Here is a 122800-nt window from a genome sequence, read left to right as displayed (position 1 = left end):
CTGACATAGAGCCTCTTATGGAAGTGGGGGGAGAATGGAATCCCTAGTCCCAGGGGTCCCGGTCCCCCAACACCCAGGCTCCCTCACTTCCCTCCAACTCCCACCCTACTTCGTTCTGCTCTTGCCACTGTCCTTTAAATCTCTGCATATCTCTCCTTCCAGTGTCAAAGGGGAGGAGAACCCCTCTGACCAAAATGACCATTTCCCCGGCTGCTCCAGGGCTGATGCTCAGCACCCCCTCCCTGGTTTTTAGGGGAGAGAACAAAGCCCACATCATTCTCCATACAATCCCTCTTCTAAATTATTCCCTCCTTCCAGTACCCCCAATGGGAAAGGGGGGAAGATCAAAATCTGCCCCAAGCTGTTCAGCTCACCCCTTCCACTCCAAGCACTGGGAAAGGATAAGATAAAACTTCCCCACCAAGAAGATTCCCCAACCCCACTGATTCTCCTTCCATCCCAGAGTTCACCCTCTCAGAGCACCGATACACCCTCCTTGTGTCGACTTGAGCCCCCAAAAGGCAGGGAGGATTTTCACCCTCAAGCACCCAAGAGTTAGCCTTCCCAGATCACTGCTCCCCCGGGTGCCCCCCTCTCCCCACTGTAGGACCCAGGCATCCCAGCCCCCTTTTCCTTCTGACTCACCTGGAGGGGGAGGGGGAAGGGGAATCCTCGAAGCCCGGAGGTCCCAGAATTGGACAGTCTTGGTGATGGGCAGGCGCTAGAATAGGGGTTCGCGGTCACGGGGGGGATACTGGGGGGGCCCACGGGCTCTAGGCTAGGACTGTCCTGGGGCCTCTTGGAGCCTGCCCGCCCACGTGACCGCCCCAAAATATCCGACACATTTTCTCCCAAACCGCACACTGACTCCGCAGGCGGGGACACGGAAAATATTTTCTTTCTTTTTCTCCCTCCCTCCTTCCCCCCTCCCCTCCCTCCCTTCCTTGCCCTGCCCCCCTCTCCCCCTCCTGCTCTTGCTCCTCCCTCCGCGGACTGCTGCCCGGGCCCGACTCCCTCCCTGGTGCCCTGGGGCTGGGGAGAAGGGGGGGGCTGGGGAGAAGGGGGGCGGGGCAGCCGGGGACGCCTGTGTCTCTGCCCCTCCCTTTCTCTTGGCCTTTGTTGCTCGGTCCCAGGGGAGAATAGGCATGGCTTAGGGGCAGAGAAGGTCAGTGTCTGGGGTGCCAGGATGCCAGCCCCCTTTCCGAGTTTTGCTTTATCCTACTTCTCTGTTGTTGGGGAGGGGGGAGGGGAGGGCGAGGATAGTTTAGCTTGGCTAGGTACTGTCCGGTTATCCATCATACCAACCTCTTTTGCTCACTGTGTATCACTAGTGTGTGTCTGGGTGGTGGCTACTACTCACCCCCAAACATTGGGGGAGTGGCAATGACAGGGTCATACCAGCGTCTTCAACTACATATGTACACGCACACATTTCTACCTTTCCTTTCCCCATTAGATCAGAGATTCCTTCCCCACCCTTCCCTTCTTCAATTCGATTCAATTCAACAAACATTCCCAAGCACCTATGTGCCAGGCTGTGTGCTAAGAGCTGGGGATACAAAAAGAGACAAAAGACAGTATCTGCCCTCAAGGAGCTTATAATCTAACAGGGGGAGACAACATGCAAACAAATATCCCAGTCAGACCTTTCTTGACCTAAAGGGCAAACTGGTTTGACTGGTGGGGATGGGTAGGGGAATGTTGGAGCCTTGGCATGAAGACCCCTTTCCCCTTCCCCTCGTAAGAATGACATCTGGGAGGCCGGGCTGCTGGGTCCCTTGTTTGCTTGTGAATTTGCCTCCTCCTCCAGTGTTGGATCTGAAAAGAAAGAAAGAAAGGGGGCGGGGGGCGGAGGGCGAAGGAGGCACCAGGGCACTGGGCTAGTGGGTGGGATGTGGGAGGAGTGTTGGGTGTGAGAAAGACTGGCCAGAGCTTGAGTATTAAGTGTGTCTCTATGTGTATGTGCTCAGCGCACAATGTGTGTTCCATAAATGTTATTGACTGTGAGTGGGTGTGTCTTGTCACTGTCTGATGGCATTTGTGAGTGTGTCTGTGTGTCTAAGTCCATCGCAACCACATACTAAATTTCCAGAATGTGACAAAGGAGGTTTGCCCCATTTCAGACCCAGTTGTTGGATTTGGGGGAAGGGGAAGGTAAGGGGAAAACATTGGGGGAGGAGCCTAAAGAAGGGGTGGGATTCTGGGAGTTTAGGCCCCGCCTTGAGTCCCCTCTCTCCAATCATCTACCTCTTGCAGGAGGGAGAAGAGGCGGGATGGAAAAGGGGAGGCTTCACTGGAGGCTGTGGAAACTGGTCTGGGGGACGCTGCCCGAAGGAATTTGTTCCCTCTTTCACTAATTATTCTCTAGGGTCCTATATGTACTCGGTTAGGAGACTTTGGAGAGCCGGCGACTAGGACTCCTGGGTACCATCGCATTTTCCATTTCGGATTCACTGCTTGGTTCTTGGGTCCTTGGGCTGCTAGTGATTGTTGAAGTAATGTGAAGGAAAGGGGCTCTTTCTCCGTCCCGGGAGAACGAGACGCTGGAGGCTAGGATAACTAGGTCTTCTCTCGGTCCATGGGGCGGGGAGGAGCTACGAATCAGTACTCCTGGGGCCCAGTCCCCGGAGCGGCCACGGCTGCTGTTGACATTACTGGGTTACCCTGGGAGCCACGCTGGAGCGGGGAGGGGCTGTCAGAAAAGTTGGACCTAGGCATCCTGGCTAGGAGCTGGACCCAGGCGTCCTGGCTAAGGAGATGGTGGAGCCCCTGTGTATGACCTAGGGGGAGGGGGCTTCTCCACACAATTAACTCTTTCTGCCCAGTACAGTTTGGGGAGGGGGGAGGAGAACAGAAGGGCGGGACCCAGTTGCGGTTTGGAAAAGCGGTCTAGATCCGCTTCCCTGGCACATCTGTGCTTGGTTTACAGTGAATGAGTCTCCTGTTCTGAGCCGGGCGGGGACACCGTTACCTCTCCCCTCCTTTTCCCGGGCATCCCCACAGAAACCCAGGCACCACATCCCAGGATCCCCTCCCTAGGCATCACCTTCAGGCCAGCTCACCACCGGAGAGCCACAAGCCCTCCCTTCTCTTTACTAGGAGGAGACTTAGGGCAGAACAAGCCTTGTTCCAAGACGAGGGGAGCAGGAATGGGAAGACCACAACGGGAGAGAAAGGGACAGGGACAAACGACCGAGGTGGGGGCGGGGAGGGGAGGAAGCTAAAAGTGAGGGGGAAGCAGCTACAGAGTCTGCGTGTCACTGTTCGGACTCTCTAGATTTAATTACTTCCTAAGGGTCCCCTCCATCCCTAGTCAGTCTTAGCGGCCCGTGCCTTTGACAACCCTGCTCTATCTAGGCTCCTTCTCTAGGGATACATACACACCCACTACTCCCACCCTCCTTGGGAATGCCCAACAACGGGGATCTGTGTAGCGCTGGCCTGAAGTCAAAGCAAATAGAGAGTCTGTTGGGGGCTGGAAGAGAAGGGGTGGGGAAAGAGGGAATGAAGCACAAAACTTAGAGCTGCCTTTCACCCTTTCCCGGGAGACTGGAAGCCAGAATTCCTGGTTCACCGGCTCGGTTATTCACCACTGAGAGTTAATGAGAGACCCTGAATGACACAATTCTCTACCTCCCCTTCCCCTTTCTCTCCCTCCAACACTCCTTTCAGGCTGGCCCCTCTACTTGAGGTCATGGTAAACTCATTGGCCAATAATGCAATCTGATATAAAATGACGTCATGGAGGACCCCTCTGGCTGCCTCAGTGTAGTCCTGTTCCTGCTCCCCAGAATTAACCTACTCCCATTCTGAGATGCAGAGAAAAGGGCAAAGTCTAGGTGTTCAACTCACCTAGTCTTTCTTTACCATATAAGCAAAAATTTGCCTTCTATCTCAAGGGCAAAGAAGGGAACCCCAGACCTTGGACAGTGAGTAGAAGGAAGAAGGGGTAGGGCTAGCAAGCTTAGGCTAGAAGAGAAAGGTGGAAAAAATAAATGACCACCAGGGAAGCAATATGTTTGAGATACAAAGCCCCTTAGAACAGAACCCCCACTCCACCAAGAACACCTTAGCGCCTCAGCCTGTGCCTTTTGACTGGCATTACCGAAGCACCCTCCATTAAGGACCTTCTCAGTGTTTCCTTGGTAGAGGTGAAGGCAGTTGACAGTTTGGGGGATTGGGGAGATGCACATAAGGCTGGAACTGTGCCAGGGCCTCTGAGGGAATCATTAGGACACAGAAGTGCCCATAGGGGAAAGAACACCAGGGAAGCGTTAGAGGAAAACATGTTTTGTACAACATAGCCCTGACTCCCTGGTCTGCTCTCAGAACCAAGGCTTGTGCCAGACTTACCCCCCTCCTCATTCACTCTTTGCCAACTTGTTGATCTTCCTCCTGCCAGCTCCCCCCACAACCAGGAGGTACATCTATGTGTGTGATAGGGGAAAAGTCACAAACCCTTGGGGATGTCTTGTGATAGCATCACTTACTCACCCTTCCTCCTTTCACAGTTCACTAGACTATGAGCTCCCTGAAAGCAAGGAGCTGTCCCATGGCTTTCTTTGTATCCTTAGCACTTAGTCTGGTGGTGCCTAGCACATAGTAGGTGCTTAATAAATGTTTATTTGTTGGCCTAGTTCTATCCTATACTACCCTTAGAGCATATTTCTCCATCGGGTAACTATAGAGACAGCTGGCTTTGAGCTCAGGAGGGATCCTTCATATCTGGTGGAGAGAGGTGTCTATCTCCCTGCTCCCTGTGTCAGAGTTCAGTTTTCAGCTCCAAAGGGGGTAGTGAGCACCCTCTGGTGGCCAGAGCAAGAGGTTAGGAGACTCGGATGCCTGGGTCCTGTCCTTGACCCTGTCCTGATATGAATCTTCTCTTCCTCATACTCCTTCCCAAGACACTTCCCAAGAGACAGGAAAGGAAAACAGGGATCCAGAGGGAAGAATAGTGGAGTCTCCTGGGATGGAACTAAACAACAGGATTACTAACTCCCAGCCTGTAAGTCCCCTCTGGGTCAGATCATCTCCCTCTGTCCAGCTGGAGCCCCTACCAAGCAGAAAAGTCTTTTCTTCTCTCATAGCCTGCCTCACCCAAAGTTAGACGAGTCCCAGCCTGTCTTTTACTCGCTGCACCTTCAGTGAGAGTGTACAGCCATGCCTTTAACTGTTTGTGGCTCTTTGTCTGACAGTTTGTGTTCTAGGTATGCTCCTGTGAGTGTGTGTGTGTGTGTGTGTTCTTTTTATCACATTTAGGCCCCTTTCAGCAGGGGAAAGGGTTTAAGTCCCCCATAGCCTGCTCAAACACCTCAGTCCTTACCATGGATTACAGAGATATCTATTACTCCACCCTAGCACCTACCTGGAAGGGTTGTCGTGAGATCAAATGAAATAATACTTGTAAAAAGCACTCAGCAAAGTGTGTGGCACATAGTAGGCACTAAATGAACGCTTATTCCCTTCCCTTCCCTCCACAACTAAGGAGGGTAGGAAGCTTGGAAGTCAGGGAAGCAGAGTCTTCCGGTCCGCTGCCCCACTCCCACCCCCCAGGGAGGGGTGGATGTCAAGCTATCCTTCCTCTGTCCACCAAGGAGCAGTCACTTCAGTCTCAAGACACTACTCTCTGGAGAGAGTAGAGGGGGCTTAGTTGAAGGGTTTTTCGGGGGGAAGCACTAAATATTCCAAAATGTTAGAACTGAAAGAGACCCTAGAGATTATCTAGGCCACATTTTGTTCGTGGGCCAAAGCAATAGCTTACCCAAGGTCAGACAACAAAGCATTGTCCAAGGTGACAACATTTAACTGGCAAGACTTGAACCCACTTCTTCTAATTCCTGACCCAGTGATTTTCCCATTATAACATGCTTCCTCCTAAGGTAGGCTTTCTGCTGCCTCCATGGCTGTAGAACTTGAGAAAGCCATGGGAAGAAGAGGGTTAACTCCTAACGTTGCTTTGACCCATTTTCTTCCCTATACTCTACATCCCCCAAGGCCAGAGTGCTGGGTGAGGCTATTATAGCACCTTCATTCCCACACCCTGGGACTTCCCCACTCTGGAAACTCCCAGAACTTGGGCATCTTGCTCCCCTTTCCCCTTCCCCCCACTCCCTGAACTTTTTTTTTTTTTTTTTTTTTTTGCTTCAGTGAGGTCTTCCTCAGTCTCCAACAGGGACGAGATCTACCAGTATCCACTTTCTTATTGTTGGTTTTCTCCTTCACACTTAGCTCCTTCTCATAGCCACCGAGGAGGGTACCATGTCCGTAACCTTTCCTGTCCCAGTCTTTGTAGTAGGGAGGGAGGGAACCTAGATGGGGTGTTCTTCCAAGACCCCCAGGTATCTGAGGGTTTTGGGAGAAGCAGCTGCTTAGTTTCCCTCTGTCCGAGTCCCTTTCATCTGTCTAGAATCAGGGATGAAATGGAAGAGAGAGGCAAGATTAACCCAGAGACAGGTTAGGGGTCAGGGGGAAGGACTTCGTGGGGGTGAAGAGATGGGCGGAGCTGTTCCACTCAGGATCAGCTCAGATCATCGTGGCTCAGGACTAATCCTGTCCCACCCTCCTCTCTAGCTCTATCATTCCCCTCCCCCCATGCAGCACCCCCATTCTGCTGCTTCTGCTGCTGAATGGACTTCTCTCTGGGTCTGCGCTTGGGGCCTCAGGGCAAGAAGGCTCTCCCAAGACAGTCCCCCACTTCTGCTCACTGTCTCCCTTCTTCCGGTCCCTGTCCCTTCTGTCCACCTCCTGCCTGCCCTTGTTCTCCTTACCCTCTCTTTGTCTGTCCCTGCCCTTCTTGCCCTCCTGCCTGTCTCTGTTCTGCCTGCCCACATCTTCCTTGCCCATCCTGTGCCTACCCGCCCTTAGCCTGCTCTCATACCCCCTGCCCTGCTTGCTCACCCTCCACTTGCCCGGACTTCTGCAGTCTTTGCCCTGCCTGTCTGCATCCTCCCTGCCCCAGCCACCCCTCTACCTGTTCCCATCCCACCTCTGGCCCCACCTGTCCCTCCTCCAGGGGCCAGGGAACCCGTCCTTGTTCCCGTTGTTGCTATGGCAACAACTGCAGCTGTTATGCTCAGGGTCCCAGCCCCCCTGCCAGCTGCTGCAGCTGTTGTTGCAAGGGTCTCCAGCCCTCTGGGGGTCGTTGTTCAATGGCCTAGCTTGGCTTTTGTTCCCTTGTGGAGTTTGGCATCCTCTCAAAATTCTACCCACTGCTACTGCTGCTGCTCCCTCTCCAAGGCTCCCTTCCTGGAATCCCCTCAACTTGGGGTGGTCTAGGCAGCAGCTCCCACCTGGAGGAACAGAGCAAGAGAGGCTTGGCTCCTCCATTGGGCCAACTGGGAACTACCTGGTAGCCCAAGGACTACGGTTTCCCGGGAATGAGATTTATCCCTTCTGAAGTTAGTCCCAGTGGAAGAGTGGTCTCCATTCCTGTTCTCATCAGCAAGAGAACTTCATCATCTGCAACTTCTAGGGGCCAAAAATATTATTTCCCCTAGGTTAATGAGCTTTCTCAACTGTACTAGTCTCTGGGTGAGAATCTTCTCTGTATCTCTCATTGGAACAAGAGCCTTCTCTTCAGTTAATACAGGTAAGAGAAACTCATTTTAGAGAGTTGGGGGATGCTTTGTTTATACTTTACCCTACTCACTCCCACCCAGATCCCTAAGAGTCTTCGAGAAGAGACTAGAACTCTGATCCTCTGATATCCAGACTAGTCCATCTTCTAAGACTGGAAAAAGAGGCTTAAAAAGATCCCTTAGATCTCTCTTCCTTCCTAAAGTTCACTTGTGTGTGATGTTCTATCTCCGTCTAACACTATCTTTCTGTCTTTCTGACTGTCTCTCTGTCTAGATATTTCTGTATTTAGGTATCTCTGGGGATCTCCAAGTCCCATGACCTCAATCCCTTTCTCCCCTCCCTCCCACTCGGGGTAATCTCATAACTGATGTTCTTGCCCAGCCGGCCTAAGTAGGGAATGGAAATCCAGGAGAGGGGCATACCACATGGCTCCTTTCCACCTATTTTTCCCCAGTCCACTTGCTTCCAGTCACCCTTTCTCTAGCCCTACCCTTGGCCCTAGGGGAAGGCAAACACCATCCCATAAAGAAGTTAGAGCTCAGATCTAACGGTCCAATACTTCTGGAGGGGCATGTTTCTTTCCCAAACTGTCTCTGAGCCACTGTGTATTTGTCTCTCCATCTCTCCCTGACACTGTGACTCTTCATCTCAATCTCATAATCTTTCCCTCGGTATATTTTCCCTCTGTCTTTCTGCCTCTCACTCTATCTACATGACATTCTATCCTTTTCCATCTCTCTGTCTCTCTCCCTCTGCTAGGCTAACTCTATTCTGCTTCTGTCTCGATTTCCTCTCCTTTTGGTTTTCTTCCTTTCACTATCTCAAACACCCCTCTCCCCTATCTTTCCCCTCCTTATCTCACTGTCCCTATCTTCAGTATCATTTTTGCTTTCTTCCGGATCTTACCTTTGTACTGTGCATTATTTTCTGTATTTCTTCTTCCCCCTCCCACCCATCCACCCATTTTTTGGGTCAGTTTTGGTTTATTTCCATTACTCTTTTTCTTTTCCCCTCCGCCTCTGGTTTTTTTTTTCTGTCATCCCCTCCATCTTTTTCTCCCTTATCTCTGTCTTCTGCCTGTTTTTATCCTTTTTTCTTTCTCCTTGGGTCCTGCATCTCACTTGGATATCAAAAGCATCTCCTGTTCTTCCAGGACCCTAAGGTCTCATCTATCTGTGCCATGCTTATTCCTGAAATCTTCCATTGAAGGGAGGGAAGAGGAATGGTCAAAACAGTTCCCAGAATTCCTCCCTAAGCTGAGGAGCCAGGACACCCTACCTCAGATACATAACAAAGAGATGAATTGGTGGTCGTGGTGAGGGGAATTTGGAGGTATGGGGCTCTTAGCCTTTATCCCCTCCAAATCCTTTTGGTTAGACTAGTTAATTTGTAAAACCCTGGGGTTTCTTTCTAAGTGTGGTTCAGCCATAGCTCTTAGGAGCCAGAAAAATATCAAGGAATGGTTTTGTTCTGAATGGGCCAATAATAAACACAAATAATACGGATAATAATTTGTTGTTATGTTGTTAAGTCATGTCCGACTCTTTGTGACCCCATTTAGGGTTTTCTTGGCAAAGATACTGGAGTGGTCTGCTATTTCCTTCTCCAGTGCATTTTACAGATGAGGAAACTGAGGCAAATAGGGTTAAATGACTTGCCTAGGGTCACACAGCTAGTAAATGTCTGAGGTTATATTTGAATTCAGGTCTTCCTGACTCCAGGCCCAGTGCTCTACCCATTGCACCACCTAGAGGTCTAGATAATTATTACAGAGGTAATTTTGCTTTCTTATTTTTCCCCCATATAACAGGTGGTTTGAATATTACACGATCCAAAATAAAGAACAAAACCCTCTCCTTCTTTGGGGGAAGGAAGAGTCATAGATCATGTTGTACCTCCCCTTCTATTTCTATGCAGTACAATCCTATGATGTAGAAGAAAAAAGCTCAAAAGAAAGAAAAATCTCATTGAGCCAAGTCATACAAAGCTAGGACGCAGAACATCCAGATGGGGTGACCTTGGGGACATCGCTGCATTCCTCTGGCCTCATCTTTCCGGCTGAAAAATGAAGAGAATTATCATTGCCTCTTTTCCGGATGATGAAAGGACCAGCAAGATGCTAGAGGTGAAGAAGCTTGGGCAGAAATCCTAGTTTTGACTGCTGTAGTAGGGATATCCCATAACAGACATTTAAGATAACATGTTAAGGTTTGCAAAGTTTTAAGGTACTATTTCAGTTGGTATACAACGTACGTTATTCTTATGTTACAGATGAAAAAACCAAGGCTCAAATGGATTATGTGACTTACCCATGGTCATGCCAAGTGAGGAAATGTCTTGAACCAACTTCTCTCCTGACTCCAGATCTAGGGTTCTTTCCACACTTGCCTTCTACCCGCCCCCCCCCCAAGCTTCTCTACCTGCAGCCTCAGCCCTAAATGAAGGTCTGTTCAAAAGGAATCATGGTGCACATGACTATATGATGGTGGGATGTTAGATGAGTCCCCTTTGACAAACATCTCAACTCCTGCATTCTCCAGCTGTGGTAGAATGTTGTAATACATGTGTGAGGGGTAGGGGGTCAAGCACTGTAAATTTAGGCTTCCCTCAATTCAAATTCCAAGGTAATCTTGGGTAACTCACTTAGAATCAGAAGGTTATAGCCTTAGAGACAATCCAGTCCAATTCCTTCCTTGTAGAGAGGAAGAATCTGAAGCCTAGGGAATTTAAGTGACTTGCCTAAGGTCATACAGATAGGGTGAAATGAGATTTGAACCCAAGCCCTCAGACTCCAGAGTCAATGTTCTTTCAACTGAACTTGAATTTCTTCATGTGCAAAATTAGGGAAAGGTTGCATTAGTTGATCTCCAATGTCCCTTCCAACTGCATGAAGGACCAAGACTTATACAAACCTGACTCCTGAAACTCATAGAACTGAAGGCAGGCCCAGCCTGGTCTTCTTACTGTTCAGCATCACGATTTCAGAGCTCTAAGCCAAAGCCCTCATTTTAGGCACTAGGAAACCAAGGCCCAGAAGGCCATGCTGGGAAAAGCAAGTTGTTGGAGTGGATGGATAATGGCTGGACTAAGGAAGACCCCTGTTCAAATCCAGCTTCAGACAGTAATGACCCCCCCAGCCTTGTGGTAAAGATGAAATTTGCAAAATGTTTTGCAAACCTTAAGGCACAATATAAACGCTAGCTATTATTATTATGTGGACCTGAGGAGAAGTCAGGGCAGGATACTGTTGCTTGGGTGTCAGCTGAATCTACCCCCTCCCCCCAAGAATTGTGGTAAGGATGACCTGACATAAGTTTGTGAAGTGCCTTTGCAAGCCAGCCATATACAAGAGACAGCAACTGTTACTAGTGCACCTGATCCTCAAAACTGTCCTACGAGGCAGTTTGCTATTATGTCCATTTTACAGAGGCTGAGAGCAGTTAGGACTTGCTCAGGATCACAGGGGTAAATTTCTGCCTTCAAGCCCAGCACCAGCACCATCTCCTGGAGCAGAGGTAATGGAGCAGAGGTAAAGCACTTTGTGAACTTTAAACGGTTATCAGCATGTTGTTTACTGGGAAGATGAGGAGGAGGGAGAGAGAGTAGGGGAAAGAGAAGAGGAAGGAGGGGCAAGTGTAAGGAGGAGGAGGAAGAGAAGGAGGAGGAGGAAAAGGAGGAGGAAGGAGAGAGGGAAGGTGAGGGGGAAGGAGAAAGGGAAAGGGAGGAAGAGAGGGAGGGGAAGGAACAAGAGGAAGAGGGAAGGGAAGGAAGAGGAAGTAGAAGAAGGGGAAGGAGGAGAAAGAAGGGGGAAAGGGAGGGGGAGGAGTGAGGGGGAAAGGGGAGAAAGAGGAGGGTGGAAAGAAGGGGAGGAGAGGAAAGGGGAGGGAGGAGGAGGAGGAAGGGGAGGAAGGCGGGAGAGGGGAAGAAGGAAGAAGACGAGGGGGGAGAAGAGGCAAAGCCCGGGCTTTCTCCGACCCAGGTCTCCGGACTCGAGGATGCAGCGTCCGGGCCAGCCCACCTCGGGGCCCGCAGGGAGCAGAGGCAGCTGCCCGGCCCGGCGGAGGTGAGCCTGGGCCACTCCTCGCCTTCTCAGTCCAGGCGCCCGGGTGAGTGCCAGGGGTGGGGACCAGAAACGCAGAAGGCAGGAAGGAAGGAGGAGGGAGGAGGGAGGAAGGAGGAAGGAGGAGGGAGGAAGGAAGAAGAAGGGGGGCGGGGAAGGGAGGGGAGGAGAGGAGAAGAGGCCCCGCCCCTCTCTCCTCCCTCGTTTCTCCGCCCCGCCCCCGCCAGGGTGCTTGGGGCCTCGTCACGTGACAGGGCTGTCATGGCGGGGCCCACGGCGGCCTCAGGCCAGCCGGGCTCCCGGAAGCGGAGCGAGGGGCGGGGGCTTCAGCTGGAGCAGGAGTGGGGCGGGCGGGAGCCGGACGCGACCGGAGCGTCCCCGCAGACCGGGGCCTCCCCGCAGACCGGGGCAGCAGGTGAGAGCGGGGGAGGGAGCAGGAGAGGGCCGGGGGAGCGCCGGGAAGAGCGAGCCCAGCCTGGGGAGCCCCGCGCGCGTCGGGGGGCTCGTGGGGGAAGGGCGGGGGTGGGTGCAGATGGGGATCCCGGGAGGAGAGCGTGGGGAACGATGGAGACCGGGCGGCTTCTGGAGAGGGGCCGCAGCCGGGGCGCCCCAGAGGAGGGATCCCTCGGGTCTCCAAAGCCTTGGGGGAGGGGGCTGGAGATGCTCAGCCCCCTCCCCAGCCTCCAAGTGTCCCCAGCCACAAGACACCGACCTGACTGGTCCCTCCGGTCCGGGCTCTGGGGGACCACGGGGAGCATTGTCGGGCGAGGGCGTGGAGCTGCCTACTGCCTACCCACTCAGGCCCTGGGCAGTGCCACCCGGGCAGTGGGTGTGACCCTGGCCCTCTCCCCCTTACCTCTCTCCTTCCTCCCCAGGTCATCCCGGGCCCCGCCATGCTGGTGACGGCCTACCTCGCCTTAGCCCTTCTGCTGGCTGCCTGCCTGGGGCTGGAGCTGTCAGGATGCAGGGCCAGACCTCTGAGCAGGGCCTGCTGCAACCCCTCCTTCCTTCGATTCCAGCTAGACTTCTACCAGGTCTATTTCCTGGCCCTGGCAGCAGACTGGCTCCAGGCTCCTTACCTCTATAAGCTCTACCAACATTACCACTTCTTGGAGGGCCAGATCGCCATCCTTTATGTCTGTGGCTTGGCCTCCACCGTCCTCTTTGGCCTGGTGGCCTCCTCCCTTGTGGACTGGCTGGGCAGAAAGAAGTCTTGCGTCCTCTTCTCCCTCACCTATTCCCTTTGCTGCATGACCAAGCTCTCCCAGGACTACTTCATACTGCTTGTGGGCCGGGCTTTAGGTGGGCTGTCCACAGCCCTGCTCTTTTCAGCTTTTGAGTCATGGTACATCCATGAACATGTGGCACGTCACGATTTCCCACCTGAGTGGATCCCTGCCACCTTTGCCCGGGCTGCTTTTTGGAACCACGCGCTGGCTGTGGCCGCCGGTGTGGCAGCTGAGGTTGTGGCCAGCTGGCTAGGGCTTGGACCTGTGGCTCCTTTTGTGGCTGCCATCCCCCTCCTAGCTCTGGCTGGCACCTTGGCCCTATGTAACTGGGGCGAGAACTATGACCGGCAGCGAGCATTCTTGAGGACCTGTGGTGGGGGCCTTCGCTGCCTCCTATCAGACCGACGGGTGCTGCTGCTAGGTACCATTCAAGCCCTGTTTGAAAGTGTCGTGTTCATCTTTATCTTCCTCTGGACACCTGTCCTAGATCCCCATGGAGCACCACTAGGAATCGTCTTCTCCAGTTTTATGTCAGCCAGCTTGCTAGGCTCTTCCTTATATCGAATAGCGACCTCCAAGAGGTACCACCTCCAGCCCATGCACCTGCTATCCCTTGCTGTCCTCATCGTCGTCTTCTCCCTCTTCATGTTGACTTTCTCCACTAGTCCAGGCCAGGAGAGCCCAGTGGAGTCATTTGTTGCCTTCCTGCTCATAGAGCTGGCCTGTGGTTTGTACTTTCCCAGTATGAGCTTCCTACGAAGAAAAGTAATCCCTGAGATGGAACAGGCCGGAGTGCTTAACTGGTTCCGGGTCCCCTTGCACCTGCTGGCATGCTTAGGGCTCCTTGTCCTCCATGATAGTGATCGGAAAACAGGTACTCGGAACATGTTTAGCATCTGCTCAGCTGTCATGGTCATGGCCCTACTTGCTGTGGTGGGACTCTTCACTGTTGTGAGGCATGATGCTGAGTTGAGAGTACCACCACCTGCTGGGGAGCCCTGTGCCCCTGAGCTCTGACCCAGACCTGGGGACAGCCTGAACTCTTGAATCCCACCCCCAGGGGGTGTACATATCTCCCTTTTGCCCCTAAATTGTCATCTCTTTGGCCACATGGGTTGTATTGGGACTACCTCCCCTGCCAAATGTTCTGGGCAGGGAGGAGTAGAGGGGGTGAAATGGACTTGAAAATCAAGGCGCTGAAAAGGGCCCCTGTGTTCTCATCAAGACAAAAGAACCAGTTTTAAAATAAATTCTTTGAGATGAATGTTGATTTGACTTTTCTTCCCCTCCCCTCTAGTTGATCCAACCTTAATAGTGTTTGGTAAGTACAGATTTTCTTGTAGGAGGCATGACTATAACACATAATCCAGAGATGGGGAAGGTAGGATCTTCTGAGGTCCTGAAGGGGAGAAACATTGCTTAATGATCTGAAAGTTAGGTCAAGAATCCCCTTGGGTCCTTCAGCTCTCCATCTGCTTGAAGTTAATCTCCTCCCTAGATGTCAAGTCAAGCCCATGCCCTGTTGCTCAGGTTAGAAGATCAAGGCAGACTAGATACATTTCCAGGATGCCAGGCCACTAGCTAGGCAATGTTTCTCAGAGACTAACTGAGACCTGTATTGTGTTATCAACAGTCTGGCAATTCAATCAGTAAGCATTGGTTAAACATCTACTATGTGCTAGGGCCTAGCAGCTTGGCCTTGTGTCATGTATGAGAGATGCAAAGACAAAAGTGAAACAAAGGCCCTAGGTTCTTATGTATGTTTATAAAGCCCATCCAGAATGAAAATAAAGGGTTTTGGAAGAGAGGGTACTAGTGACTGGGGGGATCAGAAAAGTCTGCCTGTAGAATTCACTGACTTGAAGGAAATGAGGGATTTCAAGAGACAGGAGGAGGGGGAACTTTCCAGGGTGGGCACAGAGATGAGAGGGAGTGTCTTGTGTGAAGAGTCCCAAGTAGGCAAATATGGCAGACATTGTGGAGGGGAACAATCGTGTAGGGAGGGGGGAAGTGCTTTCCATGTCAGAGCATTTTCTATTTTATCCATTGCAGTTTTTTGGGTAGGGGAATGACACGGTCAGATGTTCAATTTAGGAAAATCACTTTTGCAATTGTTTGGAGAATGGATTGGAGTGGGGAGACTTGAGGTAGGCAGACTAATACAATAGTCCAGGTAAAAAGTGATAAAATAAATGCTAATTAAGATAACTGAAATTTGATCTTACTGAATAAATTGGCAAAAGTGATCAAAATGGACAGTGAATGTTATGGGAGCTATCAATTTGTCCGACCTTTCTAGAGCACAGGGAGTGGACAGGAGAAGAGGGCAGTCACCGGTGTCAAAGGCTGTACAGAAGTCAAGAAGGTTAAGATTTAAGAAGCCATTAGATCTGGCAATTAAGAGAGCTTTGGTAACTTTGAAGGGAGGACTTTCAGGTGAATGAAGCCAGATTGCAAAGAATTTAGAAGAGATAGAATGGAAGTAGGGGAAACAATTTTACCAATAGGCCACTGTGGCTAACTGTCCTCTGAGTCACTTTCTCCTCCCACATCTAGGAGGCCACCCCTCTTACACTCTGACCTCTGACCTCTAAGTCCCCCCTTCTATAGGAAGCCTTTCCTGACTCCTCTTAATTCCTTCATTCTTAATCCTTGATTCCTTAATTCTTAAGGCTTCTTTTCTATTTATCCTGTATATAGCTTGCTTTGTTTATATTTGTTTATATGTCTCCCTTCTTAGATTGTAAGCTCCTTGTGGCTAGGGACTGTCTTTTGCCTTTTTCAGTATTCACAGTGCCTGGCACACCTGTAGGGGCTTAATAAATGTTGACTGGTTGCCCCATTTAAGGAGTTGCTCCATTTATCTAGTTCATCCCAGGACTTGAGATTAGAATGATAGGACACTGAATGGAGGCTTGGAGGCTGAGGATTCTGGTGTCCTCTTGTCTGTACCTGACTCTTCCCCACCCATGCTGAGTGAGCCACCAGGAAGGCTGAGGTGGGAATGCCAGCTCTTCGAGTCCCGGTAGAGCCACTCCCTGCCCCACCTGCGATCTTATCTGCTCACAGCCACTCTCCCACCAAAGCCTGGGGTGGGGCTTAGCACCAGCCTGCTGTCGGGGTGGGGGAGATGGGAAGGAAGCTGGAGAGTCTCCTGGCCTTGTGCTTTGGGGGATTGTAAAGGGTGGAGATGAGAGCTAGATAGTCTTCAAAAAGGGAGGCTAGGCCTTCCCTAGGTACCAGGCTACTGCCTAGACAGGAAGATCCAAGGCATTCCAGGCTTCCAGTCCTGCAAGTCTTGGCTTGTGAGTAGAGATAGCATCATCTGGTGCCAAAGGAATGTAGAACTTCCAGAGGGTGGGGCTGGGGGGTAATGGTCCCCTCCCCTTAGAGCAGAAGGGAACACTTGCCCCCCCAACCCCACTAGCTCAGGAGAGAGCAAGTCATATGATTCTCTCTGAGGCTAAGTCAGAGTGTACCATGACAGATTGGGTACCTTTTCCTTGTTCTTTCCTATGAGGCAGGCCTGGGTTAAGAGATGGGCTAGAAGGCACCTGACTTCTTCAAATCCAGTTTAATGATTTAAGAGGATTGTCCTAATCGAATTGAGACTGGGCCCTACATTCAATTTAATTAATGACATCACTGGAGTTGATATTCTAATTCATTTCTCAGTACATGAAAGGCCCCCAAATTACCAGGTCCTTCATGGGTTCTGAGCTCCCCAAAGTCCTAGAAATAGAATTGCCCGACAGACCCCTAGGGTGGAGAAGGGGCCCTGATATCTCCATCAATACCACTGATAAGCATCTATAACTACCGAAGAATCAGAAAAAAGAAAATTTTCCATGTCCGAAGTCCTTGGTATCATCAAATGCTTCAGCATCAGAAACTGACGTTTTATTTATGAAAATGACAGCAAAAAAGATGCATTGCCACCTGCTTCCCTGCTTTACCCTAATGACTCTTGGACCTTTCCCTCTGACTTGCAGCCAAATCTGTAAAGTGGACCGGATGGCCCCTCCACTTCCTTCCAGGACCAGATCTACAATTCTCTCATCCTGCTCCGTGTAAGTCACTGTGCTAGGTGATAATGGCACAAAGACGGAGGTGAAAAAATTCCTGCCCTTAATGAATTTATATTCTAAGGGGGGCAGGACACACAATATATACATATGTAGACATAGACAAAATACATCTGGAATATACTCCTTCCCTAGTCTTCTTTCCCCAAGGTTCTTGATCTTTCTTGTATGTGCAGAGAGACCATTTAGGGATGTACTTCAATGAAGACCCAGACCAGGGCTGTGGCCACATGAGTGGAAAGGAGACAGGTACACAATGGATGTAAAGATAGAAATGACAAGATCTGGCAACTAGTCATATATGTAGATTGAGGGAAAGTGAAGAGTTGATGAATGACTACAAGATAGTGGTGCCCTCAACGGTAATGGAGATGTTCAGAACATAGGGAGTTGGTGCATTGAGTTTGAGATGCCATCAGGACATCTAGTTGAAAACATTCAATAGGCATTTGGTGATTAAAAAACAAAACAAAAACAAAACAGTTCATGCCTTTAAGGAAATCATATTCTACTGGAATGTTTACATTCCTCTATCTTCTTTTATTCGTGTTCTCATCTTTCACTTGGTTTTATTGGTGCTCTTTTCTTTTTCTTCCTTCCTTCCTTTCTTCCTGCCTTCTTTCTCTCTCTCTCTCTTTCTCTTTCTTTCTTTCTTTCTTTCTTTCTCTCTCTCTCTTTCGCTCTTTCTCTCTCATTCTTCCTTTCTTTTTTCATTTCTGTCACTTCCCAAAGACTATCTCCTTCTACCCAATAAAATCCTCCCTTATAATAAGTATGATCAAACAAAACAAATCAACATATTGGCTGGAATTGCTTACATCCCTCTAGAGAATACAGCTTGGAGACAAACCAATATGCCCATATATTAATATGCCCAATTTTGAGTCTCTTGGTTTTTAGGCTTTCCAGATGGACAGAAAACCATCCGACTTGGAACTTCCAGCCATCTTGGTAGAAAATCTGTCCCAGAAAGATGACCGTAAGAGAAGATGGACTGAGACCTCAGGGAACCTGGGCTTCCTATTCATTCTCCAGTCTATATGATTTAACCAGTTTTCAAGTTTTTTCCCCCACTTCCTTCTCTCCAGTTTTAAAGTGGATGTTTCTTTACAAAATTTGTCATTTCATAATCTCACTCATTTTGGTAATTTGGGGGCCCTTCATTTCCTCCTCCCTCACATTGAACTTACTATTATGAGTAAATTAAAACAGTCAAATGAAGTCAAGCAACAATTTCAGCTGACAGTATGGGTAACTCTGCACCTGTAGCCCTCCACCTCTCTACCAGGAGGAAGTGTTCCCCCTACTCTATCCTTTCTTCCCTAAAACCAAATTCTTTATTGCAGTTAATCAATTAATTTGCCTTCTAGTGTTGTTTGCATTATATTATTTTTCACCACGTGTATTATTCTCTTTGTTTTAATTTCTTTACTCTGCATCATTTCACAGAAGTCTGTTACCCACCAATCTTAATGGAGCCTTGTTTAATCTCCAGTCCACATCCTGCACCTGGTACTCTGGGCTTCTGACCTGATTGGTGATCATTCAACACATCTTGTCCCAACCCGGGAAAATCTTCCTTCTCCTAAGACATCTTTCTGCCATATGCTTCTGCCACCTCCAACTCTATACCTTTGTCTCTAAGAACAGTAGTCAAATCAACAATTTTATTCAGTTGTTTCAGACTCTTGGTGACTCTGTTTGGGATTTTCTTGGCAAAGATACTGAAGTGGCTTGCCATGTCCTTCTCCAGATCATTTTTCAAATGAGGAACTGAAGCAAACTGGGTTAAGTGACTTGCCCAGGGTCACAATGCTAGTAAATGTCTGAGACCAGATTTGAACTCAGTGAGAGTGGCACTGTGCTACCTAGCTGCCCCTAAATTAACAATACAATTCTTAGAAAGGATCTGTCAGTCAATTGCCCTATGATTCTAATCTCTATCCTTGTGGTTTTCCTCACCAAAGCACCCATTCTTGACCAATACTCCCTTATATGTGTTGTCTTCCCCTTTTAGAATGTAGATTCTTTGAAGGCAAGGATTGTATTGATTTTTTTATTTGTATCCCTAGCACAGGGGTAGGTAACCCATCAGCCTCAAGGCCACATGCGGTCCTCTAGGTCCTCAAGTGGGGCCCTTTGACTGAATACAAACTTTACAGGACAATCCCCTTCTTAATAAAAGGATTTGTTCTGTAAAACTTGGATTCAGTAAAAAGACCACACCCAAGGACCTAGAAAGCCATATGTGGCCTCCAGGTTGTCGAAGGTTCCCCCACACCTGCCCTAGCATTTAGTACAATACATGGCATATAGTAAATGCTTACTAAGTGCTTTTTCATTCATTCATTCTCTAAATTTTTCATGTTCCTCATTCCTTATATGATATAATAATATTCCATTCAATTCATATACCACAGTTTGATCATCTATGACCCAATTGATGGATTCCCATTTTATTTCCAGTTTTTGCTACCTCAAAGAAAAATTAATATTATATTACATATTTTCTTGGTTGGTGTAATTAGATCTCCTTGGGGTATATGCCCAGTAGATGGATTTCTGTGTTGTTGAGTATGAACAGTTTGGTAAATTTTCTCAAAAATTGTTTTCTAGAAAAACTGAACCACTTCACAGCTCTGCCAGTAGTATATGGATAGTTATCTTACCCTTTAAATCGACTCAATTTTTAAGAATCATGTTTGCCAATTTGCTTGGTGCAAGATGGAACGTCAGAGTTATTTTAATTTGCGTTTATTTTATTATTAATGATTTAGAGTATTTTTCCATTCCAATGTTGATTATTTGGACCTCCTCTTCAAAAAAAAAAGTTCATACTCTTTACTACTTATCTATAAGGACATTTTCAAGCCCTTTTCAGGTTTTCTTACTTCCAACTCAGCTCAGGGAGGTTAGAGGATTGATCATAGGCCAATGGACCCATCTCTCTTGCTGAGTCTTTTCAGCTCCTGGTCCTTTTTCCTTACTACCTGATTTTTCTCTTCACCTGTTAGTCTTTCCTCACATGCATGCTAATATTGGCATAAGAGATCCAGAGAACTGTAAGTGTATCCAGATTTGTTACACTTGAGATTAGACCTGTGTCATTTTTATGTTACAAGTACTTCAAATAATTATGAACTTTTCAGTACTTCCAAAACATCGGATTTTAAGGCAGAAGACTTGCTATCAAATTCTATTTTTTTTTATCTTTGCAACTCTCAGGGAAATCACCTAACCTTTCTGGACCTCATTTTACCTTACCTGTCAAATGATGGGGATTGGGAAATGATATAATAAGCCCCCTTCCAGCACTAAATCTTATGATTTCACTTGGTCCTCATAGACACCATGGAAGATTAAAAGACCTGAGGTTATTTTTCTCATTTGAAAGCTTGGGAAACAGACACGGAGTCTAAGGTCAAGTACGGTACAGGTAGGCTCTTTCTAAGACACTATGTTGCTTCCTTGTAAATTTCTATGATGATCATGATAATTGCATACTTTGTGCACTTCAAGTCGGAATTACATACTTTCATAATCGGAATGAATCTTAGAGGCCATTTAACCTAGATCTGTACCTGAATCAGAATCTGTATCTCCAACAAATGGTTATCCAGCTTCTGTTTGAAAATTTCAGTGAAGATAGAAAAAAACTCTAGAGAAAGTTCATTCCACTTTTCGACAGTTTTTATTATTGTTGTTTTTAGATCAAAGAATATGAACATTTTAGGAGGATTTTTTTTATCATGATTTTAAATTGCTCTCCAGAATGGTTGGACCAATTCATAGCTTCACAAGACTGTACTGTATTATGTACCCATCTTTCCACTGAGCCTCCAATGTTTACTATTTCCAACTTTCATTGTCTTTGCCAAATAGCTGAAGTGAAACCTCAGAATAGTTTCCATTTGTACTTCTCTTATCATTAGTGATTTAGAACAGACTTCCATGTGGTTGTTAACACTTTGCAATGCTCCTGGTTCAGTAGGATGGATATGTTGGATCTGAAGGTAGGAAGACAGGGGCTCAAATCTTGCCTCACACACCGACTACTTGTGTGACCCTGGACAGGTCACTTAAGCTCTAAGTGGTTTCTTCAGCGGTAAAATGAGGGGGTTGAACTTGCTGGCCTCTATGGTCTCTTCCAGTTCTAAATCAATGATCCTATGAGACCTGTTTGTTCCTGTCTTTTACATTCCACTTATACATTGAAGGATGACTCTTAATCTTACATATTTGAGTTATTTCTCTATAGATCTTAGATATTAGACTTTTCCCCAAGATATCTGGTGCAAAGATTCCCCCCTGCCCCCTAATCCACAGCTTCCTTTCTCTTCCTATTTGCATTGATTTGTTTCTTCACCAGCTTTAAAATCTTAGATATTGAAAATTTATCTGTTTTATCTTTTATGATCATCTCTATCTTTTGTTTTGTTATTCTCCCACTACCCCTAGCAGATAGCTTTAATTGTTAGAAAGTTTTTCTTTAAATTAAGCCTAAATATGCCCCTCTGTAACTTCCACCTTATTATGTCTTGTTAGATCTTTTGTGAGACTAAGCAGAATGAGTCTAATTGAATCCTGCCTTAGATACTTAGTAATAGTGTGACATGAGGCAAAGTTACTTAACCTCTCAAGGCCTGATCTGTAAAATGAGGAGGTTAGATTTGACTTCCTCTAACATCCTTTCCAGATGTAAATCTATGGTCCTAATTCCTCTTCCACATACCAGCCTGAACCACTTTACCTACCTCATGTACACACACACACACGATATTTGATTCATGAGTTTTTCACTTGCTTCCCTTCTTATTCCACTTATATTGATAAAAAGTTTTCAATTTCATGTAATCATTTTTATTTTTTGTAATTGCCTCTAATTCTTTTTCAGAAAGATTTTATTTTTAAAATTTATTTATGTTTTCAACATTCACTATAAGATTTTGAGTTCTAAATTTTCTTCCCCCTCCCTACCCCTTCCCAAGATGGCCACATGCAGTCTGATATAGGCTCTACATACACATTCATATTATACATATTTTCACATTGGTCATGTTGTAAAGAAGAATTAGAACCAATGGGAGGAACCACAAGAAAGAAGAAGCAAAACAAAAAGAGAGAGCAAATAGTATGCTTTGACCCGCATTCAGACTTCATAGTTCTTTTTCTGGATGTGGATAGCATTTTCCATCATGAGTCTTTTGGAGTTGTCTTAGATCCTTGCATAGCTGAGAAGAGCTAAGTCTATCAAAGTCAGTCATCGCACAGTGTTGGTGTTACCATGTACAGTGTTCTTCTGGTTCTGCTCATTTCACTCAGCATCAGAGTCTTTCCAGGTTTTTCTGAAGTCCACCTGCTCACCATTTCTGATAGCACAATAGTATTCCATAATTGCCTAATTCTCGTTTGTCCTTTTCTGTGAAAAATAACTGGTTCTCTTGTAATTTTGTTATATGATATTCATGTTAAGTAGAATTTATTATGAGATACAGTGTACGATATTGTTCTAACCTTAATTTCCTATAGAATGCTTTCTATTAATTTTTTGTGAAATAGGGAGTTATATATGAGAGTAATTTTGGGGAGGTTTATCAAACATTGAGTTATTTAGTTAAAATATTTCTGATTTTTCCTTTTATAATTTGCTCCATTGATCTACTTTCCTATTTTATAACCAGTACCAAATAATTTTGATGATAGCTACTTTATAATATATCTTGAGATCTGGAAGTACTTTATCTCTTTCATTCTTAATCTATTTTCATCATTATCCTTGATATTCTAGATCTCTTATTCCTAAAAATGAGTTTTGTTATTATTTGGTCTAGCCCAGAAAGTATCCCTTTGGTAGTCTGAGTTATATAACACTAAATCTATAAGTTTGGTAGTATTGTCATTTTTCTTATATTAGCATGGTCTATGCATGAGCACTGAATATTCCTCCAATTATTTGAGTTATGCTCTATTTCTTTAAGAAATCTTTTGTAAATTTATCTATATAGGTATTCAGTGTGCTTAGGTATTTTACATAAATATTTTACACATCTAGTAGTTATTTTGAATGGGACTTCCACTTATCTTATTGCTTCTTGGATTTTGTTAGTATTATTTAAAAATACAATTGAATTTTATGGATTTCTTTTTTAGGCTACAACTTTACTGAAGCTATTAATCATCTCAGTTAGTTTTCTTGCTGATTCCTTAGGAAGGAGGGGAAAGGGAATAAGCTCTTATCTCATTTGAGCCTCACAACAACTCTCTGAGGCAGGTTCTAGGATCCCCATTTTACAGTTGAGGAAACTGAGGCAGTTAGAGTTTTCCCAGGGTCACACAGCTAGTAAGTATCTGAAGCAGGATTTGAATACAAATCTTCCTGACTCTAGCTGCCTTTAAGATTTTCTAAGAAAATCAAAATGTCACCAGCAAATAAGAATAGGTTTGTTTCCTTTTTGCTTCATGTCTAAATTTCTTTCTCATCTTATTGCAATTGCTAGCATTTCTAGAATTGGGTCTAATAATAGTGGAGAAAGGAGGCATCCTTGCTTTACTCCTGTATTTACTAGGAAAGCTTCTAGTCTTCCCTCTTACATATAATTTTAACTTTTGGGTTTAGATAAATACTTCTTATATTTTTAAAAGATCCTTCTATGAGATGACGAATGTTAGAGGGGATGTGGGAAAAAAAGAGACATTGGTGCATTGTTAGTAGAGTTGTGAGCTGATTCAATCATTCTGTAGAGCAATTTGGAACTATGCCCAAAGGGCTATAGAACCATACATTCTCTTTGACCTAGCAATACCACTACTAGGTCTGTATCCCCAAAGAGATAAAAACCAAAAAGGAAAAGGACCTACATGTACAAAAATATTTATAGCAGCTCTTTTCTGGTGGCAAAGAATTGGAAATTAAGGGGATGTCCATCAGTTGGGAAATGGCTAAACTAATTGTGGTATGTGATTGTAATGGAATACTGTTGTGCTATAAGAAATGATCAGCAGGATGCTCTCAGAAAAACCTAGAAATATTTATGTGGGCTGATGCAAAGTGAAATGTACTGTGTACAAAGTAACAGCAATATTATGCAGTGATCTGCTGTGAATGACTTAGCTATTCTCAGTAATACAATGATCCAAGACAACTCTGAAGGATTTATGATGAAGAATGCTATCCATTCCCAGAGAAAGAACTGATGGTGCCTGAACATAGATTGAAACATATTTTTTTACTTTATTTTTCTTGACTTTTTTTTGTCTGTGTTTTGTTTCACAACATGACTATTATGGAAATGTTTTGCATGACTACACACATATAACTATATCAAATTGTTTGCCTTCTCCAATGACAGAGGGTAGGGAGGGAAGAAGAGAGGGAATTTGGAACTCAAAGTTTTAAAAGTGAATATTAAAAATCATTTTTACATGTAACTAGGGAAAATAAAATACTAAATAAAAAATTTTTTTTAAAGATCCTTCTATGAAAAGGGGTTCTTAACCTGGGGTCTATGAAATTAAAAAAAATGTCTTGGTAACTATTTCAGTAAAATTGGTTTCCTTTGTAATCCTATGTACTTTATGCATTTAAGAACATTATTCTGAAGAGTTCATAAGTGTTACCATACTGTTAAAAGAAGTTCATGACACAAAAAAGGTTAATAACTCCTGCTCTGTGTTTGTATTTTTTGAATTTGTGGGAGCATAAATTGATAATGTATTTTGTCAAAGGCTTTTTTCCACATCTATTGATATATTCATGTGGTATTCAACATTTTTGTTTTATTATGATTAATTGTGTTGTTTTAATAATGTTGAACTATCCCTGAATCCCTAGTATAAATCCAACTTACTCATAGTGAGTGATGCTTTTTGAAAAGTCTTCTTGTTAGGATTTTATTTAAATTTTTTGAGTTGATATTAATCGTATTCTTCTAGAGTTCTCTTTATTTCCTTTATCTTTCCCTGGTTTAGGTGTTCCAGCTATATTTCTTTTTGTTTGTTTGTTTTTTGTTGCTTTTCTTTTTGGCAGGGAAATTAGGGTTAAGTGACTTGCCCAAGGTCACACAGCTAGTACATGTGTCAAGTGTCTGAGGTCAAATTTGAACTCAGGTCCTCCTGACTCCAGGGCTGGTGCTGTACTCACTGCACCACCTAGCTGCCCCCCTCACCCCCGGCTATACTTCCTAAAAAGTTTGGTACTTGTATAAGACTTTAAAGCTAAATAGAGGTTTTTGTATTTTAACCTAGAAGCAACAGAAAGTCGTTAGAGTTGATTGAGCAGAGGAGTGATATGGTCAGATCTGCACTTAAAGAAAATTACTTTGGCAGCATTGTGTTACAGAGTCTCTATAGCCTCTGGAATCCCTAACCTAGTTACTACCAGAGGCATAAGGCAACATACTTCCCTCTTCTCTATGTGGGTGGACAGATGGTATATCTGTCGCTTGTGGTGGAGGGGAAAGGAAGACAGGTAAAGTGTGCCAGAAAAATCTTTGCAGTAGGAATAGATACCAGTGTGAATCCAGGATTAAGCCTAGGGGGTCAAGGGTTGGCTTGTGTTGGATTATGCTTCTCTGTAGTGAGTATGGAGGCTGGTAAGAGGAGGAGTATGTAAGGAACTAAAGCAGGGGTGGGGAACCTGAGGCCTCAGGGTCACATGTGGCCTTCTAGGTCCTCGAGTTCAGCCTTTTGACTGAGTCCAAGTTTTACAGAACAAATCCTTTTATTAAGAGGATTTGTTCTATGAAGTTTGGATTCAGTCAAAGGGCCTCACTTGAGGACCTAGAGGGCCACATGTGGCCTCAAGGCCACAGGTTCCCCTCCCTTGGATTAATGTTTTCCAATGTAATTCATAGAGATGTTTGCTACCTTTTGGGGTTTTTTTGTTCTGTGAATTCAGCTGTAATTTCTCTACATGTGGCAAATAATTCTTCTGTTGGGGGGATTTTTGATGTTCAATTATATTCCTATACCATAATTTGTTTAGTCATCCCTCAATTTCTGGAAGACTTTGTTTCCAGTTTTTTGCTATGATAAAAAGTACTTCTTTAAGTATTTTTGTGCACATGTGTCCTTTCCTTCTTTCTTTTGATTGCCTAGTAGTGGTAACATTGGATCAAAGAGTATGCAGTTTAGTAACTTTTGGGGTATTATTCCAAATTGCTTTCCAGAATTTCAAAGATACACTGGAAGAGCATTAGTGTTCCTGTGCTCCCATAGGTTCCCTCTCTGCCCATTGTAATTTTCATTTTTTTCTTCCTTTCCTTCCCTTTTATCTTTGGTAATCTGATACGTATGAAGTAGAACCTCAGAGATGTTTCAGTTGGTAATTCTATTATTATTAATAATTTATGACATTTAAAGTACAATAGTTGTTCACTTATATTTCTTCTTTTAATAACTACCTATTCAATCATTAGAACACATATATATATAGTATGGAGGGAATAGCTCTTGTTTTATATATATTTGAATCAATTCCCTATAGCTTAGATAGCATATTTTTCATCAGAGAAATTTGTTGTAAAGATTTTTTCCAATTAACCGTATCCCTTCTAATACCAACTGCATTGATTTTGTTTGCACAAAACATTTTCAATCTTATATAATCAAACTATCCAATTCATCTCCTATAATCTTTTCTATACTGTTTTTGGTCAAGGCCTCTTCCTCCTCTTCATAACTGTAAATGGTATTTCCTTTTCTCCTTCTCTAATTTGTTTATGTTATGTTTTATACCTAGGCCATGTAATCCATTTGCAGCTTACTGTGGTATATGGTGTGAAATGTTGGGCTAAACCTAATTTATGCCAGATTGCTTTCTAGTTGTTCTACCAGTCGTCAAATAGTGAGTCCCTATTACATAAACTGAACTCTTTGAGGCAAACTCTATGCCGCAATGTTTGTTTGCTTCTGTATGTTGGGTAACTAATCTATTCAAATGATCAACTTTTCTATTTTTTAACTAGTAGCAGATCATTTTGATGATAACTACTTTGTAATATAATTTAAGATCTGATACTTGCTAGGTCTCTTTCATTCATACTTCCTCCCCCCCATTATATCCCATGAGATTCTTGACCTTTTGTTAATCCAGATAAATGATATTATAATTTTTCTACTTCATTAAAGTAACATTTTTCTAATTTGATTGACATCCCGTTGGATTCAGAAATTAATTTAGGTAACATTTTTTTCATCATATGGACAGTCTACTCACAAACAATAACTCTCCAATTATTTGTCCATCTTTATTTGTGTTGAGTATTTTGTAGTTTTATTTACATAATTCTTATGTGTGTCTTGGTAGGTAGTCTTCCAGGGGCAGCAGGGTGACACAGTGGATAAAGTACTGGTCCTGAAGTTAGGAGGACCTGAGTTTAAATTCAGCCTCAGATACTTACTAGCTGTGTGACTCTGGGTAAGTCACTTAACCCTGATTGTCCCCCACAAAAAGTAATCAGTTTTCCAGATTTTTATGTATTCTATGGTTATTTTTAAAATAATTGTTTTTTTCTTTCTCTTCTTGATAGTGAAAGAATTAAAATAGCAAGTGGTAATGGGAATTGAGTGAACCACACTGACTATATCTTGTGACTCAATTCTGGAACTAATTCAGTTCCCTTCCTATTCAGTTATGGGTCTAGTCCAATTTCTGTCTTGTGAGAAAACTATTCAATTGTGGGAATTGTGAGAAAACCTTATTGCATTGTTTGAACCTAGCCCTGAGTGACTGGGAAACTGGACTACCTCTACCTGCTGCTTTAAAGACCCTTAACTAAGGACCTAGGTTATGCTGACTAGAAATCCAGTCAAATCTGAAGACACATGCAAGGAGTTTTCTCATAATTAAGCATTTCAAGCAGTGCATATGTCTTATCTGAAAACTGGCCCCATGCTGGTCATTCAGTTATTGTTTCCATGTTCCTTTGATTGAATACAGACACTTGTGGGGAGTAAGACATCCCTTTTTCTGATTTCAGGGAATTGTGTCTGTTGACTCTTCCCCTCCCAACTTGGAAAGTCCCTAATCTTTCCTCCATTAGAAATCAGATTACCTAATTTTATATCCTGGTTAATTGTTTTCTTTTAATTAATTGATCTTATGTGTTTTTAATGCATAAAAATCTGAATTCAGAGTCCAGTGCCAAAGCTGAGGGCCTGGTCCTGATTTTTTAGGCAATTAGTATGCATTGCTTAATAAATTGACATGCTTAGAAGCTCAAACCCTTGATTCCTCAGTCATTTCAGTCAATCCTCCTTTCACAATGGGTTTTGCTGGTGATATACAGAGAAGCTGATACTTTATGTAGGTTTATTTTATAACTTGATGCTTTGCTGAAGTTGTTAATTGTTTTGATTAATTTTAGTTAAATATTTAGGGTACTCTAAACCATCACATTATTTGAAAAAGTGATTATTTGTTTCCTCTTTGTCTCTGCTTTTTTAATCAATTTTACTTGCTGTATAGTCCTGGCACTTCTACCATTCCTCAGTGTTTGAATGGCTTTCAACATTCAGAGACCTGCTGATCTGCAGTCCCAATCCTGAACTTGTATATGGTTCAGGCTGGTTTCAACAGTCTCCTATGGGTACCCTCTGTTCCTTAGGAGACGCTCTGATCTAGCCCTAATCATTGAATGGGCATTGCCTCAGTCAAACTGAGACCTGCTAAAGACCTTTGCTTTTTTTTTTAATTTATTTTTTATTTTTAGTTTACAACACTTAGTTCCACAAGTTTTTGAGTTCCAAATTTTTCTCCCTTCCTCTCCTCCCCCTGCACCCCGCCCCCAAGACAGCATGCAATCTGATATAGGTTCTACATATACCATCGCATTAAGCTTATTTACACAATGGTCGAGTTGTAAAGAAGAATTATAACCAATGGAATGAATCAGGAGAAAGAAGAAACAAAACCAAAAAAGAAGGTAAGAAAAAGAGAGAGCAAATAGTTTGCCTCAATCTGCATTCAGACTCCATATTTCTTTCTCTGGATGTGGAAAGCTTTTTCCATCTTGAGTCTTTTGGAGCTGTCTTTGAACCTTGTATTGCTGAGAAGAACCAAGTCTATCAAAGTTAGTCATCACAGACCTTAAGACTTTAGCTTTAAAAGGCCAGTCTTCTATTACATCTGGGGCCATCCCCAGTCCTCCTGATGCGTATGTGGCCACTGGACCCAGATGACTCCGGAGGAGAAATGAGACTGGTGACTTTGCACAGCCCTCCCTCATTGAAAGCCAATTCACTTGCATGACATGGCATCACCTCCATCATGTCATGGTCCTCTTCGACAATGCAGGACAAACAACAAGGAGCCTCTCCAACTGGAGGACAGACAGGAGCTGCCTCCCCCATCAGCCCTTCCCTATTGTCTGCACCGAGGTTCCCCAGTGTCTGGAGGCACTTTCTTGAATTCTGTAACTCTCTTGTAGTTACAAATAGCCAACAGAACCATCATATTCTGAATTTTTATCCAGCTCTCACAATGACTCTATAACAGAAAAGCAGGCTCTTCTTCTCAAGGTCTATTTAACTGAAGGTCTATCATTATATTCCACTGACTTTTTCAGAAATCTGACCCATTTCCCCAATGGTAGTCTGTGGTTTTGATGTATTGTGTTTGTAGTGCCTTGATCATTGCCCTGGCCTTTTTTTTAAATCAAATTTTATTTTTTTAAATGAACAAAAAGCCATATTTTTCTTTCCTACCTCCCCCTTCCCATTGAAAAAGCAAACAAAACCTCCTGTAACAATATACATAGTAAAGCAAAACAAATTCCCAGGTTGGCCATGGTCCCCATTCCCAAAATTTATATATGTGTATATATATATAGTTATATAGTTATAGATATAGACACACATACATACACATACATCACACATGTATACACACACCCCTACATATATTTACATATGTGTACGTATGTATGTATGTGTGTGTTTGTGTGTGTGTGTGTATGAATGGCTAAACCAGTTCACAGTTCACTACTACTGTATCTCTTTTTCCACAGTCCCTCCAACATTTGTCATTTTCCTTTTTTGTCAGCTTTCCAAACTGATGGGTATGAGGTGGAATCTCAGAATTATTTTAATCTTCATTTCTCTGATTATTTGTGCTTTGGAGCATTTTTTCATTTCGCGATTGATAGTTGATAACTAACTTGCTGTTCATATCCTTAAACCATTTTATCAATTGGGGAATGTCTCTGTTAGTCTTGCAAATTTGAATCAGTTCCCTATATATCTTAGAACCGAGATCATTATCAGAGAAACTTGCTGCAAAAATTTTCCCCCCATTTACTTGCTTTTCTTCTATTTTTAACTTCACTGGTTTTGTTTGTGCAAAAACCTTTTTAATTTTATGTAATCCAAATTGTCCATTTTAGTTTCTGTGACCTTCTCTATCCCTTATCTGGTCATGAACTCTTTCCCTTCTCCATAGATCTGATTATATGCTTTCCTCTGCTTCTAATTTGTTTACAATGTCATCCTTTATGTCTAAGTCATGTACCCATTTAAAACTTATCACACATCAGTGTGGGATGTTCCTTTATTCTTAGCCAATCTGCTTTCCAATTTTCCCAACAGTTTTTGGCAAATAGTGAATTCCTCTATATTAATTTTGTTATTTTTTTTCCAGCACAATAAAGTAATCTTTTGGTAGTTTCACTGGTATGGCACTTCTTTCCTATAGAGAGGCAAATTTGAGTGTGAAGGTTGGTCATGCCTGGTCACATTGTGGCTCCCTTGAGTTGTTCTGTGAATCTCCACTTCCTAGGGTATGGTCCCCCTGATTCTTTGAGATCTGCATCTTTAGGGCCCTTTCTGGCATCTCAGGATGGAGTATTAGAGACCTCGGATTTCCTAGACCTGGGATGTCCTAGTCTGAGCACTATAGCACCAGGATAATTGGCATCTCTATGGCCTGCCAGTTGCTACTCACTGGGGCTTCCAAATTCCCCTCATCGGGGCTTTCCAACTACTGGGGTAGGGGCTTTCTCAGGAGAACCCTCCCAGGATGCTGCCCCACCCCTTGCAGGCTATACATTTCCTTCTCAGATTTTCCTGGGCAGGGCTATTGTTGGCTTTGCCAGTATAGATGGGTGGGCAAGTCCTTTTCCTATTGTCTATAGGCTGCTGACTTACTTTTTGTGAAGTTTTGGTATGATAGATGATGTCGCTTATAGTTTCTCATTGGATTTCTCAATCATTATTCAGTCCGGTGTGAATTTCAGGGTTCTGCTGAAGTGAATATGTGGGACCTAGGCACTTTGCCTCCAGTTCAGGTGTCCATCTGGCCAGAAGTTCCAATAAACTGGATTAAATGAGGATTAAATGAGACAACATAAATCCTTTTGCAAATCCTAAAGCACTACATAAATGTAAGCTATTATTATTCAAGAAATAGACAACTCCCTGCTTCCTAAAGTGGCACTTTTACCTGACACTGAGCTCAGTTCTTTTTCCAACTCAGAAAGTAGGCTGAGACTCCAGCTCAGAAAGAGTCTGAGGCATATAAAGGCTCGGGGCAGACCCTTATGGCAGTAAGAAGCTGTTTGCTTCCAAAGTCCCTACTTTAGAGTAGATGCTAGCAGGTAAGCCATACCTTAAGAAATAGTTTTCTCATAACACTTCAGCAACTGTCGTAGCATTCTTACTCCCAGTTGGCTATGTCTATGTTAATGGTTTTGTTATCTTCTTCCAAAGACAGTGAAGCTCCAAAGATTTGTTGGTATTTATACTCTCTGGGGGTGGCTTGGTGGTAAAGTGGAGAGAGCACTAGGCCTGGAGTTGATAAGACTTATCTTCCTTAGTTCAAATCTGGCCTTAGACACTAGCTGTGTGACCCTGGGCAAGTTAATCCTGTTTGCCTCAGTTTCCCCATCTGTAAAATGAGCTGGAGAAGGAAATGGCAAACCACTCCAGTATCTCTGCCAAGAAAATCCCAAACAGGCCCAGGAAGAGTAAGATACAACTGAACAAATATTTGAAGAACTGAAGCAAGCATAGGTTAAGTGACATGCCCAGGGTCACACAGCTAGTTAAGTATTTGAGACCCTGAATTCAGGTTTTCCTGACTTCAGGCCAGTGCTCTATCCACTGAATCATCTAGAAGTCTATCCGCTCCTTATTACCTCCATGATAAAATCCTGTTTGATTTTTAATGCCTTCCATAACCTTGCCCCTTCCTGCCTTTGCAGGCTTCTTAATTATTAAAGCCCATCACATAATCTATGATCCACTAACAGATACTGTCTTCGTTGCTGTTCATTAGACTCTGCACTCCAGGCTTTTCCATTTGCTGTTCCCTTCCTCCACTCCCACTTCCACCCTGGACACTCTTTTCTCTTCTCTGCCTTCTAGCCTAGTCTCAGCTAAAATCCCAGCCTTCTGTAAGAATGCTAGTGCCTTCTGTCTATTAATTATCTCCTATTTATCCTGTCTCTATCTTGTTTGCATGTTTCCCCATCTGACTGAGAGCTCCTTGGAGCTCAAATTGTCTTTTAACTTTTCTCTGTATCCCCAGCATTTAGCACAGTGCTTGGCACATAGTAGGTATTTAATAAATGCTCATGCCTGACTGAATAAATAAAAAATTATAAGTCAGTACAATTATTGGATGATGCTACTACAAAGCAACATACTAGAATTACCTAACCACAGATAATCTGAACCAACAATTAGCATATGAATAGGTTGCCCACATTCAATAAGTCAGTACCACATGTAAATGAGAAGAAACAATTTTTTGTTTACTCCTTTAGACATCATCAACTGTCACAAGTACATTCATTGTATTTGTAATTCTATGAAATACAATGAATTCGTCCTGAGAGAATTCTCACCGGCAAAAATTTATTTTTGACTTTTATTGATGTCTTTTGTTTTTATATCACCTTTATTTCCAAATATATCCTTGCCCTTCCCCTACCTAAAGTAATCCCTAGTACCAAAGAATTTAAAAGAGGAAAAAAATCCAGTTCATCAAAACTAATCAATACATTACATGTAATATTCCACATCCATAATTTCCTCCTTCTTCCAAGGGAGAGTAGTGCATTTTCTCCTTTTTTATATTTTTAGGGTGAAACTTGATCACAAGGTCCAGTTTCATTCAGGCTTTTGTTTTTGCTGCTGTTATTCCATTTTCTATCGTTGCAATCTCTGTGTATACAGTTTACCTTATTCTGCTTGTTTTACTTTGCACGGATTTGCACGCCATTTGTCATATTCATCATTTATACTCCATTACATTCGTGTGTCACAGCTTGCTTAGCCATCTCCCAATTGAATGATGTCCTCTTTCTTTCCCGACCTTTGCTTCTACCAAAGGTGCAGCTATAAATATTTAAATATTCTGGGGCTTTTATTTGGATGTTTGGCCTCTTTGGGGCATATGTGTAGCAGCACAAAATAACAAAAAAGTTTTTAGAAAATGCTAAAAAGCTGGACTGGTTAGCAAGAATTTCTGTAAGAAAACAAAATATAAACATTGCAAAATGAGCATCGGAAAACGAAAGAAAAAGGAAAACCAGCCAAAAAAAAAAAACAAACAAACCCCAAACCACTCTGAAATAACATTCAGCCCCAAACTCAAAATCATTAAAAGAAAAAAAAAATCTGTTGTGACTCTTGGGTCACTGAGGCTCAAAAAGCAGAGAAAAATCGAGTGAAGAAAAAAGGAAACGATTGTACGAAGTCCAGGAAATAGCAGGCCCGGGACTCACAAGCAGCACTAACTCCAATGAAAAAGTTATTTTTAAAAAATCAAACTTTCCTCCCCTCTGTTGCCACTTTTCCTTCTCCGAGAAGGCACCGAATCTGCAGGAGGGGGAGGGGCAACCTTCCTCGAAGTGGAAAAGCAAAGAGAGAGATTGAATTCTGTTTTAGGGCTCTGCGCCCCAAACTGCCAAAAGTAAGCTCCACCCTGAAGCTCCCCACCCAACCTACAAGGGGCGAGGAGGGCAAGGATGGTGATCACGTGTTCCGGACAGGGCTAGGGATGATGAACTACGACTCCCGGCATCCCATGCGGGTCGCGCCTAAATGACTATGCGGCCGCTGATTGGCCGGACTCTGATATTTGAATGAGGGGCCGGCGCGCGAAGAGTGGTATGGTCTGGTAGTCTCTCTGAGCTCCAGTTTACTCGTGGCTCCCCGACCCCGACCCAAGGCAAGTGCGGGGCGCCTTTCCCCATCCCGGATCTTCGTCTTACCGTTGGGGAAGGTAGAGGGGGCAGCGGGAAGGGCGTGGTTCTCTGGAAGCGGCCTCGCTTGTTTTGCATGAGGCGGTGGAGTCGGGGTGAAGGGGGAGGCCGAAGTTTTGGTCTAAAGTGAAAAAGACCGAGACCGGAGTGACTATCGCTCCGCCTGGCCTACGGACCCCGGGCGTGGATGGAGTGTCTGCTGGGTGGGGGAGGGGCGGTCTTCGGAGCCGTGAGGCGCGGGGGAGGGGGACCTTGTGGGTGTCACCTACGCAAAGAAGGGATGAGCCAGAGTGGAATCCACTTTGTGGATAAGGTGGGTCCCCAAGAGTCATCTTCAATTCAACCAAGTTGTTAAGGGAAAGATCTCTCTGTAATGACATCTTGTTCTAATGAATAGTTAAGTCAATAAAACACCGATATTAAGCCCCTACTGTGTGCCAGGCCCTGATAGATGGAAGGAAGGTAAAATCTACAGGCCTTGGCAGCAGCAGATTGGATATGGAGAAGGAGGGGAGCAGTGAGGAGTCACGGATGACACCCCGGGTCTGAGCTGGGGTGATTGGGAGGATGGGGGTACCGACCCTCCCCATGAATAGGGAAATTAGGAAGAAGAAAGAGTTTTGAAGAAAAGACACTGAGTTCAGTTTGGACATGTTGAGTTTCAGCTATCCAGGAGACCTACATTTGGAAATGTCTACTAGGCAGTGGAGATGAGAGAGATTGGAACTGGATAAGTATAGATGAGAATTGAAACCATGGAAAGTGATGAGACCACCAAGGGAAATAGTAGGGAGCTAGGGAACAGGGAATACTTTTTTTGTAAAACGACTAGATGGTAAATATTTTAGGCTTTATGAGCCAAGAGGCAAAATTGAGGATATTTTGTAGGTGCTTATGTAACAAGAGAAAACAAACTTTTATGACTTTTTTATTGATGAGATTAAAAATATAATAATAGTTGGGTGCAGGTTTTTTTTTTAAATACAGGTCTATTAATAAGTAAAATAGAATTCTTTTTCTGGGGATAATATTTGGCTTAATTGGGGTCCAAAGTGTTCCCTCTCATTAAAATTGATTACAAACGGTCATCAGTTAATGCTGATCTGTAATGACAGTTTTATGTATTTCATCTTTGAAAATGTCTTTTCACATAGGTATGCCAAATACTGATATCAATCCGCAAGCATATGATTTTAATTGAGCCAAAAGGCTGAAAGTTTTTAAACTAGTTTGTTTTCTCTGGTTGCATTTCTTTGGCTGCTGTAAACACATTTAAAGTTTAATGAACTTGCTTGCCTAACAAATGAGCCACTTGAAAATTTTTCATTTTTAATTTTTGTCAAGAAATTCTGCTTTCAGTTAAAGTTTTCTCATTTTTCTGACCATTGCTTTTGTGTGAGTTGGGAATATTGTGTGACAAGTGCTTAGTCTGGTACTTGTTGATATATTCTTTTAGCACAGCTATAGTGTTATTAGCAGCTAGATGGCTCAGTGGATAGAATGCTGGACCTGGAGTCAGAAACATCTGATTTCTGATTCCAAATCCCACCTCACACATTTACTAGCTGTGTGACCCAGGCAAGTCACTTAATCTCAGTTTGCCTTAATCTACCAGAGAAGGAAATGAGAAACCACTCATCTTTGCCATGAAAACCTCATGGACAGTGTCCTCAGGGTCACAAAGAGTCATACATGACAGACCAACAACAATAGTGTTATTACATAATATAAATAATGCCTTGTCTTCAAACTCAATATCAGAATAAACCATTCTTCACAGATCCTTCAAAGAGCAACATTTGAAGCCTACTTTTTTGACAAACGCTGTTGAGTTTTAACTATTATTATGTCAGGAAATAGTATTCTTTTGATTTTTTTAAACCACTTTAAATGTTAAAAAAAACCCCAAAACTAAACATACTTAGCTCACAGACTTACAAAAGCAGGCTGCCAACCTCTGGTTGAAAAGAGAGAAGAGGACCCAGGACAGAGTCCTGTGGGACATCCATGGTTCCTGGGTATGACTTAGATGAAGATCCAGAAAATGAGATTGAGGAGTGATCAGTCACATAGGTTGGAGGAGAACCAAGAGAGAGTAATGTCATGAAAACCAAGGAAGAAGAGTATCAAAGATGGTGATTGACATGCCGAAGCTACAGAAAGGTCAAGAAGGATGAAGATTGAGAAGAGAATACCATTAAAATAGCAGAGAGCAGTTTTGGTTGAATGATGAAACTGGAAGCTGGATTGTAGAGATGTAGGGATGGTCATATTCTGGATCTTAACATCACCCACAAATGCTCCACTTCTCTGTCTATGAACTCTGAAATTCTCTTATCTGATTATGTAGTCATTCTACCTCTGTCCTTTGGCTTCATGACCCTAGAGCCTGTTCTTCCTCACCAGGATCTCCAATCCCTTGACGCTTTAGTTCTTTACCAGGCCATCATCCCTGTACTGGCTATACTCTTGCTTAGTGAACCACTTCAAGTCTACACTTTCCTCTTCTCCCCCTTGTCCAGTCACCAGTGTTGCCCTCCTAAGCCTCAGCCCTGGATTGCCCTCACTGTCCCCTGCCTCTGCCTTCATCCCTACTCATGTGCTCCCAAATAAAGCAGGATAAAATAAGTAAAACCGTGCTGACTGGATCGACTACAGATTTATGTTACACAAACTCAACTGGGCTCTCATTACAGCAAGTCAATCCTTTTAAATGTCCCTAATTGACTCATTATCCCGCTCTTCACATCAGTTCTTCCAAATCTTTTTATCTGTCCTTAGGTCTCCCATTCCTATTACCTTCTCAGCTGAGAACTGTGCCTATAAGTAAAGAATAAGTAAAACTGGAAGAAGGAGCTTTCTTCATGGGTGGCAGCGAGGTAGCACAGTAGATGGAGTACAGGACCTGGAGATAAAAATTCTGCCTCAGATACTTATTAGCTGTGTGATCTTGGCCGAGTCACTTGACCTCTACATTCCTCACCTGTAAAATGGGGACATTACCACCTGTCTCACCAAGTTGTGAGGATAGAATGAGGCAGCGTTTGTACTTGGTAAACTTTATCGCACTGTGTAAGTGCTAGCTGCCATTATCGTTGTCCTTATACCTCTGTAAGAAGCCCACGTGAGGAAACAGATTCTGAAGCGTTAAATGACTTGTCCAGGGTCACATGGCCCCCTCCCTCAGCTTCTAGTTTGGAAGAAGGATGCAGCACACGACACACAAATAAACATTGTATCGCTTCAAAGATGGGTCTGTGATCCCCACTAGGACTTCGTCTGTAGCCCTTGCCTAAATAAGTAACTGAATTCTTGTGTAGCTGAGTCCAAATGAATTTATCACCTAGTGGCCAACTATCTTGTGATTAACTTTTTTTGAATTTATTTAGGCTAGTCTCTGAAAGACTTGCCATCAGGGCAATGTCTGCTAGAGCCAGTGTCTCATTTGTATAACCTTCAAGGTGAATGAGGGTTGTACCTCATAGAAAGAGGAATCCTAGGTGGTGTAAGACAATCTGATGTGTAGTCTAAGTGGGGAAAGGTCATTCCTTATCAATGAGAGATTGATAAATGGGGTGACATGGGCTTTTGCACACTTACTTAATATTGAGTTTACCTTCCCATCTTGCTGGACCTAGCTAACTACCCCTCAATTCTTTTTCTGTTTTGGCAGCTCATATGGGTCATGAGGAACTTTAAAGGAGCAGACTTTGGAAAATGGACGAGCAGCCAAGAGGAGGCCAAGGCTTTGCTGGTTGAACTGAAGGTTAGGGTGGTTGGTGGGGCCTCTTAGAGATTGGAATGACTTGCTGAGTTTTTTACCAACCAACATTGAGTAGTGTTATCAGTCAGAGAGGACCTGAGTAGCAAATGAGATACCAAGCTGGGGTGCCTTGGAGGTAAAAACTTTCCCTTCCTTTGTGTTAAGATAATAAGATGAAAGAGAGACATTATTACTGAATGATCGTGATATCTAGCCACGTTTCTGTACCTCTTTCCTTCTCTTGGTAATCTGATTTACAAACTCCTTTCCTTTCAGGAGTTCTTGTCCAGACCTCTGGATAGCCCCACAGGCCGCTCACTTGCAACAGAACAACGACTGGCATGTGATGGCATTCTCAGGGCCTGTAACCAGCAAGTGGTGGCTGGGCTGGCTTGCCCTGAGCACCTGGGCAGCCTCTTAGAGCTGGCAGAGTTGGCCTGTGATGGCTACTTGACAGCAACCCCCCATCGCTCACCCCTCTACTTGGAACGGATCCTCTTTGTCCTCTTGCGGAATATTACTGCCCATGTGACCCCAAAAGCCGTTCGTCGCCTGACCCAATCATTGCACACCTGCCTAATGCAGCATGTGCCTGTGGGTACATCCCAGGACTATGAGGCTATTGCCCGAGGCGCCTTCTCTTTGCTTTGGAAGGGAGCAGAAGCAGTCGGGGAGCGGCAGTCAGCCTTCTCTGTTCGCCTGTGGGCCCTGAGCTTCCTGGTACTCCTGGAAGATGAAAGCACCCCTTGTAAATTCCCCCTTTTTGCTTCCCCAACGGCTTGTCAAGCTGAAGCTGCCTGCCGGCTCTTTGGAGCTAGTGGGCATCCTTTGAGTGAGGCAGATGCCTGCTTCCTCAGTGAACAGCTGTCTACCTGTGTGATCAAAGTGCTGGTTGGTGAGGAAGCCTGCCCCTCACATCCTCTCTCTCCCTGCAGGGCCCTCTGCCTCCTAGAGCTTACCTTAGAACGGTGCCAGCGGCTCTGCCTGAGTAGCTGCTATGATGAGGCCACCAGGGTTGTGCAGGAAGCCCAAGGTTACCTAGGAAACACAGACTTGGCCCCTAGCCTCCAGCTATGCCTGTTTGGGGTAGAACTGCAGAGGTTGCTGGCAGGAGCCCTTGGGGCAGTGGGTGAGCTATTCCACAAGGCTGCAGTTACCCTGGGCTTTGGTGTCAAGGGCCCATCATCCTCACTTAGAGCCCTTGTTGAGGCTTGCCAGTTCATCATCTCTGTCCTAGAGAGTGATACCCTGAAAAAATATGACACGGACACCATCCTGGGCTTTTCCACCTTCTTGGGCAGATACTGTCATCTTCTTCGCCAGCTTCGGGACAGTGTAAGTGATGTATGAAGGGGGAGTGGGTGGGGGAGGACCAATCTCAAACTCCCTTCCAGCTGAGGGTCCCTGGTCAAATCTGGGAACTCTTACTCTCATCTTGACAGGCTTGTCATTGGGCCACATGCAACCAGCTAACAGCGCGAGATATTCAGAGTTGGCAATAGAAATTCTTAACCACTTGCTGCCTCTCTCTTGGCCCTTTGCTCCCCCTCAGGTTCTCACATCATACTTGCTTCCCCATTAACTACTTTCCTGCTGCTTCTTACCCCTGTAGACTCCTGCGGATTGCCCCAAGCAACAGCAAGCCTTGGCTCAGACGCATTTTCACGGACTCCAACTCTACACCAGGATGGTTTATGATTTCTTCAATGGTTCTAAGGTACTCTTGGGTTGATGCAGCTGGGTGATAGATCTTTTCCTAAAAATATTGCTTTGGCCTTGCTTAAAGGACCCAAATGGACAGGCTGAGTATTGTTGCTGCTGCTGTCATTTCTTCCAAGTGATGGCCAGGGTTTCCTTGAGGTAATCCTGTATTCCCTAATCTCACACCTGTGTTTCTTCAGGTAACTGATTTGGCCGACATGACCCAGCTAGTAGAGAGTTGTCACTGTGCTGTTGTCTGGATGCTGGAAGCTTTAGAGGGCCTGAAGGACCAAGAGCAGGCAGAGTACCTTGGAATCGCTGGTCAGTGCCTAAGGGTTCCATGTTAGGGTACTCATGGAAGGTATCTTTCTGGGGATGTCCACATAGAACCTTTCCTAGAAGGCTGGCTGAGCAATTGCCACTTGCTGTGGGCTACTGTCTTTCTCACTGTGAAAGTTATAAAAGACTGTAGAAGTGACTGTTTTCATCCCTGAACCTTACAGGCTAAAGGAGTAGAGTGGAAATGGTCATGTATGGCCATCCTTTCAGTTATCCATGGTAATGGGAATAGAACAGTAGAGTGTTCAATGAAATATGTTACACATAATTGAGAGTTCACATGTTTGAAAATCCTACAGATGTAGGGAATAAAGAACAGGCTAAAATAGAGTTCTGATCTGGGAAAACTTTACGAAGGAAGCCAAATCCTTTTAAAGGGAGATGAAGGAAAGAGTTGTTGGCACATGAAAAGAAAATTGATGCTAACAAACTGCAGTGGCCTGGAAAGAAGTTGTTTGTTTGCTTTTTGATGAGACCTGTGATTTTACTGGGGCAGATATCTCCCTGGGAGGAGTACCCTTCATCAGTGCAGTTTAGGTACCTGCAATTTAGTCTTTTAGGGCTTCCGACATGTGGAGAGGTTGAGTCAATTGCACAGGGTCACAGCCAGCATATGTAGGGAGGACTTGACCCCAGAACTTGCTGGTCAGTTTTTCTCACCACGTGCCATACCACTTATTTTACTTAGGGAGAAGTAAATTAGCCTAATTGGAATGATCTGCCCAGGCCCAGATATTCCCTCCACCTCATTTAGCCATTGAGACAGGAGTGGGAAATAGGAATTGGACCTCTTCTGACATTCCTTTCTCTTTCCTGGCAGCCTGCTGCACCAGTCACTTGGCCTATAGATTCTACAGCCAGAAGCTCTATGCTGAGGCCAGCTCTGTCACTGAGCCTTTCTGTCAGAAGATAGGATTGGCAAAGCCTGGAACATACCCTGGATTGCCTCCAGAGAAGGTGAGGAGGCAGAGGGAGGGGAGGACTTAGTGAGTGGTTGGGATTTGCACAGCACATGAGCAGTCTGTTATGTAAGGCTGTATCATAGATATGCCTAGGCTGTGCCCACTGGCTTCAGAGCTTAGGAAAATGGAAGCTTTCTCTTCTTAGCTCAAGAACCTTACATGATTATGGACCTGGGCTCTTGAGTAAGTTAATCACACCAGCCTTAAGGTTTCTCTTTCCTTTTCTCAGTCTGTGTTTACCTAGTAATATTTTCTTGGTTAGATGTAAACTTCCATGAGAGTAGGAAGTACACTCTTTCCTTGCCCCTTTTTTAAATCCATGATTTTTCTTAACATGTCATTTCCTTACATATATCACCCCGAAGCCCTTTCCTATAAAGAGGAAGCTACACAAACTTGACCTATTAGCCATCAGTTCTGACAGAGCAAGCGATATTTTTGACCTATTCTTCCCCCCACTCTGAGAAAATGAATGCGATCAAAAAAAGGTTCTTTGCTGGTTAAATATACGCTATTGAAGTTGTATGTTTTATTTTCTTGACTCTAGGAGAGCGTCACTACATATTACTTCATTTGATCCTTCCCATATTTTGTTTTCTCCCTTCTTTTTTTAGTTTATTATTTCTATTTTTCAAGAAATAAGTTTTTTAAAAATTAATCTGGCCCTCCCACTATTCCTCTCTCCCATTGAACAAATTAAGAACAAAATGAAAAACAGATCCCTAAATGCATATCTGTGTGTTCCAGCAAAACGAATTCCCACATGAGCCATGTCCAGAGGTATGTGTCTCTTTCTGCATTTTAAGTTCATCTCCTCTTTCAGGAGGAAAATGGACTGTTGCACTTTCATTCTTCGGGACTCATGATTACCATTGCATTGATCAGAGTTCTAAAGTCTTTCAAAAATTTTTTTTGCCATAATGGTGTTAGTATATATTGTTCTTCTAGTTCTACTCACTTCACTTTGTATCAGTTCATAAAAATCTTCCCAGTTTTCTCTGAAATTGTCCCGTTTCATTATTTCTTGTGACATAATTATATTCTATTACATTAATGTACCACAATGTGGTTAGCCATTCCCAACTGGAGGAATAAATTCCAGTTTTTGGCTACCACAAAAGGAAATGTTATATAAATATTTTTGTACATATAGATCCTTTTCATCTTTCTTGGATTTCTTTAGGGTGCTGAGTCAAAGACTATGCACGATTGGGTAACTTTCTGATACAGTTACAAATTGTCTGATAGTTATGAGGTAGAACCTCAGAATTTCTATTATTAGTGATTTAGAGCGTTTTTCATATGATTGTTGATAGCTTGGATTTCTTCCTTTGAAAACTTAAGTGCTTCTATGCTTTGATCATTTGTTAAGGAGTGGCTCTTAGTCTTATAAATTTGAATCAGTTCTTTATATGCTTTGGGCTTTTCTTTTTGTTTTTGGAGGCAAATGGGGTTTAGCGACTTGCCCAGGTTCACACAGCTAGTAAGTGTCTGAGGCTGGATTTGAACTCAGGTCCTCCTGACTCTAGGGCCTGTAGTCTATCCATTGTGCCATGTAGCTGCCCCCCCTTACATGTCTTGGAACTAGCAGAGAAACTTTTTGTAAAGATTGTTTCCCAGTTACCCGTTTCCCTTCTAATTTTTGCTACATTAGATTTATTTTTACAAAATTTTTAAAATTTGATATAATCAAAATTGTCTTTTTTACCTTCTGTGATCCTCTCTATCCTTTGTTTGGTCATGAATTATTCCCTATACATAGATGGAAAAGGTAATTTCTTCTTTGCTCCTCTAGTTTGTTTATGATGGGGTCTTTTATATCCAGGTCTCATATCCATTTAAGGTTTATCTTGGCATATGGTATGAAGTGTTGGACTAAACCTAATTTCTTCCAGACTACTGTCCAGTTTTCCCAGAGGTTTTTGTTAAATAGTGAGTTCTCCCAATAACTAGAACTTTTGGGTTTATTAAGTAATATCCTATTGTGTTTGCTTCTGTATGTGCCTAATCTGTTCCACTGACTTAACTTTTTTTTTAAATTAATTTTTATGTAATTTTTTTAACTAAACTAAATTATTATTATTTAACTAAATTATTTTAATGGTTACTGCTTTGTAGTAGAGTTTGAGATCTGGTGCTGATAGTACCTTCCTTGCTTCCCAACTTTTTTTCATTATTATCCTTGAGATTCTTGACCTTTTGTTCCTCCCTATACATTTTATTTTTTTTTCTAGCTCTTTAAAATTCTTTTGGGTGTTTAATTGTTACAGCACTAAATAAGTAAATTAATTTAGTTAGTATTGTCATTTCATTATATTGGCTTCAACAATTAATGTTTCTCCAGTTATGTAGGTCTGTATTTTTATGAAGAATATTTTATACTTTTATTTATATAGTTCTTTGGTGAATCTTGGAAGATACACTCTTAAGTTATTTATAGCTTCTATAGTTATTTTGAATGGAATTTCTTTTTCTATCTTTTCTTGTTGGGTTTTGTTGGTTATGTAAAAGAACACTGATTATTTATGTGGACTTATCTCATATCCTGTAAGTTTGTTTGTTATTAATGATGTCAGTTAATTTTAGTTGACTCTAAGATTCTCTAAGTATACCATCATATTATTTACAAAAAACTATATTTTTGTTTTCTCTTTGTGCTTGTTCCTTCAATTTCTTTTTCTTGTCTTATTAATATAGCTAGCATTTTCTGCATTGTAAATAGTACTGCTGAGAATGGGCATCCTTGCTTTACTCCTGATCTTATTGAAAAAGCTTCTACTTTTCTCCATTACATATAATGTTTGTTATTGATGTTGTTATTACTGGTTACTCTGTTGAGGAAAGGGCCATTTATTCCTCTGCTTTGTAGAGTTTTTAATACAGTTGAAATCTTGTCAAAAGTCTTTTCAATATCTATTGATGTGATTTATAGTTTTCATTTATATTTTATTCTTTTTTAACATGGTCTATTCTATTTATATTCTTCCTTGTGTTGAAACAACCTTGCATTCTTGGTATAAATCAAACCTGGTCATACTGTATAATTTTTCTTTTTTCTCTATTGTTGTAACCTACTTACCAATATTTTATCTAAATTATTTGCATAAATGTTCTTTAGGGATATTGGTCTGTATAGTTTTCTTTTTTCTTTGCTATGTCTATCTGATTTAGGTATCAACACCATATTTGTATTATAGAAAGAGATTAGAAGAGTATATTCTTTTCTTACTGTTGAAACCATTTATATAGTATTGGAATTAATTTTTTTGAATATTTGATAGTATTAACTTGTTAAGCAATCCATCTAATCTTGCATTTTTTTCCCTTTGGGAATTAATTTATAATTTGTTTAATTTCTTTTTCTGATAATTGGCTATTTCTTTTATTAATTTGATTATTTTATACTTTAGGAAGTATTCATTTAATTCCTCTAAGTGAGTTTGGTTAGCATTTAATTGAGCAAAATACATTTTAATAATTTCCTCTATTTTCTCTTCACTCATTGTGAGTTCTCTTTTTTTTTATTTGCAGGGGGGAAGGCAGAGCAATTGGGGTTAAGTGACTTGCTCAAGGTCACACAGCTAGTAAGTGTGTCATGTGTCTGAGGATTTGAACTCAGGTCCTCCTGACTCCAGGCCCGGTGCTCTACTCACTGTGCCACCTAGCTGCCCCTGAGTTTTCTTTTTTAATTTGAACATTGATAATTGATATGAACAATTAGGTTTTCCTTTTGTTTATGAAGGCATTCAGAGATATGAATTTTCCCTTCAGAACTGCTTTAGTTGTGTATGATTATTGTCAGCAATTGTTTTTAGAATTTGTTTTTTGACCCACCAGTTCTTTAGAAAAATGTTAGTTTCTAATTACTTTTAAATACTTTCTTTAAGGGTCTTTTATTAAATATAATTTTATTGCATTATGATAAATAATGTACGTTTATTATTTCTGCTTTTCTGTATCATTTGGTGAGGTCTTTATGTCCTGTACATGACCAATTTTTGTAAAGGTGTCATTTACAGCTAAGAGTTAATGTAAATTCTCATTAAGTAAATGCCAGAGGTTTGTCATACCTAACTTTTCTAAAATTTTACTTAGGTCCTTCTTTCTTGTTTAGTTTTGGTTTATTAAAGGGGTATTTTAAAGTCCTTCACTATTACAGTTTTACTACATACTTTTCCCTTCAATTCAATTAACTTTCTCTTTAAACATTTATTTATTTATTTTTAATTTTTTTATTTTTTAAATTTATTTATTTATTTTTAGTTTACTGCACACGGTTCTACATAATTTTGAGTTCCAGATTTTCTCCACTCCCTCCCTCCTCCCTCCCCAAGACGGCCTGGAATCTCATATAACTACCATGTATAACTTTGCATTGAATTAATTTATACACTAGTCAAGTTGTGGAGAAGAATTATGACCAATGGAATGAATCATGAGAAAGAAGAGACATAACCAAAAAAAACAAACAAACAAACAAACAAACAAAAAAACCCAAAAACAAAAACAAAAGAGAAGCAAAAAAGGCGAGCATGTAGTGCGCCTCAATCTGTATTCAAACTTCACAGTTCTTTCTCTGGATGAAGATAGCATTCTCCATCATGAGTCCCCTGGAGTTGTCCTTGCACCTTACGTTGCTGAGAAGAGCGAAGTATGTCAGGGTTGGTTTTCACGGAGTCCATATATTTGTGGTTGTGTACAATGTTCTCCTGGCTCCGCTCCGCTCACCCAGCATTATGTCGTGTAGGTTTTTTCCAGGTTGTTACGAAGTCCGTATCATCCCCATTTCTTATGGCACAATAGTATTCCATTACCTTCATATACCACAGCTTGTTCAGCCATTCCCCAATTGATGGGCATCCCTTTGATTTCCAATTCTTGGCTACCACAAAAAGAGCTGCTATAAATATCCTTGTACATATGGGTCCTTTTCCCGCTTGTGTGATTTCTTTGGGATACAACCCTAGAAGTGGTAATGCTGGGTCAAAGGGTATGAACATTTTTATAGCCCTTTGGGCATAGTTCCAAATTGCTCTCCAAAATGGCTGGATCAGCTCACAACTCCACCAGCAATGTAACAATGTTCCAGTCTCCCCACATCCTTTCCAGCATTTATCATTTTCCTGTTTTGTTATTTTAGCCAATCTGACAGGAGAGATGTGGTATCTAAGAGTTGTTTTGATTTGCATTTCTCTAATCAGTAGTGATCCAGAGCATTTTTTCATATGCCTATAGATAGCTTTAATTTCTTCCTCTGAAAACTGCCTGTTCATATCCTTTGACCATTTCTCAATTGGGGAATGGCTTGTATTCCTATATATGTGGCTCAGTTCCCTGTATATTTTAGAAATGAGGCCTTTATCAGAGATACTAATTGCAAATATTTTCTCCCAATTTTCTGCTTCCCTCCTAATTTTTGTTGCATTGGCTTTTTTTGTACAAAAACATTTCAATTTGACATAATCAAAATTATCCATTTTGCATTTTGTAATGCTCTCTATCTCTTGTTGGGTCATGAATTCTTTTCTTTTCCATAAATCTGATAAATAGACTATTCCTTGCTCTCCCAAATTACTTATAGTATCGGCCTTTACTCCTAAATCATGAACTCATTTTGACTTTATTTTGGTATATGGTGTAAGATATTGGTCTATGCCCAGTTTCTGCCCTACCATTTTCCAATTTTCCCAACAGTTTTTGTGAAATAATGAATTATTAGCCCCTCTTTAAATATTTAGATGTTAGTAGGGACATCTGTATTAAGTACTGAGATCAATTCATTGTCTATGGTGCTTAATAATATAATTTCCCTTCTATGTATTTATTGTAGCCTTACCTGAAATCATGATTGCTATCCCTGTTTTTTTTTTAGTTCAGCTGAAACATAATAGATTTTGCTCTAGCCCCTCATTTTAACTCTGTGAATCTTTGCTTTTCAAGTGTGTATCTTATAAATAACATATTGTTGAATTCTGCTTTTTAATCCATTTCGTGTAATCTGTTTTATGAGTGAATTAATTCCATTTACATTCATATTTTGATTCTTAATTGTGAATTTCCCTTTGTCCTGTCCTCTTATACTTTTTCCCTCTCTTTACTTCTGCCGCCTTCTTTGTAAATGAGAAAATTTTCCTGACACTTGTAATCTCTAAGTGAGCAGCCTATTTCCCTCTTTTTATTCTTTCTTTTACTTTTAAATCCTCAATCTTCCTCCCTTCTCTATTCAAGATTGTTTGGCTTATGACTTAATCCCTTATCTATCCTTCTTTCCTAGAACCCTCTCTACTCTTCTTTTGTCTCTTTCCATCCAATTTCACTTTTAGGTTGAATATATTTCTATTCTGAGATCTCTGTGTGTGAAAGAGGATATGAATGTGTTCAATCCTTCTTTATCCCATTCATATGAGAGTAAGGATCATTGGATGCTCACTCCCTTAACCCTTTCCTCTATGACTCTATACTTTTAATCTTAAATACTTCTATTGTATAGTAATGATTTCCTTCCCCTACTTTCTCCTTTGCTTCCCAGCATATTCCCCTGGCCTCCCTGCCCCTCCCCAACCCCAGTCAGCAAACATTTATTAATTGATTATTATATGACAGGCACTGTATGGGAATAAAAACAAGTAGAAAGAAAGATAGTCACTCTCCTCAAGGAGCTTACATTCTAACAGGGGAGGATAACGCATAAGGGAATTGAAAAGTGGGGAGAGAAGGTAGTAGCTGATGACCTGGTAGAGAAAGTCTTGTTGAAATGAGTCAAGAATACAACCTGGAGAGTAATTAATTTTTATCTTCTATTTTTATTTTTCACCTAAGACCATTAAAATAGGACAAAACCACTGACAGACCGACAATTGTTTTAACTTTTATCTCTGACCCTTAAAGACATTAGGATTCTGAGAAGCCATTTGTTTCTTATCCCTCTATTAACACATAAACAGTTCATCCTCACACATTTCCTTTCACTTATATGAATATGTATGCCTTTTCATTATTTCCTCTGGCCTCTGCATTTCCATTTTCAAATGTCTGCTCAGCTCTGACCTTTTTTCATCAGGAATACTTGCAAGACTTCTAGTCTATTAAGGATCTTTTTCTCCCTGTATATTATACTTAGCTTTGCTGGGTAGATTATACTTGATTTTAAGCCTTTATCTCTTGCTTTTTCAAATATTCTGGTAGAAATCTCTTCTGGTCATAGAGTACGATCTTTGTGATATATTGCTGTAATCTTGCTAATATTTAAAATTTTTGCATCAATATTCATTAGGGAAATTGGTCTATAATTTTCTTTCTCTGTTTTGGCTCTTCCTGGTTTAGGTCTCAGTACTATATTTGTGTCATAAAGACAGGTTGGTAGGATTCCTTTGCCTTTTTCTCAAATAGTATTGAAATGGTATTGGAATTGGTTGTTCTTTAAATGTTTGGTAGAATATTGCTTGTGAATTCATCTGGCCCTGGGGATTTTTTTCTTAGGGAGTTCATTGACAGCTTCTTTAATTTCTCTTTCTAAGATAGGGTTATTTTTCTTCTGTTAATCTAGGCAATTTATATTTTTCTAAATATGCATCTATTTCATTTAGATTGGCAGATCTGTTGGCATACAATTGGGCAAAATAGCTCCTAATCATTGCTTTAATTTCTTCTTCATTAGTGGTAAATATACCCTTTTCATTTTTGATACTGGTAATTTGGTTTTCTTCTTTTTAAAAAAAATCAAATTAACCCATGGTTTATCTATATTATTGGGTTGTTTTTTTTTTTTTCATAAAACCAGTTCCTACTTTTATTGATTTAGTTAAATGGTTTTCTTACTCTCAGTTTTATTAATCTCTCCTTTGATTTTCAGTATTTCCAATTTGGTATTTAATTGGGGATTTTAAATTTGTTTTTTTTTCCTGGTTTTTATGCCTAATTCATCAATCTGCTATTTCTCTATTTTATTGGTGTAAGCATTTAGAGATATAAATTTTGCCTTAAGTACGGCTTTGGTTGCATTCCATAAATTTTGGTATGTTGTCTCAGTGTTGTCATTCTCTTTAATGGAATTATTGATTATTTCTATGATTTGTTCTTTGACACACTCATTCTTTAGGATTAGTTTAGCTTCCAAGTAATTTTTAATCTATCTTTCCATAAGCCTTAATTAAATGTAATTTTATTACATCATGATCTGAAAAGGATGCATTTAATATTTCTGCTTTTCTGCATTTCGTCATGAGGTTTTTATGCACTAATTTGTGGTCAGGTTTTGTGTGGGTCCCATGTACTGCTGAGAAAAAGGTACATTCCTTTCTTTCCCCATTCAGTTTTCTCCAGAGGTCTATCATATCTAACTTTTCTAAAATTCTTTTCACTTCCTTAATTTCTTGTTTATTTTGTGATTAGGTTTATCTGTTTCTGGAGGGGAAAGTTGAGGTCCCTCCTGTAACTTTTCTCCTGTAACTCATTTAACTTCTCCTTTAAAAATTGGAATGCTCTACCATTTGGGGCTTATATGTTTAATATTGATATTATTTCATTGTCTGTGGTACCTTTTAGCAAGATGTAGTTTCCTTCCTAATCTCTTTTAATTAGATCTATTTTTGCTTCTGCTTTGTCTGAGGTCATAATTGCTTCCTCTGTTTTTTTTTTACTTTAGCTGAAGCCTAATATATTCTGCCCCACCTTTTACTTTTTTCACTCTGTGTGTGTGAATTTCTGCTTCAAATGTGTTTCTTGTAAACAACATATTATAGGATTCTAGTTTTTGATCCACTGTGTTATCTGTTTCCATTTTATGAGTGAGTTCATATCATTTACATTCACATTTATGATTACTGTGTATTTCCTTCCATCCTATTTATCCATCCTGTTTATACTTCTCTCTCCTTTCACCTTGTCCCTCCTCACCAATGTTTTACTTCTGATCAGTTTCCTTCAGTTAGCCCTCCCTTTTATCAGCCCTCCCCTTTTTTTCCCCTCCTTTCCTACTTTCTTATAGACTAAAATAGATTTCTATACCCAACTGAGTGTGTATATCATTCCCTCTTTGAGCCAGATCTGATGAGAGGTTCAAATGATGCTCACCTCCCTCCTTTCTTTTCCTCTACTATAATAGGTCTTATAATTATAGGTATATAATATGATATGATATGATATAATACAATATAATAGTAAAATATATAATATAATAATATGATAATTATAATATATAGGTCTTATAATGTAGGTATAATAATATAATATAAGACCTTATAATAAGTCTTACAAGTCTCTTCATGTGAGCTAATTTACCTCATTCTGCCTCTCCCTTCTCTCTTCTCAGTGCAGTCCTCTTTCTTACCCCTTAATTTTTAAAAAATCGTCCCAACTATGTATACTCCTAACTGCCCAAATAGTGATATAGTTCTTAAGAGTCACAAGTATCATTTTCTCCTATAAGGATGTAAACAGTTTAACCTTATTGAATAACTTATAGTTTTTCTTTCCTATTTCCCTTTTTATGTTTCTCTTGGGTGTTGTATTTGGAAATTGAATTTTCTGTTTAGCTCTGGTCTTTTCATCAGAAATGTCTGAAATTCCTCTATTTCATTGAATGTCCATTTTTCCCCTTCAAGGATTATGCTCAATTTTGCTGGATAGTTGATTCTTGGTTATTATGTAACTCCCTTTGCCTTCCAGAATATCATGTTTCAAGCCCTCCAATCCTTTAATGTAGAAGCTGCTAGGTCCTGTGTAATCTTGACTGCAGATTTGAATTATTTGAATTTTTTTTTCTGTCTGCTTGTAGTATTTTCTCCTTTGACCTGAGAGTTCTAGAATTTGGCTATAATATTCCTGGAAGTTTGTATTTTGGGATCTTTTTTAGGAGGTGAGCATTGGATTCCTTCAGTTATTATTTTACCCTCTAGTTCTAGTATATCAGGGCAGTTTTCCTGGATAATTTCTTGAAAGATACTATCCGGGCTCTTTTTATTTTTATCATGGCTTTCAGGTAGTTCAATAATTTATTAATTATCATTCCCAGATCTATTTTCTGAGTCACTAGTTTATCCAATGAGATTTTTCATATTTTCTTCTATTTTTTCATTGTTTTGATTTTGTTTGATTGATTATTGCTATCTAATGGAGTCATTAGATTCCACTTCCCCAATTCTAATTTTTAAGGAATTATTTTCATCAGTTAGCTTTTGTGCCTCCTTTTCCATTTGGTCAATTCTATTTTTCAAGAAGTTGTTTTCTTCAGTGGATTTTTCTACCTTCTTTTCCATTTGGTCACTTCTACTTTTTAAGGAATTGTTTTCTTCTGTGGATTTTTGTATACCTTTTTCCAATTTTTGCTTCCTTTACCAAGCTGTTGGATCTTTTTTTTTTTTCATGATTCTCTTCATAATTCTCATTTCTTTTCCCAATTTTTCTTATACTTCTCTTACTTATTTTTGAAATTCTTTTTGAGCTCTTCCAGACTTTTTTTTTGTCCTGAGGCCAATTCATAACTCTCTTTGAGACTTCATATGTGGGTGTTTTGACATTGTTGTCCTCTTCTGATTTTGTGTTTTGATCTTCCCTGTCACTATAATAGTTTTCTATGGTCAGGGTTTGTTTGTTTTTTCTCATTTTCTAGACTATTTTGTGACTTTCAAAGTTGAGCTCTGCTCTTAAGGATACAGGGGGCACTGTCCCAAGCTTCTTGGGCTAGGGGGGGCCTGCTGTATCGGCATCTCTGGGGGTCTTTGGACCTGGCGGCTCACTTGCTGCCCTGGGGCCACAGTATGGCAATTGCCTGCTGCATTTGGGCCTCCAGGCCCTGTGACTGGCATGCTGCTCCCAAGACTGGAGGCCTAATAGCTGGACTGCCGGGCCTTGGTTGCTGAGCTGTGTTGGGGCTAGGGGCCCCCTGCTGTCTTGTCTGGACACCACCTGAGCTAGGGCTGTGATCCCCTTTTACCTGAGTGAGACAAACCTTTCCTGCAGTTCTTTTAAGTTATCTTGGGCTGGAAAATTGTTTCACCCTGTCTTTTTGTGTGTTCTGCGACTCTAGAATTTGTTTTAAAGCATAGCTTAAAGTTTGGGGGGAATTTGGGAGAGCTCAGAAAATTTCCTGCCTTTTCTCCACCACCTTGGGTCTGCCTCCACACTCTGTTTTTTTAATTTTATTAATACCTTTTGTGTTCAATCACCTTCATTTCCAGATATTCAGTACCTCACCTGAATCTCATCGTATATACAGTTGTTCCACAACTATAACTTTCCCCTTCTACAAGGAAGGGAGGAATTAGTTTCACATCTCTCTTAGATGACAAAATTGGTCATTACAATTAACAATGTTCATTTTTATTTTTTTCTTTCCATTTATACAGTTGTTATTATGTATATTGTTTTCCTGGTTCTGCTTCTTTCTCTCTTATCAGTTCAGCTTGTTTTGTCTGTGCTTGTCTGTTTTCCTCCTAGGTAATGTTTGTTATGGCACAGTCATAATCCATTACATTCGTGCCCCAAAATTGGCTTAACCATTCTCCCAATTGATGATGTAGAATCTCTTTCAATCTTTGACATCCTTGTAGTATATGCCTAGCAGTGGAATCTCTGTGTCAAAGGGAATGGGCATTTCAGTCACTTTTCTAGCATAATACCATATTGCTTTCCAGAATATTTGGACCAATTCATAGCTCTACCAACAGTATGTTGGCATGCCTCTGTTTTAAATGATTTAATGATCTTTTTAAATCTGAGTTTTATTGATACCATTGCCATCATTTCTACATAAAGTCTTCCCTCATTTAAAAAAATACTGTTAAGCAAAGATAACTAATGCAGTCATCAAGATTGTAGGTAACATTCTGTCCTAGGAATCCTCTGTCTGTCTGCTGAGAAAGGAGTTGTGTTTCAGTGTCTGTTACCTGAAACCATTATCAGTTGGGGGTTTTTTGTTTTAGTTTTCTTATTTATAAACTTAATGGTGATCGACAAACGAATATATCAGCATACAAAGTGGGATGAAAATGATTGTTTATAAAAGTTTGAGCTTTTATTACATAGTTTTTTTTAAGTGCATATTAAATTTAACAAGGGAGTTACAAAATTGTCCCATTTGTATGTGCCCTCTTAAGAACATTTTCTTGTGTATTTTTTAAATGTTTAATTGATGTCTTTTCCTTTTATTTTTAATCTAACACTACCCCACTCACCCTTTTTCCACTGCTTCTCAACTGAATAGAAGCCCTCCTTCATAACGTATAAAGTAAAGCAAAATAGCTAAAAATATTAGCTGTGCCTGAATGAACTTCTCATTTGGTAGCTTTAGTCCTTCACCTCTTTTTTGTGTGGTGAATAAGCTGGTCTTTTTTTTTTTTAAAGAAACAGGATTTATTACATCTTTTTAAAAGTCCTATGGAAGGGAAATTCAGGAATTTTTTAAATTAAATTTTTTTTCCCATGAACAAAAATCTCCCTTCTCTCCCTGATCTCCCACCTCCATTGAAAAAGAAAAAAAGAAAACCCCTGGGGGCAGCTGGATTGTACAGTGAGTAGAGCACTGGCCCTGGAGTTAGGAGGACCTGGGTTCAAATCCAGCCTCAGACATTTGACACACTTACTAGCTGTGTGACCTTGGGCAAGTCATTTAACCCCAATTGCCCTGCCTTCCCCCCTCAAAAAAAAAAAAAAAGAAAATCCCCGTAACAAACATACATAGTCAAGCAAAACAAATTCCTTCATCAATATGCCTCTTTCTGCAACTCCTCCAATGAAGACTATTTTCATATATTGTTGTCTTTGCCGGTTTTGCTGAATGTGAGTTGACACCCAGAGTTAGTTTTAAAAATCTTTCTTATTAGAGATTTAGAGTACTTTAACACTGATGTTGATAATTTACATTTCTTTTGAGCACTGTTTGTTTATATCCTTTGACCATATATACATTGAGGAATGAATGACGCTTGACTCAGATATTTCTTAATGTCCTACCCATCTTGGATAGCAGACTCTTATCAGAGGTATTTGATAGAGAAAATTTTTCCTCAGTTGACAGCTTCCTTCTTAAACTACTTGCCTTGTTTTTTTTTTTTTTTGTGATTGAATGTGTCTTTTATTTCTTATGGAAACCTCTATCCCTTGCTTAAGAATTCTCCCCTGCCCATAGATTTGAACGATGTCCCTTTGTGTTCCCTAATTGAAGCTGCACCCTTTTTTACCTTTTCTCTTTCACTAGTGTTTACGACATGATTTGGTGGTGAGACTCAGCAGCAAAGGATGGCGGAGGGCATTCTGTCGGATTTGTTGTACATGGTCTTCTACTTAGGCTCTACTCAGGGTGAAGAGTTGAGATTCAAAGGAAATAGATGAAGTGCCATCTTTACTTCTGAGGAGGCAGTATTCTGAGGGGATGACATCTTAAAAGAAAACCAAACTTATTTACCTTTTGTTTTTACATCACCTGTGTTTACCACTATTACCTACACCTATCCCTTCCAGATAGCTGGCATGGACATCTTTTGTAATAAAGAAGAAAAGAGAAGGTTCATTGAAACTAACTAACATGTCAAAAAAATCTGATGGTCCACAGTAAAGAAGTAGTCTGGGATGACAGCTTTGGGGTGTGGTTTGGAGCTCTTTCTTGAAGGAAGTGACAGTGAGAGGGTCAGTCCTGTTGTGGGCAACAGAAGCCTTGTAAATCATCCCTGAAGCGAAGGGAGTGATGTGCAGAGATGCTGGACTAGAGTGAGTCTTCTGCGGGATGGTAAGGGACAAGGCCTGTACCTTTGAGAATAGTTGGTTTAAACAAGAAAAATCACTGATACTTTTTTTTGTTACATTGTGATTATTTATGAAATCTATATCTACCCACTTTCCCTACAAGTCCCTTTCTGCAAATCATCCCTTAAAGATTTTACAAGAACAGCAGTGGGGGCCAGGAGAGGCGGTTTTTAGCAAAACCCACCAGTGAACATCCATGTCCCCTTCTCCCAGCCCCCTGCCATCCACGCCCAACTAATGAGAAGAAGAGGAGGTGTTTCCTTAGCTCTTCTGGGTCCCAGTTCGGTCATTTACGGTGTTCAGTTTTTTTCATGTTCTTTTTGTTTACATTGTCTTTGTGCCTATTGTTTTCCTGGTTCTATTTACTTTGCTGCTTCAGTTCAGATAAGTCTTCCCATGCTTTTTGTTGTGTGATATTCTTAGTACTCTAATATGTTAATGTACCTTAGTTTATCCATTTCTCAATCTTTGGGCATTTTATTCCCATTCTTTGCCATCACAAAAGGACTGAAGTGTCTGTCTGTCTATTTATCTATCTATCTCTGTGTGTGTGTGTGTATGGAAAGAAAGAGTGCTTTTCTTTTTGACTAAACATACCTATAATATATCTTCTCTTTTTGACTTGTTGGGGCATAAGCTGAGTGGTGGAATCTTTAGGTCAAAGGGTATGCATATATCAGGTAAAAAAGCCTAATTTTGAATTGTTTTCCAGAATGATGTTTTCCTTCAACTCAACTAGTCCCTTCTTTTGTCATCTTTGTTAAAATTCTAGGTAGGAAGAGAAACCTCAGACTTGTTTTGATTTGCATTTCTCTTATGATTAGTGATTCGGAACAATTTTTCCAAAGGTTTTTGTTAATGGTTTGAACTATTTGGTCCATTTGAAGTGAGATGGGGACGTGCATGCCTCCTTAACAATTTCTTTTCTATCTTCCTTACTCTTTAACTTGTGACAGCTACACAAGTGCTTCCGGTTACACGTAGAGAGCCTGAAGAAGCTAGGCCAGCCAGCCCAGGGTTGCAAGATGGTGGCTTTGTGGCTGACTGCCCTGCAGCCCTGCACCTTGGAGCAAATGTCAGAGCCCATCAGCTTCTGGGTCCGTGTCAAGATGGATGCTGCCAAGGCTGGTGAAAAGGAACTGCAGCTGAAGTGAGTAGGGATTAGGATAAGGAGAAACCATCTCCGGGGTGTTTTTGTGATCACTATGCCTGTGAAAGATTAACTTATGCCCAATGCAAAATGAAAAAGGATGCCAGTTTTCTCCAGCGAGGGAGGTAAGGGGCTTTCCCAGTGAGGGGGAGGTGGGTGCTAAGCACTTCTCCCATAGGACCCTCCGGGACAGTCTCACTGGTTGGAGCCCAGAGATCCTGACGCCCTTGCTGGTAGAAGAGCTTCGAGGATATAAGGCCATTCGGGCTGACACCGGACAAGAGCGCTTCAATGTTATTTGTGACTTGCTGGAGCTGAGCACAGAAGAGACGCCAGCCGGGGCCTGGGCACGGGCTACCTACTTGGTAGAGCTTGCCCAAGTGCTGTGCTACTATGACTTTGCCCAACATGCCGACTGGTGAGGTTAAAGGATCAGGATGGGGGTTCTTGGGGGAAGCACTGGCCTTTTGACTCTTCTCTGTCCCCAGATAATCAGGGCCTGGGCCTTATTCAATCTGAGGATTAGGCGTATTTAAGCTTCATATTTAATCTGTGGAAGGTTCCTCAGTGGATAGCTTCTCAGGACTGTTCACTACAGGCTCCTCCTGAGTGGTGCCATGGTCCGAATAACATATCTCACTTCCCTGTCTTTTCAAACAGCTCAGCTTTGGATGCTGTGCAGGAGGCCCTGAAGCTGCTGGAATCTGTACAGCCTGAGTGCCAGGCTACAGACCAATTTTTGGATGATAAAGCCCAGGCTTTGCTGTGGCTCTACATCTGTACCCTGGAGGCCAAAATGCAGAAAGTGAGTAGGTCTGGTACTGGGTCTAGTAGAGTTGGGCTGCCTCCCACACTCCTTAGACCAGGCCCAGATCAGACCCTGTTTTTCTATCCCTCAGGGCATCGAGCAGGACTTGAGGATGAAGTTGCAGCCCAACTTAATAGAACTAGAAACCAATGACCTGAACTATGATGATAAAATACAGGATGACCGTTTTCTTTACAGTAGCATTGCCTTCAATCTGGCTGTGGATACTGGTGAGGGCATTAGGAGTGTGGGAAGCTGGGGGAGAACACAGTGCTTTCCTAGGGAGCCAAGGTCTTGCTGGCTAAAGTTCAGGGTGAGATGGGATCACTTAATTACATCCTAAGAGTAGTCACAGCTAAGGTGGGAGTAGGGTTGGTATGCATGGGGAAAGGTGGTTATTCTTTATAGGTTTTCTCTCCTTAGAGTCCACATTTGATCATGTTTTGAGGCAGGCCTTAATGTCATTTCCTCTGTTTTCAGCTCATTTTAAGTGCTTAGATCAGGCACTGGCACTTTGGAAGGAGATGCTAACAAAAGGACAGGTGCCCACTGTGAGATGTCTACAACAGACCACTGCCTCTCTCCAGATCCTAGCTGCTCTCTGTCAGCTGCTGGCCAAGGTAATGAAGTGGAGGGGTTTGTGATACTTTGTAATCTTTGCAGAGCATTGTTTACAACACCTCCCACAATGGACCCCGCACAATAGGCAATAGGCATCGATAAAGAACTATTTTGAATGAATCCCTCTGGCATGATAAGGAAGTTGTGTGTCTCTTCTGAATATACATTGTAGTTCTCAGGATCCAACACAGAAGATCAGAGAGACTTATGGTCTCTGATTCTTTCCCATTCCAGATTATTTCTGATCTGGGACCTCTACTGGAAATCCTGAGAACTACAATGTTTGGTGTTATATTTCTTAGTACTTCTTTGTTGTTGGGTTAGGGGTCAGAGAACTGCCTTTTATGGAACAGGATCTCAGCTTGGCCCTGGGCCAGATGATGGAATAGGACCATAAGGGGCTTTAGAGAATAGATCGGTGAAAGTTAGGGAAGAAGTTTGGTACCTCTGGTGTTCTTGGTTGAACCATTTCTGGGTTCTTAGCCCCTACAGGCTCTAGAGACCCACTTGTTACTACGTACACTCTCAGAAAATGTTAAGGACTACACTAGAGCAGCCAGTGCCTCCTGCCATATCACCCGGATCCTTCTGACACTAGACTGTCCCAGCTACGCCCAGGTGAGTAATGGGCCAGCCTTGCCTGGTGCCTATGGGAGAGAATAACTCTTAACACTTTGTATCTCTTTGCAGATAGAAAACAGAACAGGGGTCATCTACCTCCCCATAGATCTCCTTCTTACCCCTCATGATACTCAGCAGAGATAGGCTATAAGGAGTTTGCAGAATGAGTAGAAGCAGTGGGAAGAGAAGTCTTTTAAAACTGTACTTTTTAAAAACTTGTGACCTAGAACCTTTTAACTGGATTGTGTCTATACCTTGCTTTTATAGATGCTCTAATGAGTGACATTTGACTTAATAAATAATATTTTAGCTTAGCCATTTGTTGCTTTTCTTTGTACTACCAACCACTTCCCATATTGTGCCTCTAGCTATATTTGGAGGAGGCAGAGTCCAGTTTGCAGCTCAGCGATCACAACAGTGAGGGATACCTGCTCCTCACCCAAACCTGTGCCTTACTTCGAAGTCAGCTTTACTGCATCCTTAAGAAGGTACCTCATCGCTTCTCTTTTTGGTAAAGGGGTCTTTAGAGTTGTCTGGATGGGAAGGTCTTCCTGCATGGGGAGAGAGAGATGACTAACTTGGAAGGGGTGTTCTGGCCTTTTCTTCTTGAAGAGGTAAGGCAACTGAAGAGCACTTGGACTTAGCTGTGAGAAGACATGGCTCCAAGTACTGGTTTTACCAGCCGTATGACCCAGTTACTTATCTCTCAGCCTCCATTTCTTAGAAGGCCATATCCCCTCTGAGAGGACAGAAGTGGAAATAATATTGGCTGTTTCTTGGTGGCAACTCTCCCCAGTGTTTGTGTATGTGTTTTTTCTGTACTACCCTTACCCAGGTAGCTGAAGGCCTCTCTTTGCTGCTGTCTGTGTTACGGGATTCAGCCCTTCAGAAACCTTCTAAGGCCTGGTACTTGCTTCGGGTCCAGGCCTTGCAGTTGGTGGCTGTCTACCTTAGTCTCCCCTCAAGCAGTCTTTCTGAGCAGCAGTGGGAGCAACTTTATACTCAAGGTACATATGTGTGTGAGAGAGAGAGCAAGGGCACTCCCATGTACCAGAGGCACTTTGGGGAGACTCTTTCCATGTATAGTTTAAGGAAACCTGTTTGTTCAAGTGGCCAGTTCCCAAACCACTAAGCCTATCTCTGGCTCATCTTAGTTTTCTTTTCTAATTTAGATCTGTGAGTCTGGAACTATCTAGGATTTATGCTCTCTGTAGCTAAAAGCAGCCACTCTTCCTGCACTCCCTGGAAATACTAGAGAGATTTTTTACTTACTCTGAACTTGGGGAAGTCCTGTACAAAACCTTTTTCTTTTTCTCCCCTCCTGCCTCCCCGCCTTTCTAAATACAGGCTGGCAGACCTCTGAGATAGCTCTCCTTGAATCCCACAAGCTTCTCCGAAGCATTATTATCCTTCTGATGGGAAGAGACCTGCTCTCTGTTCAGCGGGCTGCAGTGGAAACTGTCTTTCTTGACTATGGTAGGTCCTTTCCTTCTTTCTCAGACTTGTCCAATAGATTCTAGGGGGAGGATGTCCCTCTAAAGTTCAGAATACAGGGACTAGATAAAGGACACAGCTATTTTTGTCTTTGGGGCATCTAACCTAGAATTGGGATATGGCAGTGTCTTCCTACCTTTGTTATAGGTGAGAACCTAATACAGAAGTGGCAAGTTCTTGCAGAGGTTCTGGGCTGCTCAGAGAAGCTAGTAACCTTGTTGGGACGCTTGGGCACTGTAAGTGAAGCCAAGGCCTTCTGCCTGGAGGCTTTGAGGCTCACGATGAAGTTGCATTGTCTACGCCAGTGAGTATGGGGGAGCCAGGTGGTGGGGAGAGGGCAGGGAGGGAAGGAAGGCATGACTCCTAAGTATTCCTTAGAAGCGGATATGTCAGCACTTGGGAATTTTTCCAAAGCTAGGTTCTAAATGTCCAATCTTGTGTACTACCTGGTGACCACAATGTAGGTTTCAGTTTTTTCCTTCTGAGCTACATTTGCTCTGAGGCGTTGGTGGGGAGGAATGGGGAAGAAGGGAGATTCCTCAGAGGATGTTAATTGTCCTATTTAGCTCTTGGTAACTCTTTTGTTAAAAGTGGCAAGAAGCTATGGTTGCCACAGGAGAGGGCCAATGGGAATCCAAGGGAAGAAAGAAAAAGGGAAAGCCTTCTGATAGCTTTTTTTTTCCTTCTGCCTCTCCCTTTCCTCCCCCACTCCCCCCCCAAAAGGTGTACCCTGTTCCTGGTGCTGAAGGGAGAACTAGAACTAGCCCGAAATGATCTTGACCTCTGCCGTTCAGACCTTGAGCAGGTGCTATTCCTGCTTCAGTCTGGGACAGGTGAGTGACTGACAACCTTGAGTTGCAGACAGTAATGAGGATTAAAATGGGTGGAGTAGCACAAACTAAGTCTTCTGAGCACATTTATCCCTGGCTTCAAAGCAAATTTTCAAGTGACAACCTTCTTTATACACAGAAAGAATTGAGATTAGAAGTAAGGAACAACTTTATTTTGGGATAGAAAGATGAGCTTTCAAGAAAATCCTCCTGGCCTGTGATTCAGCGATTTTATGTTTGATGGGATTTTAGAAATTATCTAGTCCAACTTGTACCTGACTTAGCTTCTTGATCTCTCCAGAGTTTGAAGGGATAGCCCAGCTGCCAGATAATGTGAAAAAGATCCATCCCCACAAAGGACAACAACAGACTCGAGTACCACCCTGTTCTGAGCTCCCTGAAGAAGAACCCTTCCTGAAAGGCCCTGCTCTGCAGCTGGTGGCCACTATGGAGAAGGATCCTGGCCCTTTGGTGTCCTCCCCTGTTCTGAAAACCAAACCTCCGCCTTGCCCTGCCTTCCTCTCCCACTTGCCCACCTGCAAGTGTACACTCTGTACTGATCCTGCTCTTTTAGCTGTCTGCCTCCGGTGGGTGCTAGCCTCTGCTGGGGTAGAACTCTCCTCAGGTCATCAGGCAAAGAGCCTGGACTTGTTACAATCTGTGCTTAGGAGATGCCCGGTGGCCACAGACCATCTGGCACAGGTTTTGCAGGCTACTCTGAACCAAGAAGCCCCACCCTCACCTGCCCCGAGATTCCTAGAGGACCTCGTTGCTCAGGCTTATACTCAGTTGGCTCTGGAAGGCATAAACCATCCACCAGACAAGAGCCTATGGGAGATCTTAGAGAATGGGCTGAGTTTTGTTGCTTCTAGGACTCCCCACCTGAACCCCTGGCATGCCAGCCTACTTGTGGCAAAGGCCCTGGCATCAATATACAATCTCAGCTGTTGTACCACTCAGCTCTTTGGGAACATTTGGACCCAGCAGCCTCCAGTGGTGAAGTTATCCCAGACTTCAAAGTCTTCTAAAAGTCAGAGCCAAAAGCTTACAGGAGAAAAAGGCAAGCAGATAGCCTCTCGTGACCTGTCCCTCCATAATACTTCCCTAGAGGATCTGGATGAGAGGCCTTCCACTGCACTGCGGCCGATGGGGAGGCCTTGTACCCCAAAGCAGCCGGGGCGAGCTGGATCCCATGCCCCCTTCACTGTATTTGATGAGGAACTTTCTACAAAGAGCAAGTCTGATTTAGCCAAAGCACCTAAGGTGAAGTGCAGGGCCCAGACTCGGCTCAAGGTAAAGCAGAGGAACTAAACTGAGGGTTTGGGATGCTAATTATTAGTTGAGTGCTTATTGTGTGCAGGATGCACCATAAAACACAGTCACTACCTGATGGATTTGCCACGAATGCTGTGGATAGAAAATTCTCCTGGCATTAGCCACGTCACTCCCTTTGGGCTTCTTGTTCCATTTTCGCCATTATTGTTCAGCTGTTTTCAGTTGTGTCCAACTTTTCCTGACTCCATTTGGGGTTTTTCTGGCAAAGATACTGGAGAGGTTCGCCATTTCCTTCTCCAGCTCATTTTACAGATGGGGAAACTGAGGCAAACAGGGTTAAGTGACTTGCGCAGGGTCACACAGCTAGTGTCTAAGGCCAGATTTGAACTCAAGAAGATGAATCTTCCTGACTCCAGGCCCAGCACTATATGCACTATGGCGCCACCTAGCTGCCCTCCCTTGCCCTACCAAAAGTCAATGTCTCTGGAAGGCTTGGGACCGCTGAACACAGATCAGGTGGCAGCAGTGTGTGTGGAGAAGCAATCATGGAATTCTTAAGTTTTACAAATCTCCATTACAGCCCTTGTTACTCCATAACTCTGTGACATGTTGCTCAGGCTTCTTGATGTTTTTTTGTTTTTCCTGTTTTCCCCACCTGTAGGTTAACTTTAGTGATGATGAAGACTACATCCCCCCTGAGGGACTGGCTGAAAAGCCCAAGAGACAAGGAGCTACCTCTCGAGGCAGGGGCCGGGGCCGGGGCCGGGGTGGCAGGGCCTCAAGACTAAAGACTGATACCGAAGATGCTCCAGGTAGCTCCAAGGATCAGTTTACCTCTCGAAGCCGAACCTGCCATAGCAGGAAGGAAGCGGTAGAGAAACACATCCCTCAGAGAGCCCTTCGACATCAGACAAAGTTGGACTTGGAGCTCATGCGGACCATTCCTGAAAAACAAATGACTGATAAGCTGGATATGAGCTTTGAGATTCTCCAGGATTCTGATGAGGAAGGTATGGCCTCAGGTGTGATGGAGGGAGCCCTATACTACTAAGTGCATCGAAATAGTCAGAACTTGAGATTTTTCTGTAAAGGGGAACTGTGGTAGTTTGGAGCAGTAGGGGAGAAAAATGAGGTTACTATGCCAAGGCAGGAGTGAGGGTAGAGACCAAGAGTGAGATATTACATAACTCTATCTTCAACTAGGTGGGCAGAAGTTGGTGCCAGCATGGCATGATACAAGTGAGGGAGAATGTGAAGTAGTAAGACGAGATGCTGACAAGGATGTTCCACCTTTCCTGGCTCCAGAGAAGAGGGAAAGCAGTAAATACCGTGGCATGCGTTCCAGGCTTGTCTCTGCCCCTGCAGCCTTTGGTGAGTGAAAGAGCCCTGGGGAGTGGAAGGGTCTGAGTCTGCATGTTTTGCACCCCCTCGTGGCACTTCTCTCATTGAAGTTTCCAGATAAGTTTAAAAGCATCATGGAGAATAAGAACCCATGAAAGTGGGCAAGATGGATAGTTTATATCTTTACATTCCCTTACCAGACTCAGGATGGGGGCTTGATTGCAGAAGAAAAGGTGTTTAGATCAGTCAAAAATGGAGAATTCACCAATAGAAAGTGATTTGCACCCATCCTAGGCCTCTCTACCCTTGACTCCGTCTATGACTCCCTAAGCATTGCCTTCCGCTGTGTCAGCCACTGCCCCCCGAGTGGGCTCTATGCTCAAGTGTGCCGCCTCCTGGCTTTGTGCCTGGGTCACCGTGATCCCCATGCCACTGCCTTTTTTGTCACCGAGTCAGTCTCCATCACCGCTCGACACCAGTTGCTCACCGCCCTTCACCGGCAGCTCCAGTAAGTAACACTCTCTTCACCCTTTCTGGGCTCTTTCTGAGACCGGTTCTTGCTGATTCCATTTTGCTTCCCCTGGTAGGCCTTTTGGATTTGGGAAGTCCGGGTCTAACATCGGCCACTCTCTTTGAGGTTAACCTCCTTTACTTCCACCTTTCCTCCTGGTCTGTGTCACAGCAAAGCACAGAAGCAGCAAGCGCTAGATGTGACTGAGCAGCTGCAGGGGCTGAATCTCCGGGAGGAGCCCAAAGGCGTCCCCTTCACCCGCCTGCAGCACCTCTTTTCATTCAGGACTCCAAGGCCTGGCTGCTTCCCTCAGCCTGAGAAGGAGAGTTTCCAGGAACTTCTGGCTCAGATTCCTAGTGGTATGCCTGGGAGTAGTATGGTTGGAATGGAACTCTTCTCTTCTGTCCCTTACTGTGTTACTGAGAAGCTAGAGTTTGAGGCATTGGCCGCTACCAGGGACTCTTTTTTTTTTTTTTTTTTTTTTTTTTTTTGGTGAGAGGTGGAAGTTGGTGACCATGGCAACCAGATAAGGTCAGGAATAAGGATGCATCTTTCAGGGCCACTGAGAAAATAGAATGCATTTTCTCCATTCCTCTCTCCTTAGGAAGGATGTTACCTAATCTTATGTATATGTCTTGATTTTAAGTTTCCCAGGGAAAGAGATTGTAAAGATTAATGAATGGTGTGTGATTATTTCACTTGGTTTGCCATTCTACATCCTCTACCAAATATACACAACTTATGGTTAGGAAACCCTTTCTTAAATTTTTTAGCCATACTAGAAACTTGAGGTAGTTAATCTAGCTGACTTGAATGTTCTGTATCCCATACTGTGAAGTTTAGTCAATCAGACCGCATCAATAACAAAATTAACAAATCATATGATCTCAATAGATGCAGAAAAAACTTTTGACAAAATATAGCACCTATTCCTATTAAAACACTAGAGAGCATAGGAATCAATGGAGTCTTCCTTAAAATGATAAGTAGCATCTATCTAAAACCATTAGCAAGCACTGTATGTAATGGGGAATAAGCTAGAAGCTTTCCCAATAAGATCAGGGGTGAAACAAGGATGTCCATTATCACCACTATTATTCAATATTGTACTAGAAATGTTAGCTTTAGCAATAAAAAGAAAAAGGAATTGAAGGAATTAGAATAGGCAGTGAGGAAACACAGCTATCACTGTTTGCAGATGATGTGATGGGATGCTTACAGAATCAACTAAAAAGCTACTTGAAATAATAACTTTAGCAAAGTTGCAGGATACAAAATAAACCTACATAAATCATTGGCATTTCCATATATTACTAACAAAGCCCAGCAGTAAGAGATAGAAAGAGAAATTCCATTTAAAATAACTGTAGACAATATAAAATATTTGGGAGTCTACCTGCCAAGACAAATCCAGGAACTGTATGAACAAAATTACAAAACACTTCACACAAATAAACTCAGATCTAAACTGGGGCTGTCCAAAATGCAGCCCGCCTACAAGCATAGAAATTTACATAAATGCTTTAGTAAACAAAGCTGAGCTAGTGCAGAGCGCTCACTAAAATGGAAAATCAAAATATGTTGTCTATTGTTTCAATAAAAACCTAAGGTTGGACAGCCCTGATCTAAATAATTGGAAAAATAAGAGTTGCTCATGGGTAGGCTGAGCTAATATAATAAAAATGACAATTCTACCCAAATTAATTTACTTATTCAGTGCTGTACCAATCAAACTACTAAAAATTATTTTGTAGAGCTCAAAAAAATAATAAAATCAATCTGGAACTTTAGTCAATCAATCAGCAAGGATCTATTAAATGCCTACTATGTGCCAGACACTGCTAGGTGCTATACATATACATATACATATACATATATATATATATATATAAAATAAGCAAGAGGTGAATGAATACAAGTCTATACAAAGTGGTTAAGTGCAAGGTAGTTTGAGAAGAGGGTACGAGGAGTTAAGGAAATCGAGAAAGGCAGCATGCAGAAGATAGTGCTTTAAAAGGAAGAGAGAGGCTACGAGGCAGAGAAAAGGAGAGTGCCTTTAGGATTTTAGACAACCATTGCAAAGGCGTGGAACGAAGATGGAGTGAGAAGGCCAGCTGGACTGTCACCGACAGGAATGTCCAGTGAGGCGGAATCATCAGGCTGGTGCCAGAGTGTCGAGGGCTTTCAAAGTTGAGCAGCAGGAAGCTGTTGGAGCTAATTGATTAGGGGTGTGACAGTGAAAATAGGAAACTGTTGGAACAGTCTAGGAGGGAAGTGATGAAGGCCAGAACTGAAGTTGTACTTGTATGAATAGAGAGAATGGATCTGTAGAAGAAACGCTTTGGAGGTAGAACAGCAAGACTTGGCGATTGATTGGCCATGTGGGGTGAGGTTGTTGAAGATAACACTGAGGTAGCCAGCTAAGGAGACTGTAAGGGTAAGGGGCCTCCAAAAGAAACTGGGAAGTTTGAATGAGGGGAGGCTTTGGGGAGCAGGATAATGGGTTCAGTGTCAGACATGTTGAGTTTAAGATGTCTGTGAGATAGCCTGTTTGAAATGTATAGTAGGCAATTAGTGATGCAGGCCAGAAGCTCAGAGCAGAGACTGGGACCAGATAGTCTTTTATCAGCCATCATCAGCATAAAGACAATGGTTAAATCTCTGGGAGCTGATTAAGTTACCAAGGGAGAGTATAAAATCACAGAGGCTAGGACAAAACCTTCAGGAACACCCACAGTTAGGGTCCATGATGCGGACGATGAACCAGCAAAGGAGACTGAGAAGGGAATGGTCACATAGGTAGAGGCAAACCAGGACATGAGAGTATGCCGAAAACCCAGAAAAGAAAGAATATCCAGGAGAGGGTGGTCACATGTCACATGCAGCAGACAAATCGAGAAGGAGGAAGACTGAGAGAAGACTGTAACATTTGTTAAGAGATCACTGGTAACTTTAAAGAGAGCAGTTTCAGTGGGATGATGAGCTCAGAAGCCAGATTTGAAAGAGTTGGGAGGGAAGTGGAGGCAGAGAGCACAGCTTTTTCAAGTAGTTTGGCTAAGAAAGGGAGACTAGGTATAGGGTGATAATTTGAGGGGATGGCAGGGGCTATGGAGGGACTTTTTTAATGATAAGGGAGGCATATGTGTATTTGAATATATTAGGGAAAGAATAAGTACATTATGAGAGAGGATGATTGAGCTGGGAAGTTATCGGAGAAGACTAGAAGTGGCTTGTAGAGGGATTGACCTAAGCAAGGAGAAGAGCCACTTCTTTGTCAGAGGCTGCGGGAACAGAGAAAAGGTTTGGGAAATGATCAGAGAGGGAAGACAAGTGGAGGGAAGGAGTGCTGGCTGTTTCCCTGGAGCCAAAGAGATGGAAAGAGTGAGAGTAAAAGGTCCAGGATGAAGGAGTTTGTCCACTGGGGACCAGTGTTCAGTGGAAAGGCTAAACAGAGTTGGAGTATGACCTGGGTGTCATAGGAATGAAGAGAATGGCGATAGGAGAGGGCTGCAAACCATTTTCTCTTGAGTGACTGATTAGTACAGGAATAGGGGGAGAAGCCATAAGAAGTCTAGAAGGGCATAGTTGCAGAGGGAGCTAGGTTGGGACTGGGCCTGCTCTTCTTTAGGTGGGTGCTGTCCCTGGCTGGCAGAGGTCAGCCACGCCTGGGCCTGGGTTTGGCCCAGCCTGCTAGATACTACTGCTCCTACTCCTCCTCCCAACGTGTGAATGTCTGTTAAAGGTATGAATCTGTCATATGCTGTGAGGGGTGAACTATAGAAGATAGCTTTTATCATTAAGGAGTTTATCATCAGATTGGGGAGATGATCCTTTGTCACGTAAAAGTTGACTTCTTAGCTGCCTTCTCTTGCTGTACCATTTAACCGTAAGCTGTATAGAAGTTCAGAGGAGGGAAAAGTTGCTGTGATTTAGGAAAGTTAGGCAAACCTTTATGAAGAAGACAAAACTTAAGCTGGGGTCATCAATAGAAAGCGAAGTCACTTACAATGCGTATGTATATTTCTGTCCTAGGGGTGACAGTGTGTGTGTTGGCCTTGGTCAGCTTCCAGGCTGGAACTATCAGAGATACATTACTGTTGACACGTTTGGAAAAGAATACTCCCCCTGTCACCATCCAGATACCCACCGCCCAGACTAAGGTAGGGGCCAGGGCTGACAACTGGAACTTATGGCTGGAGAGTGTTTGGCATTGTTTATTTTGGGGTAGAGGAGGGGGATGAAGGTGGAGAGAGGGGCAATGGGAGATGTTGTTATTTTGTCTTTAAAAGCTGCCTCTGAGTTCGGCCTTGGGAGAGTTTGATGCAATCCAGAAGGAACAGAAAGAGAATAGCAGCTGTACTGAGAAGTCTAAGTGGTGGGCGACTCGGCTGAAACTGGACCAAAGGATGGAGGTACTGGGCCAGGGGCAAGAGAAAGGCCCCATCACCCTTCTCTCTGATGCAGGGTGTGCCTCAAGTATTTCAGTCTTCTTCTCTTTATGTGTCCTTTACAACTTGTGTGTGTTCCCCAGTTTAGGCCTCTAGTTGCAGTAGTCAGCCATAGTACAGGAGAAATAGCATGGGGCTTGAATTTCAGCCCCAGCATGTGCCTCTCAGCCTCAGCTTCTTTATGGAGCTAACAATACTCACAATGTCTCCCTAATGGGGTAGTGCCATAACACTGTTTGAAACAGATTTCTACTGATATCTTGTTTTCTATTAATTGCTTTTTCTTGGTATTCCCCTCCCCCTTCACTGACAGCCATCCCCTAGGACAAAGATTTTTTTTTAAAAGAAGAATAAGAGGGGGAAAACATCTGACAAAATGGATTAATATATTTAAAAAATATAAAGTTCTGTGTAATGTCACATACCCATGGGTCCCCCCACTTATGCTAAAGAGAAAAGTATGTTCCCATTTCTATTTATTCTTTACAATTTCACAACATGTTTTCTGTTGTTGTGTGATAGGTGTTGTTTCCGTTATTGTAATCTCTGTTTATGCTGGTGTTCCTAGCTCTGGATTTCACTTCCATCAGTTCATATTGATCTGCCCAAGGTTCTCTGGATTTTCATTTGTCATTTTTTATAGCACAGTAATATCCCATTACATTCATGTACCACAATTTGTTTATCCATTTCCCAGTCAAAGGGCACCTACTTTTTCAGTTCTTTGCTTCCCTAAAGAGTGCTGCTATAAATATTTTGGTATATAGGTCTTTTTTTTGTTTGTCTAGCACTTCCTTTGAAGATCAATGAGTTGCTAATAGTCAATGAATTGTTAATAATACCTGACTGCTTGCATTTACCAAGCAACCTCGTATTTAATATTCATATGACTTTTTTTATTTTCCCTCAGCTTCTATTAATCTTCTCCTAGCAATAAAAAAAAAAGGAAAAATATTTTTTTCTCATCTACTGCAATTAGTAGGCTAGAAATGTGGGTCAAGTATCACAAAAATGTTCTTAAGGTTCTATCTCTGCAGTATAATTTATTATTTCTCCTCCCCACCCCCACCTTCATTTAGGTCCTCATCACTTCCCTGGAGAAACATGTACTAGGCTGTTGGAAGGTGATGCTCGTACCGTCCACTGGGAGTCCAAGCCTGACCCAGGAGGCTTCCTCCCTAAGAGACTCACTAGGGAAATGTGGCTGGAAGTCTCCTAACTCGAACTTGCTGCAGGTCAGTTAAGGAGAAAGGGGTTGGGTAAAAGTCAGGTAGGGGAGAGCAATCTGATCGATCCAGAGATCAGTCCAATATTTCCTTAAGTGAAGTTATAATAACTGACTTTTCCTTGCAGGTGGTTCTGGGTGCTGCCCATACCCTTTCCCTTCAGGACATTCAGGCTTTAGCCCATGGTCTCTGCCAGGCCCAGCCAGAGAGAGCCCACGAACTACTACAGGAGGCTGTTAAACGTCAGCAAGGCCAGACCAGGCAGAGCGATGGGCACCTGGTTCTGGTGTTAGATAAGGTGAGGGCTAAGGATACAAATAGACTTGTCGGCTTTGATCTGTGGAGCTGTATTCTCACGTGAGGGTTCTTCCCTGCCAGCAGGGTCCAGATCAGAATGGTAACTTGTGTTTTCTTCTCCTCAGGACCTGCAGAAGCTGCCCTGGGAGAACATTCCCAGCCTTCAGGCACAGCCAGTCACTCGGCTGCCCTCACTCCGATTCCTGCTCAGCTACTCACTAATCAGAGAGGTGGGAGCAGAGGCTGATCTGGGTGAAGACTTGAGAAAGGGGGGCCATGTGGCTGGGAGAGTGAGAAAGGACTTGAAGCTTGAGGATGAGCGGAGAGCTAGGGTAAACGTAGAGAGGAGTTGAAGTATTTTCCTGAAGGTTTATCTTACCCAGACATTTGATTCTGTACTGTTTCTAAACATTGCTGGATAGAACTGTAGCTGTTAGGGATCTAGTAGGAGGCTTAAACTGTTAGGGTTAGCAGAAAAGCATCCCTTTAAGAACATAAGGGAGCACGGCTTCCAAACACAGCTAAGACCATCCAGAGGTCAGCAGCAACCTCTTAAGTTTTTTCTCTGATCTGCTGCCTGACTCGGTTCTACTTCCTTGCCCAAGATTCAGGGCTTCCATCTGCCTGTCCTGTTTTCAAGCCCCCTTGCCTATGCCTTCTATTTTCTTTCCTGTCTGCTTCTGTGTGCTTCATTGCTCAGCACACCATTCTGTCCCACTCATCTGGGTCTGACCTGCTCATCCTCACTCCCCTAGTCCCCTTTCCACTGTGTTCTCACTTAGATTGCCTTATACAAGGTGTTTTTATTAGACTCCCTGAATGACTGTCATTAGTAAAACCTGAGCTCTTCTAATACCTCTTACAGCTCCTTATTAATTCCTGTCAGTCCCAGATTCTCTCAAGAGCTTGACAATTTAGTGCCAACCCAGCCTTGTGGTATGGAGAACCTTATGGCTTCCCTCTGGTACAATGCAAGCCGAAAAACACATAATCTGGGCAGGGCTAGAAAAAATAGTCTATAGAAAAGAACTTCGCCCTGAATCTGAGGTTCCGATCACTCAAATTAATATGATGGGAATAGATCCTGTTAAAATCCGAAGATTGGATGTAGCAGGAATTGTTTGGCAGCCAGTCTTTGCCAAAGTTTCAGTTGTCTGTCTATATGCTGTATGGTTGGAAAGCTCTGACTGATTCTGCAGTGACTAAATCTGCTTAGGACCTCTAACTTAGTGCCTATAAAGAATGGGGTCCTTATGGAAAACCACATTGCATATGAAGTCTGGCTAATAGAAATATGCTGTTGAGTGCTGGACTTGGCTTCTGTAATGACCCCACTGTGTTCAGTTATGGACTGCTCATGAACTGTGAAATGAGAAGGGATTGTGCTGTACCCAGATGGAGCCTTAAACTTGTAATCTAGACTTGCATACTTACCTTGTCAGAAGCAATATCAGCTTCTGGGACAGCTCAAGTTCACTAGTAAAAATTGGAGTTGGGGTATAGCACTGTACCCAAGTAGGGCCTACAAGGTGACATTTGAACAGACTCCTTAATTCCCAAAAGAGTGAATGCCCTGGCTAGCCCCTGGGACCTCTAGCCCTGACTCGCACCACTTTGCAGGGCTTAATTTCTCCCTTTCTCAACCGTGACTTTGTCTCCCTTGGGCCTGTGTAGTAAGCCATCTCTTCTGCCTGAATCCAAGGATACAATTTACTTATCTGAATGCCAGTTTACTTCTACCCTGTTTTTACCTACCTAGATCACAGCAGTCTCTTAGTGCAGCAGTCTGGATCACCTCCTGTCAGTTGAGCATTTGCAGAATTTTTTGAAAAACACCACAGTGAAACAATATCATACAACATTGAGAGTGTAATAGCTTGTCTGACTGTCAAGGCCATAATCATGGTGGCACTGTTTAGAAGGTGCCACGTAACATGCTCCAGAATTGTTTAGACCAATCACTGAAGTCTGGAACACCTGCAGGTAGTTCATAAATTAAATTAGGCATTTATTGGTTGGTTTCCATGCTTTAAAATCACTGTCTCCAGTTGCCAGAATCAGATGGCCAGCATTGTGCCTCACAAAACCAGAATTGTGGAACTACCTACACATCAATGCCTTGAAAACTTTGTAGCCGCTCAGCCCTCATTTAGAATTTGTCCCTTTCACTGAAGAGGAGCGTAGGCCCAAAATCTTTATGCTCAGCTTATGGCCCTCCCCGTCTAGGGTCAGGATTAGGGCACAGCTTAATCTCATAGATGCTCTTGTGTACTCGCCCTCCAGCATTCTTGCTGGGGAGACTTAAACCCAAGTGACCAGCTATAGCTGGTCACTTCAAGGCTTTCCTAAGTATTCCAAGATTGTTCATGGTTTTAGCTGTTGTGATAGGTCACTACAGCCTCATAACTTCAGATTTGTACCTTTGCCATGCTTCAAGCTAGAAAGCCCTGACAGCCGCAGGTCTTGCATGTCCTTCAGTGCTTAGGGTTGTGGACTTTCTCCATCCCAGAGTGACTCTGTCCTTGTCCTAGCAGATCACAATGGCACACACTGTTCCTTTTATCCTAACTAAGAGTGTTTTCTTCATTGGCTGGCCCCAGTCAAGGCCTCTGCTGCCCTCTGCTGTCTCTGTAGCACCTTGTTAAAGGATGTCAGTTCAAGCTCATTTTCATATTAAGACTTGATCCCATATATAAAATAAGAGGTGATATCTCTAGTATCTAATTTAACAGGGTTGTGACAAGGCAATAGAATAAAGACTTAAGACATCAAGGTCTGAACTCTGTCAGATTAGGGGATAATGAACATTTATCTTATTGATGCAGACCCAGGCTTCATCAGTGTGGAACCGGGGAGTGAATCCACAAAGTACCTTCTACATCTTGAACCCACAGAACAATCTGGGAAACACAGAGGAGCGATTCCGAGCTCGCTTCTGCAGGTGGGATGGGCAGAGAGAGGAATGTCCAAGGGTCCACACCGAGACACCTAACTGGGGAGAGGGTGTCCTCCAATGTCACTTACCTCTTTAGTATTTCCTTTACTTTGGGCTTTTTTTTTTCCTGTTTTTTTTTCCATCGCAATTTTTTAATATTTTGTTCCTCTCCACAGTGAGGCTGGCTGGAAGGGGCTGGTTGGCAAGGCCCCAAGCCAAGAACAGGTCCAGGCAGCCTTGACAGAGCATGATCTGTATATGTGAGTATTGGGGTGGAAAGAGAATATAGCCTGAAGGAACAAGATTGGGGTCATCTAGGTCCTGGTGCCCTTTCTTGTGGGCATCTCTTGAAGGTTGAGGCTGCAGAACTCTTATTTACTAAGAAAAGTTCTACAGAAAGGAGTGGTTGGTGATGGAGGGCAGTAGAATGAAAAGAAAGGGTAGTTTAAGGAAGAGAAACTGAGTCACAGGTTTTAGCTCATTCTACCTCTGCATCAGTTATGCAGGGCACGGGGCTGGTGCCTCCTTCCTGGATGGGCAGGCAATCCAGAGACTCAACTGCCGAGCCGTGGCATTGCTGTTTGGGTGTAGCAGTGCTGCCCTGGCTGTACACGGGAACCTGGAAGGGGCTGGCATTGTTCTCAAGTACATCATTGCGGGCTGGTGAGTGTTGACCCAGAGGATCAATTCTGGAGAAATAGAGAACTCTCTTGCAACCCCCCTTGTCCCTCTCTTTCCCTCTCTCCCTTCCCAAGCTGGCTCACTGTAGTGCTTTCTGGCTTTCCCTTTCTCACTTCAGCTTTGAATCCTGAGCCATCGCTCAGCCGATCCTTTCCTTTCCTTCATTACCCTCATACCCAGAGCTCTCTTATGGCTCACTTTTGCCTTTTTGCCCCAACTCTGTCCAAAAATGAACTGGTAAATGGGTTTTTTCCCTCTTAGCTCGTCTATCTGTAGATCTATCCCAGGCCTTTTCTTAACTTCTTTTCCTCTGTTCTCCTAGCCCCCTGTTCTTGGGGAACCTGTGGGATGTGACAGACAGAGAAATAGACCGCTACACAGAAGCGCTGCTGCAGGGCTGGCTGGAGGCTGGCTCAGGGGCTCCCCTCCTCTCCTATATAATCCAGGCTCGCCAGGCTCCCAGACTCAAATACCTCGTTGGTGCTGCCCCGGTAGCCTATGGCTTACCTGTCTCCCTCCAGTGATACCTAGAAAAAGTCTTTATCTCTGGTTTCTTTGTCCAACCTCCTAACTTCTGAAATCCCTCCCGAATATTTAAATGATTTTTCCAGTGTTGATATGTGTTTTTACTCATTGTAATAAAGTTATTACTTAAACTTTGTTGTGTCTGGTTAATTTGAAGGGATTGCTTAAAACATTTCTCTGCTCTTTGTTATTCACTTTCTTTGTTGATGTTTTGATAAGCATTTACTTTATACTCTTAAGTTTCCACGACCTATAGGTTGCCTTCCTTTGTGCCTATTCTATTTCGCTTAAAGGACAACATTTAAGGTAGAGAAAGTGAGGAGCACTGAGTGTGGGGCAGTGGTGTTGGCATTAGAGACTACTGCGTCTAGCTCTCCCAACAGAAAATATTTCTGGGGAGGAGTGGAGGGAAAACTGTAGAAGGTTGGTGGGAAGGGGAAAGGGGGGTCCTGTGGTGTTTTCATACCACAAGGTTGCCTTCAAGGTGGGTGGGCCAGGAGGCTGCAGCAAGAGGGAATAGTGACCTTTCCCTTCTTGAGGCTAAATTATATGATACAAAGTGCATTCAGTCAACAAGTAATAAGGGCCTCCTGGTGTGCTAGGCCAGGGCTGTCCAACCTTAGGTTATCTTAGGGCCGCATTAAAATAAAATAATTATTGGAGGGCTGTACTCAGAATAAAAAATACAGTACACTAATAGAAAGTGGGGGACCGGGCATCATCAATACGACAGACAAAGGCTCGAAGTGGGAAAGCAAACACAAAACAGTGACAACACAACAGTATAAAGATAGGTGCATATGTCCTTAATACTGCTTAAAAACAAAATTAACATCAACAAGATTATTTATTAGTGATGGAATTTAAAAAATCTAATATGCATTCCATGCAAATTATTTTTTCGTTTGTGAAAATTAAAACTCACAGGCAGGCCGCATAAAATCGAACTGCAGCCGGTTGCCTGTGTATTTTGGACAGCCCTGTGCTACGGGAATAGAGACTAGTTCTGTGCTATCGCCAGCAAGGGTAACTCCCTGGGAAGGAAATCCTTTATCTAAGAAAATCTGCCCCTTAGTCTTAGAGCATTGCCAAGAGGGCTAAGAAACTATGACTTGACGCTTATTACGCAGCAGCACTCTAACCCAGGACTTCCAGGCTGCCGGCCATTTGTATCCTTCCTGCCTCACCTCTTTCTCCGGCTACAAAACCCTAAGAGAGCCGGTCCTTTCCCTGGGGAAGCCGGGGAGATGCCCGCGCGTGTCGAAGCGAACACGATCTAGACCCAGTACTGACACTTTCTATTCCGCACAGTACAGAGCAACATGCTGGATACATTGTAGCCGGCGGCCCGGGCTGCCTCCCAGGCCCCCGGCCCGGTCCTTCGTCTTTCCCAGCAGGGCGACCGGACCGGGAGCAGCAGAGGGGCGCCCGGTCCGCGGAACCCGGGACTAGGGGCCGGCGGGCGAGGATGATAGAGAGCGCCGGTGGGGAGGGCGCCTCTGCTTGCCATAGAGACGCCCTCGGCGTGCGGCTAGAGCGCCTCCCACGCCTGGCGTGCCCCGCCCTTGTCCAGCCTCCCAACATGGCGCAGTCGGTGAACATCACGGAGCTGTCGCTGCCGCAGCTGGAGCTGCTCAAGAACCAGCTGGACCAGGTGAGGCAGGCCCCGGGGCGTCCAGGACCCCAGACCCCCAGACCCCCGCCCATCCCCGCCGGACCCCCTCCTCATTCTTGTTTCCCTTCCCCCGCGCCCCTTACAGGAGGTGGAGTTTCTCTCTTCATCCATCGCGCAGCTCAAGGTTGTACAGACCAAATATGTGGAGGCCAAGGAGTGTCTGAATGTGCTGAACAAGAGCAACGAGGGTATGGGGGGAGGATGGGCAGAGGGCAGCCTCGGGGATGGGAGGGGGGAGGGCAGTCTCTGGAGGATGGGTGGGGAGGGGCGGGATGGAACAGAAGAAGCTCTGGGGCTTGGGAGGGGCGAGAACAAGGCAGCCTCCGAGGGATGGAGTTTTGCGCTGTTAACCCATCACCCTAAATTTGAGAAGTAGCTATTCAGAAATCGTTCTCTGCCGCCTCCTTCCTCACACCAAAGGCCTTCAATTTCTTTTACGTTTTGACTTCCAAGTTAAATGTCCAGCCTGGAAAAACTCCTGGTTGGGTTTCCTTTTAGTGTCTTGTCTGTAGTCCTCACTGCCTTTCCCAGATGTTTATCTCTGTTACTTTCACAGGGAAAGAATTACTCGTCCCATTGACCAGTTCTGTATCCTTCCCACTGGGGACAGCCGTTTTCCTCCCCATCTAGAAAACGGTTTTGGTTCCTTCGGCAGAATCCTTTCCATGCTTGATTGAGAAAAGACCTCCCTTATATGGTGCTCTGTTATCCTGCCATCATCTAACCTGAGCCCTCCTCAGATGTTTAAGTTCTGGCAGCCAGTGGAAAGGGAAAGAGTTCATTCAACTTTCTCATTCAAGTTTATACTGGCCCTTTGAGTATTGGGGTCCATGAACCACATTGAGTATATGGTAACATCCCTTAGCTTATTAGTATAATAAAATAAGTAGTAAATTACATATGAGCCATAGAGATGAGGGAAGGAAGACGACATAGTGTGTTATTTCACAATTTGAGATTAACTATCCCTTTACATTGTCACTACTCGTCAATTGGCTATTCTGGGCACTGTATAAATTAGGTTATAAAGAAAAATCCCTGTATTCTGTAGCCTAATAGATTTCTTTAAACAGAACAGAAATAACTACAGATGGAAGATAAATAGTTGACTAATAGACATTGAACAACTTCATAGATAAATATATGTAAATCAGGAGCCAAGTTGTTGGTGAGTTGTGAAATGAGGCTCAGGTTTTATATTTGGTGGTGGTGTTCAGTCATGTCTGACTCTTCATGATCCCATTTGAGATTTTTATTGGCAAAGATGCTAGAGTGGTTTGCCATTTCTTCAGCTTATTTTAAAGATGAGGAAACTGAGGCAAACAGGGCTACGTGACTTGCCCAGGGTCACACAGCTAGCGTCTTAAGGCTGAATTTGAACTGGTACTCCATCTACTGTGCTACTTATCCACTAACTATATATTTAATAGACTTGTGGAAAGTTATCCTTTATCAATCTGCAAGTGCTAATGGGAGTTAACATTTCAGGACGAGAAATAGATTTGGCTTTGATTGTGAAAAGGTGGGGTTGGAATTTTCAGTTATAGGGCACCTTCTTATGGGTTCTTAGGGCTGTCTGTTCACAGAGAACTCCTTGACCTTTCCCGTCTATCCATTTTACTCTGTGCTAAGTTCACAACTCTAGCTTCAGGTAGACCCTGGCTTACCGTCATGTGTTTCATGGCTTTTGAGAGAAGTGTAGGTGTCCCAGGCTGGACTAGCCTTTTCCTTAATCCTCACCCCTCAGATGTATGTACCTGGGAAGTTACATGATGTGGAACATGTTCTCATTGACGTAGGAACTGGCTACTATGTAGAGAAGGTAAGTTGGTGAGGGTGGGGGGGGTGGGAGATAGCATCATTGACAGTAGGGATCTCTCTCCCGGAGAGTCCATGAGGGTCATTAACTTCTTCTCCTTTGGCAGTCAGCAGATGATGCTAAAGACTTCTTCAAGAGGAAGATTGACTTCCTCACTAAGCAGATGGAAAAAATTCAGCCCGCTCTGCAGGAGAAGCATGCCATGAAGCAGGGTGAGCCCATGGGTTCTAGGACAATTGAACCTCCTTTTTGTTTGATTCCAGGCATATCACTATCTTCCCATCTTTCTGTTGCCTTTGTCTTTCTCTGGGTGACATATGTGCTTATCCGGGCAATTACCACATATTGAGTATCCCTCTATAAGTAGAGATGTGTCTGCTTTGGGGTGGTCCCAGTTTAGTGGAGGATAAAAAACATACATACCTCAGAAGACCTGTGACTTCATCAATATGGGTGCTCTTGCTGTGGTACAAATTCAACCCATCCACACCCTATAATCGCGAACAGTTCTTGTCTTTGTTCTTCCATTTCTCCATGGCTGATCTACTCACTGGGCTCTTTTAATATTTCCAGGGTGCCAGTGTAGCAGTCTATCTATCCATCTGTTACACAACTTCTTATTCTAAAGACTTTGTTGGTAATATGCCACACCCTGCTTTTGCCTCCCATTCATCTTTTCACTGCACTTTGCGTCATTTGAATGTTGATTCTTTTGAGACTGTAGAATTCCAAGATTCACACACACAGCATCATCTGGAAACTATTGCCAATGAAAAGAAGGACTTTTGTGGCAGGGAACAGTTTGGAATTACAGAAAGTGCTGTTCAGCTTCCCTAGTATAATTCAACCCAATCTTAAACTTCCTGTTCATTTCAGGGCCCAGCTCATTTGGGCTGTCTACAATGGCTTTATGAGATAAATATGTACTGAGAGACTAACTCAATGGGCAATACTCATTCTTCATCTACTTGTTTTTTTCCTGAGTGGACTGCAAGGTTTATCTCTTGAGTGCTTTTTTTTTTTCATTAAAGATCACTTTTTGCATTCTGGGGTTCAGTGCCTTCAATACAGTATCTTCTGTAAATGGGACCCTCTGGAGAACTTCAAGATAATTGCACTTTGACACTGACTATCCTTTGGTGAGCTATCTGTTATGTCTCACTTGATGTCATTATTCAGAGGACTTTTAAAAAAATGTCCATGATTGCATCTGTCATGGAATTGTGTATGATTTTAGTGTATGCATTGAGACATCTTGTTGGAACAGAACTTTCCCTCCCCCCACTTAATAGTATTTTATTTTTCCCAATTACATGTAAAGATAGTTTTCAGCATTCGCTTTTATAAGATTTTGAGGAACAAAACTTTTAAAGCTGCATTTTTTTTATTCTGTGTCAGATGCATTTTGGAAAATATTTTGGTTTTGCTTTTTTATATTGCTGTCATTTTCCACTCTCTCAGCAGACCCTTCCTTTGTAAAGGAAGTATTAAACTTGGGAAAAATAGACGATCCCATCGACCATATCTGGTTTTTTCTGTACCTGTAGTCCTCCACCTCTCTACTAAAGAGAATTATCTTTGAACATCAGTTCTCTAGAGTCAGCACTGGTCATTGAATTGAATTCTAGTTTATTTTAATGTTTTTCTTCCTTTACACTAACATGTTCATGTCTGTGTTACTTTGGTTCTGTTCTGCTTTATATTAGTTCGTAATTCATTCAGATCTGAGTTCTATATAGTCACTATTTCTTATGGTAGAATTAATTCCATTAATGATAATAACTGCTAACCTTTGCATACCTACTGTGTGTGTGCCAGGCACTGTGCCAAGGGTTTTATAACCATCATATTATTTGATCTTTACAGTAATTCTCCGAGGTAGGTGCTATTCTGTCTGTGTGACTGAAGAGTTGGGTCTACTATAAAAAATCATCTTTGAATGCTTTTTCCTTTCTCATGTTTTCATCAAGGCTACCTTCAATTTGTGTGGAAATAATTCTCATAGATAGATTACAGAAGTGAGAAAAGAGTCCATAGTTGCTTTTTTGGTCACCTTTAATTTCCTGCTCTTTGAGATATCTTAAAAATTGATGAGTAAATGTATTTAATATTGTGTCGTCTTCTGCAAAGATTTGTCCTGTATATATTTGGTCATGTCCAGCCACTCTTTTTGACTTCACCTGAAGTGCCGGTTCCTCTTGGTTGAGTCTAGATACATTGTTCTCAGTATCATTAATTATGAAAATAGGTCATGATAGGCAACATAGGCAGAGCTGATTCATTTCATGCCTATTTTCCTTCGTTGTAGTTTCATCCATAAACACTCCCTGATCTCACTCAACTAAGCATTTAAATTTTATTATCTTTTGTTTTTTACATCACTTTCATTTCTGAAAGTACCCCCTTAGCTCCAATGAGCCATCCCTTGTAACAAGGAATTTTACAAAAAGAAGAGAAAAAAGGATTGATTTCAGCAAAGAAACTGGTACATCAGGGCAGCTAGGTGGCAAGCTCTATTCAGAGCACCGGTCCTGAAGTCAGGAGGACCTGAGTTCAAATTTGACCTCAGATACTTGACACACTTACTAGCTATGTGACCTTGGGCAAGTCACTTAACCCCAATTGCCCTGCCTTCCCCCCTCCAAAAACAAAACAAAACCCCAAAATAAAAAAAAACAAACATCCACATCCACACCCACAGTCTCTTACCTCTGCAAAGAAAGGCTGGGATGTGCATTTTCTCAGCTTTTCTCCGAGATGAAGTTAGTCACACAGTGACTATAATCATTCTTAAAACAAACTGCCTACAGGCTTGTTCCCTTTCTACTGCTTTTTGCCCTTTTTTGTGAGGGGGCAAGGGATGAATACATCATAATCTTCCATTGCCCTGTGTATGTAGCTTTTGAAGATAAACTTATACCCTAAGCTGCTGTTACCCTTAGCTCCCATGTCTCATTGTGTTTATTTGCTGAGGTGGTTTAAAGGCTCATCTTGGCCTTTTCATTGTGGGGAGCTATATTACAGCAGTTAAGCTTCTCTAAGAAATGGTGACAATTGAAACATGGTCTCTACTTGGATCTGTTTCCCGTTTTTCAGAATCAGCACCTTGTCTGAATAGGTCAGTTTGGAGCTGCTGTAATTGCATTCAATGATGTGTCATAGGGTTCTCTCTTGGTCCTTTTCCTCTTTTTCCCTCTATACTATCTTAGTAATCTCATCACCTCCCATGAATTTAGCTATATCTCTGTGCAGACAATTCTCTAAATTATATATCCAGCCATCAACTCCTTCCTGAGCTCCAGTTCTGCACCTCGGCAACTGTCCAACAAAGTTGGACGTCTCCATGTGCCTGTCACATAGGCATCTCAGACTCAATATGTCCAAAACCAGAACTCATTATCTTTTTCCTAAGCCTACCCCTGCTTCTCTTTTGAAGGCATTGCTGTCCTGATGGTGATCTGGGTTTACAACCAGAAGTCACTTTCCATGGCACATAATAGACTCTTATACATGCCTGTTGATTGATTGATCCTTGATTTGTCACTCTTTCTCATCCCCTCATAGTTAATCAGCTGGCAAATCTTGTTGATACTACTTCTCAATCTCTCTCACATCTATCACTTTCTGATGCTATAAACTACCATATTTCAGGCCTTCGTTAACTTTTATGAAAACTATTAAAGGAGCCTTCTAATATCCCCCCTGCCTCAAGTCTTTTTCTTTTTAAATTCAATTTCGTGCTTAGAGTTCTTTCCCACCGTCTTTCACCTACCCATTGAGAAGACATGAAAAATAAAATACCCATTACAAACGTGTAGAATCATGCAAAACAAATTCTAGAATTAGCCGTGTCAGGAAGGAAGCTTCAGTCTGCATTGAGTATCAGCTCGCCATCTGGAGGTGGATGGCATGTTTAATCATGAGTCCTTTAGAAATATGGTTGGTCATTGTGTCGATCAGAATTAGTAAGTCTTTCAAAGCTGATTATCTTTACAATATGGTTGTTAGTGTATATGTTGTTCTACTGATTGTGCTCATTTCACTGTGCATTAGTTCACACAAGTCCATCCAGGTTTTCCTGAAACCATCCCCTTCATCATTTCTTAACAGCAAATGCAAAGAATTATACATCCAAGTTATATACAGTGGAAGGTAATCTCAGAGGGCAGGCACAAGAATTAACATTTATCAAAGCTCTTATTGCCTTCACCCTAATTAATCTGGAATGTTGAGAGAACGTTGTTCCTTTGTTCAAAAAGAGGTCCTAATTTAATAAACCTAGGCTGTTTTTCCAATATTTATTTTTAAAAAACTTTTATTCTGAATTTAAACACCAAAAAATAGCATTTCTATACACACAGCAGAATACGAAAGAGTTCTATTCTATATGAATTGACTGGTCTCCATTTCATGCTGCTTGCTTTTTTTAAAAGGATGTAGTAAATTTTACACTTTACTTTAAAAGTTGTCCTGCTTGTCTGCTTTCCTCAGACCTTCCTTCTCTTCTATGCATTAAAAAACATATCACAGTGGCCCCCTTCCTTTGGACATCTAACACTGACAGACAGAAAAGTAAGGTCAAAAACCTTTTAAGAATAAGCAGTCAATCAGAAAGAATCCACAGAAATGACCATGTTCGAGAGAGAGTGTGTGTATGTCTGTTTGTACATACATACGTACCTACCTTGTGCCTCTCCAGACATGGCTGGTCATTGCAGTGATCCAAGCTCTTGTCTTTCAGAGTTGTTTCTCTTTACAATGTTGCTGTCTGCATAAAGGTTGTTCTTGTTGGACTCACTTCACTCTGTTTATACATGTCATGTTCTCCTTGTCTTCTCTTTACCCTCTTAAAACCCCTCAGAATAGCCATTCCACCTACAGGACTTCTTTTTCATACTGAACTCTCTGTGCTGTTTGAATAAATTCAGGTTCTCAGGAAGCATTAGCATATTATCACATCATAGAGTTCCCTCCAATTGCTGAGATAAATGTACCTTTCTAGGTTTCTCTGGACTCTTTTGTGTTAGTATTTCAAAGTTCCTACTAGCTCTAGTCTTTTCATCAGAAATTCTTGAAAATCCTCTCTTCCATTAACGGTTTATTTTTTTCCTCTGTAGATTATATTCATCTTTGCAGAGGAAGTTATTGTTACTTGTAAGTCTGTCTCTTTTGCCTTTTAGAATATCACATTCTGCAGTCTCATTTTTTAGTGAAAGCTGCCAGGTCTTTTATTGCCTTGCCTGTAGTTCTTCAGCGCTTGAACTGTTTCAAGGTGCTCGTAGTAGTCCTTCTTTGATGTGGGAGTTCTGAATTTTGGTTATCAAATTCTTGATACTTTTCCTTTTGAGACTCATTTCAGGAGGTGAGATTGGTAGATTCTTTCTGTCTTTACTTTGTTCTTTTGTTCTAATAGATCTTGGCAGTTTTCATTCATTATTTTTTAAAGTACTATGTTCAGTCTTTTTTTAAATCATAGTTTTCAGGAAGTCCAATAATTCCTAAATTATCTCTCCTTATTTGGGCCAGTTGGGTTTTTGTGTGTGTGTGTGGTTTTAACTATATTAGATTTTTGTGGAGCTTACTCACATTTACTTTTTTCTAGCTGTCACATGGAATAACTGATTTCTGTTTGTTCTGTTCTAATTTTCAGGGGTCTCACTTTACTTGGGTAAGGTTTACCTCTTTCTCAGTTTCTGATTTTGGGCTTTGTACAAGATCCAGGCTCTGCCCCTGCTGCACTTTTGGATGGTGTGGTTGGCCCTGCTTGGTCTTGCCCTCGTTTACTTGAGTTCCCACACTCACCTCCACCTCAAAGTGGATCTTTGAGGTTCAGAGTTCTGACTCAAGGCTCTCTCTGGCATCTTAGGATAGAGGGTTAGGAACCTCAGGGTGTCTGGGCTCCTCGGACCTGAAGGCTGCTGCACCCTGGTAGTCATTGTGTCACATTCTAAAACTACCACCCCTCTTACCCTGTTCTCTGGATGCCTGCTCCATAAGTAACAAATTTGCTTTCATTTTAAACCTTTTCCTTTCCCACTTCTTCCATCTTCTTTTGCTTACCAAGGCCTGGCTACCTTTTTCAGTACTGGATGGACTTTGTCTCCTATTCCTGGTTGAAGTGGGGGTGTTTAAAATGTTCCTTTTCCCCCATTTATTCTTCAGGCTCCCCTCTACCTCCATTACTTAGTAACCTCCTCTACTTTGGGGTTCATTCACTTAAATCACGTTTACCAGCCAACCAAAATTCTAGTAGCTGCCATCTACTGACCTTTGGGGCTTGTTCCTTCTTTCCTCAAAAGGTTCATTGCCTGGTTCATAATCTTTTACCCCCAACTCCTGCCCTCGTACTAGGGAACATCATCACTCATATTGATACTCCGTCAAACACACAAACCTCTCATTTCCAAAGCTTCTTCATATCCAGTGACTTTGTCTGCCACTCCGCCTAACTATATGGAGATAATTGATCTTTTCATCATCCACAAGTGTTCCACTTCCACGTCTTAGGAACTCTAAAATTTTCTTCATGATCATAATCTGCCCTGGCCTGGCCATTCCAAACTCTGTTCTTTCTCCTCACTGTGACTTCCAGTTCCTGCACCCTCAGCCTTAGTTCTTTCCCAGGCCATTGCCTCGGCACCACTGGGTGGTGAACCAGTTAAACCTCTCTTGAATCCCTCGCCTCCCTCATCCTGTTGCCATTTCTGTGCCCCCGCCCCTTCCAGGAATTCTCTCCCTGGGGCTTCACTAGCTTCCTTCAAACACCAGCCTAAAGTCTGTCCTTCTCCAAGAAGCCTTTCCCAATCATTCCCAAAATGCTGGTGCCTTCCCTCTATTGAGCATCCAGTTTACCCTGTATATATCCTTTGTACCTAATTGTTTTCCTGTTGTCTCCTTCATTAGACTGTCCTTGGGGCTGGGTTTTTTTTCGTTGCTTTTCATTCCCAGTGATTGGCACAGTGCCTGGTACATAGTAGGCTATAATAAATGCTTGTTGACTGACTGCCTCTCCCTGGGACTTAATAGTTCCCCTGGTGCTATCTGGGAGAAATCCTCTGGTCTTCTGACCCAACACACACAGCCTTCCAGGTGAGGCCTGTCCCGTGGGCATTGTGAACCTAAGGGTTTTGCTTGAGTAGGCAGCCCTACCGGCCTAAAGTCTCACTAGAATCGTCTTAAGGAAAATCATGAGTCGTCAGCCTTCTTTCACCCGAATCCCAAGCCCTATTTTCCAGCCTGTTGTCATTCCTCTTTTTCCGTGCTCACCTTTACATTGGCATCACCTAGGATCCAGTTTAAAACTCTGACCCAGCCTTTGCTATTTTCCTGCAGAAACAGAAAGAGGCCCCCAGTGCTGTGGGCGCTCTTTGTGTTTCCCTTCGTGGGGGACTCCCCCTGGCCATAGGGCGTGTGGCTGTCTTCTGCCTCGGCCCCAGAACCCCACTCCGCCCTCGCCTGGGAGAGTGCCCGCCGACGGAGAGCTGGGGTGGGCAGGTGCTCGGGAGACCCAGCTCCGGCGCACGGGGGCGCTCTCCGGGTCTCGCTAGACTCGCGCCGGCCTGGCCCGACCCCTAACTCTTGTGCCTCTCTCTCTCTCCCTGCAGCTATCATGGAGATGATGAACCAGAAGATTCAGCAGCTCACCGCGCTGGGGGCGTCCCAGGCGGCGGCGGCCAAAGCCTGACGGGGGGAGGGGGAGGGGTACCGAGGCGGGGGGGGTGGTGGTGGTGGTGGGAACGGACCCAGAGCACGTGTACAGAGCCAATAAAAGTGCCCGCTGGGCCCAGCCGGATCCTCGTGTCGCTTTTCTCACCCCACGTTGACCCTGGGGGCGGGAGTTAAAGGGGGAAGGTTGAGGTCAAGCCGCCGGGTCCTGGAAGTGACGCCGGGGCCGCGCAGTTCGCCCCACTACCAGCCAAGTGCCCGTAGCTGGGCCGGAGGGATGCCGGGGTGGTGTCCGTAGGGCCGAGGATGGGAGCCGGGGAACGCACTTCCACGCTCCACAGAGCCTCTCCCGAGAACGGCTGCGGGGCGGAAGTGGCGCGCGCTCTTCCGGCTACTCTCCGGGCCCCGCCCACCCGGGTGCCGCATGGGTCACCTCTTCCTCCGCAACCTCCTCTTCCTGGCGCCCCATTCCACGCCGCTGCGGGCCTCTCGCCGGCTCGTCCTCGAGCCCGCTCCGTACCCCAAGCGACCCCGCGCCGAGCCCATGGCGCCGGGCCGGCCCCGCATCGGGACCCACAACGGCACCTTCCACTGCGACGAGGCGCTGGCGTGCACGCTGCTGAGGCTGCTGCCCGAGTACCGGGTACCGCAGCCGGCCACCCCCGCGCGGGGCCTGGGGGGCGGGGCGGGCATCCTCTCTCTCCTCCCCGCGCGCGCGTGCGTGGCCGTGGGGAGGTGCCTCACGCCCCTGCCCCCTCTCCCTGTCCCTTCAGGAGGCGGAGATCCTGCGCACCCGCGACCCGGCGCTGCTGGCCACCTGCGACGTGGTGGTGGACGTGGGCGGCGAGTATGACCCGCAGAGACACCGCTATGACCATCACCAGAGGTGCAGGCCCGCCCCCCTCACCCCCAGGCCCTCCGGCCCGCGAGTGGCTACGCTGTCCCGCCCCGCTCAGCCCGCCTTCCCTTCCCTTCCCCAGGTCCTTCTCCGAGTCCATGAGCTCCCTGCAGCCCGGGAAGCCGTGGCGGACGAAGCTGAGCAGCGCGGGACTGGTCTATCTGCACTTTGGCCAGAGGCTCCTGGCCCAGCTGCTGGACACCAGTATAGATGACCGAATTGTGGATACTCTTTATGACAAGGTGGGGGGCCCCACGGGTGACCCAGCCCAGGGACGAGCCAAGTCTGTTGCCCTGCATGTCGAAGCACAAGCATGCTGGGTAGCGCGGTGGAAGTCTGGCTTGGCTTCAGTTTGCTCCTCTGTAAAGTGGGGGTCACAGTAGCCCCCCTCCTTGGATTGTCTTAAGGATCAAATGAGATCGCATGTAAAGCACATACAGAGGGTCTAGAAGTCGTAGTTCCGTTTTAAGCTATTTGTTACGTAGACGGCACTATCGTTATCATCAGCCGTGTTACTATAGTTTGTGCCACGCCTCCGTGCGGGGGTATAGCAAAGGCGCTGGGTATGAAATCCTAAGACCCAGCTGGGTCCAGGGGCCTTTGGGAAAAGTAAGGGAAGAACAGCGCCCAATTTAGAAACAAGGATGGTTGTTTCTCATGCAGAGGTGCATCAAGTATGTCAGCTTTTGGCCTTTAACTAACCTTCCCTCTCGTCTTTCCCACCCATGCAAACACACACCCCTCAGCACCCTCAGGAAACTCGAAATTAGCAGCCCAAATCAGGAGTCCATCCAGCCTGCTGCCTGCTTTTGTGCAGCCCTGAGCAGTACAGGAACCAGGAGACATGATGATCTGGTGAAAAAGGACACTAGACCTGAAGTCAGAAAGCTTGGATTCTCCAGGAGCTTTGGGCGGGGCACCTTATGATGAACATTATTTTCTTTGTCTGTAAAATGGAAATGATGTACTTGTAATGCCTGCTTTGTGGTGGTTGTTTGAGAAGATTGCTTTATCGAGGGCTTAGTTTACCATATAGGGCTATTTATTACTACAAAGATACATCTATTATGATGAGAAAGAATACTGCATTCCTCCCCCCACAAGTGAACTCATTTTGGAAACATCCAGTGTGCTGAGTTACCCATACCACATTCCCTTCCATGAAATGAAAGCCCAATATAAAACAAGTCCATGCTTTAGAATCATGTTTCAAGCTTTGTAGCTTCAGATCTAGTGCCCTTTCTCACCATATTGTGTTGTCTGGGGTCGTTAAAAGATCCTGTCACACGGAGAGGAGCTACAGCATTGTTACTAATGCTGGAGAGACATTTGAACCTCATTCTGCACTTTCCAAAGCCCTTAGACATGTTGCTGTATTTCTTCTCTACAGTGTGAAATAGGTAGGGCAGGTGTTATCTCCCTTTTACAGGGACAGGGAGCCCCAGAGAGGTGTGGGGCAGCTTGTACAAACTCACATAAGAAACTAATAGCCTGTCTGTCATGAGAGTCCCCGACATCACTGTCCTGAGGCCTCCGGAAAGGTAATGGGCACAGTCTCAGTTCTACCACTCTTTTAACTGTGATTTAAGGCAAGTCACCTACCCACTCTGAGCCTCAAGGTTCCTCATTGTTAACCTGGGATAATTGTTGGAACAAAGGGTGGTTGGGCCCTTAAGGCGACTTCCCTGAAATTACTGAGGAGGGACTTGCCTTCCTTCCCTAAGTTACTCACCCCACCCCCCCAACCCCTTTCCTTTCCAACAGATGTATGAATATTTTGTGGAGGAAGTAGATGCGGTAGACAATGGGATCTCCCAGTGCGAGGGAGGAAAGCCTCGATATGCCCTGACCACCACTTTGAGTGCTCGGGTTGCCCGGCTTAACCCTACCTGGAACCAGCCAGATCGGGACACAGAGGTAGGAAGAAAGGCATGGGGAGGTAAGGGGCATTGGAGGAAAATGATTCATTCCTGGCAAGTTTGGGAACCAAGTGCTGGCCTATCTCCCATTCACAGGCTGGCTTTCATCGTGCCATGGAGCTAGTACGTGAGGAGTTTCTACAGAGACTGGATTTCTATAAGCACAGCTGGCTACCTGCCCGTGCCCTTGTGGAACAAGCCTTGGCAAACCGATTCCAGGTAGGTAAGGGAAAAAGCACTTATTAAGTGCCTACTGTATATCAGTCACTATGCTGAGCCCCTTACATATCTCATTTGAGATGGTATGGGAACCCAGGTGGTTTATTTTTTTATGAGAGGTCATAACTTCATTAGACATAGTTACTAATGGCAGTAAGAGGAGGAAGCCCGAGTCCACCTCCAGCTCCCACTTTCTTCCAAAAGGTGGACCCAAGTGGAGAAATTATAGAGCTGTCTCAAGGTGGCTGTCCCTGGAAGGACCATTTGTTTGATCTTGAACCTGGGCTGACCCCCTTAGTGCCCATTGCATTCGTGATCTACCCTGACCAGAATGGACAATGGCGGGTACAGTGTGTGCCAAAAGAGCTTCACTCTTTTGAGAGCAGGTAAGGCCCTGAAGACCCTCAGATCCTTTCCCAGTCCTTTGAGGCTCAGGTTCCACAGTCCAACCTTCGTGAAGCTCAGAATCTCCCTTTGTTGCCTTTGAAACCAATTATATATCCCTTCACTGCCCCTTACCCTTTTTTTGTTTAGCCATTATTTTCAATTAACTTTTATTTCTTTCTTATTTCTACACACATACCCCCACTGAAAAAAAAAAGCAAGACCAAGCTTTTGTAACAAACGTATATAGTCAAGCAAAACAAGTTCCCCTGTTGGCCATGTCCAAAAATGCATGAGTCATTCTGCATCAAGTCCACCACCTCTCTGCTAGGTGATGGGGAGTATGCCTCATCATCAGCCTCCCAGAATCAGTTGGTCATTGCTTTTTCAAGGTTCTTAAGCCTTTACAGGGCTGTTAGTATATAAGTTGTTCTCCTGATTTTGCTTATCTCTTTGCTTCAGTTCATGAGTCTTCCTAGGTTTCTCTGAAATCATGTCCATCATCATTTCTTACAGTACTAGTTCAGCCATTCCCCAGCTGATGGACACTGCCTCAGTTCCCAGTTCTGCTCCTTATCACAATCCTTCCATTTTGGGGTATCCCACTTGTCCCTTAAGTTCTCCCTTGCTCCACTTCCAGTGTGCTCTCTCTGCTCACAGGCTGCCCCTGCTTGAGCAATGGCAGGGTCTTCGGGATGAGGCCCTGGACCAGATCAGCGGGATCCCTGGCTGCATTTTTGTTCATGCCAATGGCTTCATCGGTGGGCATCGCACCAGAGAAGGTGCCCTGAGTATGGCCCGTGCCACTCTGGCCCAGCGCCTAACACCTCTGCCTTCTGATGTCTCTCAATAAAATTTTCAGTACAGTGACTATTCTAGTCTCTTTAGATTCCTCTCATTCCAAATGCCTAGTCCCCACTTCATTAAGAAAACAGAGCAGAAAGAAAGGGAAATAAAGAACATGTTTATTAAAGATGGCTGGTGGGGGAGTGGGACCAAGAAGGGCTAGAAATGAGGGCTGTCTCAGTAAACAGAGGCACATGGGTGGAGCTCCCTCCCCCAGCAGGAGGCTCCTGGGTTCGGCCCAGCATGGGGCTAAATCGGGGGAACTGGGCATTGACAAAATAGAGAGGAATGTGGGTGATCCGGCCTGTGGACCAGCACTGTAGAGAAATTGCAGGGGGGAGGATGAAGTATCAAACCGAACTACAGCAGCCCCAACTCAAAACCCCTCATCCCTATCCCGATGTTCCTCAGCTCCCATCTCCACCCAGCAGAACAGCTGGAACCCCCCGCTTACCACACTAAGCAGGGCTCCTTTGTTGAAGGATGGGTGAAAGGCAATCAGCTGGGCCCAGGCACCCGGTTCCCCCTGTACAACACCGCTGGGAAACAAGGCAGGGAAGAAATGAGAAGGGCAGAGGAAAATGGTGACAGGGCGGGGGGAGAACCAGGTGGCACTCACCAGGGAAGCAGTTCAAACACAGGGCTATTCCGGGTCCGGAACAGTAGAATGATGGGCCTGCCATTCCGGACCTGTGGATTTCCTGCAAGAAGGGCAGCGAGGGCAGACTGAGAGCAGAGAACTCGAGACAGACTCCTGGGGCTGAAGCTGATGGGCAGAGACAGCATGGGCTGTCCTCCTTACCCCATTACCTTTCATGAGCACGGCCAGACGCTCTCCACTAGGGTCCCAGACCATGGAATGAGCTTCTCCCCCTAGCCTAGAGAACACAGTGAAAGGTGAAGGTGGGGAAGTTAGGTCCTTCCCACCTTCCACACACACCATGGCCCTTGCCCTTCCTTCACCTTTCTTCCCCATTGGGTGTCTGTATTGTCGTCTCGGACAGATCTGCCACAATGGTAGCTGTCTTGGCGCCTCCGACCTGCCCTTTTCCCTCCCCTGTGGAAAGGGCACATGATGAGATCCTTTCCAACCTCAGAGGCCCTAGCAGGTGGTTGGAGGGGCCTCCCCTGACCCGTCCTCCTGGGAATCTAACTATCCCAGCTTCCCCTACCTCCTCCCAATCCCCCAAAGGTTGGGTCTATTAAAATGTTCAGGGCCCTCCATTCTTCCTAGAAGGCACTTCTTACTACTGTGCTCAGGGAAGGTCAAGGAGTAAATTAGAGGCTCTCCTAGGACTGTGAACAACAGGCGATTTCCGTCTGGGCTCCAGCAGCCGGTCTGAGGAAGGAAGAAAAGGGATCCGTCACTGAGAAAGGGCAGGAGTAGCCTCCAGGTGATGGCAGTGTGAGGACATGATGTCCCAATGGGAAAGACAACTGATGACTGTGGCCCACGCACTCCCAGAGGGTCCTGGGATCCCACTGTACCTGACAGCGCCCTGACAGGGTAGGCCACCTCTCACAGGTCCACATTTGAGCTTCCCAAACCCTGCACCAGAAAGGGAGGGGTTTGGTTAAGGACTCCCAGAATTCCAAAATGTCCGATTTTACTCTGCCCAGAAGATAGTCTGTATTGCACAACCATGCTGGGCAGAGCCAAAGAAAGGCCTGTCTGCTCTCTCTGACACCTCACTTACCGGAAAATGGCAGAAGGCGTAGTTGCCAAGACTTTGCTGCCATCAGGGGACCAAAGCAGATAGGTGACCCCACCCCCGCGGAACCAGGGAAGGGGAACACAGGTCTCTGTTGAGATGTCCCATACCTGAAAGCATGGGGAGAAGGTTTCAAAGGAAGAAGCTCAAATATTCCCAATTATTTCCCAAAGGGCTTTTATAGGTCCAGGAGAGCAGGGAACCAAGAGGTTGACAGGACTGTAGGGAATGCATTTGGGCTAAGTACAGAGTCTTTTCACCTCCCCTGGATAGCTGCAATAATCAGCTGGTTGACCTCCCTCCCCCAAGTCCTTCCTACTTGGGTCCACCCTCCCCAAGCTGTCAAAATGATCTTTCTAAATCCTAGGTCTGACCATGCCTAACCGCTATGTGAATGTCAGGGGCTTCCTATTACCTCCAGGATCAAATATAAAATCCTCTATTTGGCTTCCAAAACCCTATATAACCTGGCCCTCCCTGCCTGTACAGTCTTCTTACACCTTGCTCCCCTCCATGACCTTGGAGCTCCATGTGACATTGGCCCCCCTGCTGTTCAGGTATTTTTTCACTGGTTGTCCCCCAGGCCTGGAACCCTCTGCCCCTTCTTTCTGCTTCCTGGCTTCTCTGGCTTTCTTCAAGTCTCAACTAAAATCCCACCTTCTGCAGGAAGTCTTTCCAGGTCCTCCTTAATACTAATGCCCTCCCTCTGAGATTCTCTCCAATTTATCCTGCAATATCTTGGTCACTACACAGTTTTATAGTGTCTCCTCCCATTGGATTGTGAGGTCCTTGAGAGCAAGGAATTTCTATTTGTTTTGGGGGAGAGGGGCTGTCTTTCTTTGCATCTCCAGAACTCAGCGCTGTCTCTGACACAGACCATGTGCTTAATAAATAAATGTTTATTGACTACAACCTGGACTATAGAAAATAGAGCTCCACACCCAGCCTCCCTCCACTTTCCATCATCAGTAAGATGGTCTTTTCCAGAAAACAAAGGGATACTTGAGAGTTGGGAAACAACTCACCAAGACAGCAGCATCTACAGGTGAGGCTGAAAGCAGTCGTCCTCCATTGGGGGACCAGGCCAGGCTGGTGACAGGGCTGTGCCCTGGATGGGAAAGCACCTGGGCACAGCCTGAGGAGGGTCTGCAAGGGTTGGAGGTTAAGGAGAAGGTGACAAGTGGCCCAAGGAAAGCCAAGAGTCCAGCTTCCCAGCTTTCCCTGTGTTGGATCTTAGTCAGAAATTCTCAACCTTTCAAGGCCATCCACTGTCCCTCCAAGTTGGAGGAGAAAGAGAAGGATTATGGGGTCCGAGGATGAGATCATGGAAAGGACAGAGGATGAAAACATAATGTCCTGATCCCACTGAAGAGGGCTGATGAGGAAGAGGCTCCCCTCCCCACCCAAGCCAGATGAGCTTCCTTAAGCTCGAGGAAGGGCTTCCCTTCTCTGCCAAGGTGGGGGACGAAGGGGGCACAACAGTTCATCTATCAGGCTCAGATGATGTGTTGGCTGGTTTTGGGGACGTAACTTTTTCCTCTCTTTTTGTTATGAGGGATGGATCCATGGTAGGGAGTTGGGGAATATGTTCAGAAATAGAGGTGATGTAAAAACCAAAATTAATCATCTTTTAAAAAGAAAAAAGAAAGAAGGAAAGACTTCCTGACTTGTCAAGTCAGGAAATACTAGATTAATGAGGTTAAGGCTGTTGTAACTGCAATCTTCAAGAAAACCATTGAGCAGGGGTATAAACAGTGGGGTAGATGAGAATCTTTTCCTTCTTATAACAGCTAAAATTCATAGAGCGTTTATTATGAACTAACCACTGTGCTAAGCACTTTACAAGTATCATCTCATTTGGTCCTCACAACAACACTTGGAGGTAGGTGCTATTATTATCCCCTTTTAACAAATGAGGAAAATGAGGCAAACACAGGTAAAATGGCTTGCCCAGGGTCCTAAGTGTCTAAGGGGAGATTTGAACTCAGGCCTTCCAGACACCAGCCCTGGCACTCTATCCGCTACATCGCCTTGCTACCTTTTAAATCATCTTTTCAGCCCAGAGCCTGTGCTCTGACTGGGCAAACTTATTCCCTGTTTTCAAATGATGCCTGGCTCTTTTCTGCCTGGAGCTTCACATGATGACATGACCTCTCCTCTCTGCTCCTTTCAAATCCCATCCCAGGGTTTGATTCCTGATTCCATGTTCCATCTAGGAAGCCTTTTTTTTTTGAACTCATTTCCTTCTTGTGGTTTCTGTACCCCCTCCCCAATCCCTCATCTGTTGCCTTGAATTCAGTCTCTGATTTCTACCTGTCTCTGTCCCTAGGTTCTTGTTCTATTTGCCCTACTGGCCTCAGAGTTCCCATAGGGAAAAGGCTGTTTTTTCTCTTCCTTCTGGGTAATTTCCTCCCACTGCCATACTCACAAAACTCCTTAGGCACCCAAGACATGTGGGAGAACCTCAGGATAGGATAGGGGGCAGACAAAGGAAGGAACTTACCGGGTGGAGAGGGAGTTGGGATCCAAGGTCCAGATGAGAATACAGCTTTGACAGGCCACGGCCAGCACTGAGGCACTGAGGGGCTTCCAGGCAAGAGCGGCCACATTTCGCTGTAGCCTGTGCTTCAGAGAGGGGACTATGGTACTGAGAGATGCGAGAAGGACAAAAAAAGAGAGGCCCAGAGTTATGAGTAAGGGTGGCAGAGAGATGAAAAGGGGACAGTGAGGGAAACAGGTCCAAGAGGGAAGGATGGGCAAGAGAAAAGTTGCCAAGGCAGGGTCTGGGAAAAGGAAACACGCCAAACTCTCAAAGAAATTCAGAGATTTCCCAGCCCTTGCCCCCCCAACACAACATATAATCACCCTACCTATGGGAAACTTAAATTCTTAAAGGATCCTAGTGGGAAAAAAAAGTTCAGGAGTCTTCTGGAACCAGGGCCAGCTAACAAGCTCTGGAAGGCTGGGAAGTTAAAGGGAAATGACGTACTTTCCCCTGCCCTACATGCCCACACATACCTGTTGGCATTGTATACCCTGATAGAGTCGTCCAACAGCACCACCGCAAACTTATTGGTATGAGGATGCCAGGCAAAAACCCTCAGGCAGCAGCTGGACCTGGGGTGTAAGTGAGCATGAACAACAGGGATCTGTGCTTCCCCATCCCAGCTTAGATTCTTTTCCATTTGAGAAGCTATTTTTGCTCACTTGGTGAAGGAGGAAAGAGAAACAGGACATTATCTTGACCCTAACCCCCAAGCCCCCAAACCAAAAGTGTCAAAGCTAAGTCTCCCAACTCCCAGGAGCCCCTCTAGTCATCCCCTTACCAGTTTGTGACCTGGGCAAACTCAGCAATCAGATCTTCACTCCTGAGCTGTAAGGGTATAAAGGAATGAGGATGGGGCATGCTGAGATAGAGGGATACTACCCTCTTATTGACACCACCCCCCTCCATACACACACCCCCCTTTTGGGGGATTTAACTCTTTTCTCTCCCAGAGGGATCAAAACCCACCCTGCATAGTCCATGGTCACCAAGACTATTCCCCGCCCCCCTCCCTCATCCTATCTTATGCATTTTTAAGCCTACAGGGAAAGGGTGGGGGTAGCACAAACTCACTGACAAATGGGGAAACAGAGACCCGTGGAGAGAAGAGCCCCATCGACACAATGCGAGCGCCCAGCTTGATGCTGTCTTCACCCACTTGAACACTGTGGGGGTGAAGGGGATAGCTATCACTGAACCAGCACTTATCACAAATCTGATGCATGCATTGGGCACTTTTAAGCTGTGATTGAACCTTTTCCAAGTTGATCTGTCCTGGAGACGTCCATGGGGTATTTAGAGGGAGTGACAGATACAATGAAGATGGGGTTCAGGAGGAAAGGAGGACTAAGTTGGGCAATGGGAAAGAGCTGAGGTCAAGTGGTAGGTGTGGGAAAAGGCAAATGAAGTTTACGAGGAAAGCATTCTGTGGACCCTAATGCATTCTATATACCAGTGATTATTATTCATTTCAGAGGGAAAGAGAAAGGGGAATAGCAGAAGAGAATGACTTACCTTCCTCCTCAGAGTTAGCGACCTCATTCAACACACCTGAAACCCCCATATCACACCTGCAGGGAACAGAGAGGCTGCGTTTGGGACTTCCACATTCTCCTCAGCCCCACACCTGCCTTTTAGAGCACCAAAATCATGCCATTCACTCAAATGTATGTTATGGGTGGTCTCTACGTGCAAAGCACCATACTAGACACTGCATAAGGGCCCAAACAAAGGAGATGGACTCCCCAGTCCTGGAGAACTGGGAAGGTAACCCTCAAAACGTTCTAAGAAGACTTGCCAAATATAAACAAGTACAAATGAACAGAATACAGCAATGTCTGAGCTGAAGCAATAGCTTCAGCAGCTGGATGGGATGATGGAGGAGGGGGCAGTTTACAGGACTGGGGAAGGGTCTGGGGGGGTTAACTACACATCCAAGGGTTTACTCTTAGAAGGGACTATCTGTTCCAATCCCCCCCATTTTACAAATGAGGAAACTGAGGCCCCAAGAAGGCACATACTTGCCTAGGACGTGACAGGTGTTAAGTAGCTGAATTCACTTGAACACAGCTCTTCTCTTACCTCCAGGGCTCTTTACACTGCTCTCAGATGAATTAGAGTCAGTGAGGAGAGAAGAGAGACCCTTGAAGCACAGACTAAGGTTTATCTTTTGACAGGTTAGGTAATAAGGGTCTGATACATGGTTTAGGCCAGGGGAGGCCGAAATGATAACAGTCTTTGAGTAAAGGCCAGTGGTAGAAGCTTCAACTTCCCCAATATCTACAGACCCAGGGATTCCTGTCCCTGGCCTCACCAGGCATTGATACATCTCTTCCAGATACTCTCACGGTGATGGATGAAGGCAGTTTTGGTGCCATGGTCCAGACGCCCAGGGGTCTTGAGGGGGTCTTTCGTTAGATGCAGAACAGGAAGGTTGATCCACTGTGGAAGCAGGTTTTCAGGAAGGAAGAAGGAATTAGCTTCTCTCTTCCTATCCCTTGGCTCTACAAGAACTACCAAACTCCGATAAAATACCTGCCCCTTTTCCCTAACCTCCCTCAAAAAGGGCACAGCACAGTATAAGTGGAAATGGCACTGGAATGCTTCATACAAATAAAGACAAATCTAAATAACTGAGAAATATTAATTTCTCATACAGAGGCCAAGCCAATATAATAAAAATAATGATACTACTTAAATTAATTTACCTATTCAGTGCCATACCAATCAAAGAATTACTTCATAGAGCAAGAACAAAATCGTAACAAAATTCACCCGAAGGAAGAAAAGGCCAAGTGCTTTGTTTAAGTATATGTGGTGAAGTGGGAAGTTTGTTAGATAGGGAGTAAAACCTGATTTTGTATCCAGGACTTTGGGTCTCAGTTTCCTTATCTGTTACATGGAGGGATCGGATTAGATCAGAGGTTCTTAACCTGGGATCTGGGAACTTGTGTACGTGTGTTTCAATATTTCGATAAATGTATCTTTATGAACTTGGCTTGTTTTGTATTTTATGCATTTAAGAACACGACTGAGGAGTCTGTGGGCTTCTCCAGACTGTTAAGGCGGTCCAGCACCCAAAAAAGGTTAAGATCCGGATTAAATCAGTCAATAAGCATTTATTAAGCGCCTACCACGGGCCAGGTACTTCGCTAACTCTGGCAGCCCCCAAGCCTCGGCCCCCTCTCCCCCTCCCCCCTCCCCCCCGGCAACACCTTGTAGCCCCGCCCCTTCCCCGGCTAAGCCCTCTCTAGGCCGAGCGCTCAACCCACCCACTTCATCTAACCCCACCCATTTCAAACTCTTATCTTCCAATCCCAAGCCTTCCCTCTCATTCCGTTTCTTCCTTGCTCCACCCCCACGCTAGCTCCACCCCTCGGCCTCTCTCTCGGCCTAATGTACCCAGTAAATTACCTGACCCCGGAAGTCGGGGGGCGGGCTTTCATAGCTGTCACCCGTCACCAGCTCGTTGTTGTATTCGTAAAGCGTCACCTGGTCCCAGGGCGGTAACAGCGGGAACAACGAAAGGGAGCACATCCTGCGAGGCGGCCCGGCTAGGAGCCAGCCGGTTCCACCTCCCTGCGGTCCCACGCGCGCTCGCGCTGGAGCCGCAGCGCGGACGGGTCTCCGCGAGGGACAAACGCCGCCGCCTCCACGCCTGACGGAAGTAGAGGGCCTAGAGCGCGGAGCGACGGGGAGGAATTTCCGGTAGCTTCTCGCGCCCCTCTGGCGTCCTGCATAGGAAGCGGCGTGCCCACGTCAGCGGGGAGGGGGGTTGCTGGTTTCAGAAGGGTGAAGACTTCTGGGGAGGGTGGGGTCCTGAGCCAGTCGTCAGCCACCCCTATTTGAACCACCCCCTCTCATTTGGGTCTTTAAATAAATCCAATCCCTAATTAAGCGCTTCCAGGCCTGAGAGCGGCCTTGGAGAGATGTCAGGGGAGAAGGCCCAGGGGCCTGCGGGAGGAAAATCCAGCGCCCTCCTGGTAGAGGAATGCCTGCCTCCTTCCCCGAAACGCCCAGGCTTGGGGAAAAGCGGGAGCAACGGCGAGCCTCAGCGACACACGAAGATGGTGCCAAAAATGTGCCACCTCCACCTTCAAGAAATTTGAAATTCCCTTATCTAACGATCGTCTACTGGCTTTCCACCCCTCCCCCTGCCTCCCCTTACCAAGCCCTGTTCCTTTTCCAGTGTTTTCCAGTCCCTACAACCCTCAATTTCCGAGCCATCCCCCCCCTCCTCTTCTTCCCAAAGACTTTGGTGAGGGTCCCCAAAGACCAAGGATAAGACCTCATGATAAACTACCAGGAAAACTGGAAAGCAGTCTGGCAGAGTTAGATTTTGTTCTACCATCATACCATGTACCAAGCTGAACTCCCAAGTGGCTATTTGACTGAGGGATGGATGGATGGACTGTGCAGGGAGGACTAGCATGGCTGGTATGAGGCCTTGCTGAGTCACCTTCTCAGGGCTGCTCCTCTACCTTTGGTGTCCATCTATCACTCAACTCTCTCTCTCTCTCTCTCTCTCTCTCTCTCTCTCTCTCTCTCTCTCTCTCTCTCTCTCTCTCTCTCTCTCTCTCTCTCTCTCTCTCTCACCTGTGGTTCCAAGAAGCTGTAGCATTGCACAGTCCCACTCCCCCAGTAAAATTGACTTTGCAGGTGTGCTCAACAAGGTTGAGGGTAACTGACAGGCCTTAAACTCAAAAGTTAGAAAAAGCGTGTGAAGACTTCTTCCAGGGGAATGGGTAGGTGAGAACAATTTGTTCTAACAGCCATGAAGGCGGCTGAAGCTTGGTCAGACATTGAAAATGCCAAGGTCATCCACTACATCCTAGGCTGTCACCAGTCCTCTTGGTTTTTGTCTTGCCATTGGACCTCAATGGTTCTGGAAGAGAGATCGAGACTGAGGACTTTTTGTGCAACTCTGCCTCACTTAAATCTAATTCAAGAGCAAGTCAAGGCATCATCCTTGTGATGTCATTGGTCTTCTAAAAGGAAGACCGACAATAACAAACAACGAAATATTACATTATATGCGAATTAGAGGAGCAAGGGAAAAATGACGTTTTGTATCTACAGAGAGACGAATTCATGGCCAAATGGCACAGAGAGGATCACAGAAATAGAATAGACAACTTTGATTACATAAAATTGAAAAGGTTTTTTACAAACAAAACCTATGTAGTTAAAATTGGAAGGTAATAGGTAACTGGGGAAAATCTTCGTAGCAATTTTCTCTGATAAAGGTTTCATTTTGAAGATGGATAAGTAACTAAGTCAAATTTATGTAAAAACAAGAACCTTCCCCAACAGAAAAAGTCGTCCCTCTCACCCCCTTAATCCAATCAGTTGGCAAGTCTTGCCAATTCTACCTCTGTAATATTTCTTCAATCTGTTCTTTTCTCTGCACTCACAGCCAACACTCCAGCTCAGGAACTTGTCAGTCAGTGCTCATATGGACTATTGTAATAACCTCATTTAAAATTTTTTCTTCAAAAAATATTTTTATTGATATCTTTATTTTTATATCATCTAAGTGAAATTCAGCAAAACATATTTAATACATTAAAAAAAAGTTGAAAAACAAAATTCCACACCTATAGATATTCACTTCTGAAAAGAAGCTAGAGGGGAGGTATCTTCTCATATCTCTTCTTCGGGGCCATGCTTGTTATTCTTCATTTTGGCAACATTCTTTTTCAGCTGTTTTGTGGTGGTTGTTCTTTCTGTTTACATGGCTGTAGTCATTATGTATATTGTTTTCTTGGCTCTGCATACTTTGATTTGCATCTGATCATGTAAGTCCTTCAATGCTTCTCTGTATTCCTCATATTCATATAGTAATATTCTGTGTAGTATTCTTCTAATTTAACTCCATTCTCTTCCCTTTCCAATCCATCCTCCATACAACTGCCAAAATGGTATTCCCAAAGCACTGTTCTGACTTTGACACTCCTTTGTTCACGAATCATAGCACTTACGGTTCAGGGTTGTTGTGAGGATTAAATAAGATAATAACTGTAAAGTGTTTAGGACAGTTCCTGGCACAGCATAAGCACTACATAAATGTTAGCTGTAATATTACAGACAGTTTTCACTTTACTTAAGTGGATCAATCCACAGACTTCTAGGAGGGAGGAGGGAGGGAGGCAGGAAGGGGGCCACATGGTGAAAGGAGAGGATGGGGACTGGGACCAGGCATGCGGGGGCCTGGTCTGTACCTAAATATGCCATCTACAAAACTTTTTAAACTCTCCCAAAGTGATGTAGCTCTTTATCTTTGAGATTCCTCTTAATTAGCCCATTGTGACGTCTTTAAAAAGTAACCTTGAAGTTTTGTAAGTGTATGATTTTGTAAACTCAATGTTTAAATCTTTAACTTAGTCTGTTTACTAATTTATTCTAACTTAGCTTGTTCCCTGCCTAAGACACTTATTAAATGTGTGAGAGTAAGTCACTTAACCCTGCTTGCCTCTGTTTTCACATCTGTAAAATGAGCTGGAGAAGGAAATGGCAAACCACTCCAGTATCTTTACCAGCTAAACCCCAAATGGAGGTCACAAAGAGTTGGGGCATAACTGAAACAAAAGGAAGCATGAGATACTGAATCTGTTTGACTAGGCCTGTGTGACCTTTATGCCCTGAAGATTGTTTTATTTATTTAGAAAAAAATTTCAGTCCCTATAATTTTTTTCTTTAAGTAGATTGGTCCAATCCCCAGTCAGGGTTCAGCCTTCTCTTTCTACCTCATGAACCTGTGCTTATAAGCACATTAAAACCTAGGTTTTCACCTCTATAATTTTTGCAGTGTGCTAAGATTTATTCTGCATCACTTACCTCTTACACAAATTCAATAGGAGATATTTGTTTCTATAACATTGCCTATCTTACCAAACATTATTTTCTATTCTACAACCAGCCAAAGTGACCCAGTTGCTGTTCTCTGTCCATTCTATCTCCCATCTCCAAGCCTTTACATGGGACTGGAATAGAATCCCTTCCCAGCTGCACTTCATAAAATTCTGGATAGTTCAGCTCAAGTACTCCCTTCCAAAGGAGAACCATTCTGAGCGCCATTCGGTCACTAATGTCCTGCCCCCAAAAAACTTTGTTTAATATATTTTGTATTTACTTATCGTGCTTTTTTATTTATACTGTAAGTACAGTGGTATAGTATATAATGTCCTTAAAAAATACCCTATTATATACGTATTTGGTACTTACCTGTGCTCATGTATTATGGATGGCAGGGTGGCACATTGGAAGGAGCAGTAGCTCTGGAGTGACAGCTTACTTCCCACACCTCCTCTAACACTATCTGTGGGACATTGAGCAAATCAGAAGTTTCCCTGTGACTCTATTCTTCTCTAAAATGAGGAGGTTGGACGAGATGATCTCTGTGGTCCCCTCCAACTTTAGATCTGTGATCCTTTGTTGTTCCCCCACCTCCAGCCCCCATAGAACACAAGCCCCTTGAGGGCAGGACCTGTTTCTGTTTTGTCTTGATACTCACTGGCATGTAATAGACACTTAATAAATGCTTATAATGGACAAAGGAATGAATGACTTGGGTCTGGGGAGATGCTGAACTACCGAGTGTTCTAATCTGAGGGACATTCTACTTCAAAAATGTCACCTACCTCTTAGGGCGCTACCTACCTTTTCACTTTCTGCTGTAAGTTAGACAAGTCAAGAGAAGATTGAGGCTCTGTATGTCTCCAGAAGACAGGCCAGTGTTAATGGGAAGAGAACCATATTAGAAGTTAAAAGAGTCCGGTGTCTGCTCTAACACCAACTGGCTATGTGACCTTGGGCTAATCACTTCACCTTCACAGGATTTAGGGCTCAAAGGAATTTTAGAGATAATCTAGTTCAATCCCCTCATTTTATAGTCAAGAAAACCAAGCCTCAGAGAGGTAAATTGACTTAAGTAGCCTTACCTACCAATCCAAAGTTCTTTTCTAGTTACCAGTTTACTTGGGTAAAATGAGGGGGATTAGAAAATTTTAAGGAACCCCTTTAGGTCAGGCCCTCACAACTTTCCTCTAGCCTTCTACTATTAGCACAGTTAATTTATTGCCATAAACTGAAATTGTCACTTTTTCCACTTCAAGCAGGACGTTGACAGGCTGAAGCCCTTTCAGGGGAAAGCAACCATAGTGGCAAAAGGATGTGAAACTATACCACAAAAACTAGGGATGTTTAGTCTGGAGAAGGAAGAGATCACGAGAATTGCATCAATTATTTGAAAAGTTGTTATGTGAGAGACTAATCTTGTTTTGCTTATCCACAGAGAAAAGAAATGAGGAACAATGAATGGAAGGTACAGAGAGGCACACTTCTCTTTCAAATAGAGAAAAACCCCTTAACAAATATAGCTGCCTCCAGGGCTCTGGCCTACCCCTCTTCCCAACACTTCCCCCATCAATAGAGGAGCTCCCAGCCTACAGACAGTAGGGGGATCGAGGGGTTGATCAGAGGTAGATTGCAGGGTTCTTTTTGGTGGCATCTTGACTGGATGACTATTTCAAATAGAGGTCCAATTAGATATCACCTGAAGCCTTTTCCCACTCAGATTCTATGAAGACATCTCAAGTCTAACCCCGAAGTGATGAGATCCAGAACGAGGAGTTCCAGGGAAACCTAGTGAGAGCAAGACTTACTGAGTAGTAGGGGACATCCACAGTTTTGCCCAGTGTAGTTCCTCAATAGAAATACCATCAAAGAATATGAACAGGAAGTTTTCAAAGGAAGAAATCCCATCTATCAGTAGTCATATGAAAAAATACTCCAAATTATTAATAATTTGAGAAATGCAAACTAAAGCAACCGAACTTTATTAAAGTACTCTACACCCATCAGATTGGCAAATTGACAAGAAAAAAAAGGAAAATGAAAAATATTAAAGGGGCCATGGGAAAACAGGCACATTAATGCACTGTTTGATGAAGATGTAAATTTACCATGGAAAGCACTTTGGAGTTGTTCAGAGAAAGTTATTAAACTATGCATACCCTTCGACCCAATGATACCACTACCGGGCCTATACCCCTAAGATCAAAGAAAAAGGAAAAAGATCCGTATGTACAAAAACATTTACCAACTATTCTTGTGGCAGCAAAGAACTAGCAACTAAAGAGATACTCATCAATTGTGCCAAAAGGAATGGTACACAGCTTCAGAAAACCTGGGAAGGCTTGCATGGCTAATACAATAACAATGCGCTCTGAAAGACTTCAGAACCCTGAACTATGCAGTGACCAACCAACGGGGACTGAGGATTAAGAGCTCACCTCCTTACAGATGAATTCAGAGGTGAGACAGAACTCAAGAGGCAGAATGAGACATATTGTTGGACACGGTCAATGTGGAGATTTGTTTGCTTAACTATGCATATTTGTCTTCCTTTTTCTTTTCACGAGGGGGTGGGAGTGGGAAGGAAAGAAAACAAACGCTGGTCAATCGAAAAAATAAATTACCATTTTTAAAGATTTGCCAAGGGCGGCCCATGGCATGGAGCCGTTTGTTTAATAGACACAGGCCTAATGCATTGTCCAGTCCGTTCCACGAGGGGGCGAGGTTGTCTAGGCTAAATCCCCGGAGCGAAGGGACTACGCGAAGAAACACAAAGCGCCTATCCAACATTATCTCCACTCCAGCCTCCCTAGGGAACACAAGGGGAAACTGAGGCAGCGGGAGGGCAGGGACCAGAGTTTTTGGAAAGGCACACACCCTTGCCAGGGGGTCTGGGGGAGGTGGTGGAAAAACCCGTGGGCAACAGCCACGCGCCCGGGTCTGTTTCCTGAGTCCATTGCCGCAAGCGCTCCAGGATCCTGGCCTTGTACCCATTCCGTTGGCACACGCTCCGGGCCCGGGCCCTGCGGTCCTGTTTGTCCTGGCTTCGCGCCGTCTCTATTTGACGCGGCTTTTTATCTCTCAGAAACCAGCAAAAAAAAAAAAAAAACAACAACAAAAAGCCAAACGGAGTTAGTGGAATCGGGGAAGATGAAAGGGCTGGGGAGGCAAGGGATGCGACCGGTAGGGATTGGGGAGGCCGGGGGTCTCGGGTAGCCCGCCTAGTTTGGGAAGCACAAGCGGGGGCCTGGGAACCTCTACCAAGACCCTGTCTCCTCTTTCCGGGGTTCTAGGGGTTGGCCATCTGGGGCCTTCAGCGCGGCCAAGCTAACTGCGCAATCTTCTCCAGAGTCCCTTTGATGGACCGCTCTCTGCCCCGGGGAGGGGAGATTTTCACGCTTGGAGTGCCCCAAGGAATAGTGATCCGGTGCAGGGCAGGGCTAGGTGAGGTGTCTGGTCCTGACCATCTCCCCACCCCACTCCAACACCCCTCCCTCGCTTCCCTGGCTTCCCCTCCCCCACCAATGGGGACACAAGCCGCAGGACGTGGAAAGCTGCCCGGGTTAAGCCCCGGGCTCCGCACCTCCCCCGGGAAGAGGAGCTGGAGAGCTCCGCCCAGCTCAGCGGGGGAGCCCCGGGGCTGGGGGCCGCACAAAGCCCTATTGTGGCTCGGGGAGCTCTGGGTCCACAGGCTAGCTTTTGTTCCTCCGGGGCTGCTCCTCCGGTGCAGCTGATTGCTAGGTCGGGGGCGGGGTGGGACGTGGGCAAGGGTGGCCTAAGGCCCCGCCGGCCCACGGAGAGTCCGGCCTAAGCGGGAAAGATCCAACGCCAATCCCCTCTCGCTCTCAACCCCTGCACCCGAAGCCTCCCTCTCTCGGCCTTTCTCAGATCGCCGGGTTCCAAAGGCAAATGACCAGGGGCTGGGTCACTTGGAGGGGCTTGGCTCTGGATAAAATCGAAAACAGAGAAGTACCCAGTGTCTCCTGCCCACGGATTAGAAGAACACAGCTAAATTTAAAAAAAATCTAACCCCTAATGGCCCGCTGGATGGTGTATTTGCTATGCAAATAAATGCAGAATGGAATGCAATTATAGACGTTTCCCTTTTACTTTGTCCCACACGTCTACCCCCCACCTCCACTCCGCCAACCCAGATCTTCACCTTTCCAACTGGACACCGTATCAAATCAGATATTTATTAAATTAGAAAAAAAAAACACGAAACAAAAAAAAAACTCCACAAGGGCATGACCCTTCCCTCCCACGATCCCCTTTCCCCTGTCCCTAGGTGAGGTCACCCTCCTTCCACCTAGAGCCACTAGGAGCTGGAGGGTAGGATAAGGAGAAGAGGATCCAAAGGCACTGCGCGGCATCGAAAGTCATTGAAGGTGTACTTGGGAGCATCCCAAGTCCCAGCGTGGGATGGGGTTGACAGTAAAAGTCAGGTTAGTTAGAGGCATCTAATGTCAGATTTGGGACTTTACCTTTCTATTTTTTCCAACATCTTCTCTCACTGGTATCTCCCCTCCCCTAACTTCCAAACACACAGTGCCTTAGATAGAGTGGGCACTCGGATATTAGATGTTGATTCATTTCTTTGATTGATTCTGGTCCCAGAGAAAGCCTCTCATTCACACACACCTCCTTCTCCCGACCTCCATCTACCGGCCGATCCTATCAGATTAGGCTGCCTCAAGGTAGTATTTCTAAAAATGACCGATGAGGTTCCCTATGGTTGAGACCACAGAGCCTAGGATGGGAGTGGGGTTGGTGGTGGAGAGGAGCAGTGAGACCTTGATCTGGGATTCAAAGGAGCTGGAGAGTAAGCATTGGTGAATTAACACAAATACTTCCACCTCCCCTTCCCCCCTCCACACACACACACACACACACACACACACACACACACACACACACAGAGGACTTGATGGTTCACAGTTTCTGACTGGGGTTGGGAAAACCCTGGTATTGGGAAAACCCCTTTACCAGTGAAACCCCAATAACAGCATCCCTGATATCAGAGAAACCCCAACTGACAAAGACCCCATCAAACAAACTCTTTTGAGTATAAAGATCCAGCTAACTGACCCACCCTGTTAGCAGAAATCCCATAAAAAGAGAAATCCCACTCATTAAAAAGAGACCACAATTACAGAGAAACCTCATAAATTGAGACTGAGGGAGATGTCATTAGCAAAGTCCCCACTGACTGAGACTTTGTTAGAGGAGAGAGAGAGAGATGTAGCTAACCCATCTGGAAGCAAAGATTCTTGCTACTGGGATCTCCCCTAGCAGAGACAGACCCCTACTTATCCCTGGCCTAGTTCTGCCTGACCCGTCATCATAACTTAGATAAATAGAATTATTATTAATTATCACTATTCATTATTCTTCATTCATAGGGTGGGTTTAATATGCATAGGCATGGCAGCCACCTCCCTCACCTTGGAGGTCACCCCACCACTGGGATTTGTCCCCACCCTATGCCCTATTAGGCCATTAACCCTACCTCCCAGGTTTTGGCTCCTGAAGAGGGGCACCCAGGGGACAATAAATTATCATTATTATTATTATTATTGTGTTTATAAAAGGGGGAAAAGGCCGTGAAAATGAAGAAACAGAGCAAAAGTTTGGGAGAGGAGAGAGAGTGGGAGATGGAGCTAGGGAGAAATAAGAAAAAGAGGGAGGACTGAGTTGATAACATCAAAGAGTTTTAGAGAAAGAAAGACCAGAAATTGAGGCAAATCAGAGGTTAGCGGGCCCAGTGGAAGCACCTAGCCCAATACCACACTCGTAGTAGGTGCTCAATAGATATTAGCTGAATGAACAAATGAGCAGTGAGATGGAATGAATGAATGAATGAATGAATGAATGAATCCCTGATCAACTCTGTAGGAGACTCAATTGATGATAGGCCCCCTGATCAATCTCCTACTATAAATGAATGTATGGAAACTGGGCTGAGAGACCAGAGATAATTCAGGCTAGGGAAGAGCAGCCAACAGCTGGAATTTGGAGAGTTAGGATAAGGAAAATGATGGAGATGATGGGGGGGGGCGGGGCGGGAAGAAGGGAGGATAAAAGAGAGGGCAGTGGCGAGTGGGATGGCGAGTTTGGAGGAACAAGGGAAAACCAGGGTTAAAATGAGGAGAGGAGGAGGAAGCTAGTTGGGAGGACAACTTAGGGAGCGTGTCAAAACTAGATGGGCTGGAGTGATAGTGGGCGGAGAGCAAATCAGGGGTTTGGGAACAAGGGGCATTGAGACTGGGATTGAGTTTGGGGATCGTGGTGAAAAAATAAGGGGAAACAAAAGGTGGCGAGGGAACAAGGGACGAGCAATGGGGAAAGAGACTAAGGCAAGCTACAGAGGACGGGCAGCTGGGGGTGGCCCTCGATTCAGATCTCCAGTAGGCTGCTCTGCTCTGGGCTGCCTCCTGGGGCTTTCTCAGCTGGAATGGGTGAGGTTGTTGGCCTGGGGGCTTGGCTGCCCTCGTCCTCTGCTCCCCGAACCTCCCCCAGTTCCTTGGGGCCAGAAGAAGGGGGCCCAGGGCCAGGCTCGCCGTGAGTGCGCTGGTGCTTGCTCAGGTGATCGCTTCGGGTGAATCTCTTTGAGCAAAGCAGGCAGGTGAATTTCTTCTCTCGGGTGTGAGTGCGGACATGCCGTTCCAACTCGTCTGAGCGGGTGAACCTCTTGCCACAAAAAAGCCAGTTGCAGACGAAGGGCCTCTCCCCAGTGTGCCAGCGAAGGTGGGCCTTCAGGTGCGAAGCTTTCCCATAAACTTTGCCGCAGCCAGGAATGTGGCAGCTATGGATGGGTTTCTTCCTCAGCCCAGCAGCCGCTGCCCCCAATCGCTCTAGCTCTTGGCAGTTAGGGCAATCACAGGTGGAACGGCCACCCCCTCCACCCCCGTAGGCACCACTACTTCCTGTGCCTGCACCCCGAGGAGGTTTGTTCCCACCACCTCCCTCTAACTGCCCCCCATTGCCTACAGCCTTAGGTTTGTAGACATCCTGGGGCAGGACATGCTGGGGCCCAGGAGGGAGAAGGTGGGGAGCTGGGTAGGGGGCAGGGTTGAGTGGAGCAAATTCAGAAGGGTAGGTGGGTAGCTGGGGGTTGAGTGGAGTTTGAGTTGGGCCAGTGGACAGTGTCCCTTGCAACCCATCACTCTGACTTTGCCCACCACCTAGCCAGTTGCCCCCTGGGTGCATGTCCCACCATGGGGAAGGCGTGTTGCCAGGGCCAGGGGAGATGCCTGCATGAATTCCTGCCTTATACCATGAGCCATAGGGGTGTGTCATGTCCAAGGAAGTGTAGACACTGGGCAGGCAGTCAGGAGAGCCATGTCCCTTGGGCACCAGTAGCCCAGGGTCCTGAGTGCTTGTGGGTCCAGGGAAAGAGTGGGAGAAGGGGGTATAGTCATTGCTATAACCTGAAGCTGGAGCTGGAGGGCTGGCTGTAGAGGAAAGGAGGCCATTGGTGCCTGCAAATGGAGCTGGGTAGGCATCACCCATGGCTTTAGGGGCAGAGAGTTCGCTGCCCAGAGGGTACGGCTTCTTTGCACCTGCTTTGCCTGCAGTAGCTGAGTCTGGGAGAGGGCTGGAGCTGCCAAACTTGCTGCAGGCTGCAGTCAGCATTGCCAGCGGGCTGGAGCCATAGTGTGCTTCCTCCTGTAGAGAGGGAAAATGGCCATGAGTCAATGGGCAGCGGATGGGAGCCAAGAGCAAAGGGAGGTGCCTGAGCTGAGAGGGCCTAAGCACAGTGGTCTCCCGGCCTCTTCTCTCTCTGCTCAAATCCATCTTCCACTCAGCTGCCTAAGTGATCTACCTAAAATACAAGCTGGACCATGTTACACACACCCCTGCCCAGTCAACTCCATTGCCTCCCTTTGTACCTCCAGACTAAAATACAAATTCTTTTGGCTTCTAAAAACCCTCACAATGTGTCCTTTTCTAGTCTTTTTCCAGGTTCCCTTCCACAAATGATCCTACAACCCTGGCCTCTGTGCTTTTTCCTCACACACAACATTCCCTCTCCTCATTGTGTCTTTTCCCTGGCTGGCCACACAAAGGAACTGCTCTCCCTTCTCCCCTCTACCTGCCAGCTTTCCTGGCTTTCTTCTGGCATCAGCTCAAATCCCACCTTGTTCAAAAGGCCTTTCCCAGGCATCCTTCTTATCCCCCAGAGTGCTAGCACCTTCTCCCACTCACTCCCCTCTCCCTTTTACCATACAGGTCACGGAGGTGCATTGTTATTTGCACGTCATTTCTCAGACTTAAAAGTGAACCCCTTGAGGGCAGGGATGATATTTTTGCCTCTTGGTATCCCCAGCATTTAGCACGGTGCCTACTACACAGTAAGCACTTAATAAAGGCTGTCTTCCCAGAGTTGAATGTACATTTACTGTCATTATTCCCTACTCATTGCCTCCAAGAGGACAACTTACTTACCTCCCCTAGGGTCAGGACCCTGAGTGAGCTATCTCTTGGCAAAGTCTTGGGCCAGGGAACAGGGTTGGATAAAAGGAGGGGAGAATAGAGACACTGAGACGTTGAAAGTGAGCCAAGACTGTGGCTGGAGCAAGAATTTCTTTCAAGACTGTAGCAGACACCCCCAGCTCCATAAAACGCCAGCTGGTGCCCCAACTTTAAGTGGCTAAAAGGAGCAATGCAGGCTCAGATGGCCAGGGATCTTAGGACCCTCTCTAAGCTTAGAGGCAGCTCCACTTGCCTTGGTGCTCCCCCACCCTTATGGGGATCCCTGCCGCAGCACTGTCCCCCGATGGACAGAGGATGAGGAGTTTCTATTAGAAATGCCAGGGTGGGGGCAGCTAGGTGGCACAGTGAGTAGAGCACCGGCCCTGGAGTCAGGAGGACCTGAGTTCAAATCTGGCCTCAGACACTTGACACCCTTACTAGCTGTGTGACCTTGGGCAAGTCACTTAACCCTAATTGCCCTGCCTTCTCCCCTCCAAAAAATAATTTTAAAAAAGTAATGCCAGGGTGAATCCTTAGTACCTTCCATGGCCACTGTTGCCAGACCACGGGGAATCCGCCTCAGCATATAGCCTGGCAGAATTTGAATTAAAACGCTACGCTTCTTTTATTGAAGAGATTTAAGTATCCAGTGTCAATTTGGAGACCACAAGGAGAAATTCTTGAAGCATCTTTCTCCATCCAAGACCCCTAACACCCGGGAGGCAGTTACTGTTATGCTCCTGTCTTTAGCATCCCACCAAGAAAGAGACTTTCAGATGTTAACATCTATGACCTTTTTTGGCCAAGGGAATGAGATGTCACCTGACCTCCTTATCTATCAGCTTAGGCTCTCCGGGAGCTGGGAGTGAGAATCCTGGGTCCCAGCAGCCTTGTATGCATAATGCACCGAGTGACATTTTCCAGGAACCCAGAAGGCCAGCACTCATAAACCCCTCACCAGTTAGTTTCCAGCAGTAGATATGGGACAGATGTGTAACAGGGCTGTGTATGAGGGATGTGTAAGAGAGGTGTATAAGTAAGAGGGTCCTGGAGCTGAGGGTAAGGCAAGGGTTTTGCCACCTGTTCCCTTCTTCTGGTCCCCCTTCAGTCCACTCTATTGAAAGACAAAGCTGACCACCTCCAGTTAGTATGGCTGAAGGTCCCGCTGACCCTTCAGAGTCCCCCATTCCAAAAACCCTCATCTCCCCTCTCAGCCTGGCCACAGTTACCCAAACCCCACCCCCTGAAACTACGAACTTTCCAAAGCTAGGGAGAGTATTTTAAATCAGGGCAGGGCTGGGCAGACTCTGGAAAGGGAGAAAGAAGGGTAGGTCTGAACAGGACAGCTTGAGAAAAAGGGACAAAAACAACAGAGTGAACTTTGAGACAGAGATGAAGATAGAGACGCTGAGAAACAGGGGAAGACTCCAGGGACCAAGAAAGAATAGGGAAAGGAAGTGAAACATAAGGAAAGAGAAAAGTGAAGATTGAGAAAGAAAAAAGATCACTAGAGAAAGAAGAGTCCAAGGAGGAGGGAGAGGAAGAGATATGGAAAGATAGATATTTTTAAAGCAGACAAATAAAAAGACAAAGGAAGAAGAAAATAAAGGAAGAGATTGAAGGGATAAACAAGGCAGTTAGGAAAAGGGCTAAAAAGAGAGGGAATAAGAAAGAGAAAAAAAAAGGAAAAAGTGGGAGTGGGTTCCGAGAAAAAGAGAAAAGAGGGAGAAGTGGAAGGCAGACTTCCCACCTAGGAGAAAAGTAACCCTGGTTCTGGGCCCCAGAAACCCCCCAGACCAGCCTCCCTCCCCATTTTCCTCCCCCCACCCCACCCCCCCCCCAGCCCTGCCCGGCTCCGTTGGTTTCTCTGCGGTTGGTTTATTTTTAAAAACGCCGACGCCGTCCCCCCGCCCGGCCCTCTCACTGTGGCCACAGGGGCCTCAGCCAAGCCCTGGGACCCCACCCAGCTGTGGGGAGAGAGGGAGGAAGCAAGGACGGGGTGTGGGGGGGGGGTTGATCTGAGGCCTCTTATGGACCCCAGACTCAGGGAGAGATGGTCCCTGAGGAGACAGGGGAGGGGTGAGGTGGAGACAGGCAGAACCCTGGGGTCTATTCTAGAGTCTATCCAGAGGTTGGAGAAGTGGGGGGAAGGTGGGGCGGGATGCCCAAGTTTCCATCCCTTTGTACCTGAGTTTCCCTCTACAGAAATAGGCAATTCCCTCTCTCATTCATTTGAAGCCCCAGGCTTTGTTAAAGCTTAGGAGGGTTCCTACATCTCAGACATATTTCATTCAACCCCACTATCTCCCCTCACTCCTTCCTATGACAATCCAATTCCCAAATCAAATGTGATTCCTTCCTGGGACCCAGGAGTACAGACCTCCCCATTTAATTCCTCTTCCCTCTAGTAGACTGCCTCCGCCCCCACCAAAGCCTTTTTATGGACTCTGGAGGTACCTTGTCTACCCAAATCATCCAGATCCTGAGAGGGGTGGGGGGAGGAGAATTACCACAAATCCCATCCCTTCCCTTCCCTCCATCCCCTACCCTTCCCTTCTTTTCCTCCCCTTCCATCCCTCGTAAATTGCTTCATTTTGATTTACGTTGGTTGAATTTGGGGAGATCATAAGATCCATAGATTCAAGAGATGGAAGATACCTTAGAGATTCTCTAGTTCAGACTTCTCATTTTACAGATGAGAAAACTGAGACCCCGAGCACCGTACATAGAACCAGGAAGACCTGGGTTCAAATCCTGCCTTGAACACTTATTAATTTGATGAACCTAGGCAAGTCATTTAACTTCACACAATCTCGGTTTCTTCATCTGCAAAATAAAGGGAAGGAGAAAAGTGGGGTTTGTGTTCAGTGGCCCGGTCACCAAGTTCTGTGACTGGCCCCAACGCACAATGTGTGCCGGAGCTGAGATTTGAACCCAGGTCCTCTGGTTCCAAATATAGCAGTCTTTGACACTGTGCCAGAGGGAAGCAGAGGAGGTTGTGGGTGTGGGTGTGTATGTGTAGGTTGGATGACCCAGCACAGATCCTTTATGCTGTTTCTCCCAGATCCTCTTCTCCCTGTCTCCGTCCTACGTTATACACAATACCTTAAGAAATATTGGTTGCTAGAGTACTAATTTCTAGTATCCAGGCTTTCGGTTCCAAGCTCCCCATTATTTTCTAAGCCTTCCCCATCTCCTAGTTCCAGTTTCTCCCAATTCCCAATTTTGCAAAGTCCCACTTCTTTCTTCCTTCTGCCCATCTCCCAGGCTGTATAAGTGTTAGAAGTAGGATGAGCAGCATGAGAAGGGGTAGGGATCAGTAACCTCCACTCTCGAGGCCACTGTTTTCTGCTGATCTCCCAGGCATCCCAAAAGCTAGACCAATAAAAAGTATCAGTTGCAATGGCGAGTCCGCAACTCCCTTCCACCTTAACCTTCTGCCCTCCCCCACCCAAATGTAAAAAGGCTTCTTAGGTGAAAAAAAATGAAGAGGATAGTTGGGAAAGACTCCAGTTTATAGAGAATAAAGGGACAGAAAAGAGGGTCAGTTTTTCGTACATGTAACTCTGGTCCTTCACTCTCTGCCCACCGGGGTCCATAAGGCCCCTGGCCAGCCCTTCCCCCAGGCATTGTCGCCACGTCAACAGCCCTGACACCCAATGGTACTATCACCTCTTGGGCAAAGACACCTGAGCACCTTGCTTATCTATATACAACCCCTTCCATAGCCCATGGAGAGGAAGGCCAGAGGGTAGAGAGAGGACCTAATCATCTTCTCCTTCTCCCTTTCCAGGCTGGAAGAGGAGTATAAAGTTCTGGATCCCGTACAAGAAGATAAGATAGTGTTCTATCTACAACCACACGGGCATGTAGCACACAAATATGCCCATGTACACACAGAGACAATCCCAGTCCTTGCTCCCCAGACCCACAGACCAGCATATAGCCCTGGATGACACTCACACACACCTACATACCAAATTTGTGCACACTTTTATACGCCAACATTGATAGAAGTGAGTGGATGAGCAGACGGACATACACTCATACTGAAACACACATGGAGTCTGTCTTTGAACATGCAAAATGATCTCAGTGCTTATTTAGACATTTTTACCCCTGGGTCTAGGGAGCAGAGGGGAGGGCTCAGAAGTGGCCCAGATCCAAGACACCAATGAGAACTGAGGACCCAGGAAATCCCGTTTTAAATGCTGTGATTCTCAAGACAGAGAAAGACACATAGAAATCGAAAAACAGAGAGAGAAAGTGAGATGCAGAGAACTTGCACCAAGGAAACAGGCCCAGAGTCTGAGCTCTGGGATCCCACTGCCCCTCCCCTCTCAGTCTCTCTCTGAATCCTCTCTAGTTTGGGGTTTCAGTCCCACACTCCCCACCCCCATCCTCATCCTTTCAGAAACCAAGGGTCCTAGAACCAGACCTCAGCATGCCCTAGCTGCCTTCGGTTATAGAAGCTAGGGATGCTGGGGTCCTAGCCCAGAAGGGAAGTGGCCCAACCCGTGCAGGAGCCACCCACTCCCAAAATAGAGCTAAGTTTGTCTTTGGCTGAAAGCTAAATATTTGCAAGCCGGGCAGGCAGCCCTAGACCCCATCCCTCCCCTTGAGTTCCCTCTCTGCCCTAGGCTCAGGGTCCCTTCTACAACAACCCCCCAACCCTTACCCCCACCACCTCTGATACGCACATGGGCTAGGACTGTCCCAATCCCTCTTAAAACTCTCAGTCTTTTCATTACACTTCTCCCAATCCTCCACCCCCAGGCTAGTATCCCAATATTCCAGCCCCCTCCCCAACACAAACCAGACCCAGATGACGCTTGGGGCCAGAAGTCCCTGGAGATGGCGTCTCCTCAGCCCCAGCCCCAGCTGTCCACTCCCTGCCCCCGCTGGCATCTCACCTCCTGTAACCATAAGCTTGTCATCCTGTTCCCCTGCCCTTTCCTTGCTCACCTAATCCCTGCTCCCTGACTCCTCTGTCATCTCTTCCAGCCTCTAAATTGACCCCTTCTCCTCTCCCTACCCCCATACCCCTCTCTCTCTCCTTCTACCCCCATTACACCTTTTCTGCTCTGTCCTTCCATTTACATGTTCCTAACTCCCTTATGCTCTCCTCTCCTACCCACCCTCTCTACACATCAGGGGAACTCTTAGCCCTGACTCCAGAACCTGGGTCACTGGATTGTGTATGACATGGGGAAGACTGAGGCCCACTAAGCCCCAGGACAGCTGTCCCTATGTCTGGGGGGTGGGGGAAAGAATCAATTACCTCTAACAGGGAGGACGCCATCCTGGGGCCAGGGAGTGGGTCCCAAGGAGCCAGGCAGATGAAGAGGCTGAGATGGAGCTGGGGGATAGAGATCCAGAGAAAGAGAGAGAGAGAGAAAAAGAGAAAGGGGAGAGGGGAGAGGGAGGGAGAGAGGTTGACTGGGAGAGAAGAGATCTAAAGTTAGAAGGAACTGGGGGGGGTTGGGGTGGGGGGGGCTGCTCTCTGTCTGTAGGGATCCACCCTCTAATTACAGCTTTCCCTTCGGAGAAGGCTCCCGATCCAATGAGGAGGGCGAGAGAGGGAGGCAGAGGGTCCAAATTTCCTGCTCCATTTGCTGAGCTCCCCAAAGAAGGGATCTAGGGAGAGAATGGAGAAGGGGGCCTTGGAGGAAGAGGAGCAAGGGAGAGGAGGGACCCAGGAACAAAGTGATGTGAGGGCCTCTTTAGTGGAGGAGAGCTTGGTAAAGGGAGGGGACTTAGGTGCCCTACTCCGACCTCCCAACTTCAAAGGTAACAGCAGGAATCCTCTCCCAAGGCCCTCTCAGTCTAGGTACCTGAGGTGTCCTGGATTGGCTGTCCCGGGTCCCTCCTTTCCAGGGGTTCTGGGGTTGGGAATGGGTGGGAGGGGGTGGCCTCTGGGCCTGAGCTAGGTCCCAGCTTTTCTCTGGCTTCCACGCCTGTGCTCACGCTGGATCCAGCCCCCCGACCACTCCGGCTCTGATTCCAACTCCAGTGTCCTGCTGCTGCTGCTGCTGCTGCTGCTCCTGCTGCTGCTGCTACTGAGGGAAGAAACAGGAGGGAGAAGGAACAAACCCCAAACCACTAATTAGAGATCCAGGGTGGGGGGGATGGGGGATTGGGGACGACACTCACACAGAGACTGGAACACACTGACACACACTGACAAATACTGGGAGGACACACACACACACAGGCTGACAAAGGCACACAGTTACACATACGCAGACATACATAAAGAAAGACAGATATACATACTGACAAACACACCACAAATGTGCTTAGTGACACAGTACACAAAAACATGAATGCACACACATACATACACACCACCCAGACATACACTCTGTCCAACACACATCTCCAGTCACACACAGACTCCCACACACTCTTCAGCTTCTTTCCCCCTAAATCAGGAACGCTGAATCAGGGGGAGAGTATGTGTGTGAGTGCCCATGGTGTGTTGTGGGGAGGACCTGGAGGAGTGGAGGTTTTTGCTGTCCAGGTTCCAGGAGTCCCTGTCTGGAAAGGGGCCGGAATGGAAGGAAGAGGACGGAATAGAAGGAAGATCAGGGAAGCCTGTCAGACCCCAACTCTCCTCCCAAAGCCTGACTTTCTTTGCTAAGAAAACCATTCATTCAATCAATCAGTCATTCATTCAATAAATCTTTGCTGAGGAAATGAGACACAATATGGAATAAAATATAGCCCCTGCTCTCAAGGAATTGACAGTCTGAAAAGAGAGAGAAGACACGTACACAAATTAAAAATACAAAGAGAGGTGAGAGAAGTACAAAGGCACTATGAATTTGGGCTGGTCATTTCATCTCTCTGGGACTCAGTTTCTTCATCTGTAAAGTGGGGGTGTTGGAATAGGTAACTGGTGAACATCTCTTTCTACTCTAAATTCTATGAGTCTCCAATCCTATGGCCATGTTATTAGAATTCAGAGGAGGGAGAGAAAGAGAGAGAGAGACAGAGACAGAGAGAAAGGGGGGAAGAGAGAGAGAAACAGTTCTGACTCGGAGGCATCAGAGAAGCTTCGTGGAGGATGTGAGCCGTGAGTTAGGTCTTGAAGTATAGTTGGGATTTCAAAAGTCAGACATGGGGAAAGGAAGGGAGAAAGAGGGTGAACCAAACTCCATTTTGGGCAATGTTTCTCAGACATCAGACCACCTTGTCTCCAGAGCAGCTTCATCGATAAGATTTCAAAATTCTAGGGAGAGGGGACAAGATGGCTGGAGGATAGTTTCTCATCCACTTTCCTGGTTCCATTCCAACAATCCATTTCTCCTCTTCGTCGAGCCCTCCTAGGAGACCACCTAGCTAGGGATCGAAGTGGACAGAGTGCTAGACTTGGAATCAGGAAGACATGAGTTCAAATCCCCCCTTAGACACTTGCTAGCTGTGTGACCCTGGGTAAATTATTTAACGCTGTCTGCCTCATTTTACCTATCTGTAAAATGGGAATTAATAATAGCCTCTACTTCCAGAGTTTCTGTGAGGAGAAAATAAGATATTAGTTGTAAAGCACTTTGAAAATTTTAAAGCAATCTGGAAATCAAAATCATGTGTAACTGAGTGCTGTAAACTAAAAATAAAAAATCTTAATTAAAAAAAAAAGAAAATTTTAAAGCTAGCTGCTGAGGCTGGTGAAATAGAAGCATAGCCTCAATCATCCCTTGACATTCTAGTGCACCAAGACAGAAATGTGATTTCTGTCCATTGACCATGATTCATCTTTATCTCCAGAGGGAGTTCACTTTCTACTTTATCATTGCCTCAGTTCATTCTGTGCTAAAAGATGGAGGGTAGATCTCAGGAAGGACTTCCCAGCTAGGAGAGGTAGGAAATGTGGAAAGAGCGACGTGGGGGAGGGGAGGGAAGAGGTCTCAGCCGGGGGTTGGGAAAGTAGACCCAAACAGTGTCTGAGCTGAAAGCTGGGGCCTGGGGATGCTGGTGGGGCAGGCGGAGTGGGCCTGGTATTTGAGTGGTGGAACCGGCATCTCTCCCACAGAGGGGCCCAGCCGGCTCAGGTTGTTTCGTAAGATATTTCCCCCCCTTCCCACCCCACCCCAGCCCCACCCCTGGGAGGAATGATACACCGTCCCTTTCCCTTTTCTCTAGTCACATCTGTCCCCTTCCTCATTCCCCCTCCTCATCCATCTTTTCTCCTTTGTTCACTTTCCTCCCAGTTGCCAAAAGAAGGTGAGTGGAAAGAAAAAAAGTTCTAGAAATTAGTGTTGGGGGGGATCTGGGCACGAAGGGATTTGAACCCTCAGTCTCTCAAAATTCCAAGATTTCAAGAAATGACGACAAAGAGACTGAGAGAGGGAAAGACAGGAAAAAGTAAAGAGACACCAAAAAAAACTTCTGAGACAAGGAGACAAAAATGCAGAGAGATAGGAGGAGTAAATAAATGACCAGAGGAAATGACCTGGTTTGTCGAGTAGGCAGAGTTAAGTGGGCCTGGGCAGGTGGAGGGGGGCAGGAATCCTGGTATAAATAGCTTATAATTGTGTCTGATGATTACATGAGCCTCCTCCACCCGTCTACCCAAGAGGAAGTACCCAGGATGGGGTGTCCCGGTGACCTTTTGACCCCAAAGCCCTAGGTGCTGGACATCAGAAACCCTACCTCTCAGTGGGTGGCAAGGGAAACAGATTATCCCAAAGGCAACCTAGGAAGCAGGGGTTTCATTCCAGACAGGCCACAGTGGAAACTAAGGCAGAGGGGGAAAATAAAGAGGAGAAAGAAGCATGGAAAAAGACGGGGTGATTAATATTAAGAACAAAAAGAGATGTGAAAGAAAGGTTGAGAAAGAGAGGAAGGGTTAGAAGGGAGAAAGTGACCAAAGAAGGGAAAAAGTAAAAGATACAGCAGCTAGGTGGCAGAGTGAATAAAAGCACCAGGCCTGGAGTCAGGAAGACCTGAGTTCAGATTTAGCTTTAGACATTTACTAGCTGTAACTCTGGCAAGCGATTTAACCTCAGGTTCCTCAACTGAAAAATGGGGATGATAATAGCACCTACCTCCCAGGGCTGTGGTAAAGATCAAATTAGATAATATTTGCAAAGCGCTTACCACTGTGTAAGTGTTAGCTATTATTATTATTAGACTGGGAGAGAAGATTGGACACGAGAAAAAGGGACTCTCTTCTCTTTCCTTTTCCCGTTACCAATAATTTAAGAAGGCTAGATTAGGGAAGGGCACTTCCCTATATACTACCAAGACCTAGGTCTCTGAAGTTAGATTTTGTTCTAATCTTATTTGAAAAAAAAAAAAAGAGAGAGAAGCCGCTTTGTACCGTGGATAGAGAGCTGGCATCCAGGCCAGGAAGTAACAGGTTCGTGTTCTTTCTCCGACACGTGCTGGCTGTGTGACTGGGTAAATCATTTAACCTCTCCGTGCTCTCAGCAAACGATACCACCTGCGTTGGTAGAGGGAGATTTCCTCTCTATTAGTGAAATTACAAGTCTCTATCCCTACTTGGAAAAAGGGTCTGGGATCTTAAGAGAGAGATTCGGGGGAATGTCCCCGGATCTGGATATATTAGCCTAAAGACTCGGTCATCTGGATCCCCTCTGCCTGTCCAGGCACACTATCTGTCCTGTTCCCCAGCTCTGGGGTATGGTATTCAGACCCTCACCCTTCTCCGTTCTGCAGCCCCACACCTAGCCCCACGCTCGCAGGTTATATGATGAACCGACTGGGCTCAGCTATCGTCCAGACCCCCGACAGAGGGAAGGATCTCCCCTCCTCTCCTCCCACCCCTCTGCCTCCCTCCCTCTTCAACCCTGCAGGAGGTGGAGGAGGCACAGGAGAAGGCGCCATGTGGCAAGGGGCGGGTGGAGGCTGCGGCTCTGGTCCTTCCAGTATAAACCCCCCAGGCATCTGGTTTCCATCCACCCCCCCCACCACCCCCGGGGGCCCCTCGGCCTCCACCCACGGCCACCCAGATGCTGGTTTTGGATGTCCCATCAGAGAAGGAGCGGGTCAGTACTATCCTCCTTCCATTTACTGGCCCCCTCTCCTCAACCCCAGGCCTGGGCAGGCCACAAAGAGACCCCCACATATATGCCATCACCTCCTAGTTCCCTGTTCTCCTTAAAACGACAACAACTGAACTGGGAAATCAAATGAAATTTGTTTCTAGGTGGGATGGATCTGAAACTTTTCTCTATTTTAGGTGTGATGAGTTTTGGAAAGATCACTGGGGACTTTGGGGTACAAGTCCATTTGCCAGGTCCCAGGAATTCTCTGACCCCCTGGGAAATCTTGGTGCCTCTTGTTTTTGAACCTTTCAATGTACCAAAGTGGCCTCTCCATTAACCCTTCCCTCCCTTCAGCCTTAGATTGGCGAAGGATCCAGAAATGTTGGCTGTCCTGGACATGATGATCTGAAGATGCATAGCCCGTGACAGAGAGAGCCTTACTACCCTATTTTACAGAACACAGACATAATAATAGACACCCAGCGCACGCAGAGAAACCCACCCAGACATGCGCATGTTAACAGAAGAACACACAGACAGACACACTCATAGTGACCTAGACTCCAACTCACTCTGACCCTGCCATAGAAAGCTGACCTTAATACTGACTCTAACCCAGAGACACCCACACCAGTGCACACGTCTATAGGTACTGCAAATGATGAACACAAAAATAGAGAGAGCTACATTCCTGATGGACTTACAGGCTCACAAGAAAATAGATAAAATAACCCATTCATTCATTCATCAAACATTCTTAAGCCCCTATTATGTGTCAGTGAGAGGACACAGGGACAGAGTGGACTGAGATCTGGGTTCAAGTCCTGGCAAGGTGATCCTGAGCAAAGTCATTTAACCTCTCTCTGCCTCCAGGAAAATAAGTTGCACAGGAGGTGCTGAACTGCATTGGTGGAGGGAGGTTCCTCATTGGAAGTTCCCCTAGACCAGAGGTATCAGACACCCTAAATGCAGCCTACCACACTCAAAGTGAAGCCCAAGTCAGAGTAAATGTAACTGGGAAATATTGAACAAAATAAATACAAATACAATAGAACAGAAATAATGTTAGTTAATATGCGGTTTTCTAAGTCAGTCTCAGACTGCAGGTATCTTTATGAATATACAAGTCTACGTACACATGCATTTACATGTATGTCACATATGTGTATTGTTGAGGCATGTTAAGGGGTCCCTTGAACTTGTCTTTGGCAGTATATAATATACCCTTTATAGACACATACAGCTTTAAGGGCTTAAAACTGAGCTAAGACTGTTGGGACGCCCTGAATATATAAAACACACATATGTGATTATGTAAGGAATGATGACTAGTCACTTCCCTTGGGCCGTAAACCTTAGATTTGCAGTCAGATGACCTTAGTTTGAGTCTTGGCTGTGCCATGAACTATCTATTCAATCTTGTTCTTTGGACCTCATTAATCCGCTCCTCTGTAAAACAGGAGGGCTGGCCTAGATCAGGATTTCTTAAAGTTCTGTGCGTATTGCAGAGCCCTTCTCAGAATCCTGTTTTTCAATGCATAAAGTAAAATAGATTATAGAGGGGAATGATAATGAAAAATAGTTATCAGACTATTTAAAAAACAATCTCATTGTCTCCACGTTGAGAACCCTTGGACTAGATCACGTCTAAGACTCTCTCTTTCCAAATATATATGATTATGCAAATAATAATGATGCATAATAGCTTTCCTTGTGCCACCAGCCCTGGGTTTGTAGTCAGAAGATGTCGGTCTGAATCCCAGCTCTGATACTCGTGACCTATGTGACCATGGGCAGGTCCATTCATTGACTTGGACCTCAGGTTCTTCATCTGTAAGGTAAGGGGCTTGGACTGGATGATATCTAAGGTCTCCCTTCCAGTGCTAAATCTGTCATCTTGCTTTATGTTGCGTCATAGAGTTAGTTGCCTTTTCTCACACAGAATGAATGACAAGCACCCAGAGACATTCACCTTGATACACACAGAAACTCATTGCAACACACCCTGGGGTCCCTCTCTTCTTCCCCATTCTGGTCTGCCCCCATGAACCCTTGGGAAGGAATGGGAGCTCCTTGGGATAGGAGTCTGGAGGAGGGGGCCCAGTGATGAATGGATGCTGTCCTAGGGACTAGTTCTTGGGTCTCAGTTCACAGCAAAAGGGAGCATCTCCCCCTTTCCAGGTGATGACAGGGACTGTAGCCCTTTCTGAGGGTGTGAGAACTTCCTCTCCAGTTCTGGAGAATGTCTGACCGCTTTCTTCAATCCCCATATTCCCCAGGGTTCTCAGTCCCAGCTGTCTCCCTGGGGCTTGTTCCTTCTACTCTCTGGGGAACCCCGGCATCCCCCTCATCTCATGTTCCCCCTTCTCCCACCCTGGCTCTGTGGCCCAGCTGACTCATCACTCCCTCCATGGAGCTCCCCAACCACAGGGGCCTGGAAGAGAGGCTCGGAAAGTTGTGCTCATGTCCCGGGCCCCTGGGCCGGCCACTACTCACTCCTCCCACACACACTGCCCCAGCCCCCACTCCCAGCCCCCACCCCCCACTGCCACTTTGAGAACAAAGCCACAGCAGGAATTCTGGGGACACAGAGAAGATGTGTAAGGGGACACAACAAGATTCCTGGACAAAGGCACGTAGAGAAGAGGGACTGACCAGCAGGTACACAGAAAAAATAGAGAAACAGAGAAAGTTACAAAGACAGGACCCAGAAATAGGCCACATGAACAGAATGGGACAGTTGTGGGTATGGTGTAACTCTTCCAGAAGGCATGAGGCCATGCACAAGTCTGGAAGGAACTTGCCCTTTTCCAGGAGATAAATCCACTGTGTCTCTGGGTCTCTATGTTTCTGGGTCCCTGTATTACTAATTCTCTCTATTCCTTAAGCCTCCACTTACCTTTTAGCTACTGGGCCCGGCATTCTGGGGATAGGACGTAGCCAGTTTGGGAACAATCATTGAATCTTGTTTCTGTCGTTGAATTCAGCAACCACTGAGTAAGCTATGTGTGTGTGTATGTATGTATGTATGTATATATATATATGTATATATATATACATGTGTGTGTATGCCTATGTCTATATGTCTATATATGTCTATGTATATATGTCTGTCTATGTGTATAATGTGTGTGTGTGTGGGGGGGCACTCTGCTAGGCAACTGGAATGTGATGATTTAAACTAGAAGAAATTTGCCCTGCCCTCAAGAAGCTTACCCTCAAGCATCGAGCGAAATCCTAGGATTATGGAGTTAGAGCTAGATGAAACCTTACCCGTCAGAGTCCAGCCGCATTACTTTAGGGATAAGGAGACTGAGGTCTGAGAGGATAAATGGTTGGCCCGGAGTTCCACGGCTGGTAAGGGTCTGAGGCAAGATTACAACCCAGGACTTCCTGATTCCAAGTCCAGCTCTCTGTAGACCGAGGGTGGGCCTCAAGGCCGTGCATAGACTTAATCAGGCTGCCCCTCTTATATAATGTATGTAAAGCTTTTTGCAAAAGCTAAAAGTTAAATGCCATTAGCAGGGATGAGACACATAGATATCTGTGTTACCTTAAGGTCAAATATGAACGGGAGAGATCCAGGAAGGAAATGAGCGTGTATTAAGCACCTACTATGTGCCGGGCACTGTGCGAAGCGCCGTCCCAAATGTTATTTCATTTAATATTCACAACCCTGGGAGGGAGGGGCTGTTATTGTCCCCGTTTCCCAGTTGACCAAACTGAGGCAGGCAGAGGTTAAGTGACTTGCCCAGGGTCATACAACTAGAGTCTGAGGCTAGATTTGAACTCAAGTTTTCTCAACTCCAGGCCCAGAGCTCTCCCCGCTGTGCTGCCGGCTGCCTGAGAGAAATATATGGAGGGAGATGAGACTTTCAGTTGGGGTTGAGGGTGGAGGGAGCTGAGCCTCAGAGAATTTGGGGGGTGAAGGGAAGGAGGTGAATAGGGATTCTCTTCCAGGCCTGGGGGACAGAGATGGAAGGTAGAATGTTGTGAACAGGCAACAGCAAGATGGCCGATCTGGCTAGAATCTAGACCGAGTGAATGAAAGTAATGAGTAATAAGTCTAGAAATACAAGATGAAGCCGGATGCTGTCAAAATGACAAAGGAGCTCCTATTTTATCCAAAAGACAATTGGGAGCCACTGAAGCTTCTTGATCAGGGGAGTGCCACCGTCAAATCTGTGCTTTAGGAATATGATTTTATCAGCTCTGGGATAGTTTGGAAAGGGGGAGAAAAGGGAAGCAGAGAGGCAAATTAGGAATTCATTCCAACAGTCCCTGCGATCAGAGGTGAAGGCCTAAACTGGGATAGTGGCTGTGTGAGTAGAAGGAATAGAACCGATTGGTG

The 122800-nt window shown here is 44.8% G+C and overlaps 6 protein-coding genes across 7 annotated transcripts; 4 read left to right on the top strand and 2 right to left on the bottom strand.

Moving 5' to 3' along the window:
• The first annotated feature begins 11870 nt into the window (after nt 1–11870).
• MFSD5 (major facilitator superfamily domain containing 5) lies at nt 11871–14131 on the top strand. Its single transcript, XM_036758564.1, has 2 exons — nt 11871–12053; nt 12514–14131. Exon 2 carries the CDS (start codon nt 12532–12534, stop codon nt 13882–13884), a length of 1353 nt encoding a protein of 450 aa, XP_036614459.1. The 5' UTR covers nt 11871–12053; nt 12514–12531; the 3' UTR covers nt 13885–14131.
• Nucleotides 14132–37841: 23710 nt separating this feature from the next.
• Nucleotides 37842–73501, top strand: ESPL1 (extra spindle pole bodies like 1, separase). The gene is made up of 30 exons (XM_036760359.1): nt 37842–37922; nt 38196–39254; nt 39532–39636; nt 39821–39941; nt 40780–40916; nt 55618–55811; nt 55990–56229; nt 56472–56616; nt 56711–56849; nt 57100–57239; nt 57724–57858; nt 58230–58349; nt 58697–58868; nt 59209–59337; nt 59503–59659; nt 60079–60188; nt 60487–61478; nt 62122–62470; nt 62664–62831; nt 63096–63309; nt 63484–63671; nt 67345–67472; nt 67602–67724; nt 68840–68995; nt 69114–69284; nt 69409–69519; nt 72115–72224; nt 72395–72478; nt 72717–72881; nt 73222–73501. The coding sequence occupies exons 1-30, from the start codon at nt 37842–37844 to the stop codon at nt 73421–73423; spliced, it is 6345 nt and encodes a 2114-aa protein (XP_036616254.1). The 3' UTR covers nt 73424–73501.
• A 1496-nt stretch (nt 73502–74997) lies between these two features.
• PFDN5 (prefoldin subunit 5) lies at nt 74998–84710 on the top strand. The gene is made up of 6 exons (XM_036760927.1): nt 74998–75078; nt 75185–75287; nt 75656–75687; nt 76847–76921; nt 77025–77130; nt 84523–84710. Exons 1-6 carry the CDS (start codon nt 75007–75009, stop codon nt 84600–84602), a joined length of 468 nt encoding a protein of 155 aa, XP_036616822.1. The 5' UTR covers nt 74998–75006; the 3' UTR covers nt 84603–84710.
• Nucleotides 84711–84906: 196 nt separating this feature from the next.
• Nucleotides 84907–88876, top strand: MYG1 (MYG1 exonuclease). The gene is made up of 7 exons (XM_036758533.1): nt 84907–85226; nt 85357–85469; nt 85564–85723; nt 87246–87398; nt 87497–87619; nt 87824–88005; nt 88664–88876. Exons 1-7 carry the CDS (start codon nt 85008–85010, stop codon nt 88854–88856), a joined length of 1143 nt encoding a protein of 380 aa, XP_036614428.1. The 5' UTR covers nt 84907–85007; the 3' UTR covers nt 88857–88876.
• A 70-nt stretch (nt 88877–88946) lies between these two features.
• AAAS (aladin WD repeat nucleoporin) lies at nt 88947–96767 on the bottom strand. Of its 2 annotated transcripts, XM_036761952.1 has the most exons (16): nt 96521–96767; nt 95421–95548; nt 94622–94677; nt 94181–94272; nt 93888–93934; nt 93580–93678; nt 93065–93208; nt 91587–91707; nt 90547–90671; nt 90338–90398; nt 90098–90188; nt 89813–89906; nt 89660–89727; nt 89469–89550; nt 89304–89388; nt 88947–89166 (listed from the first exon to the last, which is right to left on the bottom strand). In XM_036761952.1, the coding sequence occupies exons 1-16, from the start codon at nt 96641–96643 to the stop codon at nt 88972–88974; spliced, it is 1611 nt and encodes a 536-aa protein (XP_036617847.1). In that variant the 5' UTR covers nt 96644–96767; the 3' UTR covers nt 88947–88971. The 2 variants fall into 2 exon arrangements, with proteins under 2 accessions (XP_036617847.1, XP_036617848.1); XM_036761953.1 differs by lacking the exon at nt 95421–95548 and having other exon boundaries at nt 96521–96763.
• Nucleotides 96768–106357: 9590 nt separating this feature from the next.
• Nucleotides 106358–113738, bottom strand: SP7 (Sp7 transcription factor). Its single transcript, XM_036758591.1, has 2 exons — nt 113718–113738; nt 106358–107629 (listed from the first exon to the last, which is right to left on the bottom strand). Exons 1-2 carry the CDS (start codon nt 113736–113738, stop codon nt 106358–106360), a joined length of 1293 nt encoding a protein of 430 aa, XP_036614486.1.
• Nucleotides 113739–122800: the final 9062 nt, after the last annotated feature.

Source organism: Trichosurus vulpecula, chromosome 5 (genome assembly GCF_011100635.1).
Source record: "Trichosurus vulpecula isolate mTriVul1 chromosome 5, mTriVul1.pri, whole genome shotgun sequence".
Lineage (NCBI taxonomy): Eukaryota > Metazoa > Chordata > Mammalia > Diprotodontia > Phalangeridae > Trichosurus > Trichosurus vulpecula.
The sequence above is the reverse complement of the archived record's forward strand: the minus strand, read 5'-3'. Positions and strand labels throughout refer to the sequence as shown.

Excerpts from the sequence above, each read along its gene's own strand:
- MFSD5 (XM_036758564.1), top strand. The coding sequence starts at position 12,532 with ATGCTGGTGACGGCCTACCTCGCCTTAGCCCTTCTGCTGGCTGCCTGC.
- ESPL1 (XM_036760359.1), top strand. The coding sequence starts at position 37,842 with ATGAGGAACTTTAAAGGAGCAGACTTTGGAAAATGGACGAGCAGCCAA. Across the intron at positions 72,225-72,394 it reads TTCCGAGCTCGCTTCTGCAG|TGAGGCTGGCTGGAAGGGGC; the intron begins GTGGGATGGGCA and ends TCCTCTCCACAG. Across the intron at positions 72,882-73,221 it reads AAGTACATCATTGCGGGCTG|CCCCCTGTTCTTGGGGAACC; the intron begins GTGAGTGTTGAC and ends CTGTTCTCCTAG.
- PFDN5 (XM_036760927.1), top strand. The coding sequence starts at position 75,007 with ATGGCGCAGTCGGTGAACATCACGGAGCTGTCGCTGCCGCAGCTGGAG. Across the intron at positions 75,288-75,655 it reads GCTGAACAAGAGCAACGAGG|GGAAAGAATTACTCGTCCCA; the intron begins GTATGGGGGGAG and ends TTACTTTCACAG. Across the intron at positions 75,688-76,846 it reads TCGTCCCATTGACCAGTTCT|ATGTATGTACCTGGGAAGTT; the intron begins GTATCCTTCCCA and ends CTCACCCCTCAG.
- MYG1 (XM_036758533.1), top strand. The coding sequence starts at position 85,008 with ATGGGTCACCTCTTCCTCCGCAACCTCCTCTTCCTGGCGCCCCATTCC. Across the intron at positions 85,227-85,356 it reads GGCTGCTGCCCGAGTACCGG|GAGGCGGAGATCCTGCGCAC; the intron begins GTACCGCAGCCG and ends CTGTCCCTTCAG. Across the intron at positions 87,399-87,496 it reads AGCCAGATCGGGACACAGAG|GCTGGCTTTCATCGTGCCAT; the intron begins GTAGGAAGAAAG and ends TCCCATTCACAG.
- AAAS (XM_036761952.1), bottom strand. The coding sequence starts at position 96,643 with ATGTGCTCCCTTTCGTTGTTCCCGCTGTTACCGCCCTGGGACCAGGTG. Across the intron at positions 93,209-93,579 it reads AGGGTATACAATGCCAACAG|TACCATAGTCCCCTCTCTGA; the intron begins GTATGTGTGGGC and ends CGCATCTCTCAG. Across the intron at positions 89,728-89,812 it reads ACACCCAATGGGGAAGAAAG|GCTAGGGGGAGAAGCTCATT; the intron begins GTGAAGGAAGGG and ends TGTGTTCTCTAG.
- SP7 (XM_036758591.1), bottom strand. The coding sequence starts at position 113,738 with ATGGCGTCCTCCCTGTTAGAG. Across the intron at positions 107,630-113,717 it reads TGGCGTCCTCCCTGTTAGAG|GAGGAAGCACACTATGGCTC; the intron begins GTAATTGATTCT and ends CCCTCTCTACAG.